The 144,179-nt window shown below is 40.7% G+C and overlaps 4 protein-coding genes and 2 long non-coding RNA genes across 7 annotated transcripts; 4 read left to right on the top strand and 2 right to left on the bottom strand.

The window, feature by feature from the left end:
• Window positions 1-52,524: 52,524 nt before the first annotated feature.
• On the bottom strand, window positions 52,525-64,273 carry SARAF (store-operated calcium entry associated regulatory factor). Its single transcript, XM_036458278.2, has 6 exons — window positions 63,981-64,273; window positions 62,001-62,179; window positions 58,745-59,150; window positions 56,261-56,390; window positions 54,943-55,094; window positions 52,525-53,322 (listed from the first exon to the last, which is right to left on the bottom strand). Exons 1-6 carry the CDS (start codon window positions 64,078-64,080, stop codon window positions 53,297-53,299), a joined length of 993 nt encoding a protein of 330 aa, XP_036314171.1. The 5' UTR covers window positions 64,081-64,273; the 3' UTR covers window positions 52,525-53,296.
• A 4,046-nt stretch (window positions 64,274-68,319) lies between these two features.
• Window positions 68,320-80,839, top strand: LEPROTL1 (leptin receptor overlapping transcript like 1). Its single transcript, XM_036458309.2, has 4 exons — window positions 68,320-68,633; window positions 76,049-76,124; window positions 77,302-77,488; window positions 78,589-80,839. The coding sequence occupies exons 1-4, from the start codon at window positions 68,618-68,620 to the stop codon at window positions 78,703-78,705; spliced, it is 396 nt and encodes a 131-aa protein (XP_036314202.1). The 5' UTR covers window positions 68,320-68,617; the 3' UTR covers window positions 78,706-80,839.
• Window positions 80,840-89,273: 8,434 nt separating this feature from the next.
• On the bottom strand, window positions 89,274-98,506 carry MBOAT4 (membrane bound O-acyltransferase domain containing 4). Of its 2 annotated transcripts, XM_036458272.2 has the most exons (4): window positions 98,394-98,485; window positions 94,821-95,048; window positions 93,457-93,681; window positions 89,274-90,361 (listed from the first exon to the last, which is right to left on the bottom strand). In XM_036458272.2, the coding sequence occupies exons 2-4, from the start codon at window positions 94,937-94,939 to the stop codon at window positions 89,398-89,400; spliced, it is 1,308 nt and encodes a 435-aa protein (XP_036314165.1). In that variant the 5' UTR covers window positions 94,940-95,048; window positions 98,394-98,485; the 3' UTR covers window positions 89,274-89,397. The 2 variants fall into 2 exon arrangements, with proteins under 2 accessions (XP_036314165.1, XP_045444862.1); XM_045588906.1 differs by lacking the exon at window positions 94,821-95,048 and having other exon boundaries at window positions 98,394-98,506.
• On the top strand, window positions 98,498-123,065 carry DCTN6 (dynactin subunit 6). The gene is made up of 7 exons (XM_036458305.2): window positions 98,498-98,576; window positions 103,067-103,131; window positions 113,303-113,408; window positions 114,774-114,862; window positions 116,015-116,062; window positions 118,327-118,469; window positions 122,350-123,065. The coding sequence occupies exons 1-7, from the start codon at window positions 98,554-98,556 to the stop codon at window positions 122,446-122,448; spliced, it is 573 nt and encodes a 190-aa protein (XP_036314198.1). The 5' UTR covers window positions 98,498-98,553; the 3' UTR covers window positions 122,449-123,065.
• LOC118730367 lies at window positions 99,995-101,738 on the top strand. The gene is made up of 2 exons (XR_004991446.2): window positions 99,995-101,285; window positions 101,555-101,738. It is a non-coding gene; the product is annotated as an uncharacterized LOC118730367 (long non-coding RNA).
• Window positions 103,143-105,460, top strand: LOC123653285. Its single transcript, XR_006743015.1, has 2 exons — window positions 103,143-103,485; window positions 105,118-105,460. It is a non-coding gene; the product is annotated as an uncharacterized LOC123653285 (long non-coding RNA).
• Window positions 123,066-144,179: the final 21,114 nt, after the last annotated feature.

Raw genomic sequence — 144,179 nt, 5'->3', positions numbered from 1 at the left:
AGTAACAAATTTTTCACAGAAATGTAACATTAAAAAGAGATTGCATACATAAAAACACATTTTTTTCATTATAAAGACAAATCAAGTAAAGGTACAATTATCATCAACAATGGATGGTAGTGTTCTTCACTGAAACTGGCTCCAAGTCATAAAAGCTTAAAGTTATGAACGTGAGATGATTTATTTTAGACCTCTTTTTGTCTGATATAAGATTATTCATTCTATACCCACAACACAAAGCCAAAAAGAGATATAAAGATCATCTAGCCTAACCCCCTCCTACAAATGAGGAAGCAGAGGATCAGAAGGGCTAAGTGAAGGAGTAGTCAAGGTCACAGTGAGTCAGCAAAGAGCTGGAACAAAACCACAGATCTACTAACTTTGCGATCTTTCAATAACCCTGTGCCACCTATTAGAAACAAATTTATAAAGTTACATTGTTCGTTATACAAAAGCTTTTCTCTTTGTATCTTCCATCCAGCCTTCCCCACTCCGGTCTATGACCCAGGAGGCCAACCTGTATAGACTACCTCAACCAGCTCCCTTGGCATCTGGCTTTCAGTTGAGTTTAGTCACAGAAAGCCTCCATAGCCGGATAAAGGAATAGAAGAGAGAGAGGTCAGAGTGTTTATTCTCTGTGGTCCATCTCTGTGGATGTACATTGAGATTACAGCTTCACACAGTTTTTTCTATCTCCCTCCTTTCACCCCTTCATGTCTAAGGGTATATGTTAGTTTCCTAGGGCTGCCATAAATTAAATGGGTTAAAACAATGAAAATTTATCTCCAGTTCTGGAGACTAACAGTTTGAAGTCAAGGTATTGCCAGGACCATGATCTTACTTTTCTTTTCTTTTTCCTTTTTTCTTTTTTTCCCCTCATATATTTCATTGGTTTTTTTACAGAGAGAAGAGAGAGGAATAGAGAGTGAGAAACATCAATCAGCAACCAAGGCACATGCCCTTGATTGGGATCAAACCTGGGACCTGTCAGTCCATAGGCCTACACTCTATCCAATGAGCCAAACTGGTTAGGGCAGGACCATGATCTTTCTGATGAGCCTAAGGAATGCCCCTTTCTAGCTCCTGCTTTTTAATAGCAATCCTTTTGTATTCCTTGGCTTGTACATTCCTTTCTCTCCCTTTGTTGTTACATGGGGTTCTCACTGTGTCTCATCTCCTTTTCTTGAAAGAATGCCAGACATGTCACGTAGGGGTGTCGAACTCAATCAGAGAAGGAGCCAAAATCTAAAATCCAGCCTAAATCGCGGGCCGAATGGTTTACTGAACAGTCATAAACTGTCATTGTGATGGAAATGCAGTGGAGTGCAGTGATGACAGCGCGGTGCGGGCCACATTGCAAGGCCTGGCGGGACGGATTTGGCCCGCGGGCCTTGTGTTTGACACATGTGGTTAGGGCAGCATTTTTCAACCGCTGTTCCGTGGCACATTGCCTGGTGTGCCGTAGGTGCAGACAAGACAAGAATTTTATAATTTTTCACTATTTTGTTTACTTAATATTTCATAATAAAGTAATTATAAAATACTTTCTTTGTGTTTATTTGATTCCTATTCAAGAGAATTACTTTATATATAGTCAATATAGGCACAGAGTTAAATTTTTTAACATTTTCTAATGGTGGTGTGCCTCGTGATTTTTTTCATGAAACAAGTGTGCCTTTGCCCAAAAAAGGTTGAAAAACACTGGATTAGGGTATACCTTAGTGACCTCATCTTGACTTGGATATATCTAAAACAATTATCTTTCCAAATAAGATCACATTCTCAGAGGAACCGAAGATTAGGACTTCAACAAACCTTTTTTAAGGTATAAAATTCAACCTATATCAGGGTGTTAACAGTCCTCTGCTATTGTTAGCCCCATCGTGTTACATGATGCCTTGCATCCTTTCTAATAAAAGAGTAATATGCAAATTAACCATCACTCCAACACACAAGATGGCTGCCCCTATGTGGACACAAGATGGCCACCACAAGATGGCCAGCAGGGGAGGGCAGTTTGGAGGGACCAGGCCTGCAAGGGAAGGCAATCAGGTGTGATCAGGCTTATAGATGAGGGCAGTTGGGAGGCAACCAGGCCTGCAGGGAAAGGCAGTTGGGGGAGAACCCAGGCCTGCAGGGGAGGGCAGTTGACATGTTGGGGAGGGGGAAGGGGCGCAGTAGCACAACCCTGCAGGGGAGAGCAGTTAGGGGTGACCAGACCTGCAGGGGAGAGCAGTTAGGGGCAATCAGGTTGCATCTCTGCAGGGCCAGATAAAAGCTGATGGTAAAGCATAAACCTTTGGAAAAACCCTCAGCACCTCAGATCCCATATTAAGCCCAGAAGTCTACCACTGAAGGAATTTGAAGACTGTGGTTTATTCAAGGCAAGTACAGCAACAACAAAAAACTAAACTCAGCTTTTTTATTAACAATATTAACTCAAGCCCTCATACTAACAGTATGAAATAGAGCCGTTCTCATTTCAGAACATAAATACTAACCTCAGACTCACAATTATTTATACATAATATCTGGTAGTTAGTCAAAAACTATCAAACAAAAAAAAATAATATGACAAAGCAAACCACTATCAAGAGATAAATCAATCAATAGGACCAGACCCAAAGATGATCTGGATGCTAGCACTATTAGACCAAGTAAGAATTAAGTTTCAGAGGTTAGAAAACCTCTGAAAAATAAGCAAAGTTAATGTGTTAAATAATCTAGTAGAATAAATAGGTAGATGACATGCATGAAAATATGGATAGATAGCAATAAAATAGAAGAGATAAAATCATACTATCTTTCTGGGGCATGGTTGAAAAATAGCATTTGTTTAGTTATTAAGTTGCTGAATGTACGAAGTTGAACTATTATACTAGCAACCACCATGTGTTCAGCTCCAGCCAATTTACAGAGTTTTTCCAGATATATTTGTCCATTTGATCCCACATTGGCCCTTTGGGTAAGGTAGAAAGAAAATCTTCATTGTTATTTACAAGTAGGTAATATTTACAAGTGAGATAGACACATTAGTGACTGGCCAAAGACTGAGCTAAGACATAACTGTAATTTCAAAACTACTGAATCCAGGTCCAATTATCTTCCCACTATCCTTTCCTGATCCCTCATACTGGACACTGTGGAAGTTTTCTAGAGAATCAAATCTTATTCCTGTCCTTTGGGTGAACCCCGAAGTAAAATAAATCATAATCAGAGTTGAAAATGTTTAGCCGTGACTAAGTTATTAAAACAACAGAAATGTCTTATAATACTTTTTCCCACCAACGTTTATACATTTTAAAGATTAAAGCCTAGCATTCCAGAAGTATTACCCGTTGGCTGAAAATTGGCTATTTATAATTTTTTTACTTAATAGAAAGATTTTTCAACAGGTAGCTAGATTTCCCTCCTTTGGATCTAATACATCCAACTATCTGAGAAGCACAATAGTTGGAAAGCAATTTGGATGAACTCTCTGTTTCATTTTTGATAAGTGGGAACCCAGCTCCTCCTTGCCAAACAACCAGGACTCTGTCTTCTTTCGTTGCTTTATACTTTCAGAAAACAGTAGTAATTAGAAAGCTCTGCTATGTTTTATTCAATCCAAATCTACCTCCATACAACTTATACCTATGATAATAGAGAAGCATTTTAATGAAAGTAACTACTTATGTTTATTTAATCAGGAAATTCACAGGGCACCATAATCAGCATGTCCTTTCAGTGGCAGATAACTTATTTCTGCTAATAACCACTTGCCTAAGCAGCAACCCTAGCCAAGGCAACAATTGATTTCCTCCATACAGTTACTTACATGAACAGCTACTAGATATGGAGGATTCAAGACTAGTTTTTATGCCTCAATACTTGTCCTTTTAGATATGTAGAGAGGAATTGAGCAAATACTTACTGAGTTTATAGTATGACTTAGGCATCACACTAATTTATAGGGATATTCTTACTTAATTCTTCCAATAAAACTTACCTAGGTATTTTTACTCCCATTTTATGAATAAAGAAATAAAGGTTCAAAGAAGTTAAATAACTTGTTTGTAACCATGAAGTTTGTAAATAAAAACTCAGGACTTCCAACACATCTTCTAAGCTTCAAAGTAGATTTTAATCAGTGACTCATATTGCCTTGATTTACCAAAGCAGAACCTGAATTAGGTAACAATGAGAAATAGGTAAATTTATTACCAGTATCTCCATTCTTCTTCACCATCCACCGAACACCCCTGCAATACCCTCCTGTAGTTTATAGCTATCCAAGGACCCCAAACACCACTTGGTCTGGGTTGGCTTTTCCCAGGTTTTGCTCCCTGCTCTAGACTGAGCCTTCATCTTGGCCTCCTTCCCCTTTGCCTCACTTCTTCACAACCTGGTTTGCTAATCTCTGAAACTTAATTCTTACTTGCTCCGAATACTCCTAGGAGAGAGAGCATTTTAAAAGAAGTTCTAGAATAGTCACTATGATAGAGTGAAGGGAAGTTAATATGAAGAACAGTAGAACATTTCAATCCTAACATTGAAATAAGTGAATATTCAAGAAAAATTACCCGAACTGGACAAAAAGCTTTTCCCAAAGTGTTAACTAAAATTTTTATTGGCAGTTCATCTCATGGTAAAATTGTGTAACATGTAATGAACCTAAAGCAGTCATATTTTAGTGCAAAAAATTAAAATTTAAAAGCTATCAAGACTACATTATAAAATTTCCAAAAGCCTCCTAATATTTAAATTAAAAAGAGGGGTTAGCATAAGAATATCATGTAAGGAAAAATATCCTGTAAGTAAATAACATCTAGAAAATATTTACTTTAGAAAATTAACTTTCATTTGTAATGCTAACAGCAAGACACCCACGAAAAACATACATGGTGTCAAAACAAGCCAAAGGAAAGTTGTTTGGGCAAAAAATGAAAAAGGATTCCAAGTCAAATTTATAGAAAATATTCCTTTATTAACTTTTGGTTGAGAATATTTTTGTATATTTTCAGAAAACAACTCTGAGACCATGTGGATTCCTGCAACAGAGACGAATTGACAGGACTACTCCAACCATGAAGACAGAAGAGAAGCAGTCCAGAGATGGAAATTGCTGATGACGCCTTGCCATAATAGCAGTCAGCAGCTGTGTATCACTGCAGGTTGCCCAGGACCAAACCAGAGAGGGCCAGACCTGCATTACCACCATTTGTCAACCATCCAGAATTGAAATATCATTGCTGACATGTACACATAAGGAACAGTTCGACATTGAAATTGGAACTCAAAAGAACTGTTGGCCCAGAAAGAAACTCACTACAGACTGATTCATTTGCCTCCCAGCATAACCATTATTGCTTGTCTCTTTTTCGGTTCTTATAAGTGTATTTTTAGTAGCACATGATCTCTCTCATCTAGGGGAAATGATGAACAACATAGACTGAGCAAGAACAGACCTGGAGACAAGGAAGCATAGATAAGACTGTCGGACCTCAGAAGGAAGGTAGGGGAGGGTAGAGATAAGGGGGAGAGATCAACCAAAGGACTTGTGTGCATGCATATGAGCCTAACCAGTGGTCATGGACAACAGGGGGGTGGGGGCATGCATGGAGAGAGGTTTGGGAATGGAATGGGAGGATAAGGAAAAATATGTGATACCTTAATCAATAAAGAAATATTTTTTTATAAGCTATCTATAGTAGGTAGTCATGTCCTAGGCCTGTATCTTCCCTAACAAAGATCAACTTTGATGTTATCTGAGCCTATTGTCTTTTTGCATCTATGATAACATACCTTTGGAATATTAGGGTAACTTCCCTTTTTCTGGACTACTCAGGGCACAAATTCCCTCGTTGTTAGGACCACAGTGGCATCCCAAACCAAAATCCTTTTCCATAAAAATCTTTCCATTACTTTCCATGTACTTCTCAAGGTTGCTCTTTCTCATGCAAGGTGAATGGAGGTTTTATGGGACACTGCCAACACCTTGAGGGTGCAGTTCACATCTTATTCCTTTTTATATACCTGATGCTAATACAATTTCTGGCACAAAGTAGGAGTTCAATAGTTCTTTGTTGAATGGGTGGAAGGAGGAGTGGACAGAAGAGCACCGGGCTGAGTGGATATGTCACTGCCTCCAGCTCAGTGAACTCAGCTCATTTATCTCTTTGGCCACTGTCCTAAGGAAGCAATGGCATTAGCCATAACAAAAATATGCATTGCCATTGTCTCCTTCATGTAAAAACATTCTGAATAAACAGAATAGAAACTCTGATGATAAGTAGACCTCATTCCAGTGAGGGAGGCAATCCAACTCTAAATGCTCAGGGATTCTTAACATTCAGAATTTAAAAAATACATCTAGACTCTGGGGTCATTACACCCTCAAAGCCATGTCATTTTTTTATTTATTTATTTATTTATTTTACCATTTTGTCTCATATTTGGCAGATTTGGGACCCCGTATTACAAAAACTATATAAATACAAACCCAGGATATAAAAGCAATTATATCTGTCATTTTTCTAATTTTATCTCAAACCATAATCTCAACCTTGAGATTCCTTCGATCCCAAATCCTATGGATTTATTCAGTGATGTGCTGGAACTAGCTGTCATCAGATCACAAGGGCTAAATTTTCAGGAATTTGGAAGGCAGTTGGTAAATACAGTCATTATTTAAAATTAAATTATGTAAGCTAAGAAATAAATTATATTAAAAACAAAGATACTAAATTTTTCATACCTATCACTTCCTAATTATTGTAGTGTATTTCGCTGTTGTAAATGATTCTGAGCTTATTTATGTCCAGAGTATTGGTGTGGTAGAAATACAATGTAGTGACAGACTGCTGCACATCCCCTCCCAACGTCATGCTCAGTGACACCACATCAGTACCTTGAAATTAGCCATGGTAGGAATATTTACATCATGGAGATTGGCAATGCTATAAATAAGCACTTTTTTTCCCAAAGAGTCAATTGTTAAATATTTGTCAGCCACTAGATTTATGCCACCCCAAAACTTCTTGGGTTGGAGGAGACAGTCTAGCCACAGAGTCAGGCAGGAAAAGAATGGGAACAGTTGAGTGCACTGACACCATCGCTTCTTGGGAACAGTCAAGTGCACTGACACCACTTAACAGTGTTACTGTTAAAGCCTGTTTCTTCATGGTCACTGAAGATGCTAATCTAGTTGGTGATGATATCTCACTAATCCAAATTCCAGCACAGGGCACAGGACACAGCTTTTCCTGGACACAGATAATCCCACAGTCTGAGTGCTGGATTGGCCTGCAGGTCCACCTTTGGACTACAGAAGTGTGGTTCTGAGTGCTCAATTCCTATGATATGCATCCACAACATCTTGCTGTGCCACCTTATTCCAGGGCCCCCATTTCCCATCTTGATTCCCAGAGATTTAGGTATTGGGCAAGTTTTCCTTATAATTCTTTAATACACAAAGTGCTCTATTACATTACATTCCCCTGGATAAGGATGCTACTTGTGTTAACCTTACCTTTGATGATTCTTGGGGAAGTCTCACCCACTCTTCTAAAAGAGACTGCATTCTATGACTCAAAATTGAATTACTGCTCCAAGATGCTTACTTACATTCACTGTCCTCAGTCAGGGGAATGGTTACTATTAATTATTCTAGGGTTATTTCTTAGGTTACTATTAATTATTCTAGGGTTATTTTCTTCTTCATGTAGTAAAGAAGAAAAGGGTATTTTAATATTTGTAGGCATCTTGCTATAATCAAATTCTCCAAGGAAATATTTATCTTAAAACAAGACTCAGTGACTTACTGCTTTTTTAAAGCAAGTCACTGACCAGACATTTTATTCTAGATATAAAACCTGAAGTTAAGAAAAATAAATCATGCATCATTTATATTTGACAAAGTACCTTAACTTCTGTTTTAAACATTGTTTTTCATAAATATCCTATGAAGTATCCTCTTATTTGTGTTTTACAGATGAGAACATTGAGGCCCAGAGATGATTAACCTATGCAACCTATTGAAGGTTGCATAGCCTGTCAATCCAAAACCTCTCTGCTCCTGTTCCTAGTCAGAATTTCCTTTACAATGTTCTTTCTAAATAGAAGGATTACAACCCAATAGAATTCCTCTCCTCAGCATTTCTTACCCCTGCTTCTGCCATACTTATTTCTTATCATGCCTTTGCTCATGGTAATGTCCTCATCTAAATGTCTTCTTTCCTTCTTTCTGTCCTTCCAAATCTAATCCATCCTTCAATAGTCAGTTACGGCTCCTCTAAATACAGGTGTGGGAAATAGTAGGTTTCCAGTTGTGTTGTGACATTCTTTTAAGTTAATAAAGCTATTATAACAGTCATAAGCTGCATGTCTTTTTCTATACAAACGACCATAGATCTATTTTGCCCACCCTGTATATGTAAAAGAGATGACTACAGAGATCACTTATACATGTACCTGCTGCAGTGATTAAAACTGCAGTCTTACATTCCACAAATAAGCAAAGCGTTTCCATGAAATTAAATCTCTTCCAATGTATATGACTATTTAAGTCTCCAAAGAACAAGTGATGTTTGAATTAGGTCTTAAGGTGAGAGGTGCTGACAGAGGAAAAAACTATTTTAAGAATGGTATTTTTCTAAATGCATAATTAGGGATAAAAAAAATTTAAGTGTATGTTGAAAATATAAGACTTATAAGGCCCAACCGTTGTGGCTCAGTGATTGTCAACCTATGAATGAGGAGGTCACGTGTTGGATTCCCAGTCAGGGCACATGTCCAGGTTGTGGGCTTGATCACCAGTAGGAGGCATGCAAGAGGCAGACAACCAGTGATTCTCTCTTATCATTGATGTTTCTATCTTTCTCTATCCCTCTCTATTTCTCTCTGAAATCAATGAAAATATACTTTTTTAAAATACTTATATAGAAGACTAATATGCAATAGAGTTAAAAATGAAGAGAATCTAAGTGCTTTAAATGACTTTAACAAGTTAAACCCCTCATTTAAAAACATTTTTAATTTTTTTTTGAATTTTAGACTCACAAAAAATTGTAAAAATACTACAAAAAAAATGTTTGTGTATCCTTCACCCAGCTTTCCCTGATATTAATATCTTACATACCCATAGTATAATTCCCCAAGCTGGAAATCAGCATTAGAACAGCACATGACATAACAGTTGGTAGTTAGAATGGATTATAGAAAAGTGAGCTATGATTGAATAAACCACTTAGAGGACAAATAGTATAAAAATAATAAAAACTGGGAGAGACAAAATAAGACTGAAAAATAAGAGATAAATTAGACAGAAAAGTTACAAGAATGAAAGATTTCTCTCATCATTTTTTAAGCCCAGGAGATGAGAAAAATAATGATAACCTAGACAGAATTAGGTAAATCACAAGAAGGGGCTATTGGGAAGGGAGAATTCATTTGGTATTAAATCCAATCGTTTCACACCAATCAGAAAGGATATATGCACCCCTATGTTCATAGCAGCACAATTTACAATAGCCAGAATTTGGAAACAGCCTAGGTGCCCGTCAGCAGATGATTGGACCCAAAAACTATGGTACATCTACACAATGGAATACTATGCTGCCATAAAAAAGAAGGAATTCTCATCATTTGCAGCAACCTGGATGGAATTGGAGAACATCATGCTGAGTGAAATAAGCCAATCAATGAAAGAGAAACACCACATGACCTCACTCATTTGTGGATCATAAAGATCATTATAAACTGATGAACCAAAAGATAGATTCAGAGACAGTGAGTAAAGCAACAAGCAGATTGTCAAATTTCAGTGGGGAGGGGAAGAGGATCTGGGAGAGATAATAGATCAACTGAAGGACTTGTATCCATGCATATAAGTACAACCAATGGACATAAAACTCTGGGGAGGGAGGGGATGTGTGGGAGGGAGGGAGGAGGGAAAATCAATAAAATATGTAAAAATAAATAAATGTTTTTAAAAAATCAATAAAATATATTATAAAAAATAAATTAATTAATTAAATTAATTAATTAAAAAAATAAATCCATTCGTTTCATATAACATGTCAGCAGGACATCCAGGAAAAATCATATGAGAGGCAACTGAAAAACAATGATTTTCTTAAAAGCGATGTAAGGCTAAAGCGTTGTGAGCCATCTGTACAAAAGTAACATAGCAGTGGAGATAATGCAGAAAAATAACATAGAATCAAGAAGAGAAAATGCTACCCCTACTTAAAGGATGAGGAGAGGGAAAAGAATTTAAGGAAGAAGTCAGAGAAGATGGGCTGGTAGCTAGAAGAACAGAGGAGAATTAGAACAGCATTATGGCATGAGGCTCAGAGAAATAAGGTTTAAAGCAGAAAACAGTCAACATAAAAACCTCAGAGAAGCAAAATGGTGTTAGCCCTGGGGAAAGAGAAAAAGGCCTGCTGGTTACAGCACATGTGTTGTCACTGAAGACAGTGGGGAGAACAGCTTCAGTGGAGAGCTAGAGGCGCAAGTCATAAGACATCCAGAAATGAGTTGATGATCAGTACAGCTAGCAAGACATTAATAGAATATTCTATTATTGGCTCCAATTGTGCAAAGCAAAAATGAATTAGGTCAGATATAAGAAAAGGCAGAGTCAAGTGAAAACTTTGTAAAATAAAAGCTAACTGTGCTTATTTGAGGCAGACAGAAAGACTCCAAAAAGAGAAAGGCTCCTTGATACTGTGTCATGAAGTTAAAAAAGATAGGAAGGTTGGGAATATTTCTTATGGGGAGAATAGTAGTAAGGCATTAAGCATCTGCTTCTGGGGGGGGGAAAAGTGCTGAAATTTTTTCTTCTACAGTACAATCTAAAGATGTTAATAAAACACAACAAGCAGTTGAAACCCGTTTGGCTCAGTGAATACAGTTTTGGCCTGTGGACTGAAGGGTCCCAGGTTCGATTCCGGTCAAGGGCATGTACCTTGGTTGTGGGCACATCCCCAGAAGGGGGTGTGCAGGAGGCAGCTGGTCGATGTTTCTCTCTCACCGATGTTTCTAACTCTCTATCCCTCTCTCTTTCTCTCTGTAAAAAGTCAATGAAAAAAAAAAAAAAAATATATATATATATATATATATATATATATATATATATATATATATATATATATATATATATATATAATCTTGTCTATTTTAAGCCTAACCTTAAGTAGAAAAACAATTCTCTCCTAGGAATGCATATATATCTGGGTCTGGGCCACACACAATTTTTTATTTGAGTTCATAATAGCCACATGATGTGCCAACCCTCAATCTAAGAAATCAACATAACCCAGGTTGTTAATGCCCTGGAATGCTAATGTAAAACAGCCTGAAAGGCTATGTCCCCGATCCCAGACACAAAGGAGTTCCTCAGACCAAGTGAGTACCAATGAAGATGAACTTGAAACTTAATAACTCCAAGTCCATGAGCAATATTTTATGAACACACTGGGACTCTGTCCACCATGGGCACGATAAACTTCAGGATTAGGTTTTCAGTAAACTCAGATAATTAAACAGTCTGAATGAGACTAGAAAATTAATTATGTTTCAAGTGATGAAGGTCATAAAAGAAGACATTAAGGACATAAAAGAAGCTTAAAAGCAGGACCCTTTAGGCAGTGACCTGGGCAGTCCCAGACCTGTCTCTTGCTTCAACAGTGTTGGGAGGGAACAGACCCAGGACGCCCCTTCTTCCAGCTCTGGCCTCTCTCCTGCGTCTCATCCAGTCACCACCTCCAGGACCACCTCCGGACCAGCCAACACACCGGGTGTTTCCTGCCTTAACTCCTTATTGCCCAATAACCATAAGCTCCCAAATTCATCAGCATTAATCCACCCAGTGGAGGCTGGGTCACCGCCTGGCCCCCCTGCCCCTGCGGCTCCACACCCACCTCTCGGGCTCCTGTTCCCGCCGGGAGGACATGGCTCTCAGGCTGGGCCGCTCCTTCCTCGATGGCGGAGAAGCAGAGGGCGCTGAGCGGCTCTAAGATGCAAAACCAGCGCGGGGGCCGCCTTCCCTGCCAGGACGTGCCGAAGCCCCCCCAGGACGAGGGGCAAACTCAGGGCGCCAGGAAGGCCGCCTGGTCTTGGGGAGGGGCCTGACCCAGGCCCTTTGGGAGCTGCAGGCCCGGGGTCTCCCCGCAGACCCATGTCTCTGTGACTTCCTGCAGAACCACTTCCGGGTGAGGAGGTGAAACTCATCAAGGAGATGAACCCACCTGACTAACCTCTGCAGGCTGCTGGCCCAGGCTGGGCTGGGCGAGTCTCTCCCAGAGGCTCCCCTCCAGCACCACCAGGAGCCTCTGGAGCCCAGAGGCCTTGGAGGGGTCCCTCTGCATCCCCTGGGGTCTGCTTTTCCCTGAGCTTCTCCCCAAACTACTAGCCATTCTGTTAACCACCCTGGAGCCCTCTCCCATGCATTGGACCGAATGAAACAATAAAGCTTTTTGCAGCAAAGAGAAAAAAAAAAATGCAGAACACTTTAAAAATTAAAATCAGAAAAGAAAAAGTTCAGAACGAAGATACTTCAAAATAAGTAAGTAAATTTTCTAGTATATATTGCTATTAAAATTATGAAATTTGGCCCTAACTGGTTTGACTCAGTGGATAGAGCATTGGCTTGTGGACTGAAGGGTCCTGGGTTTGATTCCGGTCAAGGGCAGGTACCTTAGTTGCAGGCATATCCCCAGTAGGTGGTGTGCAGGAGGCAGCTGATCAATGTTTCTCTCTCATGGATGTTTCTAAATCTCTATTCCCCCTCCCTTCCTCTCTGTAAAAAATCAATAAATATATATTTTTTTATTTTTTTTAATTATGAAATTCATTACATAGGAAATGCATTACATAGAAAAAGAGAATTGATGTATGCAAAGATGACCTGAGGAAATTGCTCAGCGTGAAACTCAAAGAGACAAAAGAGATTAAAATATTAGGCTGAAGTTGTCCTATCTAATAAAGAGGGGATATTCTAATTGACTGTCATGTCATCACAAGATGACAGCACCCACAGCCAATAATGAAGGAATATGCTAATTGACTTTCACACCCTCGCAAGATGGTGGCACCCATAGCCACAAGATGGTGGCACCCAGTTCCCTCAGCCCCACCTCATCCAGCCACAGTCCCCCAGTCCCCTCTGCCCCACAGGGCAAGGCAGTTGGGAGCAATCAGGCCAGCAGGAGAGGGCAGTTGGGGATGATCATGCTGACAGGGGAGCAGTTAGGGGGCTATTAGGCTGGAAGCAAAAGCAAAAGTTAGGAAGGCAGGCAGGCTAGCAGTTGGGAGCCAGCAGTCCCAGATTGTGAGGGATGTCCAACTGCCAGTTTAGGCCCGAACCAGCAGTTGGACATCCCCCAAGGGGTCCTAGATTGGAGAGGGTTCAGGCTAGGCTGAGGGACACACCAATCCCCCAAGCATGAATTTTGTGTACTGGGTCTCTAGTGAGAATATAAAATGAAAGAATTAACATATACTTAAAGGAGTTTTAGGAGGTGATGCAAGAAAAAGAAAAAGGGATTGATTTTATTGTTTAAAGACTCAAATGATTGCCCTAGCTGATTTGCTCAGTGGTTAGAGCATTGACCTGAAGACTAAAGAGTCCTAAGTCAAGGGCACATGCTTGTGTTTTGGGCTCAATTCCCAGTAAGGGGACAAGGGCAGGGGTGGCGTGAGGGAGGCAGCTGATCAATGATTCTCTCTCATCATTGATGTTTCTATCTCTCTCTCCTGCTTCCTTCCTCTCTGAAATCAATAAAAATACATTTTTTAAAAAGACAAATGAATTCAGAAAGGTTTATTTCAAATTGGCACAACTGGTATGCTAATTCCTCTCTTCTGATTATTCTAATTCACATCTTCTCTCCCTTTCTGAAGTTCTTTGGTAATTACAATCCATACATCACAATGTACCATCTGATTATTGACTGTCTTACTGATAGCCATGATGGTTTCACACATGCTCATCTTTTCTCCCTAACTAAACCATAGAATTCCAAAAGAAAATGTAATGTCTTATCTCTCTCTTATATTTCCTGCAATGCATGGCATGACTTAATCGATATTTGAATTTAATGAGAAGAGTAATAAAATTAAAGGTAAAAATATTTATTGAATCTTTCAATACATAATTCTTTATTTTAATAAAGGCATATTCACTTATCTTTTTCATAGACAAAACATATCCAACTTAAGAGCACACACATTTCAACCAAGTCTAGACAGCTTAAATTTTATCTTTGGATAAAAATTTTTCTAAGTATTTATTCTTTTTAGTATGCATCCAGCAAGTTTGCATGTTGAGCATGTTTTGTAAATCAAACTACAAATAGCTGTAATAAATGTCATATGTAAATTTATCTATCTTTGAGGTTTCTGAGTACAACAGAAGATTTGAATAATTTTTTGAATGGCTGACAAATACTTTTTCTGCTTTTGCATTTGAATATCTCCCAAACAACTGAGCAAATTTTCCTTAAAACTTGATCTAAAATTTTCTGTAAGATTTTAAATGGATATAAGACAAGTCACTTCTTTAAAAGGTAATTAATGGCCCTGGCCAGTTTGGTTCAGTGGATGGAGCATTGGCCTGAGGACTCAAGGGTTCCGGGTTCGATTCTGGTCAAGTACATGTTCCTTGGTTGTGTACAAGAAGCAGCTGATCGATGTTTCTCTCTTATCGGTGTTTCTAACTCTCTATCCCTCTCACTTTCTCTCTGTAAAAAATTAATAAAAATATATATTTCTTAAAAAGGTAATTAATGAAGTTCAATAGCAATGAAAGTTATGGCTTGAATTATATACTAGAATATGGTCCCTACATTTACATATCGATAGCTTTATTCTAATGACACAATAAAGATGCATGAAAGTAACATAAAAAATAACCAGCAGAAAATGCACATAGATCCACAATTAAATATAGCTCTTCACTGCTGTCCATTTCAGCATAAAAATTGTTGTTCAGCCACAAGTTGAGGGCATCCCAAAGCAATAACCTACATGTTCTTCATAACCTCCAAAATGCCCTAATGAGAACAAGTCACATCTTTAAAAAGTTTCTGTACCATTAAAATAACTGAATTCCTTCATAGTACTATTTTTCCCCATATTGTGTAAAGATTAACTACTGAACAGGGATACTATACTGGCCAAGGAAAAAGAGTAGCCTAAAGAAATTTATAGATCAGGAGATACAAGCCAGCAAAGTCAAATAAAGAAAACCTCAAGAGATTTCTGTCTCTGTCTGGTGCGCACACACACACACACACACACACACACACACACTCTTCAAGGCAAAAGAAAGAGAACTTCAAAGTCCAAGATGAAAATGACGAAGCAGCAACTGTGTCAGTTGACTGAGACCTAGGTTTAGGCTTCTTGCTCATCACAAAAAAACACAGACATGAGCCGAAATCAGTTTGGCTCAGTGGATAGAGCATCGGCCTTCGGACTGAAGGGTCCCAGGTTGGAATCCGGTTAAGGGCATGTACTTTGGTTGCGGGCGCATCCCTAGTCGGGGATGTGCAGGAGGCAGCTGATAGATGTTTCTGTCTCATCGATGTGTCTGGCTCTCTATCCCTCTCCCTTACTCTCTGTAGAAAATCAACAAAAATATATTTTTTTAAAAAACAAAAACAAAAAACACAGACATGAGGTCAAGTGCCATGTGTTTTTTGCAAATCTTACTAGTTAATTCTCTTTACTTACAGGCATCTAATTTTGTGGGTAGAGCAGTTGAGTTGGGTAAAAGCTTTGACCTACCTTGTTACATCAAACCTACAAGTTGTCTTGGCCAGAATCTAAAATAAAATCCTAAATCCTAAACAAAGCTACACATGCTATCACACTAGTATGAAGCCATCTAGCCCAAGACCTTCAGTTATCCAAGCTTACAGTTCAAGGGCCACTCCAAACTCACAACTGGGGGAGAGATAAACATGCAAATAAAGTGATACGTATAACATCAATTTGCTCCTTGTGTTATGTTTATCTAAAACAGGTTGCCGTCTTACAGCTTCCCATTGAGTAAAGAATTTTAGCCATGACATTTTCCAGCGGAAATCCAACTCCTGATTAGCATCTGAGGGCTACCTCACTAAACCTCTCCTTGGGGATCTCTGGGACTTAATTCCATCAAAGAGTTTGGTCTCCTCCATCTGCTCACCATTTTATTTGTTAAATGAACAGATGTCTAACTCAAGAGAGGTAGCCTTATTAGTAGAGAGCAGAGAGATCCTGAACAAGACAATCTGAGGGCTGGGGACCTACATGTACAATGGGGAGAGGAGCCTCCGAACTACTGTGCTCTTCACAGGAAACTGACAATTAAGTGCCCTGGGTTCTTGGGGGGGCGAAGGCATTCTTCTTTGAAAACCAAATCCCAGAAATGTCACCTCAGAAGCCAGCAGAAATGATAAGATGTCTCCTAGTTCTGTCAAGTCATTTTTTCCCCCACAGACACTGTTTAGAGCTACCCTAAAGGCATTTTGAGAAATAGAAGCAGAGTTTATCCTCCTAAGAAACTTAAATATGCCCCACATACGCAAACTGTCTATTCAGATTAACGCTTGTCTGTGAAGCCAAGACCCTCAAGGGTGCTTGAGAGGAAAAAAAATCATCTTGTACTCTAAATCATTCCTGTATTAGGTCTGGGTTTTTTCTATTTCTTCAAATAGAAATTTATATTAATCATTTATATTTACTCACCAAAATTTTATAGGGAAAAACATAGTGAGTAGACTTCCTGGGGTTCTACAATAGCTCTGTTTTACATTAGGGACTCATCTTAGACAACATTTCTCAAAGTGAATTGCATGGACATTAAAAGGGCCTCTGTTGAGAAGGGGGTTTCTTGGTAACAGATGTTTCAGAAACTCGAGGTTAAAATAAGTAAACCAGTCCATTTTCTGTAGAAATTGCATATTTCTGGACTAAGATGGTGACATAGGTCATTCTCGATTTCAATCTCCCTCATAAGAAGACTAACTAGCAATAACCCATAAATAAGACACCACTGAGCCAATCCTAGAACCCGGGGTGAGACTACAGCAGCCCCCAGAGCACAGACACCAAGAAGGACCTCTTTCAGGCCTTTGCCAGAAGGCATGTTATTTGCTATCAGTCTCCTTCATCTGAGAAAAGAGGTTTTTGTTTTGCTTCTGAGTGTTTCCAATTCTATTAAACTTCTAATATGTAGGGACTGGAACTAACTCAGATCATGCTGGGAGATTCTGGATAAAAAATGGAAGAACTAGGAAGTAAACCAAGCAAAAAAAAAATACCTTCCACCATCAATTGGAAGAAAGGAAAAGTTAATTTATTGACTATCTTAGGGATGAGCAGATTTTCCTTGTGAGAATCTGGAAATAGAATCTCTTTGTCAGCAACTTGATATAAAGTTCTAACTGTGAGGTTTAATTATTTGTCTGCATTTCTGTTAGTATATTCCACATTGAATTGAAGTTCAGTTATTTTAGATAATTCCAGGAACTGTTTTTTCTCTTATTTAGAAAGATCATCTTTTATATAAAGCCATCCTTCTTCCCTTCCATCTCCTTTGTTAGATAAACAACTTGTAATCTTGATCTGCTCTGCCTCGACTTCTCTTCTGGAAAAGATCCTTCAGGAGTTTCTACTCATTAAGAGAGTAGCCAACAAGATGGAAGCCAGTGAGTTTTCCCCAATGGTCAAACTTCCATCACCATAGAGACAAGACCTGTCATCAAATAGCAACTTCTATTGAGTGCATATCATGAGTCAGACACTGTGTTAAGAATTGTATATACATCAGTTTCTATTAACTCAGAGAAAATTCTCCCCACTGCTGATATCAAGATCTCCATTCCTGTCTTTGGAAGCAGAATGGGTTACCTCAGTTTCCAGGTAGGTGATTTTCAGAAGGACTTGAAGAGCAAGAGAGGGGTGTGGAGTGCAGATTGAAAAATACGCCATGTGTTTTGTCCCTTCCTGAGCTTACAATGTCATACTAATGTTATAAGCAGAGTGAAGAATGACAGGATGGGAGGCCAAATGGGAAAAAGAGAATATTAGTATTTGTGGGATGCTATGGAAATGTGGATGAGGTGAATGGTAATGTAGGCCAAACATAAGGTCTCTCACATAGTATATCACAATAAACATTTCTATCCAATGTTACATGCACACATGTAGAAATATTTTTAAATGTAAAATAAAAAACTTCCAAGATAAAATTTTTCCAGAGCCAGAGACACTACAACCCAAAATTTCAGTACTGTTACCTCAGAAATCATTTTTACTGAAGAAACTTAATTTTTTAATCCTGTCAAGCTGATTTCAGACTTATATATTCTTGCCATTGAAGCTGACATTATCAGTTGGAATTTGAAAAGTTACATAATTTCCTCTGTCTGGTATTAAGAGCATCTACTCTGTACTGAGGTTAAACTTGGCCAATTATTCTCCCCCCTCCCCCCAACCCCACCCCAGGTCTCCCTGGCTCGACTCAAAGGTCCTAAAAACAACAATTACAGGGTTGTTCTCAACTGTTGACTAAAAGTGGAGCTGTTTAGAGGGGACCATCAGAAGGTGATCACCATGTTGCACTGATGGTTCAACAGAACTGAGTATCCATAGGACAAATGCTTTGAGCTGCTGCCACTTACATAAGCTTTTTCCCATGGATGCAGGTCCTGGGTCAGCATTCACATAGATGGATGAGCTTCTTGAGAGACCTAGCTAACAACTGGCCATCTTCATCCTGAACAGTCAGATGTTTCTCTGATTAACTTGTAGAAATACCCACAGCTGGACTGATAAGCAAAAATTTACTATTTTCAGAAAACTGTTTTCACAAGAGGCTTAATCCCTTCCAGGGGAATCAAATCATGTTCCCAGAAGTACAGCATCCTCCTCTGTGCTGGGAACACCCTTAGGAATGAGTTGACTCCATGCTGGAAGAGAAGAAGGGCAGGACATAGTGTGGGGTTAAATCCCCCTTGGGGACATGGCCAGGGTGGCAATGACTCATTGGAGCATTCATTGTAATAACTGGAAAAAAATAAACCAAAATGGAAGCCACAAACTGCCATTTTGAACACATTCTAATGCAGCCATAGAAAATGATTATAAGTAAATGTTCAAAAGAATGAGGTTGGTCTATTTGCAATGATATGGAAATATCTCCAAAATATACAATTAAAACACACACACACACACACACACACACACACACACAGAAAAGCACAACCAAAGTGCAGAAAAGTAAATATAGATCCCATGAGTATTTTTGCAAAGGATAGACATTTATAGCAGTGTACTATTTTAATAGTGATGGCATCTTGGTTCCTGATAGTTCCTATTATTCTGTGACCTTTCCACTGGTTAGGCAGCAGTCAGAATATTCTATACATACTGCCTCTGAGAAGCACTACACAGAAAAGATGTCAACTCCTGGCTTTTGCATTATTAAATGGCCTTTGAGCCTTAGCCAAGTAGCTCTGTTGGTTAGAGTGTTGTCCCAATACACCAAGGTTGCAGGTTCAACCTTTGGTCTGGGCATATACAAGAAGCAACCGACAAATGCATAAGTGGAACAACAAATCATGTTCTCTCTCTCTCATCAATAAATATTTTTTTTAATTTAATAGCCTTTGATACTTCTAACAGAAATGAAGGCTTCAAAGACCAAGGCTTTTGAGTTTTAAGAAGTTGGGCTTTTGAGATGCACATTGTTTTTTACCACAAGCCATAGTTTTGGAAGAATGAATGCTCATTTTCATCCATTTTTGCTCACTCTCAGACTAAATGAAGATTCCTTGAACTAATTGAGGACAGGGTGTTAAATGCTGTCAGGTACCTAAGAAAAGACCTGTGCCCTGCCACTGCCCTTCCCCAACATATGCCAGCTGAGGAGGGTATGGTAGAAATCCCAAAGAAGTTGAAAAATCTGAGAGCAGAGAAGACCTGGGCCTCACTTCAGGGATGACAGCACCCAGGGAAGTGGCAAGCACGCTGTCATAGCTGTCTCCATGGACTAGTGACTAGACACTGAACAGGAACAAGAACTTGAAGATGCCAGAGTGGTAGGTAACACTGAGAACACATGTTTTATCAACCTCACATCTTCACTCTCCACTACCTTCTGTCCACCAAACCCTCAAAGCTTAGTCACAGCTCCAGGAAAGGGAGGAGGTAAACCCTGAGATGCCTACGCTCAAGTTCATACCTCCCAATGACAACCTATAAATAGAATTAATTTTGTGCTGGCCAGTGTGGCTCCATTGGTTAGGAGTCATCTTGTGTACCAAAAGGTTGCCTGTTCGATTCCCAGTCAGGGCACATGCCTAGGTTGTGGTCTCAGTCCCCAGTAAGGGGTGTATAGGAGGCAGCCAATTAATGTTTCTCACATGGATGACTCTCTCTCTCCCTCTCCCTTCCTCTGTTTCTAAAATCAATAAAAACGCTTTTTAAAAAGCAATAGAAAACTGAAACATTATATTTTTAAAATGGAATTAATTTCTGTTATAGAAAAATACTAATTATATTTCCTACCACCTGGTATGGCCTGAAGTTCATCACTGCTTATACTCATCTATATGGAGACGTATGTATTTACAATTTCTGGTATGGCTAGTGGTATTTACCCCTACAGAATGGACCTGGAAAGGAGAGGATGGAGATTTTTATTTTTCATTTTCTCCTTCTACACAGGTAGCTTCTCCACCACGTGCAATAACATAAATGCCCTTTCACTTGGTGGAGGTAATGGGGTGGGGAATATGTTCCTGGAATTTGGGGCATTGACTTCTTCGGAGCTCACAATGTTGTGGTGGCATCACCTAGATAGAGGTGTGTCCTCAGAATTGTCCACCAGCAATTCCAGACTACTCCCTTCAACTCCTCAGATGTCAAAACAGGCCTTTCTCCAGCCCGGCCAGTTTCTCTTGACTTCTATTCGTTTGATTGGCCACCAATAATTGCTAAGTTGCAATCATTTTAATAATGTCATTCATGATGACTCAGGATGTCCCCCAATTCCTAACTGCTTACTGAAATTTACCTCTGCTTCTTCAATGATGTGCTTGAATACATTTTAGACGCCACGGAATTCAAACTTTTAATATCTTCCATGATGCTCTTAATGGGTTCATGGTGGGCCAGCACCATCACTCACACACCTTTGGCAGTTATTATGGGTCAAGATAATCCACCAGAATACAAAATAACTGACACAAAAAGAGACCACAGTTAACAACACGCATTGCAAAATGCACCCAACTCTGTATAAATAATAGAACAGCCATTGGCTGAAAATATCTGCAGCATGGTGTATTAATGACCATTGGCCTAAAATACAAAAGCCAATGTACATAGAGAAGAAAGTAGAGTTTAAAGAGTTAGCTCTCATGGGTTGAGAGTATATTATGAATGAATGATACTCTGTACTATATTTGGATCAAAGTTTGCAAGAGGCACTCATTATTTTTTAACAAGCCTTCAGGGAGAAAACTAGATTAGAACTGGTTGCTTTCTGACTAACAAGGAAATGCACACAGTATATCTAGTAGAAAGTCAATTAACATAAAACTGGTAAATTCATTTATGAGAGTGGTTAGTTAATTAACATCGGACTGGGGAGTTCATGTATAGCTCAAGTAAGCAAATTCAATTTTCTATACAAACAATTTATGGCTTAAGTAAACAACTGCAGTTTTTCCTTACAACAAACCTATTTTCAACATTTTTGGTTATTAGCTTTCTAGTGAAAACATCACTTATCCAGGAAGTAAAATAAAAATTATATACATAGTTAAAAAATAGAAGGACATAGGAAGCATTTTGCTTCTTCTCCTGGATGTCAGCAAACATGAAGAAAGGAACCACAATCAGCCCTAGCTGGGTAGTTCAGTTATTAGAGAATCGTCTCAGTACACCAAGGTTGTGGGTTTGATCCCCAGTCAAGGACATACAAGAATCAACCAATGAATGCATAAATAAGTGGAACAACTAATTGATGCTCTCTCTTTCTCTGTCTAAAAAAAAAATCAACAAAACATTTTTTAAAAGAACTATGATCATGATAAGAAATAAAACATATATATTTAAATCTTAATAGGAACATGTAACCCTACTAGGCTAAGACATTAGTCCCTTCCTATCCACAGTTTCACTGTCCACAGTTTCCGTTACCTGTAGTCAACTGTGATCTGAAAATATTAAATGGAATATTCCAGAATAAATAATTCATAAGCTTTAAATTGCATACCATTTTTAGTTAGTTTGATAAAATCTCGCACCACCCCACACCATCCCACTCCATTCCACCCAGGATGTGACTCATCCCTTTGTCCAGTATCTGTGTCCTGTCCCTGAGTTACTTAGCAGCAGTCTTGGTTATCAGATCCACTGCCATAATATTGCAATGCTTGTGTTCAAGTCACATTTATTTTGCTTAATCAATACCTTAAAGTGCAAGAGTCGTGATGCTGGTAATTCAGATATGCCAATGAGAAGCTGTAAAATGTTTCCTTTAAGTGAAAAGTAAGAACAATTCAGTGGAAATACTTTTAGAGAGAGAGGCCATGTTCACATAACTTTTATTACAGTGTATTGTTATAACTGTTCTATTTTGTTTGTTACTAGCAGTCCTGCGCACAAATCCTTGCACCAGTAGCTCTCTGTGGGGCCTGGCTGCTCCATGCCCACTGCCCAGAGGCTCTCTGCAGCCCAGAGGCCCATCCACAGCGACGCAAGCATTCCCTCCCACCCCCCACCCCTGGCCGCTCTGTGCCTGCTGCCCAGAGGCCCTCCAATGAAGCAAGCATTTTGCCAGGCCACTCATGCTGCCCACTCTCAGTGGCCACCCCTCCCCGGGACTGGGGGACTCCAGCAGGACTGAGGACTGGGCACTGCCATCTTGTGGCTATGGGCGCCACCATCTTTGTGACAGAGTGATGGTTAATTTGTATATTATCCTTTTATTAGATAGGATTGTTGTTAATCTTTTACTGTGCCTAATTTATATATTAAACCTTTCAAAGATGTGTATAGGAAAAATCATAGTATATAAAGGGGCTGTACTATCCATGATTTCAGACATCCACTGGGGATCTTGGAATGTAAACCCCATGAGTAAGGGGGAACTACTGTATCTAAGGAGTTTTTGTTCATTGTACTCTGTGGTTAACAAAATGTAAGATACTCTTATCTTCTCTAGTTTACCTCATGGAGAAACACAATACAGCAACCTGAACTTAAATTTTCAAAGTACTTCCTCAACAACATACAATCCTACCAAGGCTTCCCATAAATTAGAATTGATTCCCATAATTTTTTTCTAATTTTATGTAAGTTTGATTCAAAGTTATATTTTTGGCTTCTTTTGAAGCTTATAATGCCACTTCTATGGTTCAGTTACACTCGGAGAATGGAATCTTTATATAAAAATCATATATTTTACACACACACATCTATCTATTTTAGAAAAAAGTTCCAGAGACAAATAGCGCTGTAACAAGTTAGCACTGCAGGGAGCAGCATTAAACTGTTATTCATAGAGTGCTTTTCTAATAATTACAAAAAAGGGCACATAGTAAACACAAAAATAAACAATTTTTTTCTAAAAACTAATGTCATCATTAACATAATTACAGATTCACTGAAAATGTTTTGAATAACATTCATAGTTAGAATCTCTTCAACTGCTGTTCACATTTGGTTGCTCATCTTAGCTTGTACTCTTTGCTCTCCTGTGTTTGGTTGATGCCCTATAGCAGGGAAAAACCAACTTCCCCGCTTCCTCTCTTACCTACTTCCTCCTAAGGAAACAGGGTAATGGGGTAAGTTAAGAGGTAGAAGGCCTATACATCCAGGGATCACAGTTACCCAAGACACCCAGAGCAGTGGTCCCAAGCACCTGAGAATGCTGGACCCAGAACAAGACCAGTTTGGGCTGTGAAACGAAGGAATGGAAACAGCTTATGTACATTGGCATTGCCCTCAGTGCCCAGAGCAGGATGCTGCCCCCTAGTGCCACTGAACTTGAGTTTGGTAAATTGATCTGAAGGTCTAAGATTGGACCAGCAGGAAAATAAAACCACTTCCTAATACAGCCTCCTGCTTCCTCCCCTTTCTCCAAAAGCTGCTTTCAGAGGAGACTTGAGATCACTGGTGAATAGAAAGGTGAACCGGAGGTAATTGAAAACACCTTTTAGTATATAAGTAGAGGCCCGGTGCACAACATTCGTGCACCGTGGGGAGGGTCCCCCTCAGCCCAGCCTGTACCCTCTCGCAGTCCAGGAGCTGTCATTCAGACATCCTTAGTGCTGCTGTGGAGGTGGGAGAGGCTCCTGCCACCGCCTCTATGCTCACCAGCTGTGAGCCCGGCTCAGGGCTTCTGGCTGAGTGACACACCCCATGTGGGAGCACTGACCACCAGGGGGAGCTCCAGCATTGAGTGTCTGCCCCCTGGTGGTCAGTGTGCATCATAGCAACCGGTGGTTTAGCAATACAGTCTACTTGCATTTTAGCCTTTTATTATATAGGATGATAATGAACTCTGTGATTAAAAAAAAATACTCTGAATCATGTTTGAAAAGTAAGAAGAATTATCACAAATATACAGATAAGTGACTTTAAAACTTTGTTTAGAGCAATTCTTTACCCTCTATTTTAACAGAGGTGCCAAGAGAAACCATTAACAGCAATTTTCAAGTTCACATGTTTATAGTCAGAGAGCAACTACATGCAAAGTACATAGAACACAGGTCCAGGAAGATGAAACGGGGGGAGGGGCCCCAGTGGTGCCCAAGGCCATGTCTGAAGCAGGGGAACTGTGAGAGAGGTGGGGTCAGGAAACCCTTCAAAGTCAGTCCCTAAGCCAAAGAGACCCTTCAAAGTCAGTACCAACTCCAGCAGAAGTTGAAGCCACATGTCATTAGCTAAGAAGACAGTGACACAGCAGCCTGGGGAGCAGCGGACTGCTTGTCCCCATAGCACTGAGGAAAGGGGGTGAAGGAGGCCAGTCAATCTCAGGCTGAATGAAGGGGCAGAGAAGGGAGTAACATGGGCAGGGAATTCTTCAGTGTCAAGGGAGCCTGAGGGCACTATAGGGCTAGGAGGGGTAACAACCTCAGCCAGACATTAGGAAAGAATTCCCAGAAGCAGGTTCCAGCCCTGCTGTTCACGTCTATATCCCCCTATTAACAATATAACCCTCTGCGTTAGACCAGCTTCGCCCCAACCCTCAATGCAGCATCTCAGTCACAACTCCCAGCCTTTGCTCATGCTCCTCCCACCAAGCCCACCGCCATCTAGCTCCAGGACCCCAGCGGCTGCCTTCTCCACGGAGGTTTCTATGAGACACCCACCCCCTCCCACGTCCCCCCGCTCTGAATCGCTGAGCACTGCATGTGTGCACCCCTAATTCTCTCGCCTTATCCACTGCAGAGCTGAGACCAAGTTCTTATTTTGTTTGTATTCCTCCTTAATTTCTGTCAACAAGCTTTTCATGTAGCAGGTTTCAATAACTGCTTGTTGAATAAAAGCACGGTCCTAAAAGTTAAATTAAATCCAGGACTGCTGATGACTCAGGTGCCGAGGAAAAGTGTAAAAAGTTGGTGTGAGGGGATTTTCTGGATCATCATACAGGACCCAGCTCATTGCCACTTCCTTCTATTTTGACTCAGTACCCCTGTTACAAATCAGGCCCTTCTTTGTACCCCAATGATCCCTATGCATGCTTTTATCATATCACCTACTACGCTATTGTTTAAATTTCCTTTTAAGAATCTCACCTCCTCCCTAACCGGTTTGGCTCAGTGAATAGAGCATCTACCTGAGGATTGAAGGGTCCCAGGTTCGATTCCAGTCAAGGGCATGTACTTTGGTTGCGAGCACATCCCCAATGGGAGGTGTGCAGGAAACAGCTGATTGATGTTTCTCTTTCATCGATGTTTCTAACTCTCTATCTCTTTCCCTTCCTCTTGTAAAAAATCAATAAAATATTTTTTTAAAAGAGAGAGAGAATACTACGCTGCCATAAAAAAAGGGGGGGGGGGAATTCTTGCATTTGCAGCAACCTGGATGGAACTGGAAAACATTGTGCTAAGTGAAATAAGCCAGTCAATGACAACAACAAAAAAATACCACATGATCTCACTCATTTGTGGATAATAAAGAACATTATAAATGAACAAAAAGATAGATACAGAGACAGTAAAGCATCAAACAGACTGTCAAATTACAGTGGGAAGGTTAAAGAGAGGTGGGGAGATAAGAGATCAACCGAAGGACTTGTATGCATACATAACAGCATAACCAATGGATGCAAAACATTGGGGGGGGGGTGAGAGCATGTATGGGAGTGGGAGGGGGAGGAATAGTAAGATATGTACACATATAATACCTTAATTAAAAAATGAGGGGGAAGAATCTCACCTCCTTCCTATGTAATCATGAGATCCTTGAGGGCAGGCACCATTTGCCTCATCTCTGAGTCTCTAACATTTAGAACAATGACTAAGGGCTCAGACTTTGGGATCAGATAGGATAATGTTCTAGCTCTTCCATTTTTAAGCTGTGTGACCTTGGAAAGCTTTCATTACTTAACCTCTCTAAGCTGAGTTGGTTGATGGGAGGATTATTGAGACTTATTAAGGTAATTATAATTACTATTATTAAAGCAAGTAAAGCCTTTAATTCAGCCTTTGGCTCAATCAATCAGTTAAATAAATGGTTGAAAGTTCATAAAGGCTCATGTTTCACCCTCTTCTTGCTTGTTACTGCCTTTTCCAGGAAGCTGCTCCAAGAAAAGATACGAATGGCTAATAATTCTAAAACTCTCTTTTCCTGCTTTCAGATTCCCAGGGCAGACATTCTAAGTTCTGGTGCTCCAAATAAGTGAATCCTTGACTTTAGAGTTTCTCTGGCTTCTCCTCACTGCAATACCTCCGGTGATAACAGTGGCTTGATGATGTCCTCCGGCAGAGACTGGATCCCTATCACAGCCATTGGCCCAGCACGATGTCACTTATTACTTTGCCCCTTTCATTTATGTCATGTATGTTCCTGTCTCATTCCCTTCTCTGGTCAAAAACAAAAGCAGCACAGTCCATCCTAGGGAATATGAAAAGTGTAGAAATCAAACTAGGAAGTTTCAATTCTCTTGATAAATAATTGCAGATGGACTTTGGAAGAATTACTCCAACCTCTTTAGAAAAAAGAATAACCCACACCAAAAATGGAAGGTACATGAAAATGTATAATGTTGTGTTCTACTAATGTGTTACAGTCCAGAGATAAACGCACACAGAATAAGTTCAATTTTCCAGGAAAAAAGAAGAATATGATTTTCTATTTTGAAATAAAATCAAACCAATGAATGGGAAAAAAATTGTAAATTAAGATTAATTTCTAAAAAGAAAAAAGAGGGTCTATACAACATTAGAAAATAAAGGTATATAAATTAGCATTTAATAATTCAGCCAAGGAAAGAATATAACTGATTTTTTTTATTATTAATTGATTTTATAGAGAGAGGAATGAGAGAGAGAGAGAGAGAGAGAGAGAGAGAGAGAGAGAGAGAGAAAGCATTGCTTTTTTATTCCACTTACTTATGCTTTCATGGTTGATTCTTGCATGTGCCCTGACCAGGGATCAAACCCGAAATCTTGGCGTATTAGAACAACACTCTAACAAACTAGCTACCTGGCCAGAGCTTGACATTCTATAAATCTCTGGATTGTGTATATGCTAAAGTGTCAATTTCATCACAGTAGACAAGGCAGACGATAATTCAAAGCAAAAACAATCTATTTTGCTTCCCGAATGACCCAGCAGAGTGTGAACCTGTGTCAACACTCCCTTCCCCAACCTGATCCTAGTGACATGTCACCAGGATGTGCCTACAGACTTCAAGGGCCCAGAAAACATGAGCTCAGAGCCCCTCATCCCTTTGCTCACTACTTGCCACCCTGCTCATCACCTTCGGTGCTACCTGGGCCAACACTATGGGTGAATAAAGCTATTGATTATGGTTAATGCGGATGTTTATCCCTGCAAATGCTAAAAATCAAGTTTGAATGGGTCGAGTTGTGACAGCTATGAATGTAGGGTCTTATTTCTTCTGCCTTAAAAGGCCACATGATTGTGGTAGTGACAAATGTCAACAGGCTGCAGATGGCAAAAGCATGGTGTCAGGTTATGACTCACTTAACATTTTTATTAGTGATCCAGGAGAGTATAAATGGCATGTTAATAGTGTCTGCAAATGGCACCGTATGGGACAATGAGCACATAAGAGGGCAATGCAGCAGACAGTCCCAGGGGCTGGAACAAAGGAAGAAAACCGAAGTCAGCTCGGCAAAGAGAGATGAGCTAATAGGCTTAGGAAGGATGAGACAAACCACAGATAATGGGTGGGCTGACTGACCGGCGCAGATGATGGAAACTCTGAGAGTGAGTCATGGTCCATTGCGCTTCTCACCCCTCAGAGGTGAAGCTGTCCCTGCCAGGCCACTGTGTCTACTGAAGCTCATACCACTGTCAGGGAGGAGTGTGTGTTCTCAGAGAAAAACAACTAGAATGAGAGTCCAAGGTGGGGTGGGAGTACAGATAGGAAACTGGGAATTAGAGAAAGGAAATTACAAGGCCTTCTTCAAGGGACATGGGTATAGGGCAAGCATTCCCTCTCCTCCTCCTGTTGCTTAGCCACCATTCCTCTGCCTTCTTCTCCATCACAAAGTGAACAGAAGCTCAAACTCCAGCTCTCAAATTAGTACAAGCAAAGCATGGTTTGAAGTCCACAAATATTTAACCAATAATCATGTTAGCCCAGGTTCTCCTGTACCTGGCTCTCAATTTCTCAATTATAGGCTCTGTGCATGAAGAAGACCCCTCTATATGAAGAAACACACCTCTGGGATTTTCCAGAAGTCTCTTTGCCTTTTATAATCAACTAGAGAACACAGAGCTTCCTCTCTGAAGGTCTGTGAGCAAAGTGCCAACATCTATTGCAAAAGCTCTACATAAAGAGAACAGGATGGGGAGGGTGTGGGACTTGGTGGGAGCCAGAGACAAAGCAGCTCCACTCCAACCTGTGTAATCTGAGGGTGTTCAGATTTCATTGATAATTTGCTATGAACACTTTTTGAAACTCCCTATTGTGATTGGTTTACTCCCTTTCTGCTTACTTATTAGCAAGCTCTTCCTTAAGCAATCAATATACCAACACAGAAAATAAAAGAAATAAAATTGAAAAACGGTGGAAGCAAAATGTTATGAATTCCAACTTGACCTAGCGACAGAGAAATGATTTAGCAGATTAGTTGATATCCAAGTATCATCCAGAATAAGCATTTTATAGTCCTGGCTAGTGGCCCAGTGGTTAGGGCATCAGCCTGTGGACTGAGGGGTTGAGGGTTCAATTCCCAGTCAAGGACATGTACCTCGGTTGCAGGTTCCCAGTCCCAGCAGGGGTGCGTGCAGGAGGCAACCAGTGGTGTTTCTCTCACATCGATGTTTCTCTCCCCCCTCCCACTCCCTCCCTTCTACTCTCTTTAGAAATCAATTGGGGGGTAGGGGGGGAAATATCCTCAGGTTAGGATTTAAAAACAGGAAATAAATAAAATAAAATAAGCATCTTAAGGTTCGAACCATTGAATCCTCCTTAGAATCAAAGCAAGCAATAATGTTTCATACTTTTTACTTTTCTTTTTCTTTTTTTTCTTAACTGTTTGTGTTATTACATGACCCTTGATGCTCAGAATCTTGGGGTATTACTTACTTTAATAATAACCCATGCCCTAATTTATAGAAAGAAATGTGAACAGGATGAATTTTTTGTTATCCAAACTTTGTCTCTGCTTAAGATAATTTTCTATTGGGAACCTGCAGTGTTCAGATTCTCGTGGGTGAGGAGATGGGGGAAAAACTTTTCTGAATCACCACAGGGAACCTGGGAAAGTTCTGGGAAGACACCCAGGCCCACAGTATTTTAGTCATCTCCACTTTGCAAATGAGGTAGCAACCATAGTGATCCACTAAAAAAAATATAAGAGCTTAGCAGGCAGGCAAAGACTCCAGTTTTGAATTAAGAAAAAGTCCAGAAGTCTTCTATCAGCTGTCAGACTGGCCCAGCCTATGCTGGATTGCTTGATAGAGACCAGTTCGTGAAAATCACAGCTGAGAGAAGTCCATTTTCTTCAAAGTGAAACCAGCCTTAGCAAATATCCTTAGCAAATTAGGATGCTTATGTGAAATGAAAGGAACAGATGGAATATGCAAGGCCAAGGATTATTTCAGGACCTCAAATCATGGGGTATGTAAGTTTAGTTTTAAAGCACCACTTTTCGAGATAACAATCTTCCTTGACATAGTCATGAAGGCTCTGGTTTTCAAACCCCTAACTCATTCAGATGTTGAAAAATCATCTGAAATTTAACATGTCCAAAATCAAATTCATGTTCACCACCCCAAGCCTCCCAATCTCAGCAAATGGCAACCTAGTTGCTCAGTTGAAAATAATGGTCTGCCAAAACTGGTTTGGCTCAGTGGATAGAGCGTCGGCCTGCGGCCTGAAAGGCCCCAATTTTGTTTCCGGTCAAGGGCATGTACCTTGGTTGCGGGCACATCCCCAATAGTGGGTGTGCAAGAGGCAGCTGATCGATGATTCTCTCTCATAGATGATTCTCTCTCTTTTTAAAAAAAAAAAAAAAGAAGAAGAAGAAGAAAGAAAGGAAGGAAGGAAGGAAGGAAGGAAGGAAGGAAGGAAGGAAGGAAGGAAGGAAGGGAGGAAGGAAGAAAGAAAGAAAATAATGGTCTCTCTCTCCCTCTCTCTCTTTCTCTCTCCCTACATCCAAGCCCAACAGCCCATCCTGTGGTTCAATTCCCAAGCTCTCTGACATTCCCATGTATACTTTCACCACCTCCTCAGCCCCACCTGGATCCCAATGGTCTCCCTCCTTTCATATTTGCCCCAAGAAAGTCTACTCCCTGAACAGCATCCAGAACGATCCTTTAAACTTTAAAGTTTAAAGACTTAAGTCAGATCATATTGCTTCTCTATTCAAAGACTCTCCAATGGCTTCTCATTTCCTTCAGAGTAAAATACAAAGTCTCGACCATGGACTATAAAGGCCTGGCAATCTGACCCATCTGATACCGGTTCCATCTCATCTGTCACCATGTTAATCTTGCCCTTCCCATGCCCCCTTGCTGTTCTTAGACCTCACCGTCAAGCACCCTCCTCAAGACATTTGCTCCCCTATCCCCTTTCCCCCAGCACTCCACATCATCCAGATCTCTGCTTACATGCCAGCTTATTAGAGAGCCTTTCTTTCACATGCTACATGGAATAGCAGCCACCCACCCACGCTCCCTATGCCCTTTACCAGACTTCATTTTTCTGTGAAACATTTTCACCACCTAGTGTATCTGATTATGTGTTTCTTATATGTCTCCCCCACTACAGAATGTGAGCTTCATCAGGACAAATACTTTGTCTCACGGCTGTATCCCCAGAACCCGGAACAGTGATTGGTGCATTGTAGAGACCCAACAAATCCTGGATGAGTGAGTAATATCCCCTATTTCTCTGTCTATATAGTTTCCTTGCTATTTTCTTAGGGTTATTTGTTTTTATCCATCAGAAAAAGTCCTTTTGAAAAATGTCTACCTTATCCAGGCTGGTCTAATGGGACAGGTGATCTGTCTACTCTAGGTTTGAGAGCAGGAAAAAATTCTTGAGAGGCCAGGCATGGTGATGGCAGGGCCCTGCCAGGCTGAAGTTCAAGAAGGAAGGAATGGAACTAGGGGTAGGTCCAGAGAGAAAACACAGAACGAAAGGACCCAGCTCAGCTCAGGGCTCTAATCTCGTCTCCCCATAGTTTTCCACATAATGTTAAACCGATTTGCCCAAGGTCACAGAGGTATATGTTGACAGGTCTGAAAACACATGTGTCCCCATATTCTTTTCCTCTAAAGTGCATTTATGAAGAGGAAAAAAATGTTGTTTAAAAAATGTTAAGCTTACTTTATTTCTGGGTGTTAATTGATGAATCCAACCCTTATCCTTTTATGTTCAACCTTTTTTTTTTCAATGACACACATAAAGAGAAAGAAGTGGAGTTTATCTAATTTGCATGTGACACAAATCTGGAAAAAAAGCTGATATTGTGCACGGCAGAACCATGATCAAAAAGATGTCGATGAGCCATAAGCAATGAGCCAAAATTGACAAGATAAAATTTAACAGGAGTCTAAAAATCTAACTACAAAAACATGGGAAGGGAACATGATGTAGCAGCAATGCTTCTGAAAATGATGTGGGTGCTTCAGGCCACAGCAGAGGTTTAACCAGAGAAGCCCAATGGAAAAACAAGCCTGCACCCCAACCTTTGGTTTGGGAGATTCTGACTCAGTAGGCCCAGACACCTGCATGCTTTTAAAATGTCACTCATGATTCAGAAAGACACCCCAATTCGAGGTCCACCAGTCCACAGCAAGATCAGGGTCAGCCACAAATGTAACATGGCACCCATAAACATCAATGTGTTCTTGGGCTACATAAATAGAAATATAGATTCTAAAATAAAAGTGATCATACTTTCTATTGAACATAGATCAGACTTCTTATTTACTCGTTCATTCATCCTATTCTGATTAAGTGTCTACTATGAATCAGGCACTGAGTTTACTACAGTGAAAAGACAGGCAGAGCCCTGAGTGCACAGAGCTTACAACCTAAGGAGGGAAGGCCATAGCTGTGTGGCTGGCTTCACCGGCCTGCGAGTGCCAATGAGGAGCACTGTACACATATCTCTCCAGATCTTGATGCTTCTTATCTCCATGTGTTTGCCTCGCAAAAAAGTCCAACTTATTCCTAGGATTCCTTACCCTGGATATTTCCAACCGTCTCCAGGAGGGTTTATAATTATCCACAATTCACTCTAGATTTCTTCTCACTTTTTGGCAGGAGAATGGAGGTTTATACTTAGCCCAAAAAGCCAGACTCTATAACTAATAGTTTCAGTTCTTAATTGCAAAGGAAATTTCCACCACAGCCATCTCCACCCACCCACTCTCGTCTGGCTAGGTCAGGAGGGGCTCCCTATCCATCTTTAACTCTAAGCCCTTTATGCCTCTAGACCTGATAGGGAGGGTTACTTGCAGCTCAGCTCTTCTTCATGGTGAGTTCCTCTTGGGGTCATGCTCCTTGTCTGAGTCACCTCAGTCTACCAGGCGTGAGGGGTTTTTTTGTTCTTGTTGTAATTTGTTTTCAATATATTTTATTGATTTTTCACAGAGAGAAAGGGAGAGGGATAGAGAGCCAGAAACATCGACAGCTGCTTCCTGCACACCCCCTATTGGGGATGTGCCCTCAACCAAGGTACATGCCCTTGACTAGAATCGAACCTGGGACCTCTCAGTCGCAGACCGACACTCTATCCACTGAGCCAGACTGGCTTTGGCTATCAAGCATTTTTATATCCTTGGGCCACATACTCTCCTCCCAGGGAAACTCTTCAGCACCCTATGCAAACAAGTAGCTGCAAACAGCATCACTTTCCAGCATCAATTCCTCATCTCCAATCCCCTTCCCAGCCTGTTCAACTCAGAACACCACAATCATTTTAAGGGATCATGAACAACAGGACTTTTTTTTCAAAAAAGGACAAAAAAGAATGACCTAAGGAAGAAGCTAGACGTGGTAAACCTGGTCCCTTCTGAATCCATGATTCTCTGACTGGCAGGAGAAAGCAAGCTTTTGGTGGCGTGGGTATGGCTCATTGAAGCACAGGATTTAAGCTGGGAAAGTAGGAAACAGAAATGAAAGGAACAGTTAAGCCTAAGAAAGCCCAAGGAAATCTGTTTGGGGTTTGAAAGATCATGAGGAGCTCATGAAGCTTCTGTGCAGCTGAGAGACCTGATCAGAGCTGGGCTGTGGACCTCTGTCTGTGGACTGATTGACTGGTGAGGAGCAGAGACTAAAGACAAAGCAGACTATTAGGATATTGACAAAGTGACCTGGTAGCAGGCAGGGAGCACTGAACTAGATGAGGCACAATGAGAACAAACAAACAAACAAACAAAAAGGATTTGATGAAAGAAAGATATATCACAGAGTAGAATTTTAAGAACTTAGCAATTGAGGGGATGGGGGAAGGGTACCAGGAAGAGGATGGAGTCAGATTGGACCTGTTATTTTAAGTCCAGGTCTATGGGAGCAAGGTAATGTCATCATCAGAAATTTTAAAATGAGACAAAGCTTTAGGGTGGGGAAGGGGAATGGGGAGGGACTGAGACAAGTAAATAAAGAATATTTATTCCGTTTTGGACATTTTAAGATTGAGGCCCTGGTAGAACACAGCTGAAAAGGTTTAGATGATGAGGTAGGTAGAAGTGATTTCCATGAGGTTGAAGTTAAAAACAAATAAACAAACAACAACAAAAAACTACATTAAATAAGCAGGTGACCTTTCAACACTCGAAAGAACAAGTTCAAAAGAGACCTGGGTGTGGAAGGTGAAACCCAGTGGTTAAAGAGGAAGTGGAAAAGGTAAAACAAATAAATAACAACATACCCTTTTTCTGATTATAAAAATTACTACCAATTATTATTTAAAAAATCTAAACACATGCCAAAACCGGTTTGGTTCAGTGGTAGAGCATCGGTCTGCGGACTGAAAGGTCCCAGGTTCAATTCCAGTCAAGGGATGTACATTGGTTTCGGGCACATCCCCGGTAGGGGGTGTGCAAGAGGCAGCTGGTCGATGTTTCTCTCTCATCAACATTTCTAGCTCTCTATCTCTCTCCCTTTCTCTCTGTAAAATATCAATAAATAAATTATATATATATATATATATATATATATATATATATATATATATATAAATTCTCTTAGTTAAAAAAAATCTAAACACTATTACCATCTTGGGATAGTACCCTCTGAACATTTTTCTATGCATACATTAGGGAAATTTGTATTTTTAAGCTGGAGTCATGCAGGCTTATCCCTGATTGTTTCATTTAAATTATATTTGGAGAATTTTCCTATATAATTAGTTGTCAAATGCTGTTTTCAATTTTTAAGTAATATTCCAATTTTTGCCTAAACCAAAATGTATGTAAACAGGTAGAATAGTCAGGGTTATTTCAAATTTCTTACTGTTATAAATATCCATCTTTCTTGATTTGGAAAGAATGATAATGAGAGGAAGTTTGCTCCAGGGTATGGCAGGAGGGAGGAATGATTTGAGGGGTTTTGTTTGTTTCTGAGGTAGAAGAAACCTGAGTTTGAAGACAAATCCAAGAGAAACTGAGACAGAACACTGAAAAGGGAAGGCTCTGGAGAATGCGTGAGTTCATGGGAAAGTGGTGCTAGTGAGCTTTTCCACACCTTACAGGGGACCCCACACAATCACGGTCAAGTGCTCCATCAGGGAAAGATGGCCCTGCTTCCTCCAGCCTCGCTGCCCCCTCGCCTTCTGGGGACTTGATTTCCTGCTCAGGAGGCCACGTGGCACTAGGGGAGTTAACCTCTCTGAGCTGGCCTCCGGGCTAATGACATCTGTTTCAGAACTCCTCAGAGAAAGAGACCACCAAGATTCAGGGCAAACTGCTGTTTTAATTATTTTTTTAGAGAAAAAAAATAAGGTCCGCAACTTCACCTCTTGCTGTCGATGATCAACCTGACTCCAGCTGCTCAAGGCTGTTTCCTTTGTCCTCATTCACCATCCCTCCTAGGAGCCCGGGTGTCTATTCCTTCCTTGCTTTCTTAGCCTTCCTTTGGTTCCCTCCTGCGCAGTCCCCATCCCAATTCACTGTAACATTTAAAATCTCTGACCTAGCCAAAACTGGTTTGGCTCAGTGGATAGAGCATGGGCCTGTGGACTCAAGGGTCTCAGGTTCCATTCCAATCAAGGACATGTACCTTGGTGGTGGGCTCATCCCCAGTAGGAGGTGTGCAGAAGGCAGCTGATTGATGTTTCTCTCTCATGGATGTTTCTAACTCTCCCTCTACCTTCCTCTCTAAAAAAAATCAATAAAATATATTTTTTTTTTAAATAAGTAAAAATAAAATCTCTGAAAGCCAAGGTCTGATCAGCTCCCATGCTCAATCCCTGCTGTTTGCTTTTGCAGCACAGATCCCTCCGCAGAGGTTTGGCTTGAGTGAACCCCACCTGGAGGTTAGGTATTCTCCGCTGAAGAGGTTTTTTTTTTTTTTTAATCTTTGTTCTTGAGAGCACCCAAGGAGAAAAGTAAAAGGCACACAAGTCTCCCAAGGATAAACACCCCTTTGCAAATCGGTTGCCAGAGAGCAAATAAAGCCAATTGTATAGGGCCACGTGGGTTGGGGCCCTCAGCCAGTTTCCCTGAGACAATGCCAAGGAAAATGAACGGGAAGGCAGGGCAGAGCTATTCGGTAGCCACCAGCACCCTCTAGTGTGCAATCGGTGGCCTTAACGCTTCCACAACCCTACAAACTGAATAAAAACAATATGAAGATATTTCATGTCATAGTATTTTAATTTTTTATTGCATTACCATCACCAACCTAGGTCTCACAAAGAATAGCTATCTATTCTCTTGACAGATTATTCAGAGCAAATAAAAGGGAAACTTTTTCAAGGGAAACTTGGTACATTTCATTCACGATCCAAGGCAGCAGCTTCCATGTTTAAACACTGAGCAGTTATCATCTACGTCTGCTATGCTAACCCCACAAACTGTTTTGATGGCAACATCCAAGTCTGTCAAAATGTAGGAAAACTGGTAAGTTCATACTTTGCTTGCAGCACTGAATATTGGAAAGCTACACGACAATATGTTTAAATATCATGAAATATATTATCTTTGGATCTTTATTCCAGGAAATAATACAACTGAATTTTTAAAATTATATAGGCAGGAATGTAGACCACAACTTTATTTAAAATCGCTTTTCACTATTATATTACTCGCACTGAAAATGCTGACTTAAAGACTTCTGTATGTGGTTTGATGCAAAATGAAAAGAGCAGATTATAAATTGCTCATACAGTATAATTGCAGATTGTAAAATGTGTATATTGTATGGATATATACTACAATAATACTAGGTTGGAATATAAAATAAAGAAGACAGTTATGTTAAAGTACAGAATGACTGATAGACTTTTATTTATTGTTTTTTACTTTTTTATTGATTTTTTACAATGAGGAAGAGAGAGGGATAGAGACTTAAAAACATCGACCAGAAAGAATTATCAATCAGCTGCCTCTTGCACACCCACTGCTGGGGATGTGCCTACAACCAATGTACATGCCCTTGACCAGAATCGAACCTGGGACCTTTCAGTCCGCAGACCAATGCTCTATCCACTGAGCCAAACCGGTTTCAGGTGTTTTCCACTTTTTAACTATTCTTTTACTGCTTATCTTATCTAATAAAGATGGAATATACAAATTGACCATCACTCTGTGGCAAAGATGGCAGTGCCCACAGCCAATAAGGCCCTTACCTTGTGCTGAACCACTAATGAATTCCCCTCCACACCCATCCTTCATGAAAGAAGTCATGTCACTGAAATCTGTGGTCCTGCAAGGGTGAATGGCTGCCACAATACACACTGTAGATGATTTTAATGCTAGCAGGCCAATGACATAGCACAAAGATATAGCACAATAGGTATCATAGATTACTTGGGGTTTTCATTGATTATTTGGGGTTTTCATGCAACAACCAATTCCAACTGAAACTAAACCTATCTGTTTTCTATACTAGCCAGTTCCATTACTGTACCAGTCACCACTCTTAGCAAAACTAATTACTTGATTTCAAAAAGGAGAATCAAACACCAGAGAAGTGCTGCCCCATCTAGAAATTCTCAGACACATTCTCTGACTTAAATCAGAAGGCAAAAGCCCATTGTGTGACTCTGTGAACATTAGAAAAACAAAAACAAAAACATATTTACCTTTTCTTTTGAGGAATTACTAGATTCTGTTTCTGCTGATTAAATTGGGTGTTTGGGGTCACTGTCTGCCTACACAGAGCCCAGAGCTAAAAGCCAAGGAGAAGGCATCCATCCAAGCAGGGGAGCAGGTTAGGTTTAAAGTTTCCTCTATACGGGCTGTAGGGAAGGAGGTGCCCCCACAGAAGAGCGGCTGTGGGGAGCGCTCCATCTACACCTCGAAGGTCTGGCAGAGCAGCCTAAGGAAGCCCAGAGGAGGTCTGGGCATTGGAGCGCTGGCAGGGGCAGGCCTGGGAGGTGGGGCTGGCCTCCGGGTTCCAGTGCCAGAGGTGTGGGCAGGGAGGAAGAAGGAGGCCCTTTCCGGCTGACTCACCTCCTCCCCTGCACCTGCTCTCGCTCTCCCACCCAGCCCGGCTCCACTCCCACCCTTTTCCTGGTTTGGGTTCAAACCTTAAACTAGCTCCAGCAGCTAACACCTGCCCATTCCCAAACCTGGCATACCGTCAAGGGACCCGCACAGACTCCACTCGTTTGATACCTTTCCTTGAAGCCAAGATGTAAGAGAAAGAGAGAGAGAGAGAGAGAGAGAGAGAGAGAGAGAGAGAGAGAGAGAGAGAGAGAGAGAGAGAATGAGAGAGAGAGGGGATACAGCCCATACATAGGACAGGCTCCTGGCAACGTGGTCGCCTAGACGCCCCCTTTGAGTTTGCTTCCTTGGGCCCCACCCCCGCCTGTCAGTGGAGCGCGCAGAAGCAGGTGGCAGGCAGATGCACCTGCACGCTCAGTGCGCTCGCAGCAGATGCAACATCACTTTCCTTGCAGGTTTCTTGGCACTTTGAGGCCTTTCCTGAGCCAGCGCCTCACAGGTGCTTGCTTCCTGGGGCGGCATCCAGACCCTTGGGCATAATGATCCAAGATCTGCCACTCCCCCCACAAGAACTAGGGAGCCTGCGTTTTCTGAGTCCCAGAAACCTCTGCCTCTATTTAGGGGTGTCGAACTCAATCAGAGAAGGGGCCAAAATCTAAAATCCAGCCTAAATCGCGGGCCGAATGATTTACTGAACAGTCATAAACTGTCATTGTGATGGAAACGCAGCAGAGTGCAGTGATGACAGCGCGGTGCGGGCCACATTGCAAGGCCTGGCGGGACGGATTTGGCCCGCGGGCCTTGTGTTTGACACATGTGCTCTATGTAGCCAATGCCTGCAGCTCCCACAGGTCCCAGGGCACGAGGTACAGGGAGAGGCCAGTTCATGGAGGCCCCAAGGAGGAAAATCATCGTCCTGAGTAATGGCAACAGCCCAAAGGAGGATTGGGGGCCCCTCCGAAAATGAAGTCTCCAGTCCTAACCACTTGTTTGTCTCAAGCCTAAGGAAGATCTATTTTCACACAGGTCGCCCCGCATTCACATCCGTCTGTGGTTTAAACAAATTTTGTTGTTGCTGTTGTTATTGTTGTTGAAATGGCTACCGAATGTTAGATTTCAAATCACTGGAACTTTCTGTGTATGAGGTCAAGTACCTGAGCTCAAGGCGCCTGTGTTTTAATAGGGTTGGGGGGACTGTAGGTAATATATGTGTAGCTGGATTATGCAGCTTCATGACAGTGGGGATATAAGAAATGCTTGGAATTTTTTTTAAGTCAAACTAAATTTACTGAGTCCCAACTTTACAAAGGTAATGAAAAGTCTAGTGTCTGTCATTTCAGAAGATACTTTCCCCTTTATGAGAAAGTCATGTGACTCATGATGGAGCTTATATGATTTAAAAAAAAAGAAGAAGAAGGATCCTGATTGTCACTTATAGATGTATGTCATGTGTATTCAGTGACAGGCAGTTTTATTTCTTCCGCCATGCCAAGTTCAGCCATGAGGGAGAGTCTCTCAGTAACCACTTTATGAACCTAACAACCCTTTTCCTAGCTCTCAGTTCAAATAGCACCCCTGGCACTCTGTCTCTCAGGCCTGTCATATCTTCTTCATAGCTCTAATCACCAGCCTAAACCAATGGATTTATTGAATATGTTGGTTTCCATAACATAAATTCCATGAGAGCAGAATCATTTCCAACCTTATTTGCTGATATATACCCAATGCCTGGAAAAGTACCAGGCACACATCAATGACAAATATCTGTTGAATAAACAACTCAATATAGCAGGTCTTCAACCTCCTCTTTTTCTTATACTATCCAATGTTCTTCTGTCAACAAACTCCACCTCTAATGGATCTACAACTTCAAAAACAGCATAACTCAAGGATATAAAATGGGAAAGTGTCTTTCTTTCTTTTTCCTTTTTGAAAATGAGAAAGTGTCTTTCTTTCAAGTTGAGTCTACAGCAGTAAGAAACTCAAGTTAATTTTTTAATCACTTATTACATATATACACAGATATATCTATAATGTCAGGATTATTTTTAAAGAATTGAAGTTGATTAGAGTCTTAGCTGAACCAACCGCCAAACTAATTTTAATTCAACAATTTTCAGAATGATAATTTGAACTTGGCTTAAGGTTGCTTTCACTTCTGTTTGCTACCCAACTTACCCAGTGAGCAATGAAAAGAATATACACAAGAACAAAGATATGGATAAATTGAATACTCCTTATTGCCTTCCCAATTCCTCATAGTAAAGTGCCAGGGGCCTTAATCCAGCATCATGAAGGGTTTCAGGAATCTGGAGAAGCCCCCATCACTACTGTTGTACCTTAGGGCCATTATTAAGCAAAATAAGGGTGACTTGAACAACAAGCACTGTGATTCAGTGATAGCCGATCTAATAACCAGGGGGACTGCTAAGTGAGTAATGGGCCGGGAGCATCTGCAGCATGGAGATGCTGGACAAACGGATGAGTCACATCCTTGGTGGATGGAACAGGACCTTGTGAGATTTCATCATGCTACTCAGAAAAACACGCAATTTAAAACTTATGAATTATTCATTACTGGAATTTCCCATTTAATAGTTTTAGACTGTAGTTGACCACAGGTAACTGAAACTCTAAAAAGCAAAACAATGAATCAGGGGGGACTTCTATACAGAGCAAGGCTGACAAATAATTTACCATGCGTGAAGGACCTTGTTAATTAGCCTCTTTTGACAGCTAACATTTTTAAGGGATTTCTGGAGCCTACATTTGACCTGAAGACCTCAACAAGGAGCAGTTCTTAGAGAGTAAAACTTAAAAATGTCAGTGTAGTTGAAACCTGTTTGACTCAGTGGATAGAGCATCGGCCTGCTGACTGAGGGGTCTCAGGTTCGATTCAGGTCAGGGGCATGTACGTTGGTTGCGGGCACATCCCAGTGGGAGGTCTGCTGATCGATGATTCTCTCTCATCGATGTTTCTGACTCTCTATCCCTCTCTCTTCCTCTCTGTAAAAAATCAATAAAATATATTTAAAATAAAATGTCAGTGTATTTCTGCTGCTAGTGACCCACAGTACCAGGTGATGACTTGGTTCCTCTGTCTCCAATCACACGCCCTCTGGTCAACTCCTTCATCTTCAGAGGTGGTGGAATGTTGTACCAGGCTTGGGAATGGGCATGTGATCAATGTTAAGGCAATTAGACCCTTCCTCTTCCAGGATTATTCATCCAAAGTGGAGTGGCACCCTGGCTGGTTTGGCTCTGTGGAGAATCAGCCTGCAAACTGGGTTGTGTGCTCAATCCCCAGTAGGGGGCAAGCAGGAGGCAGCTGGTCAATGATTCTCTCTCATCATTGATGTTTTTGTCTCTCTCTCCCTTCCTCTTTAAATCAATATAAATAAATAAATAAATAAATAAATAAATAAATAAATAAATAAATTGGCATAAGGACAGAATAAACTTTTGGAGCTTGTTCGTGCATGCTGGATTTTGAACCCTCTTCCTGAGTTAACCATATCCTCTGTATTACTCTGCTCAGGGTGCCATAACAAAATACCACAGAATCTGTAGCTTAAAAGGCAGAAACTTATTTTCTCACACTTCAGGAGACTGGTCATCCAAGATTAAGGTGACAGCAGGGTTGGAGTCCAATTTCCAGAAGTGGGTGTGGAGGAGTCAGCTGATCAATGATTCTTTCTCATCATTGACATTTCTCTCTCTCCCTCTCCCTTCCTCTCTAAAATCAATGAAAATCTATTTTTAAGGATAAAGTAAATCCTTTTAATAAAAGTTGTGATTGGCGCTGAAACCTGTTTGGCTCAATGGATAGAGCATCGGCTTGGGGAATGAAAGGTCCTGGGTTCGATTCCGGTCAAGGGCATGTACCTTGGTTGTGGGCATATCCCCAGTAGGGGGTGTGCAAGAGGCAGCTGATTGATGACTCTCTCTCATCGATGTTTCTAACTCTCTAGCTCTCTCCCTTCCTCTCTGTACATAATCAATAAAAAATATTAAAAAGAAAAAAAAGTTGTGATTGGCTTAAAGATGTGGGTAACACCTGTAATACTCCCCTTGTCATTGGAGTCAACATTTAGCCAAGGCACTAGATGAGCCAAAGTCTTGAGAAGATAATATGGTTACAGAATGTAATAACTATGTCTTGACAGACCCTATATCTCAAGCTTCTTCCAGAACGGACTTAATTGTTACCATTTTCTAATGTACCTTTATCATGAAAACTGAGTTGGAAAGGTTACCTAATGGCTGATCTCTAAAAAAAAGGAGTGGATTCAAAATAAGCCAGATGGCATTTGAGAGGCCCAGGTGTGGGAGGGTTCACATCCCCAGACCCACTTTTCTTGTCAGTGAATCCCAAATTAGATTACAGAATAAGGTGGCAGGAATTTGGCTAAATGCCAAGTCCTAGTATCAGAAGGTTATTCACCTGCCTTCAAGCATCAGCTCTCTGCTTGGCTACGGACGTTTCTTCTAATTATGCATTGCTCCCTGCAGGCCACCAGCAGGACCTTTACTTCCTCCACAGTTATTAATCAGCGACCCGGTGTTAACAAGAAGACCTGATCTGGAAGTATGTAAATCCACTCTCAGTTCTCTCTTAGTCACGCAGCAGGCCACCTTGGGAGCTCACTAATGAGATGCCCCAGCCAACTAAGAAGCTGGCTGGCTCCTGTTCTTAATGATCCATTCCAAAATGGGACTTTTTGTTTCAAATACATGGGCCAACTGAATGCACTAAAATATATAACTTTTTTGCAACTTACTGGTAAAACTGTATCTAAATTAGAGAATGTTAAAACTGAGTAACCAAAGTACAATAAAGTTAAATGCCGAGCCAACGGGGGATTCAACTGGGCAAAATATCAACACCTGAGGACGTTCCTGTTTGTCCCCAGTGACTGAGTCTTCATCTGTGTTTCTATTATCAAAACTTCATCCTTCTGATGTTTCTTCCTCTGACAATTTCAAAATAGGATTCATACTCTAAAGCAAGTATTAGATTGAACCTTAGGAAATTTCCAACATTTGATTATTTTTTTTACCTATACCGGTAGTCATGGCCATTTCATACAGTTCAACTTGATGTTTCTCTCATCGATGTTTCTGATCGACATAGCAAGGCTGTGTCCTAAGAGTTTTTGTTGTTCTGGTAATTCCTCCATTCTGGTCGCTGGGCTTTTATATATATAGATATGCATAGTCTATGGACAGGAAAAAATAGGGTGATGAAGACCTAGTGTAGGGGCTGTGCAGAGGGTAGAAAAGAAAGGGAAATGGAAACATCTGTAATATGGCCAACAATAAAATAAATAAATAATACATAAATATTTGTTTGCCACTATATTTGTGAATCCAACTGTAACTACAATAATAACTATTATTAATCTGTTTATTTTTAGAATGTTTTAGGAGTTCCCAGTTTCAAAAGAATTCATTCTTCCAGTAAGACATCCTACTCGCAAAGACTTTCCTAACTATAATGATTTTGAATAACCATAGAAGGTAGTTTAATTTATATCATCGCTCCTCTCTTATTAGCCAGAGTATATGTGGTGGGCTTTTGTATGAGGAGAACCAAACTTATTTCAATGGTATATGATCAGTGGCTTATTTATCCACTCAGTATGCTCTTATAGAATGCATAGACACTGCTCTGAGCAATAGGGATATAGTATATAACAATATAGACAAAAATCCCTACCCTTGTGGGGCTTATATTCTAGTGAGAAGAGGTAGATAGATAATAAAGTAAATTATATATATTAGAAAATAATAAGTGCTATGGGGAAAACATTCAAGAGTAAGGAAGATGCAAAGCCCTAAGGCAGAAATGGGGAGTTGGAAATTTTAAAGAGAGTAGTTTAGTTTCATTACTCTTTTATATATTTGGTCATCAAATATATTTAGTTTCCCATCCCAGGCTCATGCTAGGATTGTACTTCCCTACCATATTAAGGTTAGGAACAATCAATGAAGAGCAGAAACGATGTATCATTTCAGGACAGAAGGTTTAAGAGCAGTGCATGATTTCCTACACGCTCTTCCCTCTGCTGCAGCAATGGCAGAACATGCCAAAAGGAAGCTTCAATCAACCAGAATCCCTGAGTAACTGTGATGAGCCGGAGCCCCTGCCAATGTGTAAAACATTTGGTGTGAGCTGTGTGTTGATTAAGATTTGAGGGCCTGTTTGTTATACAGAATAACCTAGCCTATCCTGACTAATGAGTAGACCTCAAGAGTAGACCTCACTAAGGTGACAGATGATGGGATAGTGGCTTGAACCTATATGTCAATAGGATAAAAGAGTCCTAGCTGGTTTGGTTCAGAAGATAGAGCGTCCGCTTGCAGACTGAAGGGTCCTGGGTTAAATTCCAGTCAAAGGCATATCCTCTGGTTGCAGGCTTGATCCCCAATAGGGGGTTTGGGGGAGGCAGCCAATCAATGATTCTCTCATCATTGATGTTTCTATCTCTCTATGTGTAGAAAAGAATTAAGTCCTCTATGACTGAGAACAGTGACAGCAGACCACATTGGTTCCAATAGTATGTCAGAAACATCTTGTGTGATATAGGCAAACCTCATATTCTGGTAACAGTGTGAAAGAAAATTATCTAGTAGGTACAAAACAGCATAAATAACCCATTAAGTGTTAAAAGTAAAAGAATATTTTGGTGCCCACTAACTTTAAATGGTGGGGCAATACTGCCCTCTAGTGGTGAAAAAAGAACTTAATTTAGAAAAGGCTAGAAAGTGGCAACCAATATTGCAGAGAAATACATATTTTGAAATTTTGAGTTCTCTTTGTGCCATGACAAGATACTTTATAATAATTTTTGATTAGGATGTATCATGAGAAATTCTATATCGGGGAAAATAAAGTCTGGCATTTCTCTTCAAAGTTATCCATAATGTTCAAGAAAGTAAGAATCCTGAAACCCTTTGACTAACCTACCATAACTATTATATGTGTAAGACTTAGTATTAATAGTATTTGTAGTGATATAAACAACTCAAATATTTTCTTGTCATCTAAAAAAGAAATATGATGAAGCTTAATGACTATAATTGGGAACTTCTGAGTTTATATTTTTGAGATTTTTTGTTGTTTAGTCAACTGAACAAATGCAGAATGGTGACAAACTTCCTAGCTATACACAGAGTGGTGGGGGTTTTTTTATTTTATTTAGTCTTAAATAATTTTCCAAAACTCAATACGAAGCAGTAGAGAGCTGTAACTTCCAAAAAGACTGTAATGATAAAATGTTCATACACACCAAGGAAGCAATAAATCCACTGAGCTTTGTATTGGCATAACCAGTATAATTTAATCAATCAGCTTGAGGAACAAATACCAGTGCATCTCTTATTTTTTGTAATTAAATTGGATCAGAACTCCAATACTTTTGATTAGCTGGAGGCATTCTGCCTCTCCAAGGACCTCGCTTTTTACCCCCACTTACTCAAGAACCCATAGACATTGTCCAGAGTAGCTGAACATATTTCTTAAATGCCTTTTGGAAAGCAGTCTGAAAATCTGAATCACTTACCACCACACCAAATTTGTAGCTACCATATCTGCTGCCACATTCTGAAAACTGATCTTGATATGTTCTTTTCACTGTTCCTTTCAGTCCCTATTCACATACAGGCCACAGTGGTCCCTACCCCTAGACTTCCCAAGTGATAGCTTTTTAGTTGGAGAACTAAATGTTCTGTGAGTCTTTCCAAAGCACTCATTGTGCCCTGTTGTAAGATCTAAGGCAATCCCAGTTCCAAATATAGCCACAAAGCTCATTCAGAACCAGATTTCCCCTAAGACCATCTTATACAAGCCAGACTCCCCAGTCTAAACTCATCCACCCTCCATCAGTAAGAGTTACCTCTAACCATATAAGAAGTATTTATTCATGAGGTACTCTAACAGAGGAGTGAAAGATTTATAAGTTATCTTTCAATAGCTACCTGATCTCCAAAGGATTACTTACTTATTCAAGCAACATTTTATCTCTACATAATAAAAGGTATTGAAAGAATTGAGCCTTCATCGAGACATTTTGCCTGGCCGATGTGACTCGGTGGTTAAGTGTCAACCTACGAACCAGGAGATCATGGTTTTATTCCTGGTCAAGGCACATGCCCAGGTTATGAGCTCAATCCTAAGTGTGGTGCATGCAGGAGGCAACCAATTGATGGTTCTTTCTCATCATTGATGTTTCTCTCTCTCTCTCTCTCTCTCTCTCTCTCTCTCTCTCTCTCTCTCTCTCTCCCTATCCCTTCATCTCTAAAATCAATGTAAAAAATGTTTTTTTTTAAAAAATACATTTTAAAAGTCATGTTATCAATACCCTAAGAGCAGTGGGTGGCTACTTACGCTATATTTATTTTCTTAAGAAGAGCCACAGAATCTTCCCAGAACCAAGCTCTGCTCTAGTGACTCCCTTTACCAATGAGGAAAGATGGGAGGCCATGTTTAATGGCAGCCCCTCTTACAGCCACGTCTGAATTTCAGTCTGGATGCCACATTTAAACATGGATCTTCTCAATTTAGAAATATATCAAACAAATCGAAATACAGACATGTTAACGATCTAAACTACAATAGTGAGTCTATTGTTTGGGTGGAGATCCATCCTATCTCTTTGTACAGTGACATAAACACATGTACCAAAGCTATCTTTCGATGCTCCGAATTGCAACGTTGAAAATAAGAAAATTTCTGAAAACATGGCATCATCTATCAATAAAGGAACTGTCACATTAAATTATGCTACATCCATATGAGAGAATACTATGCAGCTGTTAAAAAAATAAAGCACATCTATTTTATGTGGGGAAAATATCTGGATATGCATATTATTTCTAGAAAAATAACTCAAAACCGTTAACAGATGTTATTTCTAGATAGAGAGGCCACATTGAAAAAAATGAGGGCTGGCTATATGGAGCAATACAGATACAGACTTTTTGCTTTTCTCTATATATCCTTCAAAACTACTTTAATATTTTAGAAATAACTTGTGCTAATTTTATTTTTAATTATGTATGATATGCATGATTATAACCTAAAATTATTAATATGTGTATAATTGCAAATTAGTTTAACTATATAATTAAATTAAATATAACTTAATTTAACTTAGTAAATATTCATAATCTTGAATGTTTAATTTAAGGAGAAAAAATGTTTCTTTTCTTCTCTAGAATTATAAGGAAACTAAAAAAGATCATGCTAGGGATAAAAAGATAATATTATCAAATCTAGAATGAATAGATGGTGGGGGCACCTAGAAATTAAATGGCTACAAATGTTTTTAATGTCTACCTTGGGGAAAAGGTAGAACTATCTTAAAATATGTAAAGTAGGGTAAATCCATTTTCTAGTAATGGAGGACTGGATGATTGGGACCAATCCTATAAACAGGGAAACTAACAATACTAAACAAAATGGGAAAAGACATTTTCCTGAAGGCATCTCAGAACTAACAATACTGTGAAGACTTCATGCTTTTAGGACCAAGAGACAATAGAGGCCCCCATGAAATATGTGGCTATGGTTCACTGCTGCACTTCATTCACTATGAAGCAATGCAATTCGGAACAGTGCCATGCTTACTAAGGCATTCTGTAAACCCACATATCGTGTATTTTACAAGAAGCATTTCCAATGGGAAAGACAAATTCAACCTAGAGTAAATGGCTATTCCAATGACAACGGTGATAGAAGTGATCTAATAGAATCAAGGCAACTAATTCCCTGGTCCACCTCCCTGCCCCCCCAGGAAAAGGTACCACAACCAGAGCTCAGTGTGGGTCCCTCAGCATGGCTGCAGCCAGGTCAGTTTCAGAGAGGGCAAGTCTCTGCTGCTGAGTCTATGAATAACCGTCATCCCCTTTGCCACTGGAAATAGTCATGAGTGCCTTTCAATTTAAACCGGTTAGAAAACATATTCCAGAAAACCAAGAACCAATTCAAAAAAACTCATCCTTAATATTCTGTTTCTCCAGAATCAATTCTAACCCCAAAATCTGTGTCAGTCAGGGTTCAACCAGAGAAACAGAACCAATAGCAGACACATATGGAGGGATTTATTGGAAGGAACTGGCTTACACAATTGTGGGGGCCAGCTAAGCAAGTCCAAAATCCATAAGGGAGGCCATCAGGAAGAGCAGGTGCTACTCTTTATCGGAAGCTTCCATCCCCGGTACAATTTCCTCTCTAGGAAATGTTAGTTCCACTCACGAGGCCTTTCGACCGACTGGATCAGATTACCCATATCTGTTGTCGGCAAACTGCGGCTCCAGAGCCACATGCGGCTCTTTGGCCCCTTGAGTGTGGCTCTTCCACAAAATACCACGGCCTGGGCGAGTCTATTTTGAAGAAGTGGCGTTAGATGAAGTTTAAGATTAAAAAAATTTGGCTCTCAAAAGAAATTTCAATCATTGTACTGTTGATATTTGGCTCTGTTGACCAATGAGTTTCCGACCACTGGCCCATATCATCAAAGATAATTTCTTTCACTTCAGGTCAACCAATTGTACACATTAATCACATCTACAAAATGCCTTCACAGCAATTCCTATATTAGTATTCAAATAACTGGGAACTATAACCTAGCCAAATTGACACATAAAACTATTATTCCTATTAAATCAGAAACTTGGAGCCAGAGGGTAGAGCCAAGCAACCTATACACAAAACCCTTCAATGATTCTGATGCTCTTTCCAGTTTGAGAACCATTGGTTTAGAGACCAAATCAACAGGGAAGAATAGATGTTGAGAGTCAACCACAATTAGCCGGAATCTGTTGCTGAAAATTAAATAATCTTAGGAGATTCACCATACATATGAAGTTTTTCATAGCAAACAAAATGACATGTAAATTGGGCAGAAAAGGAATTTATTAACATATATATCAAATACTTCACAGAGTGATGGAAAGGCTGGCAAACCAGGCTTAGGAAGAGGCAGGTTTTCAGGCAGGGGCACTCGGGCAGCCAACGACCCAGGTGAGACCTACAACGCACAGCACCTACCCAGTTCAAATGTCTCCCTAAGAACCACCACTGGAAATAATCACTTAATTGTCTTCGGGTCTTTGTGCCACTACCGTCAAAGACCTGGAAGGAAAAGCCTCTAATGGACAACATTTAGTCACATGATCATACCCTCCCGGCAAATGATACCATTATAATAACTTGGTTATTATTTAACAGGAAAGAAGCAATATAGGTATGCCATTTATACAGCTTTGCCAGAAAGCTGCAGTTAACATTCCCCCTGAAGACTGCTGGGGGAAGTCACATGCCCAGGAAGGTCTGGGTGACATGGGAAGATGCTTACATTAGTCACACCTGGGAGTCAGTGGCCAGAAAAGGCATGGCCACTGCAAAGGCTTGAAATCTGAGATATTTAACTCCTTAACAAAAAAGCTCTCTCTTGCTAGCACCTGACTCCTGGCTTGTGGGACTCATTCGCTGTGCACTAGCCCCCGTAGCCCACAGCCATATGGACTCCACAGCCATGTGGATCCCACACGCAATGGGCTGATGGACTAGACTAGCCTGACGCTCTGCCAGAGTTAGCGCCACCATGGAATGGAAACTCTGACACTGGTTCTGCTTTTAGCTCTACTGAACCCCCAGCTGCTTATTTTCCAAGACTGGTTTAAAGACAATGAGACTTTGCCAGCGGATAGAACTCCATGCAAATAAAGCTTTCTACCACATCTCATCCTCCCATGGAGGCCTCCAGAAATTCTTATTTCAGCGGTACCCTAAGAACCCCAGCCCCACTAGCAACAGAATTTCACCCACCCAACCCTCCAGCAACAAAATGGGTAGGAAGAAGTAATATTTGCCACCTTTCTGTAAGGAGCTCAGAACAGTAAGACCTACACTGAAAAGGTAATTACAGTGCAACATACTGTGTACAATGGTAAAAGTGTGTACCATGTGTTACGGAAGAGCAATAGATAAATTTAAGCCAGTCTTGCCCTAGCCAGTTTAGCTCAGTGAATAGAGCGTCCGCCTTTGGATTGAAGCATCCAAAGGGTTCCGTTCTGGTTAAGGGCACATGCCTGGCTTGCAGGCTCGATCCCCAGTAGGGGGCGTGCAGGAGGCAGCTGATCAGCGATTCTCATCATTGATGTTTCTATATATCTCTCTCCCTCTCCCTTCCTTTCGGAAATCAATATATACAGTAGGTCTTCAGGTTACATCGGAGATCCGATTTTAGCCATAAGTCGGAACCCACCTACATAAGCACCTACATCACTCACATGAAGCACCAACACAGCAGTAATGAAGTGAAACAGTAAAAAAAAAAAAAAAAAAAAAAAAAAAAAAAAAAAAAAAAAAAAAAAAATTTAAAAGCAAGATAACAATTCCTGACCTTTATTTGTGGTAAATAATAAAAAACATAATGCATATATGTACATACGTCGAAATGACGTAACCTTTTTTTATATATAAATAAGAGGGAGATAGCGATGTAACCACGAAACGACATAGGTCGAGTCCGACTTAACCTGAGGACTGTCTATTTTTTTAAAAAACTTAGGACAGCCTTGGGGGATAGGAATCAGAATGGTAGAGATCAAGGAGCTGCAGAGGGAACCATGCCCAGAACTAGAGTAGCATAACTAGCTAAAAAATAAAAATCTCATCCTTCCATCCAAAATGTTCTGCTGAATCCTTGAGTAAAACTTACCTTAGCTCCCTTTCACCTCTCTACTTTCTCCTTTTCATGCCTTCCCAGTCACACCGAGCTCCCAACTGAAGGACTTCCCTGGGCCATCAATTCTCCAAGGGAGCCCAGTCAAACTGTCTTTTCATCTCCAAGTCTTGGATTTTGAAGGTAATACCTCAGAATCTTTTCCATAAATAACAAGGAAGTATAAACATATAGGGGAGGGGGGTGAGGAGAGGATATTACCGTATTTTTCGGACCATAAGACGCACCAGTTTTTAGAGAAGGGAAATGAAGAAAAAAAGATTCTGAAACAAATAGTGTCCTAAAATATTTTATGTGCATTAAAACCCAACATCACAGTCATAAACACATGTAATCAACCCTGTAAAGTAAACAGCAGCATTTAGAACCATTTTAAAGCCGGGCAAGCACACAGAGACCACACAGAGCCGGGCAAGTAAAAAAACTTTTTTTTTTAAGTATATGTGAAAGGCTATATTTGGACCATAAGACGCAGGGACTTTTTCCCCCCACTTCTGGGGGAAAAAAGTGCGTCTTATGGTCCGAAAAATACGGTAAATTAAGCCCTACACGCTCAGCTTCTTTCCTTATCTTCCCTCCAGGCAGACTCTGAAAGAGCATCAAAGAATACCCTAGGGTTCCTGAGAGGAGTCCAAGTCACCAATTTCGCTAACTCTGTATTCACTCATTATTTTCCTATGATCCCAGTGATTTACAATAACATATTCAAAAACAGAAATCTGAGCAGTGTTTTAAGAACAGCAAATTTAATGTGCAGATCACTATTATCAGCCCAATTTATAACAGTTCTAAATTAAAATTTTTCACTTTGCTCTCCAAGTAAAACCTATTCAATGCAAGATTATCAATTCCTGTAGCAAAAAAAAAAGTAAGAATAAGCAAATGGGGGACGGGGGAGGCAATAAGCTGGATTTTCTTTTATTGCACATCTTTCTACTAAAAAAAAAAAAATAGGATAAGGATTTATTGCAATAAACCTGAGGAAAAATTGTTTCCTCTGTAACATAAATAAAAATTTCTACCAAGTTTTACTGATGAAAAAAGGATAGCTCTATTCACAGTACTCTTCCAACTACTCCCTAAATCACATTTTAAAGTCTAAATAAGGGTTTGTTTCTAAATGGTTCCTAAAAAGTAAAAATGAGACTTTAAGGTTACAGCTTCAGACAGACTGTGCAACCTTTGGAAGCTGGGAGATTTAATTGTTTCTCTCTCTCTCTCTTTTTTTTTTTTTTTTTTTTTTAAGCAATTTTTAGCAGAGGCTTCCTTCCACAATTTCCAAATTACTTGTTTGAGAACATTTACCAAATGTCTGGTAACTAAGGCTAGATTTCCATGGGAAATTACTGTTTAGTGGGTTAGAATGTCTGCATGAAGCAATTTTGGGGGAAATGGTACAAAGGTAACATCAGTTTGTGTCTAAAGCAGGTAAAAAGAGTAAGAATAAAAACCCTTGTTTTTGTTTTTGTCACTTTAATGTAAGACTGAAACTGCTACAACAATATTTGAGGTTCCACACAGAAATGCATGCTCTGGCTATTAAAGACTTTGGTTGAAGCATTTGGACTTCACTTCTTGAGAAATGAATAAGGAGATTTCAAGAATTTTTATCAGCACACAATTAGTCACAACAAACTTCTAGATACTTATTTTTTTCCTACCTTTTCCTAACAAAGGTAATTCTCAACAGAACCCCACCACCATGGGAAGGATTCAAAGCTCCTGAACTCAAAGTGATCAATTCCCACAAATTAGTATAATAGTTCGAATCCCACAAGTTAGTATAGTAGTTCAAAGCTTGGTTTAAATATTTGAAAACAGCAAACACCAAATATATTACTGTTTCTATGAGGTTATGAATCATGAACAAAAACCAGATTGAAATTTTATATACTCAATGTCTGTTGGTATAAAGCTTTCTTTCTTAATGCTTCTCATGGCATCAGTTTTTAGAAATTAAACAATACATTTTCAGCAATCTACAGTAATCATCACTTTCAAAAACTATAACACCTGCATGTTACACTAATAGAATTTTCTACATAAGTATTTTGTCACAATATCAACTCTTAGTTTCACTAAATGATAAAATACAAAAAGCTACACAAGACAAAACACCACAGAATGTTTTAATATTTCCCCTTCCCAGTTGTTAGCTGGTAGCACTTTTTAAGAGAAAGTGATGAAAAATCAGGAATTTTGCATCCAGTGTTTGACTTCAACTTTTTGCTTTCTTATCGTCTTTTGGTACCGCCATATCCTAAATGAGAAGAGTAAAATTTATATTATTTTTTAAATGCACTAGAATCGCTTATAAAATTACAACATAATACATAATACATTTTATTGCTAGCAAGTGAATAAAAGAGACATGCGGAAAGGAATGTGAGCCCTGATGGAAGAGGGCTATGCACAATCAAGTGCAGGTCCTCCCCAAAACAGCCCTCCCACCATCCTTTCACCAAGTCCTCTCAAGTTGCTTGCAGCGAATAACCTTTAGTCCAGTAAATCAAAGATGTAGTTTATGTTGGGGTCAATGTGGTTCAGGCAATACTCAAAGTCTAAGCCAAAAAGCAGGGAAGCCAATGGAGCCCAAGCCATGTTCTACCACCTCTCACAACTCCAGGGATCCATAGAAATAATGTGGGAGAGTTTCGGACTTTCCAATGGCCACGTGCTACCAGATTACAAAATGATAGTGTTCCTACCTGAAACGTCTCTTGATTTTTTTCAGGTTTTCTTTAAGTTATTTGGTAATGTTTTATGATTTTCTCCATATAAGTCCCTTACATTTCTAATTGATACTTAATGGTTTTTATAATTTTTGTTCCCACTGAGAATGAGTTTTCTTTTGTTATGTCCCAATTATAACCTTAGTATCTAACTTCACAGGTTAGTTTTGCTTGTTTTTAAACGTGTATATTTATAAATATGAATGTTATAATCCTACCATATATATTCTTTTGTGCCTAGTTTCTTTCTTTCTATTTGGCAAACGTACCCACATTATTGGATACAACTATGTATTCATTCTCTCTGTTGCACAGTAGTCCATAGTATGAATAATTTAATTTATTTGCCATTTCATTGCTGATGGGTAGTCCAGTAAGAGGCTATTATGAATAGGGATGCTATGAACATTCCTGTACTTATCTATTGGTATACAAGCATATGCATTTCTGTTACTATAAATCTGAGAGTGAAAAGAATTTTTATCAGCACATTAGTTATATTAGTTTAATTAGTTAATGCCAGTTTTTCAAAGTGATTGTATTAATTTATATTCACAGCAGCATTAGAATTCCACTCTTACATTTCAAATCATATTTAAATATATTCTGCCAATTTTAAGAATGAATCATTGTTCTATAACTTCCCCCTGCTGAAGAAGACACTCGATACACAGCATTCCATTATTGCCTCATTACCTATCACTTCCCATTCTCTGCTAATTAGCTGGATGTTTAACTCCAAATAGTTGTTTTTAAATCTTTGCTTTTGGCAAAATGTCCTCTTAGCAACTGTAACATTATAATCAAAATCTTGAAAATTACTTAAAATATGGCTCAATTTTTATTGAGTTTTACTGAACTTTAAAAGTTCAAGTTTCTCCTTTTCTCTAGATATCACAGAACTAAGCAAATATGGAAACCAATGTCTAGGAAGGTTTCAGTTAAAACCGTGGTTAGTGGCAGAAGTTTAAATCAAATCTTTGTTTGATTTTTAAAGAACATTTAGAAGTGCATGAAAAGAATGAATTTGAATTATATTTTAACTTCAGTTAATTGTGCTATTAATATTTCTGGTGTTTATACCAAATAAAACCATGATTGCTAAATATAGTTAATCATCTTCTGAACTTCTAAATTTTTGCTCTTACCTGATGCTGTTCTGGTTTTTGTCTCTGAACTTGAACATGCTGAGTAGTTACGGGAGTCTCCACAACGCGGGGAGTAAGCACGGCTGTTTCCTGTGCTGAAGTATGAGGGATAAGATGGGTGGTGCCATGAGTCTGAAAAGGGTGTTGCTCCCCTATAAAAACAAAAAGTGTATCAAGTATTTTTCTTGTGCCTTTAATTTTTAAATACCTTCCTATTCCTACACTATCAGATAAAAATCTTTATTGTGGCCGAAGCCGGTTTGGCTCAATGGATAGAGCGTTGGCTTGGGGACTGAAGGGTCCCGGGTTCAATTCCGGTCAAGGGCATGTACATTGGTTGCGGGCACATCCCCAGTAGGGGGTGTGCAAGAGGCAGCTGATTGATGAATCTCTCTCATGGATGTTTCTAGCTCTCTATCCCTCTCCCTTCCTCTCTGTGGAAATCAATAAAATATATATATATATATTTTTTTTAATCTTTATTGTGTTTTTTCTTCAATATTCTGGTACATTAGGATTACATGAATTAAATACTGTTTTATATTCTGATATTGTTATGGTCATTGCCATGGGGGAAGAAAATGAAAGGGAGAAACAGCTTTCTTTTTGAATTCAAACTTAAATAAAATCTAAACTTAAACTACCAATAATATTGAAGACATTCCAAAATCTGCCCCTAAGTTTCTTCTAACCTTACTTCTATCATTCTCCTACCAAACCAGAATTGCTAACAATTCCTCAAATATTGTTCTTTCCTGTCTAATTATTTTATCAGATGTCAAGTAAAATATTTTTCCTATCTCGTGTTATCTTTAAGAATGAGATAGGAACCCTAACCGGTTTGGCTCAGTGAATAGAGCATTGGCCTGGGGACAGAAGGGTCCCAGGTTCAATTCCAATCAAAGGCCATCTACCTTGGTTGCGGGCACATCCCCATTGGGGAATGTGCAGGAGGCAACTGATCGATGTTTCTAACTCACTATCCCTCTCCCCTCCTCTCTGTAAAAAGTCAATAAAATAAAATAAAAATAAATCATATATATATAGATAGATAGATAGATAGATAGATAGATATAATTTATTTTTTTTTTTTTAATGAATGACTTAGGAAGAAGAAATATAAGAAAATAACATACTACACAATACTGATCACGGCACATATAGTATACCTTTCCCCATCGCCAAAGAACCTGGTTTAATAAGGGTAATTCATCATAATTTATTTTCCTTATCAAATCCAGTCAAACTATAAGCAAAATAAAGAACTCTCTATAGAAAATTTGAATTAAAGACCAAGTGAGATAAATGCAAAGCATACCTATTGTTGCCAAACAAATATCCTAGTATTCCTCCAGTTCCCAAGCCAGTCCAGAAACCTGGTCCCGAATTTGTATTTCCTTGTTGCCCTGTGAAAGCACTGCTAAAACCGTAAGTTGCACCAGGCATTCCTAGAAATAAAAATTATTTATTAAGTATCCTTATTTAAACAAAACATAGCCTATAGAACCAAAGATAATGGGATATTTCAATGGGATACTTCATCTGTACTATTTTTTATTGTTGGCACTGTTACAGATGTCCCCCATGCCCCACTCCACTCAGCCTCCACCCCCTCCCCCAGCCCTTCGCCACATTGTCTGCAGCACTATTTTTTACTAGTACTCAGGCCTCAACCTATAAACAAGTTGCATTTAAAAAGTGTTTTAGCCGAAACCGGTTTGGCTCAGTGGTAGAGCGTCGGTCTGCAGACTGAAAGGTCCCAGGTTTGATTCTGGTCAGGGGCATGTACGTTGGTTGCGGGCACATCCCCGGTAGGGGGTGTGCAAGAGGCAGCTGGTCGATGTTTCTCTCTCATCGACGTTTCTAGCTCTCTATCCCTCTCCCTTTCTCTCTGTAAAAAATCAATAAAAATATATATATTTAAAAAGTGTTTTAGTAAAATATAGATTCATAACAATTTATTTTAGAATGAGGTGTCTTCCTATAAGGTCACATTTGTCCTGCTTAAGATGAGCTACTAGAAGATGACTCCCAGTTATCAGTTACTTCCCTTCTGCATCATGAACATTTCTAAAAGCACCAGGTATGCTTGAGTGTCTAATGGAGGAACCCAAGTGGAGGCAGCATCAGTTGGGAAGTCAGGTCTTAAAGGAACCAAAAAGGTGTCTTCTGCTCAGAGGACGTTTTTTTAAATTAATGTATAATATACATAAAGTATGCAAGCCAAATGTGTGAAATGTAATAAATTTATACATATGTACTTACACATGTAACTGCTACTCACATAAAACATTTCTAGCACACAGGCTTCCTCCTCGTGACCGTTCTCAATAGATACCCACCCACATCAGAGATAAGCCTTTCTCTGACTTTTTTCACCAAACTTTAGTTTTAGCCATACGTTCACTCTTTATAAATGGAATCATATGGTAGGTACCCGTTTGTGTCTGGTAAATCACGTCTATGAGAGTCAGTCTTACTATTGTATATATTAGGTTTTGGACTTTTAAAAAATAATGTGTGGTATTCCATTATGTTAAAAGAAAGCACAGTTTGTCTCATTCTAATGTTTCTGGACATCCCATTTATAGTTTTCAGTTACCATGCATAAACCTGCTATGAACATTCTTGTGCGTGTTATTTTGTGTATGTATACATGCATTTCTCTTAAGTATCACGGAATGTAACTGCTGGGTCATAGAGTAGGTGTACATTTAGGAGATACCATTCTAACTCCTACCAGCAAGTACTAGCTGACTACCCTCAGTTGATTACTTAGTATATTATGTTAGCCATTACTAGTATAGTGGTTAATAATGAATTCACTATGCTTTTAATCTGCATTTTTCAGATTAATAATGCTAAACACCTTTTCATTTTTTATTGGATATCTAGATATCCTCTTTATTATAACATATCTGTTCAAATCCTGTCCATTGTTAAAAGTGAATTTCTTAGATTTGTAGTTCTTTATATATTCTAGATATGTACCCTTTGTTAGATACATGTCTTATAAATATTTTCTCCAAGTATGTAGCTTGCCTTTTCACTCTTAATTTAAATAGTCTAATTTATACATCTTTTCTTTCATGGATAGTACTTTTTGGTGTTCTAAGATACTTTTGCCTATCCCAAAATCATGACAAATGTTTTCCTACAAAAAACAATATATATGCATATTTTCTCCTACATTTTTATCTAAAAACTAATTTTTTACCTTTTATGTTGAGATCTATAATACCTGAATAAATTTTTATGTATGGTGTGGGACAAGAGTTCAAGGTAAATGTTTAAAGCCCTAGCAGGTTTGGCTCAGTAGACAGAGCATCCGCCTGCGGACTGAAGGGTCCCAGGTTCTATTCCAGTCAAGGGTGCGTATCTCAGTTGCAGACTCCTCTCTGGCACGTGCAGGAGGCAACCAATCAGTGTTTCTTTCACATCAATATTTCTCTGTCTTTCCACCTCTCTTCTACTCTCTCTAAAAATCAATGCAACATCACCCTCAAGTGAAAATTTTTTTTTAAAGTTTTAAAAAGGTAAATGCTTTTTACCAAATCTGATCATATTTTTCTGATTAAGATGATTTATAATTTAATCACGAATCCTTAAAATGGTGATCACAAATATCATTATAGAGAAACACACACACAAAAAAAAAGATAAAAGAAGTTGAACGTAAAAAATAAAATGCAAAGACAAATCTGCTTAGTTTCCCTGTGGCAACCATTTTTCATTTCAGAAACTGCACAGGATTCATAGCTCACACCTACCCTACATAGTGCCCTTGCCTCAGCAAGCATACCTGTGAACCCTGACTTAAAGCCCGGAGGAGGGGGTCCTGCTGAGTTGGTGAATCCCTGAAAACCGGGAGCAAACGGAGGATTCTCGGAGTATGGTGGAGGAGAATCTTGACCACCACCAAGGAACAACTTATAAACTCCAAAGGCAATAGCAAGTAACACCACGATGGTAACCAGTCCACTGATGCCACTGGAACTGCTTTTATAATAATCAGAGAACTGGTTAAAGCCACTGTTTTTTCCAGACTCTCTCAATTTCTTCAGGCCAAGTTCCGTGTAATCTAAGTTATACTCCAAGCCACAGGAGCCTCTTAGTACATACTGGTCTTCAGAGGATTCATAGCCTTCACAGCTCACCACAGTTTTTCCAAATTTGTATGCAACATCCAAATCAGTCTTACATTCCCACTGTGAAGAAAAGAAGAAATAAGTTATTAGAACCAAAAGATTTTTTTTCACTTAATATATTATCATTTGGGTTACCTAACTGCCATAAAACTGCAAAATGAAGCAAAGAAATGATAAAGTTCTGAACAATAAATATTTCTGTGTTGGGAGGAGAGCAAGCTAGAGGCCTTGAAGATACTGGTGATGTTAATATTCTACCTCTTAAGTTTGGTGGTGGGTACCTAAGTGTTCATTTGATTATTATTCCTTCATCTTTACATTTAGATGTAAGGAATTATTTTGTACATATTAAGGATTCCCTAATTTACAAACTTTAAGCAAATTTTCTAAATTTGAACTTTTTACCACTATTGTTCAAGATGCTTTTAAAATAGGTTTTAAATGATGAGGCTCAAAAATCAGCATCATATATGAAGCTATGGTAACTACATACAGTATTAGAGATAGCATACAACCTTCTGAGAAAACTTTTGACACAAATGTTTTTAAAACCCTACACTAATGTTCCAGGGTCCAATCCTAAGTAATTCTCTTACATTTTTTTTAAAAAAGATATCTCAAAAAATGCAAAAAGAATCCACACTAGTCTCAAAATTTTCCACCTTAAAAAATAGCCTAAGTTAAATTAAATTCCAAACTATATTTTGAGCTAAATAAGTAACATGCCTCTTTTTAACAACATTTAAAGAGACACAAGCTAAAATAGATTTGATTGGTTCTATTACCTATCTGTAAGTTTTTCTGTAAGAGAAAGACAAATGATCTCTCAAACTTCAGGTACACTCTTTTATTTTTTTATAAAAGCTTTATTGAGATGCTAGAGGCCCGGAGCACGGATTCATGCACATTGAAAGTAAATTAATTAGAAGGTGGCTGGCAGGGCAGAAGTGGGCGAGAGACGGTCCAGATATGCCGTGGAACCAACCTCCCATGGTGTCTCCCCAGCCGGCTGTACCAGGGGCAGCGCCAGGGCTCGAAGGGCGTCTGCAGAGTAAGCAGAGTCCCTCCAGCAGGTAGGGTCCCTCAGCCTGGCCTGCGGGGATTGGGCTCCCTCCTCTCTGGTTCCAGAGTGCATCACATGAGAACCACTGCTGCCAAGTCACTGCAGCGCTGCAGCTCCTGCATTGAGGGTGAGCATCTGCCCCCTGGTGGTCAGTGTGCATGATACCTACCAGCCTGACCGCTCCCGGGCAGCCTTGGAGCATGGACTTGGCAGCTCCCAGGCAGCCCTGAAGCAAGGACTTGGCAGCTCCAGGGCAGCCTGGGAGCGGGGACTTGCTGGCTCCCGGGCGGCCAGGAGCAAATCCAAGGGGAAGAAGGCCTATTCTTGCAGAAATATCGTGCAACGGGCCTCTAGTTCTAAATATAAGTCCTCTATCAGATATTGCAAAAGCTTTCTCCCATTGTATAGGTTGTCTTTTCACTTTCTTAATGGTGTCCTTTGAAGACCAAAAGTTTTTAATTTGAATAATGCAATTTTTCTATTTTGGTGTCTTTGTTGATGCTACATTTTTTTTAAATAATTTTAATTGGAGGAAGATTTATAAGCTTGCTAATTCGGGTAAATAAAATAAGCAAAATCTCTTGGTATTTCATGTTAATTGTCACTTTCTTTCTAGTGTATATTAAAAATGGCTCTAATTATATTTACATTTTTGGAACTGAATATGAACTCTCTCTGAACTGCACAGACCACTGAGTTTTTATGTGGGGGGTTTTTTCCAATATATTTTCATTGATTTCAGAAAGGAAGGAAGAGGGAGAGAGAGATAGAAACATCAATGATGGACAGAATCACTGATCAGCCACGTCCGGCATGCCCCACATTGGGGATCAAGTCCGAAAACCAGGCAACATACCCCGAATGGGAATTGAACTGTGACCCCCCGGTCCACATACTATAAATAATTATCATGCTGCCAAAACCGGTTTGGTTCAATGGATAGAGCATCGACTTGAGGACTGAAAGGTCCCGGGTTCGATTCCGGTCAAGGGCATGTACCTTGGTTGCGGGCACATCCCCAGCTGGGGGTGTGCAAGAGGCAGCTGGTCGATAACTCTCTCTCTCATCGACGTTTCTAACTATCTCTCTCCCTTCCTCTCTGTACAAAAATCAATAAAATATATATTTTAAAAAAAATAATAATAATAATAATTATCATGCTGATGGAAGTGGCAATTATCAACACAAGTTTCTTGCAAATAACCAACTATCTTAAATTCTTTTGAAAGCAAGCAGCATACAAAGTAGAAATATATTAGTACTGATTTAAAATGAATTCATTCAATAAATTTCTAAAGAATAAATGTTGGAACTTCAAAAAGATGGTCCAGCCTAAGTATAATACAAAATGCCAGAGTCCCAAAGACAACAAATAAAGCCCACGGAAATGCTTTTGTTCAAGAGCAGCCACCCTCAGCTCCAAAGCAACTTTAGAATCAAGTGTATGAAGCACAAAAGGGACACATATATCCCATTTACAACCTACAATTCCTTATCACCTTAACTTTACTTCTTAAGGGCAGGTTGGTATTCCTTAAGAAATGACAAAAATGACACCCAGGAGAAATCCTCTACACCCTCCAAGTATGTGAAAAGCTTTGAAAATTTACTAACATCTTAGAGAAAATTATAGGACCATTACAATAAATATTTCCAGGCTTTAAAATCAGTTCATTTCTTTTGGAGCATGTTTCTTCCAGAGAATAAATGACTGATTTATGTCTTTATATTTTAGGTTAAACTGAGATTTTCTATATATGCTTCCGCAAAATATTGAATAATGTCCTAATAAACACTTTATTAAATAAAAATCCCATTTAGACGGACATCAATGTAATGAATATTACCTGTACATCGTAACCATCCCAGCCTTTGTTCTGGCACTGTATAACTTTTGGGATGTAAGTATCACATCCAGCTGTGCCTCCAACACATTTCAGCTGTGGAACTGGATCCAGCCTGCGGGAGGTGGTATAGCGATCATAGTGGAGGGTAAGAGCTTGTATATCCCGCAACAATATTCTGTCTGAAACATAAGAACACAGATAATCATATAGTAAATATCTTGCCAAACTTAGAAAATTAATCAAATAAAACTCTTTGAATGTTTTCATTAAATATTAAATATTTTGAAAAGTAAGGCTCTTTCTCGCCTTTTGAGGATGACTAAGAAAGAGATGAAACATTCTCCCAAAGCCATACCAACAACTTTCAGGCTTCTTGCACAAAATTCAGGTGGTCACACCTTTAAGGCCCCCTTCATCATTTCGGGATGGATACAGAAATAGAGGGCATAGGTACAAAAACATAAAAGGGATTCCAAACAACTGCATGACTCTTGAAAGCATGACCCTCTTTCCCCACCTGGTTCACAAAACACTAGCAACCATTCCCTTTGTGGCCTAACCAAAAAAGAAATATTTAAATATACCAAAACCAAGAACTACCCAAGCATACCTAAAGTCATTAAGTCACCCCCCAATAAAGTTCAAAGTTCAAAAGCAGTAATCATACACTAATAGCTTCCAATCAGCTTTTTGGTTCCCACTCTTGATTTAGAGCAGATAGACAGGAATTGCTAAAAATTATGAGGAAAGCCCTTAACATGGGATACAACCACCACAAAAACACTTTGGAGGAACGAGAGACTATACTGAGAGAAGAAAACTTTTAAAAAATGTTTTAAAGCTATGATATCCTCAAAGTTGTTAAAAAAAAAAACAAAAAAAAACCAAGAGCTCTTGGAAATTCAAATCAGGGCAACTGAGATGAAAAACTCAATAGTAACTATTAAAAGTTAAAGATAACAAAATTTCCTAGAAAACAGAGCAAAAAGATGGGAAGGGGGGGAGAGAAAATCTGCTTAAGTTCAAAAATATAGGCATTTCCTATCACCAAATCACAAATGCAATATTGGTACACTTCCCACGGGGCCTTAACATCTTGACTCCTTAGAACAAAAATGGAATTTTAAACATTTAAGCGTCGTACTTTAATTCCAATTTAACAGCACACATCATTTATTAAGTGGAAATCTGTATGTATGTGATATACATATATACACCATGTGCATATATTAATTACAATATTATTGACCCCACAAAAAATCGTTAATAACATATTAATAGTAATATAAAAGAACCTTTTTCCTAAAAAATCACTATCATGTTCCTTCACAAAAAAAAAAACAAAAAAAAACTGTAAGATGGAAATACTACTTAAATTCTAGAACATGGTGAAAAACAGTAAGAAGAGCTAGCGTAACGCCATGTGCTTCACTGTAATGGTCACAATAAGAAGCATGAGTTAAGCTCAAATCTATGCCCTGCTAACCTACCCGCAGGCTGGCTGAAACCCTGTCCCTTCAGTGTGACTCCGACGCGGCCGGTGTCCAGGGAACTGCCAGCCTTAGCAACAGGCAGCCATGACAACGGCCAGCGACACCAGGTAGTCATGACAACAGAGCGAGAAGCGCAGGTGTGCCTCGCGCTTTCCCCGCCAGACACCCGGATGTGGGCCGTGGCCCGAGCACAGTGACGCCGGACAAACTCTAGGCGTCCAGAGAAGGAAGGAAGGGGACGTTCAGAATCCAGAGTCGTTCGTCCCGTCCCACCAACTCCCCCAACAGTCCCCGCTCTCCCGTCGGAGGTCTGGGAAGAGAAAAGGCGCCGCGCAGGGCACCGATCAACAAACAGTGAAAGGGGAAGAAAATGAGGAATTAGGGCAGCAAAGCTCAAGGGAAGGAAAATGGTGTCGCCCGAGGGGCCTCCCGGAGCGGGCTCCCCGCGGTAGGAAGGAAGGGGCGAGCGAAGGGAGACAGCACTCACTGGGGTCGTTCCAGCCCAGGGCGGGGCCCGCCATCAGAAGCAAGAGGAGGCCGAGCAGAGGACTGCGTCCGTCCGCTCCGGGCCCCCCGGCCGCGGCCATGGCGCTGGGCGAAGGTGGTGCGCGGCCGCCAGGCACTCGCGGAGGGAACCGGGGCTGTGGAAACCCGCGCGCAGGTGCTCAGTGACGCCAGGAACTCCAGCCGCGGAGGAGGGAAGAGGTCCGTCCGCTGAGCCTCAGCCGCTGCGACGGTCCGCGCCGGCCTCACGTCACTGTCGCTGCTGCGCGCGCTCGCGGGGGAGCCTGGGTGGAAGCATCTGGCCCCGCCCCTCAGTGACAGGGCCCCGTCGTTGGGGGCGGAGCCAAACGGATGATGCAATGCTGTGGGCGGGGCCTAGAAGATGGCGTAGGTGCGGTGGTGGGAGTGAAACCATCCCAAGACAAAAATCTAGGAAAATCTCAATAACCTTCCCCAGGGACGCACCCAGCATAGCTCCTGGCCCATTATTCGCGTTCTGTTACTGTTTGCTACATTCAGAGAGAATTCGAGTGATAGGTGGCATGGAAATATAGTCTGCTTTTCAGCGGCTTAGAGCCTCCGTTGTGTGTGGTGGCAGTAATTTACAGAAGAGAAACTACTGCCCAAATAAAGAACTGGACAAAGAAAAGAGTTCTAAGAGTGCAGAGGCAACATCTTAGAGGTCTGACAGGCCTGTTTCTCTCATTGAACACACACACACACACACACACACACACACACACACACACACACATATATATATTGAACACCTAATATGTGTCAGCTACTGTTTTAGGCATGGAGGATACAGCCAAGGTCCCTGTACTCATGGATCTTATGTTGAAGTGGCAAAGGGACACAAAGCTAGGCAATCCTATATAATAAAAGGCTGACATGCAAATAGACCAAGCAGTGGAACAACTGGTCACTATGATGGCATTTCCGACTAGGGGGCAGACACTCAATGCAGGAGCTGTCCTTTGGTGATCGTGCGCTAGCACAGGGGGAGCGCAGCTCAGCCAAAAGCAGGGCTCACAGCTGGCAAGTGCAGCTGTGGTGGTGGGCTGAGGGGACCCCCTCAAGTGCACAAATGTTATATTAAAGAATCTAGTACAAACCAATGGACATAAAACTCTGGGGAGGGAGGGTGTGTATGGAAGGGAGGGGGGCAAAAAAATCAATAAAATATATTAAAAGAGAGAGAGAGAGAGAGAGAGAGAGAGAGAGAGAGAGAGAGAGAGAGAGAATCTAGTATAGCCGAAACCGGTTTGGTTCAGTGGATAGAGCGTCAGCCTGCAAACTGAAGGGTCCCGGGTTTGATTCCAGTCGGGGGCATGTGCCTTGGTTGTGGGCACATCCCCAGTAGGGGGTGTGCAGGAGGCAGCTGATCGATGCCGCTCTCTCATCAATGTTTCTAACTATCTCTCTCGCTTCCTCTCTGTAAAAAATCAATAAAATATATATTTTTAAAAAGAATCTAGTACAATTGTACTAAAAATCATTTTTTAAATGGGATATATGTATTTTGACTATGTTATTTTTAAGAATCCTTTCGGAAATATTGAATTATTAAAGATAAAAAAATTATATCCGGAATTTCCCTCAAAATAATATGGGCAAAATAATATAATAGGTGGGGAGAAGTTGATGGGGAGTATACATAAAACATTAATAATGTGTTAACTATTAAAGATAGGTGATGGAACATGGAAATTCATTATACTATTTAACTACCTTTTATATATTTAAAAATTTTCCATAATAAAGAGGGGGTTTTTTTAACTTAAAAAAAAAAATACTACAACTAAACTCTTCTCTGAGGTTTCTCTGACTTGATCTGTAAGCATTAGTAATTCCACCCAGCTGGTATGGTTTAGTGGCTGAGTGCTGACCCATGCACCAAGAGGTTACTGGTTCAGTCCCTGGTCAGGGCCCGTGCCCGAGTTGCAAATTCAATCCCTGGTGTGGACTATGCATAAGTCAGCCAATCGATACTTCTCTGTCATCAATGTTTCTATCTCTCTCTCCCTTTCTTTTCCTCTCTTTCTAAAAATCAATACAAATATGTTTAACTTTAAAAAGAGTAATTCCAAATTAACAAAATTGTAAGAATTAAATCAGATTAAATCAATAGCTCTCTCTCTCTCACCCTCATCCCCATCTTTGTGAATTAACTTTGGAGGGCAGCAAGCCATCTGAAAAAAAAGTTTTGCACCTATGAAAGATTATTATATAATATGTAGAGAACATTTAAAGGATAGAACATTACTGTTTAAGATTCACTTGGCAAACTGATGAAGAAAACTAACATTCAGCCCTTTCAGAAAATTATTTTCAAGCTTTAGTTTGCATAGGAAATCTTTAGGGTGCTTGTTAAAATTTCAGATTCTAGGCTCTGCCCACAAAAGTTCTGATTCAGAATGTCTGGAGTGCATTTTTAGGAAGCATCCCAACGAATTCTGTTGTAGGTGGTCTTTGAAATACCACCTTTGAACATACTGTTTTAAGATCTCAAGTAACTCTAGACAACATCTGTAGACCAAAAATAGTCCTTAGGGTCTCTGTGGAACTCATGCAAAAGTCAAAAGAACACAAATTCTTAGGATTCAGTGACTATGGAAGCAAAAGATCCCTCTGACCTAAAAATAAATAAATAAATAAATAAATAAAAAATCCCAGTTGTCCATAACATCATCAAGGACAAATGTCTGTAATGCCTAACCTATCATGTTCACAAGAGGAAACTAGGAAACTAGCCTTTAACTCTGCCACCAGAGCTTCTGGAAGCTCCATAAGGCTTCCTAAAATGTGACCTTTCTCCATGAGCCAAACCGTGAGCCTATGAGATGAGAATGTATCACTCTCCAATACACCACCACCTATCAGCTGTCTCTCTGCTATGTTCTCTCAGACATCCCTGCTTTCAAGGATGGAATACTGTGGAACAAAACAAAAGGTGTTAGTGGCTGAGTATTTAGGATGGAATCCTTTGCTTCTCCAGGAATTCTACCTACCCCTTCCAAGATGGTTGGTGAGCACATGTCGGCTTCAATTTAGAAAACAAAGCTAGTGGTTTCACACATTGTCTCAAAAGTAACATTTCCACAACGTATGTTCAAGTGTGCCTTGTGGTTTTGCTACCACCATCCTTAAATGGAAACTTTTTTCATGGTAAGACGACAGAACTTTTTGTGCTAACCTGAACAGAAAAAAAATTCTCCTCCACGAGACACCTTTAGGCTTATTTGGGGCATCAAGCCTCAAGAAGAGACCCGTTTGAAATTTTGTATTTTTGAAAGTATTCAACCCTGAAAGCAGTGGAGGGAAGCAGGGTACCTTTAGTCCCCAGTAGCTCTCATTTTAAAGCAGGTTGGAAATACTTCTTCTAACCACACACTCACAAGGTCTTCTAAGCCAGTTTATCTTGATCTGATGACTGAAAAGATTTCAATTCAAATCTTGCGTAGGTCACCCACCTCCACTAGGATCTTTTTAAAAACCTTCAAAAGGTTCTCACTGCCGGGAGGAGGGGGCGGGGCCTCCTTCTACAGGACCTTGCTGTAGAACCAGACTGCCCACCCCAAAACCCAGCAATCCCACTGATCTTTCTCTTCTCCAGGCTCGCAGTTTGCTGGCCAAGCTCATCACCTCCACCCCCTCCACGAACACAATCCCCTCCGAATGAGTGCTTTTCCCTCTTGTCTAGTTACACAGGCTCATTCCTCCTTTGTTCCTTCCTCTGGGAAATCTACTGACTGATCGAAATCGAAGGCTTTCCTAAACTATTGACGCATCTTCCTAGCAAGTATCATTGTCGAAATTCCACGCCTTTTTTTTTTTTTTTTTAATCTGTCTCTCTCTTTAAGCTCCTGGAGGGCAGAAACCGTACCTTTTTTTGCTGACAACATAGTAAATGTTCAATAAATTTCTACCATGACTTAAATAAATGCATTTGTACCTCTGCTGCTTTCTTTTTCCTAGCCCCGTTTGTCCAAACAAACAAACAACAACAAAAACAATAACAGCGATTCTGAGTGACTCCCCAGAGATGGCGTTTGCACCAAATCCACCTTTCCCGGTGTCCCGCTGCTCCGGTCTCAGGGGCTGGGCCTCGCAGAACCCCAGTTCTGGGTCGGAACCCAAGGAGCCAAGTACAGACTAGCCGTACTTTTTTATTTCAAGGCTGGGAGAAATGGGTGCGCTTTGAAGATCGCCAATTCATCACACCACGCCTCCCAGCGTCGAGGCCCCCTCCCCTTCCCCCTCCCCCTTCCCCTCCTCCGGCTCCAAGAAGAAGGAACGTTGCGGGGACCAGAGAGAAGCCTCGGAACCGGGCTTCCGCCACCCAAGGAGCAACGCCCCGGAAACGGGCCGCGGGGAGAGCCTCCGAGGGCGGCGACCAGCCGAGGACCCGCGCCGGGAAGGAAGGGGTCGGCCCGCGCGCCCCCCGCGCCCCCCGCGCCCCCGCGCGAGCGCGAGCCGCCGGCGGAAGTCGTGCGTCGCGCACTTCCGGGTGTTGTCTGGTCGCCGCCGCCGCCGCCGCTGCCGCTGCGCGTCTCTGGTCTCCGGGCCGCCGCCGCCGCCGCCTCGGGTCCTGGAGCCAGGAGCGACGTCACCGCCATGGCTGGCATCAAAGGTGGGCCTGGGGCGCGGGGCCCCGGGGGGCTGGGGGGCCGCCCGCGCCGAGGGGGAGGGCGCCCCACACGGCCCCCCGCACGCCGCCGCCCCCGCCCCCGCCCCGTCCCAGCCTCTGGGCGGGGTGGGCGCGGCGCCCTCCCCGATGGGACGGCCGGGGTCCCGGCTCCTCGGCCAGCCCCCCACTTTCAGCTCGTCTCCTCCGCCAGCCCCTCTCTCTCCCCCCACCCATCGCCCCCGGGACAGAGCATGAAGTGGCCCGCGGTCTGTTCAAAGTCCCGCGGCTAGTAACTCGTTTTGCAGGAGTTTGCATCCCAGATAGAGGGGGCACAAAGTGTGCGTTTGAGGGGGGCTGAGACCGCGAAAGATGGCAGGTATGGGGTGTCCTTTCCCACTTAAAGGCGCAAGTGCGATCGTGGGGCGCCGAGCCGAACCCAGAGGCGCTGCAGCGCCCCGGAAGGGTTAAGGCGGCTCTTCCCTCTTCCCGAAACCTGGGCGATCGCATCCTCCCCGGACCCTGCTCAGAGCTCTCCACGCTCCTGCAGCTGGTGCATCCCATCCAAATTGTGATGTGTGAGCCCTAGGCTAGACCCTGGAGGCAGCCCCAAAGTGTTACTCTTTTTTTTTTTTTTTAATATGACCTTTATTGAGCTTATCCACCAGAGTGGAAATAATGTCTGTACAAAACCAAATGTTTGTTACTATTACTTCTGCACCACAATTAAAATCCAGTTTTTTTTTAAAAGCAGTCAACTCAATCAAAACCCACTACTTCAGAATCAATAGCTTCTTTGAAGCTACAGTAACACTTAAATATGGTTAAGACTCGAATGCAGAAGTTTGGTTGGTTGGAAAGCTAATTAAACTTCCAACTTGCTCAAAGGCAAAATTGTGTTTTTCACAGAGATGTAGTCCACTGGAATCACCAACCCTGGACAGCTGTTAAGAGTATTTAGAGTCCAGATATAATATGAAATCCAGGCATCCTGTTGTCAAAGTGTTCCTCTTCTCTGCCCTTCGCCACACTTGAAGGTTGAGGCTCTCAGTTTTTCACATTTCAGAGTTTTCGTGTAGTTGGGTTTTTAAAAGAAGAAATAGTTTAAAACTTAGTGGGGAAAAATTCGTCCTTTGATCGTATCTTTTCTTTAGAAATAGGAAGGTTGCATTCTTCCCAACTCGTAGTTTTGTTCATGTGATTATTAGAAGCAGATACCATTAACAACGTTTTCAACTTGACAATGAACTTCCTTGATTTCCTGACTTTCGGCTTTGTAAAAGGGGCAGCAAAGCAAGAAAGTGAAGAACTTTAATAGCAATGTGTTTTTTCCCCTCTGTATTTTATTTCCTTTAAGGACAACTTTTGAGCTGCTTTCCCAGAGTCACTTTAAAAAAAAAAAAAAAAACAAAAAAACACTTTCTGGTTTATTTTTCATTTCTGGAAACATGTTGTTTCCCATATGAAACTTTGTCATCTGAGCAACTAAGAGCCTTTATGATCTTCTTTTGAACCATAATAGACCCTTTTAAATGCTTTTGTGAAAGGCAGTGAGTGTAGAAGGCTGTGGTTTTTAGGATGTTGCCAGGTTCCCTGTTCTTCCTCATTTCTTCGGTGTCATTAATGCAGGAGTCTCTTAAAATAACTGTAATTTCTTCCTGTAAGCCTAGGTAAATAAATATTAACTGGGTGAAAGTGTCTTAGATGGAATTGTACTTAACATTCTTTGTTTCAGTAAGATTTTCTGATTGTTACGATTATAACTATCAAGATATTTTCTTCCTGTTGGCCTGTTTTAGTAAGGAAGAGTGTTGCTATAATTGGAATCAATTGTTTGTTTCTTGAGCCACTTGCCTGTTGCTTTGTTACATATTGGCTTTTTCTGGTAACTGCTAGGTTAGGGAACTGGTCCCCTTTTCTATCCTAATTTCTAATCACAGAACCAGCACCCTGTCTCTAGATGTAGTTTAGATAATTGGGCTGTTCTATCCATCACTACTGTGGAGATGAGGCTTTGGGAAGAGAAATCAGACTCATCTAAGATTGCTTCCAAATGTTGCATCACTCAATGACAGTATAAATTCTTGTCTTGTTGATGTCATCCAGGACAACCATTTATACACAAATGATGAAATAATACTGGAGAAACTTTAAAAGTTTTAGGAACACTTTTTAGCACTTTATTTAAACCCCATTGGCTTTTATTCATTATGACTAGGTGGTGACATGTCACATAAAATTTTTTTATACCAGAATCATATCTTATTTATTTTTTAAAATATACTCCTTTATTGATTTCAGAGAGGAAGGAAGAGGGAGAGAGAGAGAGAAATATCAGTGATGAGAGAGAATCATTGATCGGCTGCCTCCTGCACACACACACCTCCGCCCTCCACTGGGGATTGAGCCCTCAACCCAGGCATGTGCCCTTGGCCAGAATCGAACCTGGGACCCTTCAGTCCTCAGGCTGATGCTCTATCCACTGAGCCAAACCGGCCAGGGCAATCATACCTTTTTTTAGTTCCTTGATTTTTTTAAAAAAGAAATTGTCTTTTATTAAGTTTTTAAGAATTTAGATTTTCTTTTTTTTATAAGAACATAAATAGTTGTTCTCTGTCACAGAACAGAGTTACCCTCAGAGACCAAGTCCTCAGACTACTTGCCGCTTGGCCAAGATGACAGAAAAGTAGTATGCTTTTGGAGGATTTCTCTGTCTGATTTACTTTTCAGTCTCCTCCTTCCAGTCAGAGGCCAGATCTTGCTTATATGCAATTCTACCTCCTCTTTCTCATTTGTTTTGATATGGGGAACAAGATAATCAAATGTATAAAATTTTATGTCACAAGATGTGGGTAACTGATCTTTTCACCTAGTTTTGCTCTGGACACATGAATTGCTATGAAAACATATATGCTTGGATGATTTTTTCCCTTATTTTTTTTTATTAAATTATTATCTGTGTACATATCTTACCATTGCCGCCCCCCCCCCCCCACATACATGCCCTTCCTCCCCAGAGCTTTGTGTCCATTGGTTATACTTATATGCATGTATACAAGTCCTTCGGTTGATCTCTTATCTCCCCCAGATCTCCCTCCCCTCCCCGCTGTAATTTGACAGTCTGCTTGTTGCTTTACTGTCTCTATATCTTTCTTTTGGTTCATCAGTTTATCCTGGATGATTCCTTAAAATAAAAATGTTTTGCCCGGCCAGCATGGCTCCGTGGTTGGGAATTGACCTGTGATCCAAGAGGTCACAGTTTGATTCCTGGTCAGGGCACCATCCACAGTGTGGGGTGTGCAGGAGGCAGCCGATCAATGATTCTCTCTCATTGTCGATGTTTCTCTCTCCCTTTCCCTTTTCCCCTGAGACATCAATATAAATATATTTTTAAAAAATAAAAATGTTTCATTCTGCCAAAATTCACACACAATAATTATTTTACAAAATATGAATAAATAACCTCTGAATAAGAGCCTAAGAGTTTGTTTATAAAAAATGTTAACTTTATGCCCTGGCCAATGTGGCTCAGTTGGTTGAGCATCGGCCTATGTACCAAAAGGTCACTGTTTGGTTCCCAGTCAGGGCACATCCCCAGTAGGGCGTGTGCAAGAGGCAACCCATCGGTGTTTCTCTCTCTCCCTTCCTCTCAAAAATCAATAAAAACGTATTTTTCAAAAAAGAATATTAGCTTTAGTGTATGGGTTTTGTGACATATATTTTGTCTTTTTAGTGACCTTTATTTCCTACAGGATCCTAAGCTATTCTGGGTAAATGGACTTCTGAATGATAAAGGGGTTCTTGTATAGTATTTATAGTGGTGAACTTAGCTATTTGGCAGCACATTAAAAAAAAAAAAAAAAAAGCAGAGATGACAAATATCTCTAGTGTTCAGAGGGTTATTTGCATTCTCAGATCTAGTACAACTGTCATAGGAGAAAGTACTGACACTCAGATGAAATCACTGATTTTAGACAGAGAAGGCTGGTAGGAGATAGGACCCAGCATCTCTTGATTTTCAGTTAGGGACTGTATCTGTCTACCCTACTACATCAGACACACTATCTTCCCCTTCCCTCCCCATCCTCCCCTTTTCTCCCCTTCCCGCCCCCCACTCCCCTGTATTCCAGCTCTTCTACCCTTCCCCCCCCCCCCAGTCTGCTCCCCTCCCTTTCTCCCACCCACCCCTTTCATTCCTTTCATTAACTCTGCCGATATTAATTATCATTTAAGTGTTAAGTGCTGGGGCATGAGCATCAACAACAGAAAAACGTTTTCTCTTGTGTAGCCAACAGTTTAAAAGGAAAGTCAAATACAAATCAATGTACATCACAGCTGTGATAACTGAACAAAGGGGAGGTGTACAGTGTAAGACAAGCATGTCATACTCTCAGCCCACGGGCCGCACGCAGCCCACAACGAATATTTATGCCGCCCAGTCAATGAAACAGTATGTTAGAAACATTTTAATAAAAATTTGTAACTTAATTTTTACAATATCCTATTATACAAAATTATTTTTTAAATATATTTTATTGATTTTTTTACAGAGAGGAAGAGAGAGGGATAGAGAGTTAGAAACACCGATGAGAGAGAATCATCGATCAGCTGCCTCTTGCACACCCCGTACTGGGGATGTGCCCACAACCAAGGTACATGCCCTTGACCTGAATCAAGCCTGGGACCTTTCAGTCCGCAGGCCGAGGCTCTATCCACTGAGCCAAACCGGTTTCACATAATTATTAATAACGAACTACAACATTCACTAATGACCGATTACTAGAATCCAGTGGCATTCATTTCCCTTCCATGCCGTCTGCGAAGGCGCACCATTTCTCTCCACTAATACTAGCAGCGAATATTTTAGCAACCGATTGCCACCTTATTAGTCTTGTGCTGACTTGTTTAGTGTGTGCAACAGGAAATATCTCGCTTTCGGAGAAGAGGAAAAATAGGTTTATTTGCATTGCACTTATTAATTTGTGCAGTTTATTCAGTGTCTGGTGAGTGTTCAAGAAAAACTATTAACTTTCATTAAAATGTTACTTTATGTTAACAATGACTCATTTACGTCAGCCCTTTGTATTCAGCATGTCCTATTGCAGTAAACCTGCTTTTTTTAATGAAAATTGAAGCTTTGGGGTTTTTTTTCGGCCCACATAAACTTAAACCTTGTTTATTTGGCCCGTGTTAGCCTTTGCATTTGACATGCTTGGTGTAAGGAGAGCCTCTGCACATGCATGTCCCTCTGCAGAGTTCCCCCAGATGTCCACAGGGTCCAGTTTCTCATTTCCTATAGGTGTCTATTCATTGGCACCTCATCAGAGATGCCTTCCCATGCCTCTGTGTCTAGACTAGCACTCTCCCCTTACCCTATCTGATTTCTTTTCATGGCACTGACATTTATTTGCTGACTTTTTAATTTTTTTTAAATACATTTTTATTGATGTCAGAGAGGAGGGAGGGAGAGAGAGAAACATCAATGAGAGAGAATCATTGATCGGCTGCCTCCTGCAGGCCCCACGCTGGGGATTGAGCTGCCACCTGGGCCTGTGCCCTGACCAGGTTCATAGGTTGTGACCCCCTGATCATAGGTTGGCACCCAACCTGTGACGGCTGGCTGACTCTTTAAATATCATTTATTCTCCTGTTAGAATGTAAGCTTCATGAGAGTAAGAGCTTTGAATTTTTTATTTTTAATGATTTTAGAGAGGAAGGCGGGAGAGAGTGAGAGAGAGAGAGAGACATCCATCAGCTGCCTTCTGCACATGCCATGGTTTCTACCACTTCTGGGTACTGACATGGTCGTACTGAGCCACACTGGCCAGGGCAAGGGCTTTGATTTTTTTCCATCGCTTTATCTTCAGAATCAAGAATAGTGAGTGAGATATAATAGGTGCTCAATAGCTATTTTTTGAATGACTGAATATAATAGGAGGTTTGGAAAAAATTTACTAGGGAAGAAATACTTGAGCTGAGATCTGAATGAAGAGTAGAAATTAACTTGGAGGAAAGAGGAAGGAGGAGGAGGACAAGAATGCAAGCTCCCTGAGTGAAAGGGCCTTATCATTTATTAACATATCCCCAGCGCCTGTTACATATTTGGTGCTCAGTAAATATTTTTTGAGTGAAATGAATGAATAAAGCTCTGTCTGAGGTATAAGAGACAACAGGTGGAGCCCGCCGATTCCCAGCAAAGGAGAGAGGGCCAGTGTCACTGGGTGCAGAGGGTGGTTTAGTAGCCCATAGTGATTGATGTGTGTCAGGGGAAGTAAACAGGGCAGATTATGAAGACATACTAGGTAACTGAACAAGCGGATGGTAAATTCAGTAATACCCTAATCATTTACATTTTATTCCCTATAAACGTCTCACTTGCTGTAAAATTAAAATGCAAACTTTTCAGTAACTGAAAATACTATGACATTAAGGACTAAGTAAATGTGTGCAGGGTTGATATAAGCTACATCAGTGGTCGGCAAACTGCGGCTCTGTTGACAAATGAGTTTGCCGACCACTGACCTACATCAATGGTGAAAACTAAATGTGCCAGGCTACCACGTCAGTGGGATTCCTTGATTTTGCTCACTTTAATTCAGAGAAGTATATTGGTACTTGGCAACATTTAACCCCTTTATAATTAGTTTTGGTTTATATATGTTAGATTTTTGTCTTGACAACTTTTTAGGCTTTCTACAAATCTTTGGGATTTTAACTACATCACTAAAAAAAGACATGTTATTCTTTTAGGCACATAGTTGCAGAAATGCTGGTTATATAGAACTGGACATAAATTGGTCATTTATTTGCTTAATTCTAGGCCATCAATTAACTATGCCTATTCACGAAAGTTATTTCTATTCACTGATATATGTGAAAATCCTTTGTAAAATATAATGCTTCGAATAAGTATGTGTGTCTAACTTGAGAAACTATCTTATTAGTTTTGTGTATATTTGCAGTGTGTAAGAAGCAAAACCTGAGCCAGCTAGATTTTCCCAAAGAAGGACAAGTCCAGTAAAGCTGACAGTGCGGAGTTTCTCCACATAATTGCTTTTCAGAACTACAGTGATCTTGGAGTCAATATAGTACTGATGTCTGGAGGAGCATTGATCTTATAGGTTGAGAACAGAATCAGGAAATTCAGAGGCATGCTAGCAAAAGGTCAGGGCTTTGAAAACCAACATTGCTTCATTTTGCCTTGAAGATGCTACAGAAGACTTACTGTATGACTAGGTAACTTACACATTGAAAGGTAACTCACTTCCAGTACATTTGGTTTTGCGTGCATTGTTTTGCTTTTTACTTCTGGGATTACAAGTGATGTTCAGACTGCTAATAATAATAATAATAATAATAATAATAATAATATTGATTTAGTTTAATTACAATTTCTACTTGATTTTTTATTACCTTTGCAGCTTTGATTAGTTTGTCCTTTGGAGGAGCAGTTGGGCTGATGTTTTTGATGCTTGGATGTGCCCTTCCAATATACAAGTATGTAAAATGTTTGTGGGGTTTTTTTTGCAAATATAAGAATTACATTTTTCTGCTTTTAAAGCTCAAAAAACATTTTTTTTTACTGCTATAGAAGTAATCCTGAGAAACCATCTTAAAAAGAATGAGGAAGTGCTGTAATTGCTAATATGTAAAGTTCAAGATATATTGTTAAATGGGAAAGTGCAGTGATTCATTCATAATTTTAAAGTGTTTATCGAATAGAAAGATGGAAGGGTCCACAAGAAGCTTAAGAGAATAGGAAGGACAAAGCAGAGATGTGGGCAGCTTTGGGTTTTCTCTTTCTGTGCTTTTGTATTGTTTGAGGTTCTTTTCTTAAGCATATGTTCATTTGCAATTTTTTTTCTATTCTCAGAAATATCTAGGAAGAGATTTTTAGTAAAAACATAGATAAAGCTTTGCTTAGTATAAGCCTGCATGAATGAATCTTCACTCTGATGTGTATTTTAGCTTAACCTTGTATTTTAAAATAATTATCGACTATCAGAATTTGTAAAAATAGTACAGAGCAGCCCCTGGTACCCTTCACACAGTTTCCCCTCAGTAATCCTGTCTCACATAGGTATAATTTTATTACTGTAACCAGAAAATGACAATACAGTAGCTGAACTACAAACTAAAAGCCATCTGTCTTTATTGTAATAAATTCTATATTCTGGCTTAAAGTTTTCAATATTACTTTCAGTTCATTTTCTCTACTTTGATTTTTTATATTTGGGTAGTGCCGAGTGACCTAAGAAAAGTTTGGAGGTGTGCCAGTTCTATGCTAAGGCAGGATATCATTGAAGTCAAGGGCATGACTTGTGAATTTAAAAATCACTGTGATAACATTCCCATTTTCCTATGCCTCTTTATTTATAATGTAAAATAAAATATAGTTTGAATTTTAGGCCTTGATTCGAACTGTTTTAATTTATAAAGCATTTTCTTTTAACATAAGAAATATTTTACTAATTGTATCATAATTAACATTGGGAATAGTATGATTCTAAATGTTCCTCTTTTTGGTGTTCAGGTTATAGCTTATGTTTAAATTGTATCATGTTTTGTATATTGTAATATTTCTTTGGTCCTTATTTTTTAAAAGCATTTTTTTATGTGTTGAAAAATGATATAAATAGCAAAACTGCATTAACTTATTTTTTTCTTTTTCTAGCCAATACTGGCCCCTCTTTGTTCTGTTTTTTTACATCCTTTCACCTATTCCATACTGCATAGCAAGAAGACTAGTGGATGATACAGATGCTATGAGTAACGCTTGTAAGGAACTTGCCATCTTTCTCACAACGGGCATTGTTGTCTCAGCTTTCGGACTCCCTATTGTATTTGCCAGAGCACACCTAGTAAGTGAACACATTCTTCCCTAATGTAAAGCTTTTTTCAGGAAAAACTTTTTGTTAAAATGGCACGAAAAAGTGATGAGACAAGGGAGCCTCTGGATAGAGATTTAGAAATGTACTTTTGTTAACTGATAAAAATGGTATTGGAGAGCATGGCTCAGGTGTGCAGCATGGTTGGCTTACCGGTACTTTGCTATCAGAATTGGGCACAAAAGCTAATCAATCAGGTGCTGAACAACTATAAGCCTGTGCTGTACAAATGGAAACAGGGAAGACCCAAGGAAATCTGTATTCTTTGCAGATGGGGAAGTACAAAAGAGAAGGCTGGGTTACATATACTCAGTTCTTCCTCCCAAACTCGCCAGTCATAGGTTCCCTCTTTCATCTCTGGGGAAGTAGAGAAAACAGAAAAGATGGGGCCTGGCCACCCTTCCATACTGCTCCTGTCCCTTTAAAGGAATGTACATTAGTATGTTTTCACCTCTGATACTATCAATATAATCTTCTCTATATATATTGGAGTTTTTTGTTGATTTTTGTATTTTAATCCGCTCTCTAGATAAAATTTTATTTATTTTTTTAATATTTTATTGATTTTTTACAGAGAGGAAGAGAGAGGGATAGAGAGTTAGAAACATTGATGAGAGAGAATCCTCTATCAGCTGCCTCTTGCACACCCCCTCCTGGGGATGTGCCCACAACCAAAGTACATGCCCTTGACCAGAATTGAACCCGGGACCTTTCAGTCTGCAGACTGACACTCTATCCATTGAGCCAAACCGGTTTCGGCTGCTCTCTAGATAAAATTTTAGATTCACTAAAGAAGAGTTGGAGCAAATGTCTTTATAAACAGAAAATTGTAGAATTCTATGCTGCCTTCTCATAGCCCAGAAGGCAACAAGCTTGTTTTGAATAGTGAATCATCTTTCCCTGGCTTTCTCTTTTTAAAGGAACTAGAGATAAACACAAACAGTAAAATAGAGGTACTATTAATTGTTCAGTAATGTCTTAGATCATGATTGGCACATAACTAGAGCCTTGCTTTGCTTTTCACTTTGTTTTCATATGTCTATTAACTGAATGTTTATATCTTATTTCCATAGATTGCGTGGGGAGCTTGTGCACTTGTTCTCACAGGAAACACAGTCATCTTTGCAACTATACTGGGCTTTTTCTTGGTCTTTGGAAGCAATGACGACTTCAGCTGGCAGCAATGGTGAAAGAAATTACTGAACTATTGTCAAGTGGACTTCTTGTCATTTGTTGGCCATCCATGCACACAGGAGATGGGGCAGCAATGCTGAATGGTATAGCAAGCCTGTTGGGGTGTTCTAGGTACTCCCTTCTCCCTTTTATTGTAAGCATACTATTTTCACAGAGACTTGCTAAAGGATTAAAAGGATTTTCTCTTTTGGAAAAAAAGCTTGACTGATTTCACACTTATCTATAGTATGCTTTCTGTGGTGTCCTGCTGAATTTAAATATTTATGTGCTTCTCCTGTTCAATTTTTTTTTTTTTTATCAATATGCAGTGTTAAAAAATTTTTTAAGTGTAATAACCATTCACATTGTTAGGAATTAGATTTCTACAGGATATTACTGGGCTAAAGTATATCTTTCAAAATTATTAAACTTTCATGATTACAAAAAGTTAAAGTAAGTTTCAATCAGTCAGGATGACATCACTCCCAATTTTATGCACACATTCAGACTGTTGGCATACCTTATAGACTATATACTACTAAGTGCAAATATAGCTGCGTTTATACCTCAGAAGGGCCAAGCATTAATGCCCGTGCTGGTTTTGCCAGTCAGCAGATGTTTTGTGAGTTTAAAATTATTTTATGGAATTGCTACAAAGAAGTGCTTTTCTTCTCAATTGTCTGAAGAATTTTTTTTTTTGTTAAACTTTAAGGTAAGGGTGTAAAAACAGATTTTTGAGATAAGGTTTTTATTTGTTTATGATAGTTAAAGAGTTGCATTGTGGAAGGAAATGATGTTGAAATTTCATTTTTTGAGTCCTATTTCTATTTCTAAGGGAAATTTTTGATCTTTTATCAGCCTTTCATATTGAACCATAGGTAAAATGGTCATTTGTGGAACTACTACTGATAAGGGAAAGATGTTTGCATCATGTATACAGAAAACCTCTCCTTGCTCCCTCCTTTTAACTTATTTTATACAGTGAATATAGTAAGTAAAATAACTTCAAATATAGTTTAATAACACTTTAAATCAGAGGTGTTTAACTCACCTGGAAAGTAATTGCTATGCCATACACTCAGAGTGCCCCCTGCCCCACAAGGCCTTGGCATGATTAACAGTTGACTTGTTAATCCTGCAGATAATTCATGCATTAACAATTTAAGATTTAGACAATGGTCATTGTAGTTCTTATTCCTTAATGTTATTTGTAATTTAAAACTATTTAAGACAAGTTTCTTGTATACCTCTCAATTGTTTTCATTTTTATTCCATCACAATAGAGCTGCAGTTTCCTTTTAAATGGCATTTATTGTGTGAATTAATGCAAAGTAGCCAAATCCAGCTTCGGACACAAACCCAACCTGAAAATTCCCAGTAACCAGGCATGATCAGATTGTAGTGGTTATTTGCAGCTCACAGTTCACAGTTATCAGTACTTTTTTCGGGAGCTTATTATGAAAATGTTTAAATGACAATTTGTTAAGGACATTTGTATGTTTATTCAGTATACTTCCATAAAAAATTGTCTTGCCTTCAGACAAAACTGAGTAATCATGACATCTATCTTTTGTTATTTTATAAAGTTTTCAAGAAAATGGGAACAAATTTTAGGTTTGGTCATCTTTTCACTAAAGGCCACGGGTTTATAAAGCTGCACCCAAGTTATTACGAGGTGGGAAGCAGAATGAAATATCTGCATGTGGTGGTCCCATTTACAGATTAGGCTGAAGATGGGAAGCAGTGCTATAGTCCTGGAGTCTTAAAGAGGAAGGTACAAGTTCACATGAATTAGCTGGTGAAACCGTTGGGAACTCAGTGCCTATAATCTCGATTTTTGGGGGGAGGAAGTACATTCTTTAGTCATTCCCCATTTTCTGTTCCAGAATATCAGCACAGTGCACTGCAACTGTTTCAGTCACTTGGCCATAGACTCCTTTTCTAACAGCTGCATATTCTTTCTGTATACTGATTGCATTGGCGGCATTGTGTCTTTGATCTTGCACACTAGCTTGACATAGTGCTGTCTCTGATTTCTAAGCTAGTTACTTGAGGTATGAATTTTCCATAGAACATGCACTGATACTTCATTGCCATTCGTCTATGGAAAGAAAACTTTTGATGATGAAACAATAAAGATTTTAAATATCATTTTTAGTTTGTGGGTGTTTTTGAAATGAAAATGTGTACTACACACTTCAGTTTCTGAAGTCATTATCCATTTTAATAGTGTAATAGGAAGCAAGAAAGACATGAGTTATAACATTAGACTTTCAGAAGTTTCACTTCCAAAATTAAACTGAAATCATAGTAATAAATATTACAATGAAGCCCTATGAACATTGAGCTTTAGTAATAGGATTGGTAATCTGGGCAGTGAGTTTTACCCAACCTTTTACAAAAACAGCAATAGGAGGTTTTGTTGACATGAAAAGATTACTGATAATCTAAAATTAAATTTTCAGGACACTTTCATGACTGCATGTTTTAATATCTCTATTACCACTTATTATTAGAATATTTTGTTTTTAATAAATCTTTCAAACAGTGAAGAGTAAAAAATTAATCCGTATAATACGATTTGAACAGAGAAAAGTACTCTCTTTTATCAAAATTGAATCTTGTCCCAGTTATCCTAATTATAGTCTCATTATATACTTTATAAAATTCAGATTATAGGTTCTTAGTGTCTGATATGATTTGGGAGATATTGTCAGAATAATCCAGATTTCTAAAGTAACTCTAGAATATTTATATAAAATTTTACTAGATTTTATAAGTCTCATATAACTTTTAGTTAACGCATCAAATATAAAAAGCAGCCATGCAGCATTACTGTTAGTGATACATGTGTGTTTAGATCTCAGAATGCTTTGTGATGTATAAAATGGGTGGGACATGCACATTCATATTTCTTTCATATAATCATGTATTGCCCTTTCAGTAAAGACCAGGAAGCTCTTGTTCTGTTACAAGCCTCCTGATTTTCTGTCATTCCAAGGAAAGCTATCATTTGCTAAATGGAAACCTGAACAAAAGCAAAAGATGTTCATCGTCTGCCAGCAGTGGGATGCAGGCTTTGGCAGAAGTGAGTTTTTTCAGGGGTGGACAGGATTCTGCATCCTATTGCTTTGAACTGGTCATAGGAGATTTGTGACTTTGGCAGTGCCTTCCTGACCTTGGGGTGGTAGAGGAAACTTTCTGACCTCAAGGTTACAGATAGGGGGCCCTGCTAGTGGAAACCTCCCCCAAGCACTGCAATGATTTTTGTTGTTGTTATTCTTATCTTTAAAAATCAACTTTAAGTGCCAAGACAATTCAGTGGGGGAAAGGATAGTATTTTCAACAAACAGTGCTAACACAACTGGATATCCACATGCAAAAGATTGAAATTGAAACCTTACCTTACACTGTATTCAAAAATTAACTCAAAATGAATCGTAAACCTACATGGACAAACTAAACTGCGAAAATCTGAGATTTACGTAAGTATAAATCTTCATGACCTTGGCAAATGACCTTAGGCAATGGTGTCTTAGATGTGACAAGCAACAAGCAGTCAAAGGAAAAATATATAAATTGTGCTTCGTAAACATGAAAGCCTTTTGGCTTCAAAGGACACTATCAAGAAAGTGAAGACAACCCACAGATAGAAGGTATTTTCAGTTATATATCACAAGGATTACATACACAAAATATATAAATAGCTCAAGAGTGGAAAGACAATCTGATTAAGAAATGGGAAACATCCAAATAGCCATTTCTCCAAAGAAGATATAAATGCCAGTAAGCACATGAGAAGATGCTCAACATTATTAGTCATTAAGGAAATCCAAAGGCAAACCACAAAGAAATACCATTTCACATTCCCTAGGCTGGCTAGAATGAAAAAGATAAGTTGGCAAGGATGCAGAAAAATTGGAACCTTCACACATTATTTGGGTTCTAAAATGACTTAGCTGTTTTGTAAAACATTTTGCAGTTTCTCAAAAAGTTAAACATAGCCCTAGCTGGTGTGGCTCAATGGATAGAGCATCAGCCTTTGGACCAAAGGGTCAGGGTCATGTGCTTTGGTTGCAGGCTCCTCCCTGGCCTTGGCCCTGGTTGGGGCTCGTGCAGGAGACAACCAATTGATGTGTTCCTCGCTCATCGAGGTTTCTCTCTGTCTTTCCTTCTCTTTTCCACTCTCCCTAAAAAAGCAATGGAAAAATATCCCTGAATGAGGATTAACAAAAAAAAGGTTAAAAAAAAATGTTAAAAACACATGTTTAACTTAATTGCCACATGATCCAGCAATTTTACTCCTACATATATACCCAAAAGAACTGAAAATGCCTACACAAAAGCTTATACATTATAATAGCTAAAAAGTGAAGTATGTTCTTTTTGTGAAGAGTATATTCAAATTTTTGCACATTTTTATTCTATGGCCTTACTGAGTTGTAAAGTCCTGTGTCAGATTATATGTATTACGTTATTTTACTCCCATTTCTAAAGTTTGTATTTTGCTTTCATAATGTCTTTTAAAAGCCAGAAGTGGTTTTTTTCTTTTGATAAGTCAATTACCAAATTTTTTTGTTTAAAGGTTGTTACTGCGTTTTCTGAGTTTTAAGCATTCTTTGACTACCGCTAACGTCATGAAGGTTTTTCTTCTGTTTCCTTCTAGAAGTTTTATAGACTTATCTCTTACAGTAAGGCCTATGATTCATTTCAAGATATGGTTGTGTGTGGTATGAAATAAGAGTTGAGGCTCCTTTTTTTTCCTCCACATGAATTTTCACTTCCATCACTTTATTGTTAAGACCATTCTTATCCCTTTCAAGCACTTTGGCACTTGTGTAAAAAAATTAACCATGTAAGTGTGAATCTACTGATGCTTTTTTAGTGAGCCTGCCTGCTCTTCAATTTTTTCAAAATTATTTATCTATGCTAAATTCTTAGTACGTTCCTATAAACTTTAGAATTAGCTTGTCAATTTCTGGTTTTTAAAAGCCTCTGGGATTTTGATTGGGATTACATTGAATCTACCGATCAAATTGGAGGAGAATTAAAATCTTAAGTTAACTCTTGCTGCATAACAAACCACCCTCAAACCTATTGGGTTAAATCAACCATCAATTATATAGCGCACCAATCTGCAATTTGGGCAGGACTGAACTGTGAAGGTTCATTTCTGCTCTATATGGTCAGGCTCAGTTTGGGCCTGGTGGATCATCTTCCCAGATGGGGTACCTACGTGGCTGGCAAATTGGCGTTGGCTGTTAATTGGGAGCTCAGCCAAGATGAGATCCAGGCGCCTTGTTTCACTTTCAATGGAAATTTGGCTTCCTCACAACATGATGGCCAGACTAGAACAGATGTCCCAAAACTATTCATAAGTGTATGGCAATTTTGTGACATATCTTGGAAGATATATAGCATCATTTTTGCTATCATCTGTTGGTCAAGCTAGTCAAAAAGTTACCTTCTCCTTGCCCAGGTTCAAGGGAAACAGCCATAAACACTCAATGGGAAAAGTGTCAATGTTACTTTGTAAAAAAAGCATATGGAAAGGAATATATTATGGTATCCATCTTTAGAAAGTATAATCTCCCACAATATTGTGTTTTTCAGTTGATGAGCACAGTATAGCTATGTTGGTTTTTAATTTTTCTCAGCAAATACTTTATAGTTTTTACTGTACAGGTCTTATATTCATTTTACTATATCCCTAAATATTTCAGCTTTTCTGATGCTATATTACCATATTCTCTCTCAAACCTAAAGTACAAAGTATTTTTGCATGGTTTCCATGTCTTTCCTTGTTCCTGTTTAGGAAACTCTATCCAAACACTATTGATACCATAAACAGTAGAATTTCAATTTGTGAAAAGTCATGTGAAGCAAGCAAAGCAGGATGAAGGAGACGGGAATGATGAGGTGGACAGTACGTTTATTTTTGTTGTTGTTGTTAATGCTCACCAGAGAATATTTTTCCATTGATTTTTAGAAAGAGTGAAAGGGAGGTAGAGACAGAGAGAAACATTGATGTGAGAGAGAGACATCGATTGATTGCCTCCCACATGAGCCTTGACCAGGGCAGGGGATTGAGCCTGCAGCCAAGCTACGTGCCCCTGACCGGAATCGAACCTAGGACCCCTCAGGCCGACGCTCTATCCACTGAGCCAAACCAGGCAGGCCCGCGGGCCAAATCCGTCCCGCCAGGCCTTGCAATGTGGCCCGCACCGCGCTGTCATCACTGCACTCCGCTGCGTTTCCATCACAATGACAGTTTATGACTGTTCAGTAAACCATTCGGCCCGCGATTTAGGCTGGATTTTATATTTTGGCCCCTTCTCTGATTGAGTTCGATACCCCAAACTAGAGCAAGGGCATTTATTTTAGATGAGGTCGTTCTCCCTGATGAGGTGTCACTTGAGCAGAGACATGAGTCATGTGAAGAAGCAGCCACATGTATAATAGATCTGAGCAAGAACATTCTAGATGGAGGAAGCAATTTTTACAAACTCAGAAACTTACTGTCTTAGGGAGATAGAGAGTAGGTCAGAGGTGCATAAGTGGTCTGCAGTGAAGAAGAAAGTGTCAAAATGTGAAGATGCTAAGATTAGCTAATAAACTGCATTATCTTTTGTGAACTAGTCTTAAAGATGACATACCATCACCTCTGTCATGTAATATCTGTCACACAATGTTGGTTGAATGTGGGAGAATGTGAATTCCAGGAAGAGAATCATTGGGGGTTATTGAGGGTACTCATCACAGTGGTTTTTAGTTTTTTTTCTTTTCATAAGATACTAGGGAAGGGAAATTCCTTAATTTGGCTTCACTGCCATTGGTACCCAGTAGTCTTTTGCATACTTGTGTACATGTAAATTTTCAAACTTACACAAAAGTAGAATATGTTGAACACCCATGTCCCCATCACTCAGGTTCAACGATTTTTAACGTGTTTTGTCTGTGTGTCCCCTATTTGCCACACCCCAGATTACTTAAACACAAATCCATATCATTTCATCTGTGAGTATCCCTAAAATGTGACTTTTTTAACAAATATTATACCTGGAAAACTTAAAAATAATGCTATAGTATCCAGTTAATATTCTAATTTCCCCTATAAATGTCCTTTTACAGTTGGCTGCTTTGAATCAGGATCTAAACAAAGTCCACACATTTACATAATTATAAATAGGGGAAAAATAGAAAAATAAAAGGTGCTTAGGTTCACTTATAATTTAAGAAATGAGGAGGAATTTATCTTTGGTCTTTCCTTCTATCCTGAACAATGTGACCTTGAATTCAGATCATTACAATGAGTGTTGCCCAGTAGGAGTCAATAAAATGTTCTTTCTATAGGAAAATACAATCTAAGTGCCAAACTACTTGGTGGCAAAGTTGTAGAAAATATCCCATTAGTAAGTTGAGGATGCCAGAAAATGCCACCCATATAGCTTCACACTAGTGAATTCATCTAAGTCACTCAATTTAACATACTCAGGTTGGCCATGCAACTAAACTAAGGTAACACCTGTATTATATACATAAATATATGGCTCTCAATTATAGCTTAGCAGGTGGTTATAAAAAAAAAATAGATGCAGTAAAAACCAAGCGAGGCAAATATACTTCCTTAGAAACAGTCTGGGATCTCAAGCTATTCTTGCACATTGTCCCAGGACATGAGGCCCAAAAAAGATTAATTTAATTGGTATTCAACAATTATCATCTGCCAAATATTGGCTGAAAAATTAAAACTATTACTGAAGAAGAGAAAGAGTAGTTAGTGGTGTTTTATTGGTACTAGAGAAATACCCGGTACTCCTTCAAGTTTTTAATGAGCCACAAAAATATGACTTTGTTATTTTTATATGCTGGGAAATAAATAGAAGAAATTTAATATGCCAGTTGTTTATAAAAAAAAAAACTTAGGCACTCAGCAAGTTTATTTCTTTCTGCAAAATTCCTGCTGAATAAGTAAATGCAGATTGGGAGAGAAATGCCTCTTTACTGTGCTAAAAAATTGACAACGCATTGCCGAAATCAGTTTGGCTCGGTGGATAGAGCATAGGCCTGCAGACTAAAAGGTTCCAGGTTCAATTCCGGTCCAGGGCAGTACTTGGTTGGGGCACAACCTCAGTGGGGGCTGTGCAGGAGGCAGCTGATCGATGTTTCTCTCTCATGGATGTTTCTAACTCTCCCACTCTGTAAAAAATCAATAAAATATATATATATTTTTTAAAAATTGGCAAAGCACTTACTATGTAAGCATAAGGCTATTTTATCTGCCTCTTGTGTTGTTACACTAGGAAACTTGGGCCTGGAGAAGGGATGGCTGGGGTCACACAGGTGCTTATTGCTAATTTGGAATTAAACCACACCCTCTGCCTCCTGGACAGGTATTCTGGCCACTTCACCACAGGACAGCCTTGCTAGCATTACAATCAACAGTGATTAAGGATCAAATACTGAAATGGTATACCCATTTTACTAGAGCATTTCTTTTGAGATGCTTTGGCAATAGGCAGAGTTGAGAAGGGTCACATAAATAAAATCACTACCCCTTCACCTCTTAGTGCCAAACCCTGAAATGATGGGGAACCAAGTTTTCCACACCATCTGTTGCTATAAACATGTAAAGAAGAGTCTGTTGGAAGTGACTTGAATCTACAGTCTAGTAATTGGCATTTTAATCTGGATAGATTACTAATGATTGCCATTTGTCCTTTTATAGAAATTAGTCATTGCAATGCCCATAATCTATTGGTCTCTACAGTGCTCCTATGAGTACAAGGTCAAGTCTGTTCTTTCACCTGCTTCCCCAACAAACTGGTCCTCAGAGACTGTCTGATCATTGCCTCCAGGAGACCAGGCACCTAAGGCTGAGTAGCATCCTTTGGGCAGAAGTAGAACTTGGCTTTCTAGGCACTTCCCTAGTTAGGAAGATCTAAGACTTGCCAGGACAAACTCAAAACTCTCCGTCTGAGGCTCCTTTTCCATGCCATGGAATTGAACAAGGATTTGAACAGAGGCTGGATGAGTATCAGTGAACTTTCCCTGTGTCTGCTTTATAAAAACAACTTGGATAGAAAAAAAAAACAAAAAAAAACCACGAGTGGATTGTCTCCTTTAGAGAAGTTTAACAGGTGGGGTGGATTGCTGAACCTGGATTACCTATTTAGAGCCACTGGCTGCCTCTTGATCAGAGTAGCAGCCAACAGAGGAAAGCCAGCGCCCGGCAAGTGGCTCTCTGTGCATCGGGAGACAGAACTGCCCTGTGAGCCTGGCTTATCCAAAGCAATAGGTCAAGAGATCACATGAAGTTTTCATGGAACATTTACTAGGCAATGCCATTTCAGACTACAGAAATGATTCCTGAAAGAGTATGGTCTTGCCAATGCCATTTCAATACACAAGTTGTCTCTATCATTCCTTGGTCCTTTGTGACTTTCTGTTAAATGTTTTCTAATTAACCTTTGCTAACATTCTGAGCTTTTCAATATGGCTTATCCCATTTTAAAATATATATATTTTTTTATTGATTTCAGAGAGGGAAAGGAAGAGAGAGAGAGAGAGAGAAACATCAATGATGAGAGAGAATCATTGATTGACTGCCTCCAGCATGCCCCACATTGGGGATTGAGCCTGCAACCTGGGCATGTGCCCTGACCAGAATCAAACCTTGACCTCCTGGTTCATAGGTCGACATTCAACCACTAAGCCATGCTGGCTGGGCCCGTTTTCAGAGATTTATCTCCAGAATCTCATACAATACTTTCAAAAAACCTGATGAGGTCCCTTGTGGTCCTTATCAAACTCTTCAGGGTAATTTGGCTGATAAAAGGTGGGAGGCCAGGGGTCAGGACAAATCAGTATAGTATGACTTAGATATTGTTTTATTGTTGTTGTCTTGCTAAACTTATATTCTGGATCAAGCAGGCCAATAGCACTCAATTTTTGGATATCTATGCATATGCCAATTGGCTCACAGTACCTTATGTTTGTATATACAATATATACTGCTTCAACTTTTTTTTTTTTATTGATTTTTTTATGGAGAGGAAGAGAGAGGGATAGAGAGTTAGAAACATCAATGAGAGAGAATCATCGATCAGCTGCCTCTTGCACACCCCCTGCTGGGGATGTGCCTGCAACCAAGGTACATACCCTTGACCAGAATCGAACCTGGGACCTTTCAGTCTGCAGGCCAACACTCTATCCACTGAGCCAAACCGGTTTTGACTATTGCTTTAACTTTGCTTCCACACCAAAACCGTAAACCCTACGGGAAGAAACTATGGCTTTTTCTTTTGTGGAACCAATATAATAGCTTATTAAAGCAGATACACAAATTTCAATAGCAAGACATCAGGTATATTTATCCAACATTAAAAAAAACAAAAACTTTTATTATAAAGAAGTTCAAATATCTGCATCATCGACCACCATCTGGCACTTTCTAAATTCTGTTTCATGGGTGTATAATAGGGGTGTCGAACTCAATCAGAGAAGGGGCCAAAATCTAAAATCCAGCCTAAATCGCGGGCCGAATGGTTTACTGAACAGTCATAAACTGTCATTGTGATGGAAACGCAGCGGAGTGCAGTGATGACAGCGCGGTGCGGGCCACATTGCAAGGCCTGGCGGGACGGATTTGGCCCAAGGGCCTTGTGTTTGACACATGTGGTGTATAAAATGAAGTCTGGGGAAAGATGTCAGTTAACTTTATGCTTTCTCTTTGCTAATAGAAAAAGCAAAATGCAGTATACCACGGGAAAGACACTGCTGTAAGAATTACACAGCAGCCAGAGAGAGCAGAGGCTCCTGCCCTCCACGGCCAGCATTATATAGGCAATGATGAGCTGGGTATGGGCCCAGGTGAGAGTTCTGTAGAGTAGCCACATCAGCCAGGATCTGATAAACAGCTTGGCAGAGGTGTGAATCAGGTAGTCAGCTTTCACCATCACAGCCCAGCATAGGAAACCAAACACCTGTCCTGGGTGGAGTCCGTGCCACCAGGCGGAGAAGGCGAATGTCTGCAACAACGGCCAGGCCCTGCCCTGTTGGAATATGAGGCGTCTGAGCCACCGAGCTGTGCTCTGGTTCCATTTTCTCGTGAACAAGGATATCCTGTGGGTTGTTTCTAGCATCCAAATGTCCGCATCAGGGAGGTATCCCTCCTCGCCAGGGCTCTCGCCAAACTCAGGCCCGAAGCCTGCGGCACAGAGGAGGGAGTCATCCAGGAGCCAGTGGGAGTAGTAGGTGAGTTTGAAGAGCCCGGCCGTGGACCACATGACATAGATACACTGGAGCTGATGGCAGTCCGACAGACCCACTCCTGCACTCACCACCCGCCTCATGACCACCGTCAGGCACTCCAGTCCCAGAATCTGCAGACCCTTCCAGGTGAAAGCCCAGAAAGAGAACCGGGGACACAAAGAGCTGGACCCTTGAACACGAGCCTGAAATCTCTGGAAAGAACACAGAGGGCCTCCTAGGAGGCCAGGAAAAAAGAGCAAGTAGCTGAAATAGGGGAGTGCCTTACACAGATGCTCCGACAAAGAGATCCTGCTCCTGATGTCTTGGGATGCTGCCTCCACCTTCCCCTCACAAATGTCCAGAGACAGGGATGTGACCCTCTGGGTCAAGAGCATGAGGGAAGAAAGAGTGATGCAGAACCTGAAAGAGATACAGTTTTTCATGTAAAAAACATTCCGTATTTATTTTATCCCATTCCAGCCCCTCATACATGACCCTATAAGCAAATGGGGGTTGCTAAACAATTAAGACCAATATCATGGCCTGGAATATGCCCACAAAGACTCTTGGGTTAATTCAGAACCACAAGCTACTCCAGAAAGAATCAAAAGATAAGTGGGGAGCTGAAACCGGTTTGGCTCAGTGGTAGGCCATCAGTCTGCAGACTGAAGGGTCCCGGGTTCGATTCCGGTCAAGGGCATGTGCATTGGTTGCGGGCACATCCCCGGTAGGGGGTGTGCAGGAGGCAGCTGGTCGGTGTTTCTCTCTCATCGACGTTTCTAGCTCTCTCTCTCTCTCCCTTCCTCTCTGTAAAAAATCAATAAAATATATATATTTTTAAAAAAAGATAAATGGGGAAATTAATCAGTCAAAGAGGCAGATAAAAGAATGACAAGGAAAATTGTAGGGAGGTATTGATTATAATATTTCTAAGAATGGCTTCTAAAGATCAGGATCAGGGTCTGGGAGAAATTTGCTATAGAAGAAACAAAAAGTAGTGAAAAGATTATAGAAAGTTGAAGATTGTAAAAAATGAAGCAATCCCTGACCTTTTTTAAGAAAATACATTTTTACTGATTTCAGAGAGCAGAGGAGAGGGAGAGAGAGAGAGAAACATCAGTGATAAGAGAGAATCATGATCGGTTGCCTCCTGTACACCCCTACTTGGGATACAGCCTGAAACCCAGACATGTGCCCTGACCAGGAATTGAACAGTGACCTCCTGGTTCATGGGTTGATGCTCAACCACAGCCATCGAGCCAGGCCAATCCCTGACTTTTGCTAGCAATTTGTGCTGAGGAACGGTGAATCAACCTAGGGGTTCGGTGTGTGCGCTGAGTCATTAACAACCAAGGTGTGTTCTTAACCAATCATCTGAACATCTGAACTGTCCCTGCTTCACCCTCACAAAGTGGAGAAGATCCCACTGGCAAGATTATGGTGGAGAAAATGAAAATTACAGTGACATACTTGACAATCAGGAATACTGTCCTATGGAGAGAAAATAGCATGTTTCCTAATCACTATTGTTTTTATCTGTGTGTCAAGAATTAAGGACAATGATCTCCTCATTTGGTTTATCCTAACAATAAGCCAAGTAGCCTCCAAATGCCACCAACCCCTGTTCACTCACTTTCTGCTAAGTGCCGAATGTGTCCCTTACAGACTCACGTGTTGAAGTCCTAACCCTGGCAACTCAGAATGGGACTGTTTTTGGAGGAAGGGTATTTAGAGAGGTAGTTACATTAAAATGAGGTCATTAGGGTGGGCCCTGATCCAATACAACTGTTATCCTTGTAAGAAGAGGAGATTAGGACACAAACACACAGAGGTAAGACCATGTGGCGGCACAGGGAGAAGGTGGCCCTCTGTAAGCCAAGAAGAGAGGCCTCAGAAGAAGCTGAACCTACCAACACCTAGATCTTGGACTCCAGCTTCCAGAGGAAATACATACATTTCTATTGTTTAAGCCACCCGGTATGTGATACTTTGTTACTACAGAGCAAACTAGTACACCTTCCATTTCAGCTCTGGCTCAGCCTTGCTTCTGTCAGTCCAGATCCTGCTCAACTTGTTCTTCCTACTGAAATCCTACTCCGTCGCACCCCCATTAGTATCCCCATCCCCATCCCCATCCACCTGCCATCTTGCCTTTTCTTCAGAGAAGCAAACCCTGAGGCTTTGGTAAATCAAATAAAGAAAAGGATTCTGCCATGGCCGGTTTGGCTCAGTGGATAGAGCATTGGCCTGCGGACTGCAGGGCCCCAGGTTCGATTCCTGGTCAGGGCACATGTCTGGGTTGCAGGCTGTATCCCCAGTGGGGGGTGTGCAGGAGGCAGCCGATCAATGACTCATCATTGATGTTTCTATCTCTCTCTCCATCTCCCTTCCTCTCTGAAATCAATAAAAATATAGTTTAAAAAGGAAAAAAAAAAAAAGGATTCTGTGTTTGGTATGGTTGGCAAAGTGAGTGAGTCAATGACAGGTTGGAACCAGAGAGGTGACCCACTTCAACAGGTCAAAGCCCCATTTCTCTGACTGACCATGGATACAAAGCGATTGTGCTAACACAGGGAGCCCGAAAAAATAGGCTCAAGATCACAGAGATAGCCGAAACCGGTTTGGCTCAGTGGATAGAGCGTCAGCCTGCGGACTGAAAGGTCCCAGGTTCGATTCCTGTCAAGGGCATGTACCTTGGTTGCAGGCACATCCCCAGTAGGGGGTGTGCAAGAGGCAGCTGATCGATGTTTCTCTCTCATCGATGTTTCTAACTCCCTATCCCTCTCTCTTCCTCTCTGTAAAAAACAATAAAATATGTTTTTTTAAAAATCGCAGAGATTTTCTTCCCCCTAATCTTGGTGATGTCACCGACACATGAAAACACTTCTCTAGGCTGTAATTAGCACTGATTTTTTTTTTTTTTTCTTTTCTAGATTGGGTGCCTTTCCTTCTTCTGAGAAAATGGAAGGGTGAGTCCCAATGACAGTACAACTCTTGCACAGCAGGTGCCATGGGAAGGCAGCAAAGGTTTACAGTGGACTTATACCTCCCCTGAACTGCTAAAGGGGAGGGCAGGCTGCTGGCTGAGTGTCTACACCACCCACACGAGGTGAGCAAACTGTGCTTACTCACTTCCGGGCAGCCTCGTCTGTGTGCCCGGGGACTCCTGGGCCAACCTTCTCTGGCACAAAGGTAATTACAGTTACGTGCCAGACTACACTTCATGGATGAACACCTGGTAGTTATTAACAATCATATCATTACATTTAATTCATTATCTCTAACATACAGGGTCTTGGAAGATAGGTTTTTTTACATTCCACCACCACCACACACCTTTTTTTTTCTTCTTCAGAAAAAGAAACAGAGGCTGTGAGAGGTTCAATGACTTGCTCAAGGTCACACTGCTCAAATATGGAAGAATTTGGATTCAAGCTCAATACCCAGTTCTGCCACCACAGTGCAAACAATCCCTTTGGACGGTTCCGTACAAGCACATGGCTGAACTGCTTTACCTCATGGAAGGAGGTTCCTGCAGGTAATACTCAGTGTAGTGCAAACCCAGGTGGCACAGCGTCTGCCAGCTCATCTGAAAGAAGAAAGTCCACCTGTGGACCTCCTGTGGGCCGAGGGAGCAGATCAGAACCACAGTGCCCAGAGCGGGGATGAAGACAAGCACAGCAAAGGAACCCATGGCAGCCAAGGCCAGGGCCCCTCCTCCAGCCAGGAGAAAGAGGTGCCTGAAAGAAGAAGGACAGACTGACTTAGAACAGTGCGACACATGAGCCGCTGCAGTCACTCTGGGTGACTCAGTGGAAGCAGGCCTCACAGAGCACCTGTAGACGTCATACTGTTATCACTCCCAAACCTTCCTTCCGTTCTTCTGACGGGAAGAGCCATGGGAGAAAGAGCCAGAGTCCATTTGTGAATGATTACCCTAGGACCATGGTCTGCAAACTGTGGCTTGAGAGCCACATGCGGCTCTTTGGCCCTTTGAGTGTGGCTCTTCCACAAAATGCCATGGCCTGGGCGAGTCTGTTTTGAAGAAGTGGCCTTAGAAGGAGTTCAAGTTTAAAAATATTTGGCTCTCAAGAGAAATGTCAATCGTTGTTCCATTGCTATTTAGCTCTGTTGACGAATGAGTTTGCCGACCACTGCACTAGGAGATCAGTCTTAACTCCTGCTTTAGTGATCCTGGGCGCCTCTCTATGATGTCCCCCATTCAAGTAGGAATGACACCTGCCCCCTAACAACTCTGGGTGACAGGTCCAGGAGGTTTCCTGCCTGGGACATCTTTGAAATCTACTGGTATGAAAGTGAGGTCAACCTGGTGTTGAGGATCTAGGAAATCTCTCTCGATGTCATCTCATCAAGAAGTATAAACTGGTAGTTACAGAATAGCCATGCGGATGTAAGGTATAGCATAGGGAATATTGTCAATAATATTGTAATAAGTATGTATGGTGTGAGATGGGTACCAGATTTATTGGGGTTCTAACTTAGTGAGTTATATAATGCCTAATCACTGGATTGCACACCTAAAACTAATATAATATTGTATGTCAGCTGTAATTTAAAAATTTAAAAACACACCTAAAGTAAAAAAATGATTCTCATCATTGGTGTTTCTATCTCTCACTCCTTCTGCCTTCCTCTCTGAAATCAATAATAATAAAAAAAAGTGTGATTATATTTAATCTGCGTTGCAATCTATGCTATTTGACCTACCGTGTTTCCCTGAAAATAAGACATCCTCTGAAAATAAGACCTAGCACAATGTTGGGAGAAAAAAATTAATATAAGACACTGTCTTATTTTGGGGGAAACAGGGTACTATAACATTCATAGATGTCTAGACAAAATCAGCCATCACACCTACCTGGCACGAGTGGAAAATGAATCCATCCTGCAGAGATAATTAAATAGAAGTGCAAAGGGAAAAGCAGACCCTTGATAAAGTGAGACGGGATGGAGGAAAAACAGCCGAAGCCAACCCATTAGGAACTGGCACAGATGATCCTGTCCTCTCCAGAGTCCTTAACTGGTGCCTTCCTGCAGCAGAGTCCTCAGCCGGGCTCTCTGGTCTCTTTATAAGGCACAGGAAGGCCTGGGTGAGCAAAAGGCAAACAAAAGCACTAGGGATGGCAGCATAAAAGTTGGTTTTCTGATAAAAGGAACTGCACTATAGAAACCAAAACATTTGTGGTCATATTACTTAATAATGGCATGTAAGTGCTTTCAAAAGTTCTGGTTTTGTTTAGTTTACGTATCACAGTGTTTGTCTTTCCAGCCATCTGACTATCATATTTTCTTCACTAAGTTAAGGAAAAATCCTATTTTCCAGTAGCGGACAGACAATTCTGCAAACTGGGGGAGGAGAGACAAAAACATGAGTATGAGGAAGGGAGGTGGGTTCTCAAAGAGTAAGAAGATTCCCTCCTCCCAACTCCCACTTCCTCTTTATGTTCTTTTTTCCTTTTCTTTTTTTTAAATGATGGACCTATTTAAAAAAAAAAAAAAAAAAATATATATATATATATATATATATATATATATATATATATATATATAAAATTGATTTTTACAGAGAGAAAGGAAGAGGGAGAGAGAGAGAGAGTTGGAAACATTGACGAGAAAGAAACATCGATCAACCACCTCCTGCACACCTCCTACTGGGGATGTGCCCACAACCAAGGTACATGCCCTTGACTGGAATCGAACCTGGGACTCTCGAGTCCACAGGCCAACACTCTATCCACTGAGCCAAACCAGTCAGGGCCTTTTTTTTTTTTTTTTTTTTTAGTGTGGAAGGGAGAAGAGAAAGAGAGAAACATCAATGTGAGAGACATGTCAATTGATTGCCTCCTGCATTCGCCCTGACTGGTCCTGGGGATGGAGCCTTTGTCTGAGGTAGGGCCCTTGACCAATTGAACCCAAGACCCTTGTGTCTTCAATCCAAACTGGCTAGGGCTCTTTTTTTTTTATTTTTCTTCCATAGTATCTGTTACCACCCCCTTATAAATCTACTTCTCAGTTTACTGCCTGTCCTCCTGCTACAAATGTGAGCTCTACAAGGAAAAGCCTTTGTTTTGTTTATTGCTGTCTCCCCAGCACATAGAACAATGCTAGGCACGTACTATGTACTCAGTAAATACTTGTTAAAAATAAAAAGGCAGAGAAGCCCCTAACTTGTTTGCTTCTGCGTTAAACCACATGCCTGCACTGTTTCTGCCAGCTGAGCCAGCCCTTAAGGAGTTCTAGTCCTGTTTCAACCAAATAGGACTGACACTTTCCCATGCACAGTTCTGACCAATCAAAATGGCTCTAGGGTTTCATTTTTCACTGATTACCTTTCCCCAGGTGGAGCTGAGCAGACTGCCTAGCTGAAAGCGGGCCTGACCTCAGAGCCTCCTGGCTCCCAAGCAGCCTCACCACCTTTTTTCACAGTAGTGTTTTTTTTTTGTTTTGTTTTGTTTTCAGCCATAATGTATTGCCATGGAGCTCTATGAAGTTTCCTTCTTTACTGCACCCCAAATTGAGGTTTTGAATTGGCACCAACTAACTTTGACAGCAGCCATAGGTATCAAAAGTTCCTCATCCCCCACCCTTTTATACTTTCTTTCCCCAAATCACATGTCCAGGATTTTAGTAAGTCCTGCTTCACTGACACCAACTATAATGAAAAAAACTGACATACAGAGTATGTGACATCTGAGACATAAAGGGGCAAAGGGCAAAGGACAGGTGAAAGCCATCTAGGGTGGAAAGTCGACTTGCCTTCTTTGAGAGTGAAAGTGTGATTAGAGAAAGAGGAAGAGGAACATGAAATTAAAGAAAAGAGAAGTAGGCAAGTGTAGGATCTAGCCCAGAGATCGGTTATGGAAAGAGTTTGGATTAAAAAAAAAAAATTATTTTAGAGAGGAAGGAAGAGGGAGAGAGATAAACATCTATGATGAGAGAGAATCATCGATTGGCTGCCTCCTGCATGCCCCACACAGGGGATCAAGCCTGCAACCCAGGTATGTGCCCTGACCAGGAATTGAACCATGCTGGTCAAGGCCCAAACACTGAGAGCAACCCAGGCTGGCCTGGATTTTACAAGGAATAGGAAGTAAAAACCAAACTGGATTTGGTTTTTAAAGGATGATTTTAACTATTGGCTTGGGTGGGGTGTGGGTGGTCGTGGTGGGGTGACTTTGGAGGTGAAGGGTGGAGAGAGCAGACCACAGAGGAGCTGAGATTATAATAGAGAGCTGATAGAGTAAATGATGCAAAGTGGAATGACAGACACCAGCTACAGGACCAGCAGAACTTGCTGTTGAATTATATAGATGGAGAGGTGAGGAGTGCCTAGAACACACGTCAACTCATGGCCTACAGGCAGCATGTTGCCCATAAGAATTTTTTCGGCCCAGCCAATATAACGGTATGTAAGAAACATTTTAATAAAAATTTTGTAACTTAATTTTCACACTACCCTGTTATACATAATTAATAATAACGAATTACAACATTCACTAATGACTGATTACTAGAATCATGTTGCATTCATTTCCCTTCCATGCCTTCCAAACAGGCGCACCATTTCTCTCCACTAATACTAGCAGTGAATATTTTAGCAGCCGATTGTCACCTCATTAATCTTGTACTGCCTTGTTTGGTATGTGCAACAGGAAATATTTTGCTTTCTGAGAACAGGAAAAATAGGGTTTTTTGCATTACGCTTACTAATTTGTGCAGTTATTCAGTGTCTGGTGAGTTAATGTTCAAGAAAAAATATTGTCATTAAAATGTTCTATTATTTTGTTAACGATGACTCATTTACTTCAGCCTTTTGTATTCAGCATGTCTCTATCAAAATAAACCTGTGTTTTGATGAAACTTGAAGCTTTTGTTTTTTTGCGGCCCACATAAACTTAAACCATGTTTATTTGGCCCTTGTTAGCCTTTGAGTTTGACATACTTGCTTTACTGAGCTGGAGATCAAAGGACCAGCTGGTTGGAGAGAGAGCCAGACATGAATCGAAAGCTCTAGGTTTGATAAGACTTTGAGGCAGTAGGCAATTGAATAATCAGGAGTGAAGTTCAGTAAAGGATTAACCGGAGAAAGCCAGTAAGTAAAGGTACTTAATTTATGAGATTGATGAGCTCATCGAGAAAGAGGTAAATTCACTGAACAAGGAAGAGGCCCAAGGGCCTAGCATGAAGTCTTCTTTCTAGTCTCCATTTTAAAGAATGAAGACTAAAAATCCTTGGGCCTAGCAGGAAGTCTTCTTTCTAGTCTCCATCTTAAAGAATGAAGACTAAAAATGAATGGTGGAGTATAATGAGGTCATAATGATGTATGTTGGATTGGATTCAATAACTGTTTTAAATCTGAGCCTATGGACCCCTAGATTGAGTTGAAATCAGCTAGTGGCCATACACCTCCGCCCAGAACTAGCTGACTCACCCAGGCAGCAGAGGAGGGGCGAGCCCCACTCCGGCCCCGCCCCGAAGGACAAGCCCCGCCTCCTTCCAGTCCTGTCAGGTCATCCAATCGCTTGTCGAGATCATCGCTTTTCCCAGGCGCTCGTGTCGATCTGGATTCCAATTGGAGGCGGGGCCAAACCATGGCGGAGAAGGCTCAGAAGAGGTGGGTCTGGTGTTTGGGAAAAGCCTGCTCTCGGCTCTCTGCAGAGATGGAGCCTGTTCTGGTCGCCCACGGCGGGGACTGGGATGGCGTGTTACCCCCGGCACTTGGCCCGAATGCTCCCTGAAGCCCAGGCCTTGCTTCCGCGGCGGGAGGAGGCGACCGAACGGGGATTGGAAGGCCTGGGAAGAGATGCGGAAGCGGGGCCGGGAAGGGCCTGCTCCTCCATCCGGGGCCCACCGCGCAGGCTCTCCCCCACGCGCCTGCGCAAAGGGGTCGGGGCGGAAGAAGGGGGCGGGGGTGAGGAAGGCGGGGGCCGTGAGGGCGGAGGGGTCGCCTCTTCCGCTGCGCTCGGGGCGGCGGGTCGCCGGCGGCTCCGAGCTGCCTTGTCGGGTGTGTGTTCCCAGACACCCACGTCAGGGCTGGCCGCGCCCCGTCCCTGCCGCCTGCCGCGGGCGGTGTGTGGGTGCGGACTGGTCCACGGTCACTGGTGCAGAAGGGGTCGCGCGGGGACGGGAACGGAGACACTCTGCCCGCGGGGACCGGCTGCTTTGTGACCGCGGACGGGGGCCGGAGCTGTGGCTTCCCCGGCGGTCTCCTTGCTGGGAGCTGGTCGTGGCTGAAAGGAACGGCTCAGGGGAGACAGATGCTTAGAGGTGACCAGACGTCCCGCTTTTCGGGACTGTCCCGCTTTTTAACAATTTGTCCCGCGTCCCGGGGCGTTTTAAAAAAGAGCCGGGGGACGCGGGACAAATTGTTCAAAATCGGGACGCCCGGTCACCTTAGCTTACGTTAAACTGTGTCCAAAAACAGCAGTGATCCGCACCCTCTGCTGACTCTCTCTGAAAAAGACGACAGAATTTGTTTCTGGTGCCGTACATTTATTTATTTTTAAAAAAATATATTTTATTGATTTTTTTTACATAGAGGAAGGGAGAGGGATAGAGAGTTAGAAGCATCGACCATTTGCCTCCTGCACACTCCCCACTGGAGATGTGCCCGCAACCAAGGTACATGCTCTTGACCGGAATCGATCCCCAGACCCTTGAGTCCACAGGCTCATGCTCTATCCACTGAGCCAAACCGGTTTCGGCTGGTGCCATACTTTTAAATATAGGTTGTTTTACTTAAGCAGGTAACTAATTTATTTCCTAAGCTACAGGGGAACAGATCTGTGACTATTATGTGCAGTATACAGTAGTGTATACGGTGGAGATGAAGGTATTTCTTGTTGACTTGTTTTTTTTAAATAATATGTATTAATGATTATTTTACAGAGAGGAAGGGAAAAGGATAGATAGGGATGAGAAAAAAAATACCTATCAGCTGCCTCCTGCACGCCCCCTACTGGGGATGTGCCTGTAACCAAGGTACATGCCTTTGACCGGAATGGAACCTGGGACCCTTCAGTCCACAGCCAAACCGGTCAGGGCTGGTTGACTTATTTTAATAGAACTTGGCTGCCTGCTGCTTCTCTGCCCCACCAGTCTGAGGCAGTGTGTCTACCCGGAGGTGTTTGGACCATATATTTTTTTAGTTGATATAAAGGTGAATTTAATTACTTCCTGCAGCACAGAAGTATGCTGATTGTGACACAAACTCTACCTGGGGCATTAAAACTGAAGACAGAGGGAGACTTGTGAATTGCTCCTGTCTTCACTTGTCAGGAGAAATCAAATGTTAGATAATGCTCTTGTCATAAAAAATTAGAGGGAAGCTGAGGGAATGGAAAGTTGGGATGGGAAATAAGGTCTAAAACAAGAGGCATTTATATATAAAGCCTCATTTATTTGACCAAAGCTTAATAAATACATAGTTTAGCGCACAAACCCACTCTAAATGAAAGGCATTAGAGAATTGTCATCTATAAATGGTGATACATTCAAGGATCACATCTCTCAAAGGAAAAATATCCGAAATGACAGGTTCTTTCCAGAAAACTTTCAACAGAAAAGAGATGATTGGTGCTAGGATAGTGATGCCCCACCAGTGAACTTTGCTTCCAGAAATTTCTAGACTCTGGGTTTCTGTTTCCTCATCTGCAAAATGAGAGATTATTTTCTGAGTTACGTTACTCAAGTTTTTCTTTCTTACTCATAGAAAGGTTCTATATTTTCTGTGATTTCAGCAGAATCAGGTGGCACATAGTAACCCAGATAGGTCATTTTCAAATTTCATGAACTTGAGCCTTGTACAAAGCTAGTGAATGTCAAAATGATGGAAATACCTGTAGCTGTGTCTAGTCTCACAAACATTTCTTGAAGTTAGACCCAGGGATTATTCGTTTTTTGTTTGATATATACACTTTTTGCTTAGAGCTTTAAAAATATTTTGTGGTAGGAAGTTTTGTTCACTGAAATTTGTGGAAGAAGAATTTGTGCATGTCTTTCTTAACTTTATCAGCAGTAGGGAAGTTGATATGATTTAAAATATTTTTGGTATTACTTTGCACTTATATTGCAATATTGGGGGGGATTCTGAAATATGAATGATGGAGAGACATGTTAAAGAGTTTGTGCCCTGCATGTTTATATATTAATATTAGTAGAACTTATAAAATAATATTGATATGAGTGAGTCATTGCAATCTAGATTTCTGGTCCTTGCTGGTGGTAAAATAATTGCTGAAATGAGAAAATAACTTTTTGAAGAATTTATAAATCAAGGCAGTAACGTTTTGGTCAACAAAGCTTCAATGGTTTCACATACCAGGTTTTAATAATTTTTTATTTTAAATATATTTTATTGATTTTTTTTTACAGAGAGGAAGGGAAAGAGATAGAAAGTTAGAAATATCGATGAGAGAGAAACATTAATCATCTGCCTCCTGCACACCCCCCACTGGGGATGTGCCCGCAACCAAGGTACATGCCCTTGACCAGAATCAAAGCCCGGACTCTTCAGTCCGCAGGCCAATGCTCTATCCACTGATTTCTAGAGAGAGGGGAGGGAGGGAAGATGAGGGTGAGAGAGGGTTTCAGCTTTAATAATTTTTTAAAATGCAAAATTCATGTCTTAGAAGGTAATTTGATAGCTTTTGTTGGTCTTACAAAGCTAGAACAAGGCAAGGGTGTCTGGTCTCCTAACTCCTACTTAATATTGTACTGGAAGTCCTAGCCAGAACAGTAAGGCAAGAAAAAGAAATAATATGCATACAAATTGGAAAAAGAACTAAAACTATCCCTATTCTCCGAACACAAAAGTTTTTACATGGAAAAACCCAGAGAACCTACCAAAAAAGCTACTCGAACTGAGTGGGTTTGAGTGGGTTTAAGCAAGGTCAGGACACAAGGTCAATATACAAAATTACTGTGTTTTTATAATGTACTAGCAATGGACAACTAGAAATCAAAATTTTGAAAAATCCAAATAGAATTCTAAAGTCAAAATATCTAAAATGTTGTTATTTCATAGAAGCTGAGAGTAGATTTATTGCCCCTAAGAAAAATTCTTTGCATAATGTGAAAAAGTTACTTACTGTCAATTTAATGGGAAAATCATTTGGTACAGTTTATATCAGCACAACACTCAGCTAGGGCAGCATTTAGCTAGATTCAGCTGTGTCAAACAAAAGATCAGGGCAGAATATCAATATTTGTTTTGAACAGTTTGAACTATAAGTTATATCATTCAATAAGCAGTTTTATATACAGTTAGAAAATAAATAGGAACATGTATGCATTACATTAATTTTTATATTAATATTACCTTGCTGGTTAAATAATTTGAATATACACTCTTTTCCCCCTTTTTTACAAAAGTAGTGGCATAGTATATAAACTGTCCATTTTCTGGCTTTGCTTTTCTTTTTAATTTTATTTTATCATTATTATTATTTTAATCCTCGGATATTTTTTCCACTGATTTCTAGAGAGAGGGTGAAGGAGGGAGGGAGAGAGAGAGAAAAAAAACAAACATTGGCATGAGAGAGACACATTGATTGGTTGCCTCCCGTACACACCCCTACCGGTATGTGCTCTTGACTGGGAATTGAACCCGAGACCATTTGGTCTGCTGGCTGATGCTCTAACCACTGAGCATCCAGCCAGGGCTGGCTTTCTTTCTTTTTTTTTCTTCTTCTTTTTCTTGTAGTCTGGAGATCATTTTAAATCTTTACATAAAGAATTATTCTTTTTTTTATTATTGTGTTTTAGTCCATAGTATACTATAATTTATTAACCAGTCCCCTACTAATGGATATCTGTGTTTTCAGCTTTTTGGTGCCGGTGTTGAAAGAAAAGGATTCAAGCCTCTTTTTCTCTCAAGCATTGTAATTAATAATAAGGGCTCATAGATGATTTTAGCCTAATGTATAGTATGCCAGCTGAAAAGTTTATAATATATTAAACCTTACCTTCTTACAATTTACTTTGCCTTTACTAGTATCCATCAATTTTTTTTCTTAGCCTTTTTTCATCACAGGGTATGATGGCTTCTATAACAATATTTGTAAACTTCACCCATGCTAAATGTTACCTGTTTTCTTCCTTCAGTGTGAAGATTGCTCCTGGAGCAGTTGTGTGTGTAGAAAGTGAAATCAGGGGAGATGTAACTATAGGTAAGAAAATAGTTTACTCGTGTTGTTTCTCAAGAAGTGATGTGACTTAATTTCAGTGTTTTACAATAATTAGGTATTTTGTCTTGCTTCACTGATGTCCTGCTTTTGCCAAAACAATCTATTTTCTCCCATAAGTGTTTTAGGTTTCTAAAAGGATGTAATGTGATGTAGACCCTATTTAAACTTCTATCTGATAAACTAGTGAAGCAATTTAAATTATTCACTTTACATCTATTGTGTGCTAGCACAGGGATATAGCAATGAATAGAGCAGAAAAACATACTGCCAGTTTTGGAGCTTACATTCTTCCGGCTGATTATTAACAGTGTGAGCCATGAAGTGTGACAGACTGAGGTGAGCATCCTTGCACTTCACTTGTTGGGTTAATATAGACATATTTCTTAACCTCAGCAGCCTTCATTTTCCCCGTGTGTGTCTCAGAATGGGTTTAGCTGCATGTAGGGGTGGCTTAAACATGCAAAGGTTTGCCGTCACCGGGTGGCTCAGTTAGTTGAAGTGTTGTCTCATATACCAAAAGCGTTGCGGGTTCAATTCCCGGTTTGGGCATATACCTAGGTTTCTCCGGGAGGCAACCAATCGATGTTTTTCACATTTATTTATTTATTTATTTATTTATTTATTTATTTATTTATTTATTTTTCTCCTTTCCTCTCTCTCTAAAAATTAATAAAAACATATCCTCGGGTGAGGATTAAAACAAAAACATCTAGAAGTAGGTAGGTAATTCAGGGCTGGTCAATTGATTGTCCAGGAATCCCAACCTTGCAGGCCAGAATGTGATGACTTAAAGTATCAAGTGTGATGTTAAGAAAGGGGAGGAGTGGAGACAAAAGAGTGTACCTCTCAGTTGAGTCAGCTCCCTTTAAAATGTCATTCTGAAAGTTCCAAGTAACCCTTCTGTGTGATCGAATGCCTTAGACTTAGTCTTATGGACACATGTAGCAGCTGTAGGGAAGAAGGCTGGGAATGTAGTCTTAACTCATCTTTTTGCTTCCCTTAACAAAATAGGATTCTGTTACAAGGAAAAGGGGAGAATGGATACCCAGAGGCAATTAGCAGTTACTGTCGCATGCAAACTAAGTTTCTACCTTCTAGACTTTTGAAGGATTAAATAAAAGAATATTTGGGGAAGTGATTGCCTGCAGCCTAACACATAGTGAGCACTCAATAAAAGTTAGCTAACATAGCGAACTGATAAATCTTGTCAGGGTAGCCTTGCTAGAGATCAATTCCAACATTTAAAACAATCGAACAGTTCAACCTGTGGCAACTTATATGCCCATAACTAAGTTCCCCCAGGTTCTTTTACATGTTTTTACTGGATATGGTCCCCAGAGTAGAGGTAACGTGAATTAAGTACATTTTCAGAGAGAAAATATGCCTTGTTCCCTTAAAGTAACAGTATCTTTCTTTAATAGGAAAAAAATCTTATAAATTTTAGTAAGTCTAATCTTTCAACCAATTTAGGCATCATGTCGTATAAAACTAGTAAAGATTGTGCCAGTTGTTAAGGAACATCTTAGGAATTTGTCAGGTTGGATTTATCTTAAATTGATCAAATTTTGAAGTTTAGAAGGTGACCCTATTTATTTTCAGTTTTATGTTAATTCTTTAACTCTTCAACTACCTGCAAACTCTGTTTGAGGAGAAATTAGGCCATATGTTTATCAAAACAGTCTTCTGCATTATTTCTATTCTGGTATTTTTATGGTTTTCATCATGATTTGAGGAATGACATCTAATATTAGCTCACAAGATATTCTATAATTAGAAGGAAAATAATACTAAAATAATGTAGTTATTTGTATAAACTCTTCCTTTCATTCTACTTGTCCATTTTAAAGAATAAGTTTACATTATCCTCTCTTGTCTGATATCTCTACAGGCATACATGCACAGACAGTATACCTATATATATGTTTGTTTATATATTTCAGATTTGAAATAACTCCTGTTTTTTTGCAGAAGCTTCTCTAGAATAGCTTTATTTACCCTATGAAAAGAAAAGGTCGACCACTGGACCACTGCATAGGATTGGGGCATGAGGGTCTCAGCAGTCAGCATTCCGAATCTCTTCTATTTCTCCCTCTCTCCTTTACTACTTTGTGCTCCTCTCCTTTCTTTATCCCAATTATCCTCCTACTTCCCCTAAGTGTTGAAATCATGTAAGTCAATATAGTACTAACTAAATATTTCCATATAATATTTGACCACTAGCTGATAGGAAATCTGATGGTTAGAATATAAAATGACAGTTCAACACAGATTTTCAGTGATGGATTGTAACATAAGAAGTAATAATTTTTTTTTAATGGATCTAAGTTAATATGTGTTATGTTTACTTTGACCCTTTTTTAGAACAAGAAAATTTGCTCAAATACTTTATAGAAATATATCTACTTTAAAAATTAAGGAAAAGAGCCGAAACCGGTTTGGCTCAATGGATAGAGCGTCGGCTTGGGGACTGAAGGGACCCGGGTTCGATTCCGGTCAAGGGCATGTACCTTGGTTGCGGGCATATCCCCAGTAGGGGGTGTGCAGGAGGCAGCTGATCGATGACTCTCTCTCATCAATGTTTCTGACTCTCTATCTCTCTCCCTTCCTCTCTGTACAAAATTAATAAAATATATTAAAATAAATAAATAAATAAATAAATAAATAAATAAATAAATAAAAATTAAGGAAAAGATTCAGAAGTAATATAGTTACCCATTGTCTTATCTTCCACAATTCTGGTCTCATTTTCATGATATGCGTTTCTTATCTTTAATTGTACATATATAAATATGGAAATTTCCCAGAATTGATATTTAGATAGCCGTTTCTATCATTGTTATATTTGGTATAAAATATCTTTATCCTTTGGCTACTATTTTTTAAAAATTTAAAAAATTGATTTTAGAGAGAAAATAAACGTGAGAGGGAGAGAGAGAGAGAGAGAGAGAGAGAGAAGCATTGATTTGTTGTACTACTTATGTACACATTCATTGGTTGCTTTTTTTAAAAAAAATTTTGTTTTTAATCCTTACCCAAGGATATTTTTTTTTTAATTGATTTTTGGAGGGAGAGGAAGGAAGTAAGAGAAAGAGAGGAACATCGATTGATTGTTTCCCATATGTGCCCGATCTGGGTTCAAACCCACATCCTAGGTATGTGCCTTGACCTGGAATCAAACCCCAACCTTTTGGTGTACAGGACGCTCCAACCAACCGAGCCTCCTGGTCAGGGCCATTGGTTGCTTCTTATATGTGCCCTGACCAGAGATCACACCCACAACTCTGATGTATCAGGATAATGCTCTAAACAAGGGAGCTGGCCAGAGCATCCTTTGGCTACTATTAGTTCATCTTTTTTATATAATACATCAAATTAGAAAGCTCCTGGGCAATTTATATATATTAAAGCCTGAGTGACCGTTCAACTGGTAGCTATGATGCACAGTGACCACCAGGGGGCAGACACTCAACGCAGGAGCTGCCAAGTCACCGGTGACTTGGCAGCTGCAGTTCTCTGGTGATGCACTTGGAACCAGAAAGGAGGGAGCTGGATTCTGGGGTGCATCACCCAAGTACTGCCTTCTTGCAATCTGGGACCCCTCAGGGGATGTCCGAGAGCTGGTTTCCACCTGATCCCCGCAGGCCAGGCCGAGGGACCCCACCAGAGCATGAATCTGTGCACTGGGTCTCTATTATAATTATAGAGTTAAATCACAGAGATAAATTATTCAATTAAAACTTGCTTTCCCTGCCATGTTTTATTTTTCACTTTATGGCTTTTATTGTTTTTGTTTTATATTAATTTGCCAGAAGAATTAGTTTGTCTTTTTTCTGTTGTGCTGTGGATATAGAGATTTGAGCATTTAATACAGCTGCTTTCTGGATTAAGTGGCAATAAATTCAAGTGTAGTTTAACGTATAGATTTTTCAGGATGTTATATATAACTTTTTATCCCCGCATTGGTTATACTCTTACTATATTATACCATTCTGAAATATTTGGGGGGGGGGGGAATGGTTTCCTTTGCTGTGTGTTTCAGTGTAGTAGAACCCTAGAAAATCAGGTGTCTGGTTAAACAAAGAAACTACAATAGTCCGAAGCTTTGAAGTATTTTCCTTAACCAGAAGCCCCATGACTCGAGGTGGCTCTGGAGCTGCTTCATTAGAGGCTGCTGAGAACAGACCGTGGGGAGAATAACAGCTCTCTTGTTAATTGTAATGTGGGTAAACGCGGTTTCATAACACCAAGCCTGCTTTTAATTAGACTGCCTTGATTTATGGGCCATGCATTACTTCCTGTAGATTTTATTTTGAATGCTGAAGATATTTCAGAAAAGTACCATAAACACAGTCCTGTAGTCCCATAATAGGGTGAGAGGCCACCGTCTCCTGGGTCGGGACCGGGCTTGGCTGAGACATATAGCGTGAAGGCAGAACTTGGCACAGTGTAAAAGCTCTGTGATGGAAACACTTTGTCCCACTTTATTCTGTCTTTCTCTTTATTGTAGTTTTTAATTTACAATAGATCAAAAGCTTCCCTTTTATTGTGGAAATCTTTTTCCATCAGGCAGAACAGTGGCTTTGACTTGAGAAATTCATGGACTACAAAGCAGTTCTTACAGGTACTTCAACGTGCAGGTCAAAGGAATTGTTTTAATTTTCAAAAGAAAGCTTGTGGCTTTTTCAGCTAGTTATTGACATGAAAACGAACTCAAAGATTGCTTTCTGTGGCAAGGATGGAGAGGGAAAATGTCCTTAACCATATGAGGAGAATGGAAATTTGATGCAAGGAATGTCTCTCTGGCTATGTTGCATCAAGCCCAGCCAACCATTTAGAAAAATATTTCATCAGCCAGTAGGGCAGCTCCAACTCTAGACACATTTATCCAAACAAGGAGATAAGCCAAATAGGGCTTCACCACATGTGGTAAGAAAATATACAAACTCCTCTCCCAGAAAGATCCCAAGAAGGTTCACAACATCTTTAAAAAAAAAAACAACAAAACAAAAAAACAACTTTCCATAGTTTAAAGCATTTTAACCTCAAGACCCTTAAACTTGGTTTGAATTCAGACCCATTCTACAATAGGTAAAAGTGCTTCTTGCATTCAGAAAAGCATGGAGAAAACGGTGTCCACAGTTCAGCATGCTGTCGCTGTCCGGGTGCCTGCCTCCAGCACAAAACCACGCCGAGACAGAATTGCATTGGACGCATCCTTTAAGAAGTTCACCACTCCAACATGTCGTCACTGGTCCGAATGTACTACAGTGATTGATACCATATTTACTACCAATTTATCAGCTGGAATAGAAACACCCACGAGCCCAGGGTTTGGCTGGTGAGAAGCAAACACAGTCTTATGTAATGGACAGCAGTGAATCCATGCTTGGGTTCGCAATCCTTCGCTCCAACTGGCCCTCCAAAGTCAATGCAAGAGCTCTGCTCTCTGGGCATGCCACACACAGGGCAGTCACAGACTGGCCGGACAGTCCTGAGCACAGACATTGCAGATTTAACCACAGGGGCTGGTGACTGCCACCTGGAGTGCTCACTAGTGCATGCCTATTAGGGGCAGGGGGAGGGGGGTGGGGAGGAGGAGACAGGGCCTGTGCTCCATGCAAATTATGGTGGACCTGGGCAAATTTGGACTTTCTTTCAAAACAGGAGAGACCATTTAATCTTTCTTCCCAAATACGAAAATAAGTGCATACAGCTAGTACAAAATTAAAGAAGTTCACATTTACTGAAGTTCACATATTCTAACCTTTTTAATCTCTGCCCACAAAAGATCTATAGGAGGCTTAGGGGAACGATTCAGTTTTTTGTGGCCCATGACATTTGCTGGTACTTCACAACTCTCATGTTATTTCAGCCCAGACGCACCAGGACTTGTAGTTTGGCAGTGCCGCCACCAGGTGGAGGTAGTGTCTTAAACACAGAGGTAGTGTCTCACTCCCAGGGCAAGGCCCTCAGATTTAAAACCAGCTTTCCAGTTATGTACTAACTTATTAATAATGATGATTAAATATAACCATTAAATATAAGGAAACACCTGGCTAAAATAGTTCAGGCATTTTTTATTTTTATTTTTTTTTTCATTTTTTTTATTAAATTATTATCTGTGTACATATTTTAACATTGCCCCCCCCCCCATATATACCCTAGTTCAGGCATTTTTTAAATATCATGTAAGAAGACATGAGATGGGATTAGTTTAATTTTTAAAAATTTGTGTTTATCTGTCTTGTTTTTTTGTATAATTAGCATGTATTATATCATCTTTGAAAGGGAATAAAGCAAATTCTAAAGAAACACAGGTCCCAGTGGTACCTTTGTCTTGTTAGTCTATTCTGGGAAATCTTCTTGCAAGTCTGCTTGTTATCAGAAGCTGCCACTTGACCAGCTGAATATCCAGTGTTTCCGGCTACTTATCTCACAATGGCAAAGGATCTGCTTTTTATCACAGTCTTGATGATCTCCTCCTCCTGTTCACAATTTTTAATACTAGTGTAAAAGATACCCGTAAGACTCGTTTTACTACCTTAAAATAAGGGGCAGAAATCTCTCTCCTGGTTAAAAGGATGTAGTATCCTGATGACCCTTTTCTTCTGTGTCCCTGACCAGGAGTTACTTTGCTGACCATGATAAAGCGATTTGCTAGCTCTCAGTGTCAGATAGGAATGGGCCTCTGTTTTTTTAAGAACTATGGACCAGACCCCATGATCTCCCTTTCAAACATTATTTCCTGTAATTCACCCCATTATGTGGTTATTGATCTCATCTTTTTGTAGATGGGAAAACTGGCTTTTGAAAGATGAAGCACATAGATGAGGCTAGAGTCTAGACTTTCTAGACACGGGTTGGGGTGCTGGCTGGGGCTTTCATTACAAAAGAAACTCAAAATAGGTTGTGTCCCTTTACCATAGAGCATTTTGAAGTAAAATGTAAATCTAGGATTGTGCAAACTACATGCTGAAATTGGTTCAGACAGCTGGAAGAGACCCAGTGTTTGCTTCAACATGGTTTCACACTTCATCCAGAGTGATAACATCTAAATGCCCATTATGAAGGAATTGGTTAAGTAAATTATGGCATATTCACATGATGTGAAATACTATTTAGCCATTAAAAATAATATCTACTTGGGTGTACTTTTATGGGAAATGACCATGACTTATTAAGTGAAAAAAAGCAAATTATAGAATAGGCACTATCCCTTTTTTTTTTTTTTTTTTTAATCTGTGCTTGTAATCCATATTTTTTTCTCCTTCCAGTTGAATTTACTTTTTGCCTGTCTAATGAGATATGGCTATATAAGTGCTATTATTATATATACAATAGCACTTAAGTCTGGAATATACCTCGGACTTTTACCTAAAAATAGTTACATCTAGGGCATGGGATTAGCATGAGAGGATCTTTGCACTCTTTGCTTTGTTTGAATTGTTTTGTAATGAGCATGTATTCCTTTAATAAATTGGGTGTATTTTCTTTTAATCTTCACTCAAGAATGTATATTTTTTGTTGTTGATTTTAGAGAGAAAGTGAGAGAAACATAAATCAACTACCTCCCATACATGCCCCAAAGGATCAAACCCGTAACCAAATTGTGTGTATTTTTTAACAACAACAAAAAAGACTAAGGTGTTCACAATCATGGTCAAGTTGAGAAGCTTCCCAAGGACCAAAGACACGCCATCTTCTATCCTGAAATCTGTCCTGAATTGGGGAATTTACTTCAGCAGCTGAAGGTTTGGGGACCCGGGGTTGATTCTATTGTAATTAGCTGGTTATTAATAACAGGAACGAAGCAAAGGGAAGGCCAGACATTATAGGATTGTTCCCTGCAAACCATTGGGACTGGGCAAAGGGGAGAAAGACACATGCCCAGTAAAGTTGGGGTGACAAGGAAGGTGCCGTGTCAGTCACATCTGGGAACAGAGGTCATTGGCCAGAATGGGCGTGGTCACAGCAAGTGTGTGAAGAGTTGGGATACTTAATTCCGTGAAAAAGGAGTTCACTGCCTTGTGCTCTTGGCTCTCTTGGGACTCGCCTTACTCAGTGCTGGTGGGGCTCTTTTGCTCCTGCTTTCGCACAGCCATGAGGACCCACACACAATGGACTAACGGACTGTAACTAGTCTGATGTTAAACTGGACCCAGTTCCACTATAGAAAGAAAACTCTGGACGCTGGCTCTGGTTTATTATTATTTTTTAATCCTTACCCAAGGATATTTTCCCATTAATTTTTAGGGAGAGTGAAAGGGAGGAAGAGAGGGCAGGGAGGAGAGAGAGAGAAACATCGATTGGTTGCCTCCCACACACACCCGGTCCAGGGCTGGGGGGCGGGGAGAGAGAGGGAGGGAGGGAGGGAGAGAGAGAGAGAGAGAGAGAGAGAGAGAGAGAGAGAGAGAGAGAGAGAGAAAGAAACATCGATGTGAGAGAGACACACCGATTGGTTGCCTCCCACACACACCTGGTGCAGGGCTGGGGATCGAACCTGCAGCCCATTCATGTGCCCTTGTCGGGGAATTGAACCCATGACCCTTTGGTGCCCAGGCTGACACTCTAACCACTGAATCATACTGGCCAGAGCTGGCTGTGGTTTTAGCTCTACTAAATCCTCAGCTGCACATCTCCCAGGACTGGATTAAGGGAAATGGAACTCTGGAAACGCACAGGTGTAACTCCGTGGAAATAAAGCTCTCTACGATATCTCCTCCTGAGGGGGCCTCTGGATATGATTATTCCAGTGGAACCCCGAGAACCCCACTCCCGCTAGCAACGGGAAGAGACAAGCCACATTTTTCTCCCATGACAGAGTGACAGAAAGAGCAAAGCTGCTCTCTTGTTATATCTTACCAGACCGAGTGTGCTTTGACTGTGCATCCTGTGGTAGCTCCCCCCACCCCTTTGTCAATCTCCAGCTCCTCGTTGTCAGGGAAAAAATAAGCTGCCCTCGAGGCTTTGGGCACCTCATTCATTCTAGTACACTTGTGAGTGAGTGTGTGAAGCGCTCCCGGTTTTTAAGATGACAGGCTCAGAGGGCAAAAACAAAATGTCCCTTTTGTTTCCGCATAACATACAGCACCGAATCTTGCCTGTCACAAGCAGATCACGATTACTGAATAAATTAGCAATTTATACAACTGGATTTCATGGCCAGTGTCTCCCTCCCCACTTTCTGCCAACACTCTGCCTCTCTCTTTTATCCGTTACTTCCTGCCGGTTTACCAATGAAAATAGCTTTGGAATTGGGATGGGCAGAGTGGGTGTTGGAGGGCGAGGCTAAAATGAGGTTGTTTTCTCCTCAGGGGTTTCGTTATCACCGGCTTGGGGGCCCTGTGGGTGGGTGGGAGCCGGGAGAGGGGTGTGGTGGCATTCCAGAGCCTGTGGGGAAGGTGACGTGTGAGAGCCCTTTCCTGCCGCCTGAGCTGGGAGTCACTGCCTCAGGTCTCCCGGCATCAGAGTACAGGCCTCCAGAAATCCCATTCGGCTCCTTCCACCGGCTCCCTTCAACCTTTTACTGGTTAAAGGTCACGTCCTAGACCAGACAACAGAAGCTCTGCTTCCTCCCCATGGGTAAACTTGTATAGGGATAGCGGCAAAGTAACAAAGCTAAGGTTAGTTTCCGTATTTTCTGACTCCCATCCCACCCCTGTTCCCTCTTTAATCATTTAACAGACAGACTGACCCTGTAGTACACTAGCATAAGGAAGTGTTAGGTGGTTCACCTTTGCGAAGGAAAGGAAGGAAGAGAATTAACTTTTATTGCCAACTATGTGTCAGAAGGCCGGCTCTACAAATATTATCTCATCGAATCCTTACAACAAACAGCAAGCCTGGTATTTTCACCACCTCCCTTTCGCCGCCGAGATAACAGGGCCTTCAACATAGAGGGCGAGCCAGGGCTGTCTGGCTCCAACGCCTGGGCTGTCTCCACTCACCTTGGTTTGAGATTTGGCACCAAATGCTCATGATAACAGCCGAGGAGATAACATTCGCAGAGTGCCTTGTGTGGTGCCTGGCACATACTTTAGAAAATGTTCCTCCCCACCGCCTCCCTCCACCCCCCCCCCCCACCTCAGTCACCTCCTGTGCTGTTTGAAGCAGAGGCTCCCCTGATCATCTCTTCCCACCATCCTTTTCACAGGACCCAGGACAGTGATCCACCCTAAAGCACGAATCATTGCGGAGGCCGGACCCATAGTGATTGGTGAAGGTAACCTGATAGAAGAACAGGCGCTGATCATAAATGCGTGAGTAAGACCCCTGCACATGCTCTGAACGAAGTGCCACAGATAGTGTTTTTATTAACTTCACCTACCTGCAGGAACCTTTCATACCTGACTTCTGGAAAGCCCATGGTGTTAGAACTAGAGAAGCATTAAGGATCATTTGCACAGAAGGGATTAGTAAATGAGGAAAGGAAAGACCAGGTGAGTGAAGAGACTGGTCCCAAGTGAGGCAGCTCCTTGGTGGGTGGCGGCAGACTAGACTCTCAATCCGATAATCTTCCCCTCACATACCACTACCTCCTCTACTCCGTAAGCAAACATTTCCCAGGAACCTCCAATGTCCCAAGTGCTATGCCGACCCCCACGATGAGCGTCTTTTGGTTGGATTTCTTGGTTCTAGCTCAAATGTTATCTTCATATTCTTTGAAGGGGTTTTATTTATATTTGAAAAAGTTGGGGTCCTAAAGGTGATTTTTAAAGATTAAAAAATAATAAAACATTAGAACATGTGCATGATCTTAGCGAGCTAGAGTGTAATACCTATGAAAATTTCTTAAGCATGTCAGCAGGAAATTCAAGCTTATACCTATTAGGTATATATTATATAGCAATAATGTGTGGAATTTTTAACAAAGACCTTGGGAAAATATTTAACTGATAAAGAGATTTCTTTTGGACGGGAGGTCTTAAAGCTTACTTAGGATTTGGGAGTTTCTTACTATATTAAGCAATTTCTTTTTAAAATATATCTGGGCACCTTTATCATGAGTCTTATTAATAATAGCTATATTCTGCAGTAACTCAGCTGTCGGGGATAAACCATTTTAAAATGACTTCCTTCTCTTAGAGCACAAATTGTGCGTGCATACACACACAGGGACCCTGACCCAAGACTGAACCCAAAACCTTGGTGAATCCAGACGACGCCAATTGAGCCATCCAGGTTACCAGGGCTTAGACCACAAACATTTATGTTCAGTATTTCAGCTAACCACCTGACAGCATAAAACAATCATTTTACGTGAATATCTGTTTACGAATGAGTATTAAGAATGGAAAATGTTCAACTTAGGCATGATTTTGATTCCAATTCAACAAGCTAAAAGTCATAGCCAGTATCTTTCTTACCTTGTCTTGGAGAAGACCCTCTGAGCTTTGAGTGTAAAAAATAAAAGGAAGGCTCTCTTCCTGTGACTTCTGTACATTTCAGTACTTATTTTTTAACTCCGAATCAAGTATAAGGAATAAATAATTCACTTGGATTAAGAAGTTACTTATTTTAAGCTTGATAAGGTAAAATTGAGAGAATGAACCCAAATTCTAAAATTGGAGAATTATTATACATATTCCATTACTGAGTTGATGATTTGTCTCTTCTTTTTATAGTTACCCTGATAATATCACCCCTGACACTGAAGATGTGGAACCCAAACCTATGATCATTGGCACCAACAACGTGTTTGAAGTTGGCTGTTGTATCCTTTACAACAATTTAGGACAAACCATTCCTGGCTGCTTTTTAATTCCTAAGACTTTGTAGAAATTGTCATAGTTTATTGATCAAATATATTTATTATGTATGTATTAATTACATTTTTAGGGATTCACTTTCCAGTTCTTTGAGAAGATACAGTTGCAGTGTATCAGAAAAATGATTCCCCCTCTTCTACTGAATGACCCAGGAGAGTAAAGAAAGAATGCCATTTTCAGATGTGCTTGCACACAGGTGTACACACACAAACACACCTTTAGCTTAGCATTTTGAAGGCACCATCTTGTTCTTGTAACCTGTTGACAGGTAGCAATGACTAAGTGACAATAGACACAGAAACAGTAAAACTAGCTTCTGTCCTGACGGAAGAACCACGATTGCTTCCATTTGACTTCCTATATAGCTTTAGGGTGATAGTACATCGTCTGAAGCAAGGAAATGGTGGATGAGGATGAAAATATTTCATTGTTTTTCCCCCTGAGTGCTTGATTTTTTTGTATTAAAAAAAGATGGTAAAGATTTTTTTTTTATGTTGTCAGAAAAATATTATTTTATAACGGAAAATACTTGGGAGGAGAAAAAGCTAAATGTTTAACAATAGCAAAACATTTATGTAAAACATAAAATGGACTATTGTGACCATTAAGCGGCCATTTAAAATTATGTTTTTAACAATTTTAATGGTATGTAATAATGCTCATAAATTTAAAGGGACCAAATAAAGTGAGCTGCAAAAGTTCATACAGCTTGATTTTGTAGTTTGATTCCCAGTTATATAAAGGGAAATATACATAATTATATAAAGTTATATCAAACCATCAACAGTGTAATCACTAAGTTATTGAGTGATAGGTATTTAACTTTTTAAAAACAATTATGGAAGTATGTTACTCTTAGAATTGGGGCATGAGGTGCTCATTTCTTTAAAAGACATAGAAGCTATTTATTTATTCTTAGAGATATTTACATCGAAAGATTAAAACGTTACTTTCAGTCACCCCTGAGCAAGAAATTTTGGCCAGGCTGAGCTTGCATGGCCCTTCCCACACCTGTCCTCTGCCCCAGGCAGGAAAAGGTCATAGTGAATTAGGGGGAGAAGGAACATATTTAATATTCACTTAACTCTGGCTTACAGATTCCCAAGCCATGAAAATGGGAGATAATAATGTTATTGAATCAAAAGGTAAGCTATGTTGGCAGTTTTATTGTGAAAAGTGATTTCCTCCTTTCTCTTTATGGTATCTGGAATGCAACCTAAGTAAAGGCATACCTCACTTTAGTATGCTTTCCAGATAATGGGTTTTAATCAACATCCAGGCAAGACCCTCTACCAACAAAAAGATTACAGCTTGCTAAAGGCTCAGATAATGGTTAGCAATAAAGTATTTTTTTAATTAAGGTGTGCACATTTTTTCTTTAGACATAATGCTGTTGTACACTTAGTAGACTACTGTGTAGTATAAACATAACTTTTATATGCACTAGAAAGTCAAAATTTTTGTGACTCGTTTTATTGCAGTATTTGCTTTATTGTGGTAGTCTGGAACCAAACCTGCAATATGTTCAAGGTTTACCTCTACAAACTATGGCAAAGTGGTATGCGTGGGAGTGGACTAAAATAGCTGTGAGATAATTCCGTTCTTTGCCTGTAAGGATTCCAATCCAGTAATGAATTTAATACATTAAATTAAAAATTCAGTTGTGTATATTTAAATCAGAACTGAAATTTATGGAAAGTGTAAATGAAAGTTTGGGAAAAGATTTCTACTAAATAATGCACTAATGTCAATGATAATTTAGTGGATTAATGTTATTGTAGAATTGTTAAAAACCAGTTTGTCACCCAAACCGATTTGGCTCAGTGGATAGAGCATTGGCCTGCAGACTGAAAGATCCCAGGTTCGACTCCAGTCAAGGGCACGTACCTTGGTTGCGGGCACATCCCCAGTGGGGGTTATGCAAGAGGCAGCTGATCAATGATTCTCTTTCATCGATGTTTCTCTCTGTCCCTCTCCCTTCCTCTCTGTAAAAAATCAATAAAATATTTTTAAAAACTCAGTTTGTCTAGCCATTTGCTTTATTTAATTAAAATATATATATATATATATATTTTTTTTTTTTATTGATTTCAGAGAGAGAGGGAGAGGTAAAGAGAGATAGAAACATCAGTGATGCAATAGAGTCACTGATTGGCTGCCTTCTGCATGCCCCACACTGGGGACTGAGCCTGAAACTCGGGCATGTGCCCTGACTGGGAATTGAACTGTGACCTCCTGAGCCACTCCAGCCAGGCCATTGCTTTTTTTAATTTCAGGTCTACTACCCTAGCCAATCAGGAACAGATCTAAGCTACATATCATAAATGGGGCCAGGCAGGAGTTCATGGAAAGCCACCAACCACGACTGGGAAGTAGCTCCAAGAACTTGTCCCATGAAGGTCCAGAAAGACTCTGCACAATGAGACTTCTTTAGGATAATGCTTTATCTTCCTTGGTTCTCATTGGCATGAAATAAAATGCTTTTCTTTTTAAATAATGAAATTAGAATTTTCTGATTCCACTTAGTGGCTTTATTTTATTTTATTATTTTTTAATATATTTTATTGACTTTTTACAGAGAGGAAGGAGAGAGAGAGAGAGCAAGAAAAGTCGATGAGAGAGAAACATCGACCAGCTGCCTCCTGCACACCCCCCACCGGGGATGTGCCCGCAACCAATGTACATGCCCTTGACCGGAATCGAACCTGGGACCCTTCAGTCAGACCGACGCTCTACCACTGAGCCAAACCGGTTTCGGCTTAGTATTTTTGTTTTGTTTTGTTTTGTTTTTTAAATATTTTATTGATTTTTTACAGAGAGGAAAGGAGTGAGATGGAGAGCTAGAAACGTCGATGAGAGAGAAACATCAACCAGCTGCCTCTTGCACACCCCACCACCGGGGATGTGCCTGCAACCAATGTACATGCCCTTGACCGGAATCGAACCCGGGACCTTTCAGTCCGCAGACTAACGCTCTACCACTGAGCCAAACCGGTCTTGGTGGCTTAGTGGTTTTATTTTAATTTGGTTGCCAATTATTATTACCATTGTCATTGTCATTTTCTATTTATTATATACTTATTATGTGTCAAACCTGTGCTCAGCCCTATACATTTACTATCCCATTTTATTTCTTACAACAAAATGAAAAAGTTTCCATTTATTGATAAACTTGCTCAGAGAATTTACAGTGACTGCCCAAGGTCACTCAGTAAATCAGCAGCAGAGCTCGGTTTTGAATACTAGTCTGGTACGTGCCTCTGTGTTACTCAAATTCTCAAATGAAGTGTTTTCTTAAATTTTTTTTCTTAAGCCAGTTTGCATTTTTATACCTAAATCATCATAGAAAATAAGAGTGTTCTAATCAGTTGATGCCTTAATTGTAATTCTTCCTTTGTTTTCCCTGCAGCATACGTAGGCAGAAACGTAATATTGACAAGTGGTTGCATTATTGGGGCTTGTTGCAACCTAAATACATTTGAAGTCATCCCTGAGAATACAGTGATCTATGGTGTAGATTGCCTTCGTCGGGTGCAGACTGAGCGACCGCAGGTACCATAACCTCTTTCTAGAGAGTTCTTTCTAGCTGCTATTTTCCCCAAAATACCACATAATTGTTTTAATGGGGCAGCAAGTCCACTATTTAAAAAAAGCTCATGATTACAATAAAACATCACAGAAACATTCCTAAAATTAGAATTTATCTGCAGTGGAATTATTCACTCTTTAATTAATATAAGAAATATGCACAATATGACAATGACAAACTTGATTATAGGAAAAGAAAATTCAGAGATGTTATTCCTAAATGTATTTCCTTATGTATTTTCACTGAAGATTTATCACAAAATCTTAAAAAGTATTGATTCCTCCTAAAATATCAATCTTCAAGAGTTAGGAGTGACTCTACCGAATTTATACTGGACAGTCAGCTGGGGTTCATCAATTAGTTTACTAACAGAGGTTGAAAATAATACAGCATGTGAATATCCAGATGTGTTTGGATAATTTCCTGGCTTATGAGAAATTATCCCCTCCTAATAATCAAGAGTAACGAAGAGCACGTATTTGGAGTTTCTTGTGAGAGCAGTAGATGAATAAGAAAGGGCATTTGGAACTTCCTTTTGACATCTGATCGGAATCTGGCACCTCATTGGTTGGCACACTCGTATACTTTTTTTAGTTACCCAACCTCCTTCCACTCCTCCAGAAGAAAATATTTTTCAAGACATTTATTACTTTGCCTCTGATTCTTAGCCATATTTTATCAGAAATTTAAACTCTAGTGTTTTGGGGTTATTCTATTTCTGTAATGTTTGCCTTTTATTATTACTGCTAGAGGCCCAATGTACAAAATTCATGCAAGGGGCTCGGGACCCCCACCCACTGGTTATTCTGAAGGTTGTTCTGCCATCCAGTCTAATTGGCATATTAGCTCTTTATTATATAGGGCTATTATTAGAATCAAGTATTCTATCGACTGAAAAGGAAAAAAACAATCCCATATTTTTTACTGTCTTTCTACATAACAGCAAAAGTGATTAAAGAGGGAGAAATGAAGCTGGAGCTGGGGAAGGGAGATTAGAATTGAGAAGGAATAGCTGATATTTAATACACAATGGTATGCAACACTTTTCATAAAGATTATGTAGAAGTTCTCATTGAAAAATGATTCCTCATGGACAGATACATGCAAAAGAATGAAACTAGATCACCAACTTACACCATACACAAAAATAAACTCAAAATGGATACAGGACTTAAACATCAGACGGGAAACCATAAAAATACTAGAATTATCCACAGGCAGCAAAATCTCAGACATATGCCAAAAGAACTTCACTGATACTGCCCCTAAGGCAATGGAAGCTAAAGAGAAAATAAACAAATGGGACTACATCAAAATAAAAAGCTTTTTTACAGCAAAAGAAACCATCAACAAAACAACAAGAAAGCCCACTGTGTGGGCGAACATATTTGCAAATGTTACCACTGATAAAAGTTTAATCTCCAACATCTACAAACAGCTTATACAACTAAATAAAAGGAAAATGAATGATCCAATTAAAAAATGGGAAATGGACCTCAAAAGAAGACAGAAGGAAGGCCAAAAGGCACATGAAAACATGCTCAAAGTCACTAATTATCCGAGAGATGCAAATCAAAACAACAATGCGGTACCATCTCACACCTGTCAAAATGGCCAACATCAACAAATCAACAAACGACAAGTGTTGGCGAGGTTGCAGAGAAAAAGGAACCCTCATGCACTGCTGGTGGGAATGCAGACTGGTGCAACCACTGTGAACAGTGTGGAGTTTCCTCAAAAAACTAAAAATGGAACTCCCATTTGACCCAGTAATTCCACTCCTAGGAATATATCCCAAGAAACTAGAAACACCAATCAGAAAGGATATATGGACCCCTATGTTCATAGCAGCACAATCTACAATAGCTAGAATTTGGAAACAGCCTAGTTGCCCGTCAGCAGATGATTGGATCAAAAAACTATGGTACATCTACACAATGGAATACTATGCTGCCATAAAAAAGAAGGAATTCTCATCATTTGCAGCAACCTAGATGGAATTGGAGAACATCATGCTGAGTGAAATAAGCCAGTCAATGAAAGAGAAACACCACATGATCTCACTCATTTATGGTTAATAAAGAACATTATAAACTGATGAACCAAAAGATAGATATAAAGACAATAAAGCAACAAGTAGACTGTCAAATTACAGCAGGTAGGGTAGGGAGATCTGGGAGAGATAATAGATCTTGTATACATGCATATAAGTACAACCAATGGACACAAAACTCTGGGGAGGGGGAGTATGTATGGGAGGGGGGGGGACAATGTTAAATTATGTACACAGATAATAAATGAATTTTAAAAAATGGGGGGGGGGAAAGAAAAGAAAAAAAGAAAAATGATTCCTCAGACTCAGTGAATCAGAGTGTCTAGGAGAGTGGTCAACAAACTCATTAGTCAACAGAGCCAAATATCAACCGTACAATGATTGAAATTTCATTTGAGAGCCACATTTTTTAAAGTTAAACTATATAAGTAGGTATATTGTTATTAACTTAATTAGGGTACCCCTAAGCTGGCCTTTGCTAAAAACTCAAAGATTAGTTTACTAACAGAGGTTGAAAATAAATACAGCTTGTGAATATGCAGGTGTGTTTGGATAATTTCCTGGCTTATGAGAAATTATCCCCTCCTAATAATCAAGAGTAAGGAAGAGCACATTACTCCAGCTCCAGCTTCATTTCTCCCTCTTTAATCATTTTTGCTGTTATGTAGGAAGATAGTGAAAAAATACAGGATTGGTTATTTCCTTTTCAGTCTACAGAAATAATTTGGCTCATGAGCCGCAGTTTGCCGACCACTGGTCTAGGGCAAGGACCTAAAATAATATTTTTCAAAGTTACTCTTAGGGAGGTTTACAACAGGGAAGCTTGAGCAAAGCTAGCATATGAAGAGTGAAGATCAGATGAGTATTGCAGGTGTGTGCTAGGTAGGTCTTGTGGAAAGCTGTGTACTCTGGGTATTTTACTTATGTTGTCTTCTGTAACTGGAATTTTTTAACATTTTAGAGGCCAGGGTGAAATCTATAAAAGCAGTGTTGAAAACTGAGTCATTTACATATTCTTATATATAAAACTAGAGGCTAGTGCATGAAATTCGTGTGGGGGGGGGGGTCCCCTCAGCCCAGCCTACACCCTTTCCAATCTGGGACCCTCTCAGGGTATGTCCGACTGCCAACATCCCTCTTGGACATCCCTCTCACAATCCTGAACTGCTGGCTCCTAATTGCTCACTTGCTTGCCTGCCTGGTCGTCCCTAAGTGCCCCCACTGCATGCCGGCCTTGTCGCACCCAACTGCCCCCATCTGCTGGCCTGGTTGCTCCCAATTGCCCCCCTCCTCCCCGCTGGCCTACTTGCCCCTCACTGCCTCCCTGCTGGCCTAATTGCCTGCAACTGCCCCCCCTGATGGCCTAGTCACCAACTGCACCTAGCCTGGTTGCCCCCAACTGTCCCCCTCTGCTGGCCTGGTCATCCCTAACTGCCCCCCCTGCCAGCGTAGTCACCCCAACTTCCTCCCTTTGCTGGCCTGGTCACCCCACGCAGCCTGCTTGTTCAGTCATTTGGTCATCCCTCACTAACCCCCCTGCCAGCGTGGTTGTAGGCAGCCATCTTGTGAGGGCGTGAGGGTCAATTTGCATATTACCTCTTTATTATATAGGATATTTGGCTTTTCTAATCAAATTTAATATATATGTTCACTGTAAATTTTCTTAAAAATGGGGTAAGCAGTAGTAAATCAGTGAGAATCATCTGTAATTCCATAATCTAGTGATCATCATTTCTATCTGTACTCGTAACTTTGCTTTCTGCTAGTTCTTAATGATCTTTTCATTTCAGCCCCAGACACTACAGCTGGATTTCCTAATGAAAATCTTGCCAAACTATCACCACTTAAAGAAGACTACAAAAGGAAGCTCAACTCCAGTTAAAAACTAAGAACAAGTTGTGACATCAAGATAATACTTTGTCTTTGACCACTGTCTTTTGAAAGGGCCACACTGTTTATGCCTTCTTAGCAGGTCACAGCATAATACATGTTGATTTTATTTTGTAAAACAAACTTAGAAAGGAAAGTGGTGGATTTTCATTATAACTGTTCTCTGTATTTTAATTAAATGTATTATTTTCCTATATCCCTGTTCCTTTTCTGATAGTTTACAGATTTTTGTTTCTTTTGTTATGTAAAATGTTAGATACAAATTTTATTTACACAAAAGACTACCTGTGATAAGGAAAGACATATTGTTATGTATTTATATTCTGCCACATACTAAACTAAATAAAAAATGTTGATGACAGGACTTTTAGTGAGCTTATTTTAATCAATTTTTCTATTTACCTTAGCTTTCCCAAAAATAACTCTTTTAATTTTTATTATATACTGGTTGTATTAAAGCTAATGTGTTTGCCTTTTCATTTGGTGGATTTGTAGCTTTTTAAAATGAGGTGAAATTTTAGCAACTATTGAATTAATTCATTTTGTTTCCAAGAAAAAAGTACTTTTTTCTTTTTAGTAAAACAAAAATGGTCAGGGAAAGATATCGTATTCAATAGAGTACAAAGTCAGAAAGAATGATGTCTGATGAAAATGACAAGTGACCATTAATTGTGTGATTCTTTTTGGTTTCTGAGGACAATGAAACCAAAAGAGATTTTGATATATTTATGGAATTATTTTGGCATATTACTAATTATTGAGCTCATTATAATTCTATTTAATTACAAAAATGGGCAAAACAATGAAGATTTTGTTGTAATTCCAAGTATTTTTAATAGTTCAAGTGCACACATTTAATGGAACATACTTTTCAACTTTTGAATCAATAGATATTAACCAATACTATTAAATACTAAGATATTTTCTCTTGAAATTTAATTTTTAAATGTGGATAATAAAATCTATTTTTGAATTTCTGAAACTGACAGGTACAAATTAGCCTAATTGTTCCAAATTTGAATGAATTGATTTTGCTAAGAATACTTATGACTCAGTTAGAAAACTGTATGACTAGATACAATGTCTGAAAAAGGAGAACATCAGATAAAACTCTAGTTTTGATAAGTGGTATTTATTCATTTTCAGTTCCTGGTACTCAACTCAGGATTTTGTTGACCATGAAAATTATGGTAGATAAAAGATCTGAAATGACAAAACTGCCTTTGAAATGCTATGTCAATTCTAAAACACTATGTCTGGGCAAGCTCTGATGTGCTAACAGGTAACTTCTGTTCCAAACTACCCCAGGTTTTAACCTAGTCTTTAAAGTTGCACACCATCCATTCTGCTTCATTTTCTTTGTTAGAAGCAGGTCACAAAATTCATCTCACACTCAAGGGGAGGGGATTAGGCTTCACCTTTTGAAAGGAGACACATCCAAGAATTCATATTCCAAAACCACTAGCATATACACACATCCATTTAAACTGGGTTCTTCCCAGTGCACTGTTGCATCTCTAGGGATCTCCACATGGGAAGAGGGCTGTTTGTTAATGGGCATAGCGCATGATATCATCAAAAGTCTTCATCTTATAACCTGTAAAGCCTATCTTCCTAAAAACATGTATTACTCATCCTAAATATAGGGTATCCCCCTAAAAATGTATATACATACTAAATATTATAAAGGCAATGTTTATTAAAATAAATTTCATTTTCAAAATTAACCTATCAGCTGTTAAGGTGTGTATACGTTTTTTGGGGACACCCTGTATGTATGTATGTATGTATGTATGTGTGTGTGTGTGTATATATATATATATTTTTCCCCCCCCCTCTTAACATTTTATTGATTTTTTACAGAGAGGAAGGGAGAGGGATAGAGAGCTAGAAACATCGATGAGAAAGAAACATCGATCAGCTGCCTCCTGCACACCTACTGGGATGTGCCCACAACCAAGGTACATGCCCTTGACCAGAATCAAACCTGGGACCTCACTGAGCCAAACCGGTTTCAGCTTAGTTACAATTATTATAAGTAAAATTTTTGAAGGATAAGAATGCTAAATGATTGTTGAAAATAATACAAAACTCTTCTTAACAATAAAATATATAAACTAACTGTTGTTTTTTAAATTTCCACCCCTTTATTAAACTTGTATAGAACTTACTGCATGCCAGGCACCACTAAAAGCAATTTATACATAACTTATTAATTATACATTCACTCATTTAATTCTTTTAACAGTCAGGAATCACTATTTTATAGATGTGGAAACTGAGGCACAGAGAAGTTAAGTAACTGTCCAAGGCCACTCAGCATTTTGACCCCAGCGTTCATGATTTTAACCCCATTCAATTCTGCTTTTTGAGCTAAACCTTTTAAGCTAAAGATTCCATAATTCAGTGGGCTTCCTAAATGCTAGTTAGGAAAAGAGCTATGGATTTGCTTTGTCTTTGCTTCTTTTAAAAGTTCTTAAATTGCATGAGACAAAACAATAGGGAAATTGTAAAAGAACTGTTTGGTGTTCCCACTGAATTCAATAAGAATTACCTCAAGGGGCCCTTTGTTGAGGCTATAGGTCTTTCCGCCTAAAACTTTAAACTGGTTCTGTGTATTATTACTAATGGACTGTGGTGGTAAATTATGGTGGGTTTTTACTTATAAAAGTAATATAATTTCATTTTTGATCATTTAGGGGGTGGGGAGGACGTTTTTCTAATTCCATGGCCCACCCTCAAAGCACCACCACTTTTATCATTCCGGTGGCTAATTCTTTGTGTGCAATCCAACCATTAACGAAGGTAAATGAAGATCTCTTCAGATACTTTAATCTTACGGCTTTGTAATACCCAATGTAGACCGGCTGTTTTACCACAGGAGAGCCCCAGGATACAGGGTAAGTTTTCCCCTATTGGTTAGCAAATGGTTTCTTTTGGGGAATTTATTATCCTTGGTAATCTGACCCATATTAAGGCTACTTTAGGCTTCGATATTTTATTAAACACAAACTAGGAACAGTTCCTTCCCTGCCTCCTTCAAAGGGAGATATATTTTAATATTTTAGAGCATTTACCAGGAGTAGAGCCAGTGACACTAATCACATCCACATGGAGGCTCAGGCACTACACCCTCCCACAGAGAAGCATCGCTGGTCCTACTAGAGACTCAGCAAAGAGAGGGTCCTTCAAATCCTTTTTGTTAGCATTCCTCCCCAAAGAACTTCAGCATTACCTTCACGTGCATTTGAGTGCTGAATTTAGATTTTTTGTGGAACTCACCTTTCCTATGGTTCGGACTTTTGAACCACTCTCTGTTCTGTGTGAATAATATGCCTGTGGCTCAAGGCCCACCCAAATTTTACAAGTAGGAAGTAGGCCAGTTCCTGATGGATTAATCACTTTTCTCCCTAATTGAATGGTGTGTTTTCCAAAAGCCAGTCATTTGTTCCCAGACATGTTCATTCAAGTTGTATTTAGTTATTATAGAATGTAAGTCAATATTAGCAAACGCATGTAAACATGAGTGTAAAGAGAATGGTAATCTCTATGAAAATAAGTTGAATGCTTGGAGGAAACATGATCAAGCCAGGTCTTTCTCAAGGGAAAGAGAAAAAGGCTATGGAATTAGGTGTGAGTTGACACATGTGAAAGTTTGGGTGGAGAAAGGGTTGTGAAAATCTAGAATTCTGTCAGCTTCCGTGGCAGAGTCTGGGGAGGGGTGGCAGGCATCGTGTCCAGCCATGAAGGTGGCAAGAAGCAGCCTTGAAGTAGCCCAAGAAAGAGGCCAAGGGGATGGTTGAGATAAAGTGTTCCAGAAACAAAAAGAAGCAGAAGAACACCGAGGTGCTAAAAGCAAAGGCCAAAGGGAAGTACCTCCAGGCCACAGGTAGAATGAAGTTTGGCAAAAAGTGAGCGTTCCTTGTGCCTGGGCAATGGTGACGTTTAGTTCCATTCATGTCTTAACATCTGGGTTCCCTGTCCTAACATATCTTGTCACCTAGAGTAAAGTGTTGTCTTGGAGCTTGTTATACATTTAAGAATAAACTTTGGCCCTAACTGGTTTGGCTCAGTGGATAGAGCATTGGCCTGTGGACTGAAGGGTCCCAGGTTCGATTCCTGTCGAGGGCACGTACCTTGGTTGCGGGCATATCCCCAGTGGGGGGTGTACAGGAGGCAGCTGATTGATGTTTCTAACTCTGTGTCCCTTCCTCTCTGTAAAAAAAAAAAAAAAAAAAAAAAAAATCAATAAATAAAGTATATAAAAAAGAATAAACTTTGTATAATTAATAATAATAATAATAATAATAATCATGCAGTGGCTCATCTGTTCTGTTCTTCTCACTCTGCCATTTCAACCTTAGCTGTGAGGTCAAAGTAAACCCAGCCCAGAGTACTGGCAAAATGTGTTCTTCAGCATTTGTTCTATCCCAAATTCTGTACCACCTGGGATTAAGTCAACTCATTTGAAAACAAAGCGCAACAAAATCTAGAATTCTGCCCGCAGTTTACAAGCATCGCGAGTCCTCACCCCACTGAAGCTGAAGTGAACAATGCTCCTTGCTGTGTTAAGGGAGGTCTAATGTGCAGTCCCCATTCAGAGAAAAGGCTTTAGCCTGGTATCAAAGCAATGATGGCTGAATGGACTTGTGTATGTTTTAAAATAAAAACAAAGTTTTAAGGATATTTATTATAATTTTGAGATTCCCTACTTTAACTAAGTCACTACAGATTTTGACTACATGGGGGAAGAGAGCCTCCTTCAATAAAATCCAGGAGCTGCCAAGCAGACATGGGTGTGGGGCAATGACTTGCCTGGACCACAGCACTTGCCAATGGTTCACATACTTGCAAATGGATAACCTCACATTTTAAAGATTACACATAGAGTCCCTTATCTCTGGGTTAGATGTGCTTCATTTTTAATACAGCAGATTTTTAGAACTTAACCACCTATAATGTGTCCTAACCCTATTAAATGAAAGAATGGATTTAGGTCTTTCAACTTACTCTGTAACTGTGCCTAAAATGTCTCCTTTCGACTTAGGGCTGGCTGGCATCATTGTAGATGTGTGATATATAACATTTAACTGCTTAGAAGCCAAGAAGGAAGAAGGGCTATTGTCTTCCTTCCTTCTAATCTACAGTAATAAAAGAGTAAGATGCAAATTGACTATACTTTTTTGACCCCCAACAACCAATCAGGAGTGAGTATGCAAATTAACCCAACAAAGATGGCAAATTAATTTGCATATGCAGGCTCCGAAGTGGCTGGAGGCGGGGCTGGATGCAGGTGTTCCATACCGCCCCAGCCACTCTGGGCCTCTCTGGGCAGTGTGGGAAGGCGGAAAGGCAGCGCCAGCCTAGAGCGAAGGTGGTGCTGGCAGCCAGGGGAAGGAAGGCCATTCTTGCACGAATCTTCGTGCATTGGGCCTCTAGTTCTTATAGTTTCAGACAGACTGAAGCCTTCTTAATTAACCACTCTTTATAAAGGCATTCTGAAAATGTATTTCATCAATCAGAATACTGCCTCTTTCTAAGAGAAATTGAAAGTGGGTTAAGATAAAAAAATGCATATGTGATAAGACTAATAATGTAGAAAAATGAGGAGAAGCAGATGTGCTAACCCTGAGTCTGAGTTAACCACTGTGACTGAGCATCAGGTTTGGCTTGAGGAGCAGGTATACAAAGCAGTTGGGAAACCTGGAGCCTGGTAAGGCTACTACATGGTGGCCAATATTATTATAATTCATAATCATCTTACATTTCTTGTCTCAATCCCATGTTATTTCACCACATCCATTGCCACGACATCCATTTTTAAAGCTTTAAAGTCATTTTGGATCAAGAAGCCATCGGGTTGGCATCTTCTGTACAAGCCCAGCACCGAGCTCCACAGGGCTGTGTGTGAGCTCACTCAGGATCATTTGACTCTTGTGTTTCAGGAAATAAAAAAGAATGATTAAACTGGCAATGTGTTTTTGCCATATGTTTAGCTCTTTCATCTCTGACGGCAAAATGTGGAGGCAATAAAGTCCCCCATATTTTGGTCTGAAACACATCTCCGTGACTCTTGGTGGCCATGACAAATAAGAAAAGAAAGGGTAAGTTAACATTGTTCTCATCACATATAATGGAAGGTCTCAGCTAGAAGACTCAAGAAGTATTTCTAGTGCCGGTCAGAGAGACTGGGGAATCCAACCAAACAGGATTTTCCACTTGCCCCTCATATGAGATGGATGCCCTTGAGAACCAACTTATAGACCTGTCTGGTGTTGCTCTGGTTAGAGTGTCAGCCCGCACACAGAAAGGTGGCAGGTTCTATTCCCCATAGTCAAGGGCATGTACCTGGGTTGCAGGTTCAATCCCTGACCAGCCTCATAGTGCTCCGTAAGTAAATGAATGAGAACCAAAAAGCATCTAGAACAAGAATGACTCTAATGGTTCAAATTCAGATCAGAAAATATTTTTTTAAAGAGTGGAATGGGTTGTCAACATTTGCAAAATGAGACCCCATAGATTTCCCCGTAGGCAGCCTTCTCCTTTGATCACAACTATCAAAAATCCCTCAGTCTCTATGATTATCGAATTCTCATCTTATCTGAAACTATCATCAGCTATAGTATTTAGCAATTCTGTCTTAAAAGAAATTAAGAAGATTTGGGGTGAGGGAAGGAATAGCAGATGGAATACATTCTATTTTCTCAGTTGATAAAAAGGGAAAGGAGGAAATGTGGACATGATCAATATCCATAATCAAATAGAAAATACTAATTTTCTAAAAAGAAAATGTGTAGGTTAAATTCTTCTTGAAAAATCTGCATTTGGTCTCAATCCACCAAGATGAATGTAATTTTATTGAATTTATCTCAGGCTCATTACTATTCTGTCCTGCTTCAGACATTCATAGCTAAGAATTTCTACAACGACCTCCCATCCATTGGAATGTTTATGTAAACAAAAAAAATAAACATTATGACTAATAGATACAGTATCTTTATACTGTGATTATGAAAAGTAGAAAAAGAGAAATCATTTGACTTGTAGAGCCTTTTATATCATTGTTAAATTCTCCAACCCTGTCCCATTTTCAATTTTTATATTAAAAATCTTCAGATGATTATAAAACTTTATGCATGTACTAAAAAGTCTAATTGTTGGCATATAGGATAGAATTTTAATAAACATGATTCTTTGTGAACATAAGTACACAAACTTTTTATGGCATGATTACATATTGTTGCTTATTTCTTCGGTTACGTAAAACTTCCAGCTGACACATGGTAGTTGTTAGAGGTGCTTAACCATGAAGATAGCAGCTGGCTCGCCAGGATTAGAACATGCCAAGCGGTTCTTCTGATAGTGAGGGGAGTGCTTCTCCCTCCCCTCCCCCCTTAACTGCTGAGTGTCGTGACCTTCATCAATCAGCCCAACACCCAATCTCTCAGCCAACAAGCACCAGATTCTTAAGAAGCTTTTTTTCTTATTTTTCTCCTGGAATGTTCCTACACTAGATCAAAGCCATGTGCAGAAATATCTCTGCATGGTATCTAAGCTGATATTTCTTCTCAAGTACAAAGCAAGAAAGAACAGCCTTCGCCCAGTGGTCCAGAGATCTTATCCCAGAGATAAGTGAAGGGAAGTTATAAGTCCCTTTTTGCTTCCACCTCTGATTCTGCTGTCTGAGACCTCAAAGGTCAAGATGGTGGCCTTCCTTAGAGTCAGGGTTTTATGAGCTAAGAACTAAATAAACTGGGCCTGGATTGAGAGAAGTTTGTACACAACAGTTAGGGGCACAATGGTCAGCTGTGGCTGCCTCACTTGCAAAGCCCCCCAGGATTGACGAGCTGGCACGGGTTGCCTCCCTGCCCTACCCTATGCTCATCTGCCCCACAGCCCTTCCTTGTTTGCCCCAAACCCCATCCCCGTAACAGCATTACTTAACAGCCCAGTTCAGACAGAACTACTCAGACATCTCCCTTTGCCCTTTAACTATCCTACTCCATTATACAGCAGATTCCCAGCCTCTGCCCTCTCCTTGTCCTGCTCAGACCTCAATTTCCACTGCTACCCCTCCTCAGCTGCTCCCTAAATTATGCTCAGGTTCCTTGGGTTTCTGCCCTGGGCCATCCTTGGCTAATTTCACGTATGCCCAGAGCTTCAACCGCCTCCGGTATGCTAATTATTTGAAGCTCATATTTCCACCCAAGTTATCTCCTGACATCCAAGCTCCTTCTAGAGAGTTCCACCTTGATGTCCTTCTGGCATGGCTTTCAACGTGTGCTTTCAGCGGATGAGTCTCACGTGTGGAGGTTTGGAATGAGAGCCCCGCTGCATGCAGCAGACAGTGGTTGGCACCAACGGCACAATTGCAGACCTTAGGAAAAATAGCAGATTCCGCCGAAACCGATTTGGCTCAGTGGAGAGAGTGTCAGCCTTTGGACTGAAGGGTCCCGGGTTCGATTCCCGTCAAGGGCATGTACCGTGGTTGCAGGCACATCCCCAGTAGGAGGTGTGCAGGAGGCAGCTGATCGATGTTTCTCTCGCATCAGTGTTTCTAACTCTCTATCCCTTTCCCTTCCTCTCTTTAAAAATCAGTAAAATATATACTTTTAAAAATAGCAGATTCCATCTGAGTACAGAGACATATGCCCTCCTTCAGCTCTTCCTTTTTACCTTCTATCCAATCCGTAAGTAATACCATTTTAAGATGTATCTGAGATGATAGCAGAGGTCAGTTTATAAAAATGTTACCTCTCCTCGGAAATCCTACACCTGTGCATGGGAGGCACCTACTTTCCCAGACTGGCAACCTTTCTATCATCCTTCCCCCCTTCCTGTACCATCAGTGAGCAGCTCAGTTCTATATCCTTCATATCTTTTGACACCGTCCTTTCTCTCCATCCCACTGCCTAAATCAGGTTTCATCATCTTTATCTTCTAACAGCTTCCAGATTCATTTTTATATTCCCCTCTCTCTAGTCTATCTAGTTATTTTCCAAAAGCACAATATGCATCATGCCTGCATACATTTCAGGACATCCAGTTGCTTGTAAGTAAAGCCTGAATCCAGTCTGGGCCTTTGCAGTGACTTCTAACTGCCTCTCAATCACTCTTTCCTCCCCCCCCCCCCCCACACACACACACACTAGCACCCAGGCCTTCAACCATGAGTAATTCCTCCCCGCCCAGCACACCATCCCCTGCCACGCCATTGGTCAGGTTTCCTTCTCCACTTGGCATGTGCTTGTCTTTCCCTGTCAAATAGCCACTTTACATTCAAAAGCCCAGTTCAGACAGAACTACTCAGACTCCCTCCAGCAGAGGGAGTTCTTCCATGGGCAGTGGACCTACCCCTGGAGGACAGGACTGGGCTGTTCTTGCCTCATCTGCACACCAACCCCCCTCCCTGGTGCGATGCATGGACAGGCCGCTCAGAATGCCCATTGGTTTTGATCTCACGAGAATCAGAAAGCTGAAAAGTCACAGATCCTATGCCTAACAGTCTCAATACATCTTAATGATCTCCTCACCCACAACACATACTACTTAAATGAGAATGTGATGGATATTTATATGAATGGCATCTAGAAGCAAAGAATACTAGTAAGCTCTTACCAGGAAGTTTCCCATGGGACCCTGCTCCTGAGGTACTGGACATCTCCCCTTGGGTAGTCGCAGGGTCTTCACCTGGGCAGGGAGGTGAAGATGGTGGGAGGAGGAAACCTTACCTCCATGGAAAGGAAAAATGAAATGGTGCTGTAAAACCTCCCCGAGCTCAAACCCCATCCCTGTAACTATATTACTTAACCCCTCATATGGGTGTACTAGTAAGTATACAATTCTGTTAAGCTGATGGAGAAGTAACTGCAAAAATCCACTGCAAAAAGCAAATAAAACTACACTACACGGGGATCAGATAAGGATGCTTGGAATGGGGAGGTCCTGACAGGCTCTGTTTCTGCCAACAATCTGGTGTGGCCTCTTCCCCTCCCCAGACTTCCTTCTCCCCAGTAACATAAGGAGAGCCTTCAGAAGCCTTCAGGGTCATGTGGAAGGCCAGGGAGCTGCTGGGGGAAAGGTTGGCAAGGGACGGAGAAAGAGGAGGCCACAAAGAGAAGATGGAAATGTCAGAGGGTTTGGGAAACAGTGTGGTGTGGAGCCTTCTCCCTATCGGGTTCTCCCCTCTTGGAATTCAGGCCCTTATCTCCTTTTTCCTGCATCGCTTTCTCTGGTGACTGACCTCAGCATCCCACCGCCACCATCACACCCACAGTCAGTCTGGACTCCAGGCTGCTGCCAGAGCTGTGTCTCCTACAGGCTAATCTAGCCAGGTGTTTCCCTGCTATCCAGGGCCCAGTTCTGTTACAGGATTAACCCAAGTGACCCAGTCAGCATCCACAGGCCTCCAATCCTAAGCCTGGCCTGCTTCTTCAGCCTCATCTCCTGGCCTTCCCACCTTATATCCCTGCTTTGAGGTCTGTGTGTGTCACCTGTTGCCTCAGTGCATTGTTTATGGCTTCTCTTTGCTTAGGATCTCCTTCCAAGATTTAGGTCAAGGGTCTTGTTTTCACACTGACACATTCAGATACACAGACACACTCAGACACACACAGATACTCAGACACACGCACATATAGACACATGTACACACACACACACACACATTACACCACACTGGGCAAAAACCCTTCTCTGGGCTTTCATAGCACCTTATCTGGACTTCAGACACTGAACTGACCAGCTTTAACTGACAAGTCTGTCCTATCTCAACGGTACATAGGTCAAAGGTCAAAGATCATGTCTTTTTGCAATTTTAGACACCCTACTTTCACCCACACACTATCTAGTTCATTGTTTTTCAATCCATGTGTCCTAAGAGTTTTAAAAACATGCAGTACCTGCTATTTACTAGTAGTCAGGGATACTGACCTCTTTCCCCCTTAGACTGTCAAATACAAAATTGACAACAGCCAACACAACTATAGCCATCTGGTGTGGATAAATCAAAACTATACATGTTTTTTTGTCAGATCATCAAAAAATATAATATATTGCCTTAGCCAGTTTGGCTCAGTGGGTAGAGAGTCAGCCTGCAGATTGAAGGGTCCCAGATTTGATTCAGGTGAAGGGCACATGCCTGGGTTGTGAGCTTGATTCCTAGTAGGGGGCGTGCAGGAGGCAGCCAATCAATTATTCTCTCTCATCATTGATGCTTCTATCTCTCCCTCTCCCTTCCTCTCTGAAATAAAATAAATTAATTAATTAATAAAAATGATATATTTTCTGGTGTGCCACAGAATCTAGTAATTACTTTATGTGTGCCATGAGATGAAAAAGGTTGGAAATCGCTGATCTCGTTCACAGTGGGCCATCCATAAAGGTTTGCTAAACTGAACCCAACAGTAATTCCCAGGCGGACCAGAAGGACTGGGAAACAGAATGGCTTTCACAGTGACTAAAGCCAAAATTTATTCTCCTCTCCAAATTTGGGGGCAAGGACAGATTGCAGCCTTACATGGCAACTGACAGTCATAGCATCAACTCACCACCCTTTAAGTCTTAGACTCACCCCTGAAAACTCACACAAAAATTGTGCTCCTAACACTTAGCTGTTGGCTGTTCCATTCAAGGCCTTTCTCCAGCTTGAGATATTCAGTAGAATAAATGGAGTCCATGCCACTTCTAGACAGCCAAAAGGAAACGGCAAAGACTCTTGCTTAAAGCTTCATTCAACACTTACCCACCCCCATCTGCTTCCCACATGAAAAACCCCTGAAGGCAGAAGCCATGTCTGATCATTCCTTATATTTCCCACAGCTCCTAGCAGAACACTTTCAGTATGAACAGCAAAGCACTGGAGAAGAAGATGGAGTAGAATGAACACCGGTCCTTGGGATTTTCCTGAAGAAAAAGTCACATGTAACTTGAAAATGTAATAAAACCTTGAAAATACGTGACACCACTTTTTATAATTTGTATATAATTTACTTAGTGTAATTAAGCATCAATTCCAGCATCACATTAATTCAATTATTCTTTTACATTTTAATGAACTCTATTTAATTCAAATACAATTGTTTTCTTAATTTTTATTTTGATAATTTATTTGAGTTTACTTATTAGTTAATTTAAGTGTTACGTAATAAGTATGTACTCTACTTGATGTAAAGTTGGGGAACTCTGTTTGTTCCGCAGCTGTCTACACAGCTGTGTGGTCCATCCACTTGGGTCACATCACAGTCAGGAACATAGGCTTTGGTCCAGACAGCTTTGGACCAGGTCAGAATCCCAAGTTTGTTACTTCCCAGGTGTCCACCCTGGGTTAGCCTCTTGACTCTCAGTGTCCTCGCCTGTAAAAAGGAACATAGCACAGACCTCACAGGGCGGGCGGTGAGTACTTAGCCCAGTGCTGGGCCCATAGATGGTGGTCTAGAGTCAGTTGCTATTTTATTGTTGCCATTGTTATTTCCTCAGAAAATTTAAAATAGAGCAGAGACTCTAAATTAGAGCAGAAAGCTATTAAAATATTGGTGGATTTGGCAATTGGAAGAGGTACAAGGATAGAGGTCACATCTGAATATATATCTGTGAAAACAAATGAGTAGAGCAACTTGTTAAAGCCCAAGTCAGGCGCCTAGGCAGGACTATTCCTTGGCAAGTCAGGGGAGGGGGGGGGGTGTTGGGAGTCTAGGTCTCCCCCAACCTGCCCACTGCTTTCCCCAATCCGACTTGGTTTAGTCCCAGCTTCTGGTTCAGCAGCTGGCCTCTTGGTCAGTCAGTAGCGCATGACATTACGCCAGGCCTTCACCCCAAGGATTCTAAAACCTATGGGGAAGCACCAGGCTTGTCTCCATCCCCTCTCCCCACGCTCCATCCCACCATAGTGGCTGCTCTGCAGGTCTGAACATGCTCCCTCATTTCTCCCATCCGGTCAGTTTTATTCCATCGAGACACTTGATTTGGGTCTTGTAGGACGAATAGAAGTTTGCCAGTCATAACTAAAGGATTGCTTTCTCTGGACATTATATTCATTTACCCCATTCCTTGGAATCCGACCCATCTTCCCAGACATTTTAACGCTGGACCAAGGGCTGAGTTGACATACTGGTTCTAATGGAACAGCCTTGGGGTGTCAAGGCCCCGGGGACTTGCGTGGGACCTACAATCCTGGTTTCCGTGTAACATCTTTCAAAGCAATTAAAAGTACGTTACTCACAGATTGGCACTGAATTCCCTTCTCTGCACCCAATTAAAAATATAATACTAACAGCCTTATTAGATCTAAAACAAGCCCTGAATAGAAACAGCCTGTTTAAAAATCAATAAACCGTCCTGAACGGCAGTGGAAAAAAAAGACAGGCTCCTCTCTGTCTTCCCTAAAAAGTCAGTATTTATACAAAGCATTATGTTGCCGGCTCCGGAGACGCGGAGGTGCCCCGGCTCCCCCTCGGCCGCCTGCACCCTCTGAGTCCTGCATGACTTATTTGGCTATAAGTAATCTCCGCTCCAGGCTTGCTTACATTTTTGGGTTTCCCTTTCGCCTGGAATGCATCTCGATGTTCTCATTAGCGCTGTCTGTCTTCCCAGCCCGGGCCCTCGCTCTCCTGTTGTTGCTGTTACTTTCTGTCCTGCCATTAGTAATCTTGACTGCTCCCAGCACGCAGCCAGGCCTGGTGTGTTCCCCATCACGCTGACACTCTGTTCCTGCCAGACCCGGGCTCAGGCGCCTTCCTCCTGCCCTCCCCCACAGCCAGGCCGCCCAGGCCCTTCTTCATACTTACCGTAAGAATTGTTTTAAACGCTTTCTTTAAATATATTGTATGCTTTTTATAGAGGACTAGGAAGAAAAACATTGAGAAAAACCCTCATAATCCAGAGTGAAATACTGGATTACTTTTCTAGCATAATTGTTATTTAAAATATATTTCATTTGAAAAGTAATGTGTCTCTCCCTGTTTCTTAATCCTCACCCAAGGGCATGCTTAGAGAGAGGAAGAGAGAGAGAGGGGGAGAGAGAGAGAGAGAGAGAGAGACATTGATTGTCTGCCCTCTGCATGTGCCCTGACCAGAATCATACCCACCCAAACCCAGGCATGTGCCCTGGCCAGAATTGAACCGGCAATGCTTCAGGTGCACAGGACAATCCCCAATCAAATGAGCCACTCCAGCCCTGTATGTATCTCTTAATGTGATATGATGATAATGTCACTTAACTTTTGTGGTCTCTTTCCCAATTAATCATAACCCCAGTCTATGAGAAAAATGCCAGGCAGACTCAAATTGAGGGACATTCTACAAAATACCTGACCAGAATTTCTCAAAACTATCAAGGTTATGAAAACAAGACAAGTATGCACTGGCTGGGTGGCTTGGTTGGAATGTCGTCCCATACACCAATAGGTTACAGATTTGATCCCAGGCTGGGGTGCATAAGGGAGGGAATTAATCGATGTTTCCCACACCTCTCTGTCTCTCTGTCTCTTTCTCTAATCAATAACAACATATTTTTGGGTGAGGATTAACAAGAAAAACAACAATAACCAAGGTAAGTCAGAGAAAATTTCATAGTTTAGAGGCCCCTACAGAGACATAATCACTATTTGTACTATGGTATCCTGGACAGGATCTTGGAAAAGAAAAAGGATATTAAAAACTTTAAAAATCCTATCAAAGAATGGGCATTAGTCAAAACTAATGTATCACTATTGGTTCATTGCTCGTGACAAATATGTTAACCATAGGGGAAACTGGATACTGAATACATGGGAACTCTCTGCATTATCTTTGCAACTTTTCTATAAATTGAAAACTATTTTCCAATTTAAATTTATCATTAAAAAGGACTGCATGGTCGCTGGGAGGAAATTCAGACAATACGGAAGTCTATAAAATGAAAGGCAATAGCCCTTTGCTTCCATCTCCCCTTCCCACGGTTGGCACCAGCCTTATTCTCTGGGAATGCTTTCTCTTTATTGCATAGTTGAGCTCACACTGCAAACGCAATTTTGAATCCTGGCTTTTTGTTTAGCCTTAGAGCATAAGCATTTTCCCATGTTCTTAAGAATTTCTTAAAGACCATTTTATAGGCTGTGTAATACTCGCTGCACTGTTTTCTTGCCCAAATTAGCTGTGATCCAGCCCTTATGTTTCCAGGAGATTTGCTTTCATTAGCCAGGCCTTAGAATGTCCCCTCCTGCAAAGAATGGCTCTTCCGCTTTCTCCAAGCTACCAGATCTTCATCCGTGTTCTCCTGGGGCCCCCAGAAAGTTCGTGTAGTCCCATGTGCTTCAGCAGTGTTCTGTGGAACAGGCTTTCCTTTCCTGATTCCTTCCCTTGCCTTTATCTCTCATGATGTAGGGATTTATAATTTATTGTGATAACCCTGGTGCTGTCATTGCTGATGACTAAAATGTGGAGTGTTTAAACCTTGATGTAGTTGGTTGAGTAGTGTCCCTCCACCCATAATTTATATCTACTCAGACCTCAGTCTAATCATGAGAAAAACACGAGTCCTTATTTCAAAATACTGGTAGGGTCTTTGCAGATGTAATGCTTTAAGATGAGGTCATACTAGATTAGTGTGAGCCCTAAATCCACGGACGGGTACCTTAAAGAAGGCCACATAGACACAGGGACGTAGAGAGAGGAGAAGGCCATGGGAAGATGGAGACAAAGATTGGAGCACCAGAAGGTAGGAACGGATTCTTCTTCAAAGCCACTAAAAAGAGCCCTGGCCTGCTAGCTCATTCGGTTAGAGCATCATCCCAGTACACTAAGGCTGTGCGTTTGATCCTCGGTGAGGGTACATATAAGAACCAACCAATAAATGCATGAATAAACGGAACAACAAACCAATGTTTCTCCCTCTCCCTCTCTAAAACAACAACAACAACAACAACAACAACACCCTAAGAAGAAAGCAACACCTTGATTTTGGATGTCCAAGGTCCAGAACTGTGAGAAAGTAAGTTTCTGTTGTGTGTTTGTTATGTTTTTATTGATTTGAGAGAGAGAGAGAGAGAGAGAGAGAGAGAGAGAGAGAGGAGAGGAAGGGAGAGGGATAGAGAGATAGAAGCATGGAAGAGAGAGCTGCCTCCTCATTGGGGAGGGAGCCTGTAACCCCAGCAGGTGCCTTGACCCGGAATCGAAGGTAACCTCTTGGCTCATGGGTCAATGCTGACCCGGAACCGAAGGTGACCTCTTGGTTCAAGGGTCAATGTTGGACCACCGAGTCCGGCCGGGCTACCTGTCTGTTGTTTGGAGCCACCCAGTTTGTGGTCATTTCCTGTTGTGCTTTCTACACTTGGCTACTCCTGATCAAGGTGGTAACCGAGTTTAATATTAAGTGAAAAATTCCAGAGGCACGCAGTTCCCAAGTGTTCGATTGGGTGCCGTTCGGAGCAGCGCGATGAACTCTCGCGGGATCCCGCCCCGTCCTCCCCGCGCCTGGCGTCAGCACGCTGAGGACGCTGCCCTGCGTACGTGACGTCACGCAGAGCACGCAGCGGTCTGAGGTGTCAGGTCTGCTGTCTCGGTGTCGAGGCGCTTCCGTCCAAGTCACCGTTATTTTATTAATAATGGCCCCCAAGCACCAGCGTGGTGACGGGCGACTTGGCTGCGCCAGAGAGAGGCCGTGAAACGCTGCCGTGAAGCAGAAAGGTGACATTTCTCCACGTAATAAGGCATCTGATCGCCTCCCAGCATCACAAGAAGGGTGAGGACGGGACAGTAAGGCATTTTGAGGGAGCGTGGCCACGTTCACATTACTTTTATTCAATATTTCCGCATATCGTTATGCTTCTTCTATTTTATCGTTACGTTGTTAATCTCTTTCTGTGCCTAGTTTATAAATTAAACGTTATTGTAGGTATGCATGCATAGGAAAAACCATTGTATGTGTAGGGTTAGGTACTGTATGTGGTTTATGGCATCCACTTGGGGTCTTGAAACGGATTCCCCATAGATAAGGGGGGGTTAGTATATCTTGCATACAGTGGGCTGTGGCCTCAGAGCGACCTGAGTCTGAGCAGGACTCAGGGGCAATGGTGAGGTATCTAGGGGCAGCCTCAGGCATCACCGGTGTCAGGCTTTGAGCAAACGTCCGGTCAGACTGCAGTGTTTTGTGTCATTTTCCTTCTCTTCAATCATCCCCACCTGGTGGCCATTTCTTCCTGGTTAGATGGAAAAAACCCACAGTACTATGGACCCTTTTATCTGCGTCCACAGAATTTCTAGAAGATGTATGTTGTCATTTGCCAGAATACATCCTTAACATACAGAGCTTCAGATTGAAAATATGTTAATTTCAAAGCTTTGGCTATGCCAAAATTAGTTACTTCAGCCCTTCATTTCTTTTAAATTACTTATAGTGCATTTACTTTAAGAACACGCATGCACACACACACCAAAACCTGAACAGTGATTGCTGTATTTTCCAATTTTTTCTAAAATGAGCTTATATTACTTTCATAGAAAAAAAACATTTTTATAGAACTTCCTTTAAAAGAGGAGTGTTGCATCTGCCACAAAAACTGCTTTGGGATGGAGAGATTCTCCTCCGAGGCGAGGCTTAAGGTTGGTGAGAAAAATGTAAGCCATAACATTTTACTGTGTGAGAGCTGGGGACCACTCAGGCCCAAGGAGTCACTGTCTTTACTTTGCTGGGAGGTCCCATGGGGGCCTGAGGCGAGCCTGTGATGAGGGATCAGTTCTTCTTGTGGGGGTGGGGTGGGGATGGTGCTGGAAAGCAAATTTCTTGAAGGAGTTGAATGTCTTGCAGTACAATTATGGTTGCATGTGTAGGAAAGACCATAGCATGTGGTTCATAGTATGCATAGGGTTCATAGAATGTATCTGTGGTCATAATGGCAAGAAAAAAACCCTTCTCAGTCCCTCGCTGGGCTGTTGTGAATGAAACCCGAGGAAGGAGGGTGAGGTTTGTGGGCAGAAGAGAAAGCGCCTGTGGTTCACCACCGGAAGGCGGGCCACACCTGCGGAGATGCGCCTTGGGGTCCTCTGGGGGCCCCAGCATCCCTTTCGGTGTTAGTTATCCACTGCAGCGGAATCTCAACACTTAGTGGCTTAACACGATGGTGAACTCTGATTACCTCATAGTTTTTGTAGGTAAGGAATTCGGGAGTGAGTGAGGAGGGTAATTCTGGCTTTTGATCACTGAAGAGCTTGCAGCCTAGATGTCAGCCGAGGCTGCAGTCCTGTGGAGGGAGGATTGGCAGAGCCTGGAGGATCACTTCCCAAAAAGGTCACTCACACATCGGACAGACTGGTCCTGGCTGTTGGCAGGGGACCTCAGCTCCATGCCAAGTGAACTCCTCCACGGAGGTCACACACTGTATCATTTCCGCAGCGTCCTATTGGCTGCACAGGTTGGCCCTGTTCTGTGTGGGAGGGGCAACTGGTGTCGTCTGGTGTCTCTGGTGGGGGTCTCTGGTGTCGTCTTGGAGGCTTGTTGCCACACTGTACTTTGGGTCCATGGCTGATGAAATACCTATTGCTGGGAACTTCTAAAACCCAAGCAAAAATGTATTTTTTCTTAACCCTCAAAGTGAAGCATTCAAAATATGTCCAGCCATACTGGGAATCTGGGAAAGATCCTGAGGATATCCCAAAGAGGTCAGAACTCTAAGACAAACCTCACTCTACCCTTACTCAACATTTCCCCCAAACTCTTTTTAACTGTATGTTTCTTTTTATGTGAATTCTACATATCATTGAATGCACAAATTTCTTAGGTATACATTTGCTCAGTTTTGAATAATGCCTTATACGCTTGTAACACAAATCCCTAGAGAAGTACAGAAAGTTCCCCCACCTCAACAATAAAGATAAATAAATTATATTTTAAAAAGTTACCTCACATTACTTCCAGGCAGCGTGTACATACACACACACACACACACACACACACACACACACACACACACAGAGGCAACCACTGTTTTGATATTCTTCCACTGTAGTGTTTTATGTGGTTGAGAATCTATAATAATAAAAGCGTAATATGCAAATTGACTGAACATCAGGACAGCAGAATGACCATCTGGTTGACCTTCTGGACATCCATGCTATGATACCCACTGGCACCAAGGCAGGTGCGATGCGATTGGTCGGGGGCCTGGTCATCACCCCATGATCGCCCTGCAGAGGGAGGCCCAGACCACCAACTGTGGTGGGTGGGCAGGGCCTACCTCTTTGACCCATCACTAGGCTCATGGACTGTGAGAGGGGACAGGCCAGGCTGAAGGACTCCCCCACCCCACCCCAGTAGTTTCAAATAAGTGGAATTATACTCTTTTGTGTTTAGTTTCTTCTTTAGTTGTCATGCACCAGTAATTTTTCCCCTGTATTATTTTTAAATTTTAACCTACAGAACTGAAAGATAGCACAGTGAACACTCCTATACCCTTGACCTAGAGCCACCAATTAATAAAATGTTGCCACATTTGTTTTCTTTCAGTTTCTTTCTCTTTACTGAACCCCTTGAAAATTGCAGATACAAGACACTTCATCCTTAAATACTTCAGCATGTGCTCCTAAGAACAAAGACATTCTCCTCCATACCATTATCATGCTGAAGACATTTGATATTGATACAAAAATACATAGTCCATATTCATTTTCTCTAACAACATTCTTTAGAAAAGTGCAGGTGCATATTGTAGGAAATGTGGTAGGGATTGGAGCTACAGGGTCTGTGTCCTGACCTTGACCCCTCCTCTTCTCTCTCTCTCTCTCCCCTATTCTCTCTCCATCCCTTCTCCATGGCATCCAGTGTGCACTCAGTCCTGGCTTGGGTAGTCACCCAAATTCTTTCACCTGCTCAACTCCTCTGGGCAGTTTATTTCAGCAATATTTATAGGGACTTTCTCTCCTTTTCTTTGGTGGCTGACCCCTCCACAGTGTATCTCGCATACTCACATGTCCCCCTCTCCAGGAATGACTTACATGAACCTCTGTAATGGGCAGGAAAGAGCTTTTGTTCACTCCTCAAGGTACCATAGACACTGGAAAATAGTCCTCCCTCCTCTTTTTTGTGTGTGCTCAGGTCTAACTACTTACACAAACCTCCCTCCTCTCATCTCAGCCTTTCCCCCAAGGCACAGGCAAGTTTTCCTGGCTAAGAGTACACATATCTTTCCAACACACACACACCCACCCACCCACCCACACACACACACACACCCCCGCAATACCAGCAGCCTCACACTTAGGTCTGATTCTCTTCCACTGCCAGCCGGACCCTCTGAGTCTCCAGTAGGGTGAAGCAGGAGCCATGGAAGCCCACCTGGGTAAACGCCATGTTTAGGTGTAGATTCACAGCCCCCTCAGCTCTGCAGCTTCATTGCCCTGAGCCCTTGGTAAGCTAATGAGGCTTCCTACTTATCCCAAACCCCTAGGAATCCCTCCCAACCGCACTGCTCAGCTGGTCTCGGGGAATAAATAAGCCCTTTGCTCCAGACAGTAATTGGTCATTCTCAGTATTGGTCATTGTAAGTATTTATACTCAGTTCTGCAGCAGTCCCCTGCACTAGGGCATTGACAACATGCAGTGATGAGCCTCTTTCTGCAGCTGAGGGATGGGCCTGGGCATGGAGTTCACAGAGAGTCAGTGATGGGCTGATGACCTGGCCCATCTGGTAGAGCAGAATGGGACCCCAGGCAGGATCCCTGCCCACCTGCCTGCCCAGGAACAGTTTGAGGTTGTGCAAAAGGAGCTGCACATTTACTTGAAGACTTCACTCTAACCTTAGTTACTGCCCATGTCTGAAAGCCTGGCCTCATGAGCAAGTGGCAGGAGTCCCTTCTACTCCCTGTCTGGTGGATGGAAGCAGGGAATGGTGCACAGTGGTGCGTGGCTATCAAAGCAGATGTCAACATTTGGGCAGAAACTCTGGCCCCCACCTGTTGTACCTGCTCTACGCTGTCCATGCAGGGAAAGCTGCCCTCCTGCCTCCAGCAGTGCTGAGTGACATTCACAAAGTTAGGCTTCCAGGATGGAGTCATGTGGTTAGACCAATCTGGGGGTGGGTCACTATGTACCAGGAAGGTTCACCAGGTATTTTGAAAGCCAATTCAAAAAGTAGTCCTTTTGGCTCTGGCTGGTGTTGCTCAGTAGTTAGAGCATTTGCCTGTGCACCAAAGGGTGGCAGGTTCCATTTCCTGTCAAGGGCACCTACCTGGCTTGCAGGTTTGATCCCCAACTTGGTTGGGGTGCATGTAGGATAGGGGTGTTGAACTCAATCAGAGAAGGGGCCAAAATCTAAAATCCAGCCTAAATCTCGGGCCGAATGGTTTACTGAACAGTCATAAACTGTCATTGTGATGAAAACGCAGCGGAGTGCAGTGATGACAGCGCGGTGCGGGCCACATTGCAAGGCCTGGCGGGACGGATTTGGCCCGCGGGCCTTGTGTTTGACACGTGATGTAGGAGGCAACCAATAGATGTCTCTCTCATATCAATACCCTCCTCTTCCCCCTCTCCCCCTATCCTTCTACTCAAGCTAAAGAAAAATTAATGGAAAAATATCCTTGGGTGAAGATTAATAGCAACAACAAATAGTCCTTTTGTCATTTGCAGAGGCCGGAAGTTATAAGGAAAGGGTGACAGAATTGACAGGGATGGGAAGGAGCCCACCTTGTACCTTCAAGGCTTAATCGAGCCCCCACCTTCCTGTTCCTCACCCTTTCCTAAGCTCTTTGCTCATTTGGA

Source organism: Pipistrellus kuhlii, unplaced genomic scaffold, assembly GCF_014108245.1.
Source record: "Pipistrellus kuhlii isolate mPipKuh1 unplaced genomic scaffold, mPipKuh1.p scaffold_m20_p_3, whole genome shotgun sequence".
Taxonomy (NCBI): Eukaryota; Metazoa; Chordata; class Mammalia; order Chiroptera; family Vespertilionidae; genus Pipistrellus; species Pipistrellus kuhlii.
Note: the sequence above shows the minus strand (reverse complement) of the source record. Positions and strands in the feature narration are given on the sequence as shown.

Bases quoted from the DNA above. Each gene is read 5' to 3' on its own strand.
- SARAF (XM_036458278.2), bottom strand. From the start codon at position 64,080: ATGGCCGCGGCCGGGGGGCCCGGAGCGGACGGACGCAGTCCTCTGCTC. The intron at 59,151-62,000 runs GTAATATTCATT...TTTTCTTCACAG, and splicing joins GGGATGGTTACGATGTACAG to TGGGAATGTAAGACTGATTT. The intron at 55,095-56,260 runs GTATGCTTTGCA...TTGTTTTTATAG, and splicing joins TATTTGTTTGGCAACAATAG to GGGAGCAACACCCTTTTCAG.
- LEPROTL1 (XM_036458309.2), top strand. The intron at 76,125-77,301 runs GTATGTAAAATG...TTCTTTTTCTAG, and splicing joins TGTGCCCTTCCAATATACAA to CCAATACTGGCCCCTCTTTG. The intron at 77,489-78,588 runs GTAAGTGAACAC...TTATTTCCATAG, and splicing joins TATTTGCCAGAGCACACCTA to ATTGCGTGGGGAGCTTGTGC.
- MBOAT4 (XM_036458272.2), bottom strand. From the start codon at position 94,939: ATGGGTTGGCTTCGGCTGTTTTTCCTCCATCCCGTCTCACTTTATCAA. The intron at 93,682-94,820 runs GTAGGTGTGATG...TTCTTCTTTCAG, and splicing joins TCATTTTCCACTCGTGCCAG to GCACCTCTTTCTCCTGGCTG. The intron at 90,362-93,456 runs GTAAAGCAGTTC...TATCTCTTTCAG, and splicing joins CAGGAACCTCCTTCCATGAG to GTTCTGCATCACTCTTTCTT.
- DCTN6 (XM_036458305.2), top strand. From the start codon at position 98,554: ATGGCGGAGAAGGCTCAGAAGAG. The intron at 98,577-103,066 runs GTGGGTCTGGTG...TTCTTCCTTCAG, and splicing joins GCGGAGAAGGCTCAGAAGAG to TGTGAAGATTGCTCCTGGAG. The intron at 114,863-116,014 runs GTATCCTTTACA...TCTGGCTTACAG, and splicing joins CGTGTTTGAAGTTGGCTGTT to ATTCCCAAGCCATGAAAATG.